This window comes from Ranitomeya variabilis, chromosome 4 (genome assembly GCF_051348905.1).
Source record: "Ranitomeya variabilis isolate aRanVar5 chromosome 4, aRanVar5.hap1, whole genome shotgun sequence".
NCBI classification, from domain to species: Eukaryota; Metazoa; Chordata; class Amphibia; order Anura; family Dendrobatidae; genus Ranitomeya; species Ranitomeya variabilis.
This window is the reverse complement of record NC_135235.1, coordinates 247,677,156-247,821,334: the sequence shown is the minus strand read 5'-3', so window position 1 is coordinate 247,821,334 and position 144,179 is coordinate 247,677,156. Positions and strand designations below refer to the sequence as shown.

General features: G+C 48.5%; 1 protein-coding gene across 5 annotated transcripts; it reads right to left on the bottom strand.

Moving 5' to 3' along the window:
- Positions 1 to 22,972: 22,972 nt before the first annotated feature.
- Positions 22,973 to 142,234, bottom strand: PRDM10 (PR/SET domain 10). 5 transcript variants are annotated; one of them, XM_077249388.1, is made up of 23 exons: positions 141,964 to 142,234; positions 96,280 to 96,465; positions 95,822 to 95,986; positions 93,806 to 93,865; positions 93,595 to 93,702; positions 92,954 to 93,194; positions 92,027 to 92,268; positions 79,688 to 79,891; positions 79,488 to 79,560; positions 77,727 to 77,844; positions 77,170 to 77,299; positions 67,941 to 68,153; positions 63,815 to 64,162; positions 63,529 to 63,684; positions 46,074 to 46,253; positions 45,873 to 45,983; positions 45,433 to 45,633; positions 44,492 to 44,620; positions 44,245 to 44,415; positions 44,023 to 44,163; positions 43,764 to 43,914; positions 36,947 to 37,047; positions 22,973 to 23,952 (listed from the first exon to the last, which is right to left on the bottom strand). In XM_077249388.1, the coding sequence occupies exons 2-23, from the start codon at positions 96,346 to 96,348 to the stop codon at positions 23,764 to 23,766; spliced, it is 3,501 nt and encodes a 1,166-aa protein (XP_077105503.1). In that variant the 5' UTR covers positions 96,349 to 96,465; positions 141,964 to 142,234; the 3' UTR covers positions 22,973 to 23,763. The 5 variants fall into 5 exon arrangements, with proteins under 5 accessions (XP_077105503.1, XP_077105500.1, XP_077105501.1 ...); XM_077249385.1 differs by having other exon boundaries at positions 77,724 to 77,844; positions 141,964 to 142,101; XM_077249386.1 differs by lacking the exon at positions 141,964 to 142,234 and adding an exon at positions 141,875 to 141,956 and having other exon boundaries at positions 77,724 to 77,844.
- Between the last annotated feature and the right edge of the window lie 1,945 nt (positions 142,235 to 144,179).

Here is a 144,179-nt window from a genome sequence, read left to right as displayed (position 1 = left end):
GGCCGGCAGCAGACACAGCCGCATCTCAGTCAGCGCACACGTCTGCGCTGGGGCCAGGAGCTATGCTTGGCTGTCACCTTGACGGCTGCGCAGCTACTGCTCCCTTCATGTTCTCTATACTTCCAGGTTAGGTGTTGAGCATGAGCGATGGCGTCCTCACGCACATTCCGACATGACCCAGATGCAAGAAGCAGAGGCACTGCAGGGGAGCGACTGGTGAGGTAAGTATGAAGAACTTTTTTGTTTTCTTTATACAAGAAATTTTATGGTGGGTAACTGCAAGTGATGAAGTGGGGGGTGTAAGGAGACTGCACATGATGGAATATGGGGGTTATAGGAGACCGCACATGATGGAGTTAGGGGGTAAGTAGGGCTGCACATGATGAAGGTTGAGTGGGGCTGTACATGATGGAGTGGGGCTGCACATGATGAAGGGGGAGTGGGGCTGCACATGATAGTTTAGTGGATAAAGGAGACTGCACATGATGAAGTGGGGAGAGTGGGGTTGTACATGATGGAATGGGGCTGCAAATGATGTGGGGGTAAGGGGGATTGCGCATGATGAAGGGGGAGTGGGGCTGCACATGAAGTGGGGGGTAAGGGGGACTGCACATGATGAAGTGGGGGGTAAGGGGGACTGCACATGATGAATTGGGGGTTAAAGGGGACTGCACATGATGAAGTGGGGGGTAAGGTGATCTGCACATGAAGTGGGGGGTAATGGGGACTGCACATGATAAAGTGGAGTGTAAGATGGACTGCACATGAAGTGGGGCGTAAGGGTGACTGCACATGATGAAGTGGGGGGTAAGGGGACTGCACATGATGAATTGGGGGTTAAAGGGGACTGCACATGATGAAGTGGGGGGTAAGGGGACTGCACATGATGAAGTCGGGGGAAGGGGACTGCAGGACTGCACATGATGAAGTGTGTCTGATGTGGGACTGCTCATGATGAAATGGAAGGGGGATAGGGGGCTGCAAATGATGAAGGGGCACTGCAGATGAAGTGAGGGGGTGATAGGGGACTGCAATGAATGAAGTAAGGGGACTTCAAATTAAAGTGGGGGGGCTGCAAAATGATACATTCAGTGTGAGGGACAGGGGACAGCAATTTAATTGAAGGTGGGGGTGGGGAGAGCAAATGATCAATTGAAGAGGGGGTGGGGAGAGCAAATGATGATCTAGGGGAAGAACAAATAATGAATTTTAAGGGTGGGGGGGAGTAAATGATGTATTGAATGTGCGGTAGAGCAGTTGATAATGAATAGAGGGTGAGAAAGAAAGACATGACAATGAATTGGGGTGGGAGGGGCATGTAACTAATGAATCGGGGTTAGGGTTAGAGTGGTAGGTACATAGTGGGGAGCGTTGAGGATGAAGTGACTGGTAATGAATTGGGGGAAAGAGTACAGGTGCTAATTAATTTATATATTAAATGGGGAAAGTGGCTATTTATAGTTAGTGGGTGCACAGTGGTGGATTATAATTTATATTTGGAATGGTCGGTTAATAATAATAATAATAATTTTATTTCTATAGTGCCAACACTTTACATTTTAGAGGGGACTTGTACAGACAATGGACATTAAGCATAGCAATAAACACATAGATCAACAGATACCAAAAGGAATGAGGGCCCTGCTCGCAAGCTTACAATCTATGAGGTTGCATAATAACCAATTATATATTGTTTGAGGGTGCACCTCTGTATTCAGATGTCTAGTGTACACCATGTTCCAAATTATTATGCAAATTGGATTTAAGTGTCATAAAGATTTAATTGTTTTGTTTTTCAAATAAACTCGTGGATGGTATTGTGTTGTGAACTCTGTTTTTGGGCTCCCTCTTGTGGTGACAACTGGTACTGTGTGAGTGCTGTCTTTGGGCTCCCTCTGGTGGTTCTTTGTGTCATTCTGCAGGTCTGAGGCTGGATCAGCTGTCTCGTTATCTGTTAGCTGGTTCCTATTTAGTTCACCTGGACTCTCAGTTGTTGCCTGCTGTCAATGTCTTCAGTGCAATTTTGGAGCTTTCCTGCAGTCCTTCGTTATCAGTCTCTTCAAGAGAAGCTAAGTTTTGCTTGGTTCATTTTTTGACCATCAGTGGTCATATGTTTCTTGGTTTATTTTTGTTTCTTGTCCAGCTTGCTAATATGTGATTTCCTTGCTTGCTGGTAGCTCTAGGGGGCTGAGTTTCTCCCCTCACACCGTTAGTTGGTGTGGGGGTTCTTGTATTCTCAGCGTGGATATTTTGCATAGGGTTTTTTACTGACCGCACAGTTCTTTATCTGTCTTCTGCTATCTAGTATTAGCGGGCCTCATTTGCTGAATCTGTTTTCATTTCTACGTTTGTGTTTTCCCCTTACCTCAACGTTATTATTTGTTGGGGGCTTCCTATATCTTTGGGGTGATTTCTCTTGAGGCAAGTGAGGTCTAACTTTCCCTCCAGGAGTAGATAGTTTCTCAGGCTGCGTCGAGACGTCCAGGATTTTTAGGCACGTTCACCGGCTACCTTTAGTGTGTTGGTTAGGATCAGGTTTGCGGTCAGTCCAGTTACCACCTCCCTAGAGTTCGTGTCTATGTTCATTAACTTAGCTAGTCCGTTTGGTGATCCTCAGCCACTAGGATCATAACAGTACAGCAGGCCAAAAGTGTTTAATGCATCGCTGAAGTGGGATAAGAGAAGCCCTGAGTACAATTTTTTTTTTTTCCTCTCTATCTTTGCTGCAGTCTGTCCAGCTTCTCTCATCCCCTTAATCTCTGGGTGGTTTTGTGTTCAGCTGCAGACATGGATATTCAGAGTCTGACTTCTAGTGTGGATCATCTTGCTGCAAGGGGGCAAAGCATTCAGGATTTTGTTGTTCATAGCCCTATGTCAGAGCCAAAAATACCTATTCCTGAGTTGTTTTCTGGAGATAGATCTAGGTTCCTGAATTTTAAGAATAATTGTAAATTATTTCTATCTTTGAGACCTCGTTCCTCTGGTGATTCCGCTCAGCAAGTTAAAATTGTTATCTCCTTGTTACGTGGCGACCCTCAAGATTGGGCTTTCTCTCTGGTGCCAGGAGATCCTGCATTGCTGAATGTGGATGCGTTTTTTCTGGCGCTTGGACTGCTTTATGAGGAACCTAATCTTGAGAACCAGGCAGAAAAGGCCTTGCTGGCTCTTTCTCAGGGCCAGGATGAAGCTGAGGTGTATTGTCAAAAATTTCGGAAATGGTCGGTGCTTACTTAATGGAATGAGTGTGCCCTGGCTGCAAATTTCAGAGAAGGTCTTTCTGAAGCCATTAAGAATGTTATGGTGGGGTTCCCCACGCCTGCAAGTCTGAATGACTCAATGGCTTTGGCCATTCAGATTGATCGGCGTTTGCGGGAGCGCAAATCTGCGCACCATCTGGCGGTGTTTTCTGAACAGAGACCTGAGTCTATGCAATGTGACCGAGTTCTGACCAGAATTCAGCGGCAAAATCATAGACGTCAAAATGGGTTGTGCTTTTACTGTGGTGATTCAACTCATGTTATCTCAGCATGCTCTAAGCGCGTTAAAAAAATCGCTAAACCTGTCACCATTGGTACTATACAGCCTAAATTCATTTTGTCTGTTACTTTAATTTGTTCTTTATCATCCTACTCGGTTATAGCTTTTGTGGATTCGGGGGCTGCCCTGAATCTGATGGATTTGTCGTTTGCCAGGCGCTCTGGTTTTGTCCTGGAGCCTTTGGAATTCCCTATTCCACTGAGGGGAATTGATGCTACACCATTGTCTGAGAATAAGCCTAAATATTGGACTCACGTGACCATGTGCATGACTCCTGTGCATCAGGAGGTGATTCGCTTTCTTGTGCTGCATAATTTGCATGATGTTGTCGTGTTGGGTCTGCCATGGCTGCAGGCCCATAATCCAGTTCTGGATTGGAAAGCTATGTCTGTGTCAAGTTGGGGTTGCCAGGGGATTCATGGCGATGCTCCTTTGGTATCAATTGCTTCTTCCACTCCTTCTGAGGTCCCTGAGTTTTTGTTGGACTACCAGGATGTATTTGATGAGCCCAGATCCGGTGCCCTGCCTCCTCACAGGGATTGTGATTGTGCTATAAATTTGATTCCTGGTAGTAAGTTCCCTAAGGGACGACTTTTTAATTTGTCTGTACCAGAACATGCCGCAATGCGGAGCTATATAAAGGAGTCTTTAGAGAAGGGACATATTCGCCCACTCCTCCTCCCCTCTTGGTGCAGGATTCTTTTTTGTGGCCAAGAAGGATGGTTCTCTGAGACCTTTTATAGATTATCGTCTTCTAAATAAAATCACGGTCAAATTTCAGTATCCTTTGTCATTGTTGTCTGATCTGTTTGCTCGGATTAAGGGGTCCAGTTGGTTCACCAAGATAGATCTTCGTGGTGCGTATAACCTTGTGCGCATTAAGCAGGGGGATGAATGGAAAACAGCATTTAATACGCCCGAAGGCCATTTTGAGTACTTGGTGATGCCTTTTGGACTCTCTAATGCTCCTTCTGTGTTCCAGTCCTTCATGCATGACATCTTCCGAGAATATCTGGATAAATTTATGATTGTGTATCTGGATGACATTTTGGTCTTTTCTGAGGACTGGGAGTCCCATGTGAAGCAGGTCAGGATTGTATTTCAGGTCCTGCGTGCTAATGCCTTATTTGTGAAGGGCTCAAAATGTCTCTTCGGAGTACAGAAGGTTTCCTTTTTGGGTTTTATTTTTTCTCCTTCTACTATTGAGATGGACCCAGTCAAGGTCCAGGCTATTCATGACTGGACTCAGCCTACATCTGTTAAGAGTCTTCAGAAGTTCTTGGGTTTTGCTAATTTTTACCGTCGCTTCATTGCTAATTTTTCTGGCGTGGTTAAACCCTTGACGGATTTGACCAAGAAGGGTTCTGATGTGACTAATTGGTCTCCTGCGGCCGTGGAAGCCTTTCGGGAGCTGAAGCGCCGGTTTTCTTCGGCTCCAGTTGTGTGTCAACCTGATGTCTCTCTTCCTTTTCAGGTCGAGGTTGATGCTTCTGAGATTGGAGCAGGGGCTGTTTTGTCGCAGAGAAGCTCTGATTGCTCTGTGATGAAGCCTTGTGCTTTCTTTTCAATAAAGTTTTCGCCTGCCGAGCGGAATTATGATGTTGGTAATCGGGAGTTGTTGGCTATGAAGTGGGCATTTGAGGAGTGGCGACATTGGCTCGAGGGAGCTAAGCATCGTGTAGTGGTCTTAACTGATCACAAATATCTCATTTATCTCGAGTCTGCCAAGCGGCTGAATCCTAGACAAGCTCGTTGGTCGTTGTTTTTCTCCCGTTTCAATTTCGTGGTCTCGTACCTGCCTGGTTCGAAGAACTTGAAGGCTGATGCTCTTTCTAGGAGTTTTGTGCCTGACTCTCCGGGAGTTTCAGAGCCGGCTGGTATCCTCAGAGAGGGAGTGATTTTGTCTGCCATTTCCCCAGATTTGTGACGAGTGCTGCAGAAATTTCAGGCGGATAAACCTGACCGTTGCCCACCAGAGAGACTGTTTGTCCCAGATAGATGGACCAGCAGAGTTATTTCCGAGGTTCATTCTTCGGTGTTGGCAGGCCATCCTGGGATTTTTGGTACCAGAGATTTGGTGGCTAGGTCCTTCTGGTGGCCTTCCTTGTCGCGGGATGTGCGTTCCTTTGTGCAGTCCTGTGGGATTTGTGCGCGGGCTAAGCCTTGCTGTTCTCGTGCCAGCGGTTTGCTTTTGCCTTTGCCTGTCCCGAAGAGGCCTTGGACGCACATTTCCATGGATTTTATTTCGGATCTTCCAGTCTCTCAGAGAATGTCTGTCATCTGGGTGGTGTGTGATCGTTTTTCCAAAATGGTCCATTTGGTGCCCTTGCCTAAGTTGCCTTCCTCCTCCGATTTGGTTCCTCTATTTTTTCAGAATGTGGTTCGCTTGCACGGCATCCCTGAAAATATTGTGTCTGACAGAGGTTCCCAGTTTGTGTCCAGATTTTGGCGGATCTTTTGTGCTAAGATGGGCATTGATTTGTCTTTTTCGTCGGCCTTCCATCCTCAGACGAATGGCCAAACCGAGCGAACTAATCAGACCTTGGAAACTTATTTAAGATGTTTTGTTTCTGCTGATCAGGATGATTGGGTGACTTTTTTGCCATTGGCCGAGTTTGCCCTTAATAATCGGGCTAGTTCTGCTACTTTGGTTTCGCCTTTTTTCTGCAATTATGGTTTTCATCCTCGGTTTTCCTCGGGTCAGGTTGAGCCTTCTGACTGTCCTGGGGTGGATTCTATGGTGGATAGGTTGCAACAGATTTGGAACCATGTGGTGGACAATTTGAAGTTGTCACAGGAGAAGGCTCAGCGCTTTGCCAGCCGCCGTCGCGGTGTGGGTCCCCGACTTCTTGTTGGGGATTTGGTATGGCTGTCTTCTCGGTATGTTCCTATGAAGGTTTCCTCTCCTAAATTCAAGCCTCGCTTCATCGGTCCTTATAAGATTTTGGAAATCCTTAACCCGGTGTCATTTCGTTTGGACCTCCCAGCGTCGTTTGCCATTCATAACGTGTTCCATAGGTCTTTGTTGCGGAGGTATGTGGTGCCTGTGGTTCCTTCTGTTGAACCCCCTGCTCCGGTGCTGGTTGAGGGCGAATTGGAGTAGGTGGTGGAGAAGATCTTGGACTCTCGTATTTCTAGACGGAGGCTTCAGTATTTGGTTAAGTGGAAGGGCTATGGTCAGGAGGATAATTCCTGGGTTGTCGCCTCTGATGTTCATGCGGCCGATTTGGTTCATGCCTTCCATGTGGCTCATCCTGATCGCCCTGGGGGTTTTGGTGAGGGTTCGGTGACCCCTCCTCAAGGGGGGGTACTGTTGTGAACTCTGTTTTTTGGCTCCCTCTTGTGGTCACAACTGGTACTGTGTGAGTGCTGTCTTTGGGCTCCCTCTGGTGGTTCTTTGTGTCATTCTGCAGGTCTGAGGCTGGATCAGCTGTCTCGTTATCTGTTAGCTGGTTCCTATTTAGTTCACCTGGACTCTCAGTTGTTGCCTGCTGTCAATGTCTTCAGTGCAATTTTGGAGCTCTCCTGCAGTCCTTCGTTATCAGTCTCTTCAAGAGAAGCTAAGTTTTGCTTGGTTCATTTTTTGACCATCAGTGGTCATATGTTTCTTGGTTTATTTTTGTTTCTTGTCCAGCTTGCTAATATGTGATTTCCTTGCTTGCTGGTAGCTCTAGGGGGCTGAGTTTCTCCCCTCACACCGTTAGTTGGTGTGGGGGTTCTTGTATTCTCAGCGTGGATATTTTGCATAGGGTTTTTTACTGACCGCACAGTTCTCTATCTGTCTTCTGCTATCTAGTATTAGCGGGCCTCATTTGCTGAATCTGTTTTCATTTCTACGTTTGTGTTTTCCCCTTACCTCACCGTTATTTGTTGGGGGCTTCCTATATCTTTGGGGTGATTTCTCTTGAGGCAAGTGAGGTCTTACTTTCCCTCCAGGAGTAGATAGTTTCTCAGGCTGCGTCGAGACGTCCAGGATTTTTAGGCACGTTCACCGGCTACCTTTAGTGTGTTGGTTAGGATCAGGTTTGCGGTCAGTCCAGTTAACACCTCCCTAGAGTTCGTGTCTATGTTCATTAACTTAGCTAGTCCGTTTGGTGATCCTCAGCCACTAGGATCATAACAGTATTGTGTCTCAGGGCTCAATGGATCACTAAAATCAATCTTAAACACATGTGATCATTAGTTTTCCAGGTGATTCTAATTAAAGGAAAACTACTTAAAAATGATGTTCCACATTATTAAGCAGACCACAGGTTTCAAGCAATATGGGAAATAAAAAGGATCTCTCTGCTGCTGAAAAGCATTAAATAGTGCAATGCCTTGGTCAAGGTAGGAAAACATTAGATATTTCACGAAAACTTAAGAGTGATCATCCTACTGTGAAGAGATTTGTGACTGAAACAGAGCAAAGACAGAGTTCATGCAGATAAAGGCATAATGAGGAAGGTTTCTGCCAGACAAATTAATTGGATAATGAGAGCTGCTGCCAAAATACCATTACAAAACAGCAAACAGTTATTTGAAGCTGCTGGTGCCTCTGGAGTCCCTCGAACCTCAAGGTGTAGGATCCTTCAAAGACTTGCTGTGGTGCATAAACCTACTATTCGGCCACCCCTAAACAGTGTTCACAAGCAGAAACAGTTGCAGTGGGCCCAGACATACATGAAGACAGATTTCAGTCTTGTTTACTGATGAGTGTCAAGCAACCCTGGGTGGTCCAGATGGATGGAGTAGTGGATGGTTGGTGGATGGCCACAACGTCCCAACAAGGCTGCAACGTCAGCAAGGAGATGGAGGAGTCATGTTTTGGGCCGGAATCATGGGGAAACAGCTTGTTGGGCCCTTTAAGGTTCCTGAAGGTGTGAAAATGACCTTGGCAAAGTATATAGAGTTTCTGACTGACAACTTTCTTCCATGGTATAAAAATCAGAATTGTGCCTTCAGGATCAAAATCATCTTCATGCATGACAATGCACCATCTCATACTGCAAAGAATACCTCTGAGTAATTGGCTGCTATGGGCATAAAAGGAGATAAACTCATGGTGTGGCCACCATCTTCCCCTGACCTCAACCCTATAGAGAACCTTTGGAGTATCATCAAGCAAAAGATCTATGAGGGTGGGAGGCAGTTCACATCAAAACAGCAGCTCTGGGAGGCTATTCTGACTTCATGCAAAGAAATACAAGCAGAAACTCTCCAAATACTCACAAGTTCAATTGAGGCGAGAATTGTGAATGTGATATCAAAGAAGGGCTCCTATGGTAACATGTGACTTGGCCTGATAGGATGTTTAGCTTAGCTTTTTTGTTCAGTGAATGAGACCTCCTGATGCTGCAAATTCCACAAATGAGCATTTTCAGTTCTTTAAAACAGATCAAATGTTTAGAAATTCTACTGTGCCTAATAATTTGGAACAGTGCATTTTGAGTTTTTATTCATTTTGGAGATTATACTGTTATCATTGGGAGGTTTCTTCAATAAAATTTGATGTATACTCTAACGGGTGATGACTTTTATTAGACTGACTGTCATTTGCACCAACCAATTAGGAAAATCCGAGAAAAATATAATTTGCATAATAATTTGGAACATGGTGTAGAAGAAAGGGAAAAAGTGGGGAATTTGGTCTGGAAGCCGTGCTCTAGGTAACTGTGTTATTTTATGCAGAGATGAGTCCTGGCTGGAAGAAGTGACGGCAGTCTGTGCTGGATAAAAATGAAGAGCAAAGATGAAGGACTTCAGCTAGAGACGTCACTAGTGAGTCAGTGTATTACCTGTACACTGACACTATACACTGTATACTATATACAAAGCTCCTGTGTATAATGTCACTGGCAGTGGTGATCACTGTATTACCTGTACACTGACACCTTATACAGATCTCCTGTGTATAATGTCACCAGTGATCACTGTAGTATCTTTACACTGACCGTAAATACAGAGTTCCTGTATACAATGGCACTTAGTATTGTGCTTTTTTAAAATTAATGATCAGTATTGTAGTATACAAGTAGTAAAAGGTGTACACTCCCTGACAGAAGTAATGTCGCTTATCCATGTTATGTAAATAAAAGCTTATAACCTGATGTTAAATTCATCCATTGGTTGTATAAATTATTCTTTTGAAAGCTGAAACCTTCCAAAATGAGATTTAGGTTAAGAAAATAAATGGACATCAATGCAGAAATATTGATCAGGTAATGAACACAGAATGGTCAGATTTTAGCAAGACAAAAGTTTTGTCGCCTGGTCATATAATGCACCCAATCCTAGTTTACATCCTCACCTGTGCTCAGTAAATGATTGGTTATTTAGTGTGTGTGTGTATAAAAAGAAACCCAGCACCCCAGACCTTCACTTGAACTGCAACTTAAGCTCTGACAACATGCCAAAAATCCACCCTGCGACCAAAGCCTGGATTATCAAGAGGCTGAAGACCAGATCCACTGCAGAGGTGGCTGGCACCTTTAATGTGTCTCAGTGTCAAGTACAAAGAATTAAAAAAAAGATTTGAAGAGACTGGAGATGTGTTTGACTAGCCCAGGTCCGGCAGACCCCTCAAGACAACTGCTCAGGAGGAATGTTTGTTGGTTAGAAAATCTAAAGCAAGCCCCTCTTCCACAGCAACAGAGCTCCAACAGGTCTGGTCACCTCAAGTCCCTGTGTCAACTAGAACAGTTTGTAGGATTCTGTCTCAAAATGGCCTCCATGGTCGAATCAGTGCCCAGAAGCCAGCACTAAACAAAAGGCAAATAAAAAACCGTGTGGCATTTGCAAACTCCCACAGCCTGCTAAATAGATGGACACTGGAAAAGTGTCAGAAGGCGGATTTCTCTTCAGTAGAATTACACCACAGCTGCCTGCCACAAACACTGCAGGAGACTTACTGGAGCCTGTATGTATCCAAAATACACCCAGAAGACAGGTAAATTTGGTGGTGGAAAGATCATGGTCTGGGGTTACATTCAGTATGGGGGGGTGCGAAACATTTGCAAGGTGGAAGGCAATATCAATAGCCTAAAATATCAAGAAGTATTAGCTACCTCTTATATTCCAAATCATAAAAGAGGTCAAATTCTGCAGCAGGATGGTGCTCCATCTCATACATCCATCTCTACAACAAAGTTCCTCCAGGCAAAAAAGATCAAGGTGCTCCAGGACTGGCCAGCCAAGTCACCAGACATGAACATCATTGAGCATGTTTGGGGAAGGATGAAAGAGGAAGCTTGGAAGACAAAAAGCTAAGAATCTAGATGAGCACCACAACTTCATTCACCAATGTTATGCAACATATATTTGTATTTTAAGTTAATTATTTGTCTGTGGGCAATAAAAATTTTGTCTTGCCAAAATCTGACCATTCTGTGTCCATTAACTGATCAATATTTCTGCTTTGATAACAATTTATTTTCTTAACCTAAACCACATTTTGGAGGGTTTCAGCTTTCAAAAGAATAACTTATACAACCAATGGATGAATTTAACATCAGGTTATAAGCTTTTTTTTACATAACATGGATAAGCGACATAACTTCTATCAGGGAGTGTATGGTGGCATCATTGGTCTTTGTATAGAATGTAGTTTCATGTAGAGGTAATGGTGATATAATATTATGTATTCTCTGTGTAGTGGTGATAGTACTAGGCACTGTGTAGCTGTATTGTGTGTATGTTTGTAAGTAAGCTCCGTTATGGCACCATATCTAAGCAATAAGCTTGGTTCTGGTACTCTATCAATGTAGTAATCTAGATGATGGTACTGTATGTATGTCGTAATCTCAGTTCTGCTCCAGTTTCTATGTAGCAGACTTGGTTCCATGTAGTAGACTTATTAAGCTCGGGTCTGCCCCCTTATCTCTGTAGTAAGCTCTGTTCTGCTCCCATATCTCTGTAGTAAGCTCGGTTCTGCTCCCATATCTCTGTAGTAAGCTTGGTTCTGCTCCCATATCTCTGTAGTAAGCTCGGTTCTGCTCCCATATCTCTGTAGTAAGCCCCGTTCTGCTCCCATATCATTGCAGTAAGCTCGGTTCTGCTCCCATATCTCTGTAGTAAGCTCGGTTTGGCTCCCATATCTCTGTAGTAAGCTCTGTTCTGCTCCCATATCTCTGTAGTAAGCTCGGTTCTGCTCCCATATCTCTGTAGTAAGCTTGGTTCTGCTCCCATATCTCTGTAGTAAGCTCGGTTCTGCTCCCATATCTCTGTAGTAAGCCCCGTTCTGCTCCCATATCATTGCAGTAAGCTCGGTTCTGCTCCCATATCTCTGTAGTAAGCTCGGTTTGGCTCCCATATCTCTGTAGTAAGCTTGGTTCTGCTCCCATATCTCTGTAGTAAGCTCTGTTCTGCTCCCATATCTCTATAGTAAGCTCTGTTCTGCTCCCATATCTCTGTAGTAAGGTCAATTCTGCTCCCATATCTATGCAGCAAGCTCCGTTCAGTTCCCATATCTGTGTACAGCCTGTTTTTAAATCCTGTTATCTCTGCTACTTTAATGCAATGGCCAGATATAAGCAGGGAAAAGGAAGGCCATCGTAACTCGAGGGCCACTGCCTTGTGATTGCCCCCCAGGCTGAAAATTGCCAGCCAGCCCCTGGTGGTGGCGGCGTCTCTGTGTGCAGGCATCGTCCGATGGGACTACAAGTCCCATCGGGCTCTGCCTGCTACAGTGACAGTGAGAGACACATTAGCCAATGATGGGACAGTAGTAGTCCCATCATCCGGTTAATGTGTTGAATGTAAAAAAAAACAAAACACACATATACAATACATACATACATAGAACACACATACAGAACATGCAGCATGTGACATGTACCATGCGACGACATGCACCACGCGACGACATGCAACATGTGACATCATGCACCATGCAACATGTGATGACATGCGATCACATGCACCATGTGGCATGCGACATGTGACAACATGCGGCATGCACCATGCGAAATGCAGCATGCAACATGTGGCAACATGCGACATTCGACGACATGCAGCATGCGACGACATGCAGCATGCACCATGTGACATGCAGCATGCGACATGTGACAACATGCAACATGTGACAGCATGCGACATGCAGCATGCGACATGTGACAACATGTGACATGCAACATGTGACAGCATGCGACATGCAGCATGCGACATGTGACAACATGCGACGACATGCACCATGCGATGACATGCAGCATGCGACATGCAACATGTGACATCATGTGACATGCCACATACAGTACATACATACAGTACATACACGCAGACATACAGTACATATAACATTACATACTCACCATCACTTGTCACTTTGTTCCCCGAAGCCAGTGTCATCTGTAAAAAAAATTAAAATAATAAACGAACAATATACTCCCTGATCCGCAGAAATCCAATTAACCCCTTCATGACCCAGCCTATTTTGACCTTAATGACCTGGCCATTTTTTGCAATTCTGACCAGTGTCCCTTTATGAGGTAATAACTCAGGAACGCTTCAACGAATCCTAGCGGTTCTGAGATTGTTTTTTCGTGACATATTGGGCTTCATGTTAGTGGTAAATTTAGGTCGATAATTTTTGCGTTTATTTGTGAAAAAAATGGAAATTTGGCAAAAATATTGAAAATTTTGCAATTTTCTAATTTTTATTCTGTTAAACAAGAGAGTTATGTGACACAAAATAGTTAATAAATAACATTACCCACATGTCTACTTTACATCAGCACAATTTTGGAACCAAACTTTTTTTTGCTAGGAAGTTATAAGGGTTAAAATTTGACCAGCGATTTCTCATTTTTACAGCAAAATTTACAAAACCATTTTTTTTAGGGACCACCTCACATTTGAAGTCAGTTTGAGGGGTCTATATGGCTGAAAATACCCAAAAGTGACACCATTCTAAAAGCTGCACCCCTCAAGGTACTCAAAACCACATTCAAGAAGTTTATTAACCCTTCAGGTGCTTCACAGCAGCAGAAGCAACATGGAAGGAAAAAATAAACATTTAACTTTTTAGTCACAAAAATGATGTTGTAGCAACAATTTTTTTATTTTCCCAAGGGTAAAAAGAGAAACTGGACACCAAAAGTTATTGTACAATTTGTCCTGAGTACACCGATACCCCATATGTGGGGGGGAACCACTGTTTGGGCGCACGACAGGGCTCGGAAGGGAAGGAGCGCCATTTGACTTTTTCAATGAAAAATTGGCTCCAATCTTTAGTGGACACCATGTCGCGTTTGGAGAGCCCGTGTGCCTAAACATTGGAGCTCCCCCACAAGTGACCCCATTTTGGAAACTAGACCCCCCAATGAGCTTATCTAGATGCATAGTGAGCACTTTGAACCCCCTGGTGCTTCACAAATTGATCCCTCAAAATGAAAAAGTACTTTTTTTTCCCAAAAAAATTCTTTTAGCCTCAATTTTTTCATTTTCACATGGGTAACAGGATAAAATTGATCCTAAAATGTGTTGGGCAATTTCTCCTGAGTAGATCGATACCTCATATGTGGTCACAAACCACTGTTTGTGCACATGGCAAGGCTCAGAAGGGAAGGAGCGCCATTTGACTTTTAAATGAAAAATTAGCTCCAATCATTAGCGGACACCATGTCGCATTTGGAGAGCCCCTGTGTGCCTAAACATTGGAGCTTCCCCACATGTGACCCCATTTTGGAAACTAGACCCCCCAAGGAACTTATCTAGATGCATAGTGAGCACTTTGAACCCCCAGGTGCTTCACAACTTGATCCGTAAAAATGAAAAAGTACTTTTTCACAAAAAATTTCTTTTAGCCTCAATTTGTTCATTTCCACATGGGCAACAGGATAAAATGGATCCTAAAATGTATTGGACAATTTCTCCTGAGTACACTGATACCTCACATGTGGGGGTAAACCACTGTTTGTGCACATGGCAGGGCTCGGAATGGAAGGAGCGCCATTTGACTTTTTGAATGAAAAATTAGCTCCAATCGTTAGCAGGCCCCATGTCGCGTTTGGAGAGCCCCTGTGTGCCTAAACATTGGAGCTTCGCCACATGTGACCCCATTTTGGAAACTAGACCTCCCAAGGAACTAATCTAGATGTGCGGTGACCACTTTCAACCCTCAAGTGCTTCACAGAAGTTTATAACGCAGAGCCGTGAAAATAAAAAATCATGTTTCTTTCCTCAAAAATGATGTTTTAGCAAGCAATTTTTTATTTTCACAAGGGGAACAGGAGAAATAGGACCCCAATAGTTGTTGCCGAGTTTGTCCTGAGTACACTGATACCCCATATGTGGGGGTAAACCACTGTTTGGGCACACGTCGGGGCTCGGAAGGGAAGTAGTGACTTTTGAAATGCAGACTTGATGTAATGGTCTGCGGGTGTCACGTTGCGTTTGCAGAGCCTCTGATGTGCCTAAACAGTAGAAACCCCCCACAAATGACCACATTTTGGAAACTAGACCCCCGAGGAACTTATCTAGATATGTGGTGAGCACATTGAACCCCCAAGTGCTTCACAGAAGTTTACAACGCAGAGCCGTGAAAATAAAAAATCATTTTTCTTTCCTCAAAAATTATGTTTTAGCAAGCAATTTTTTATTTTCACAAGGGTAACAGGAGAAATTGGACCCCAATAATTGTTGCCCAGTTTGTCCTGAGTATGCTGGTACCCCATATGTGGGGGTAAACCACTGTTTGGGTGCACGTCGGGGCTCGGAAGGGAGGGAGCACCATTTGACTTTTTGAATGCAAGATTGACTAAAATCAATGGTGGCGCCATGTTGCGTTTGGAGACCCCTGATGAGCCTAAACCATGGAAACCCCTCAATTCTAACTCCAACACTAACTCCAACACACCCCTAACCCTAATCCCAACTCTAGCCATAACCCTAATCACAACCCTAACCCCAACACACCCCTAACCACAACCCTAACCCCAACACACCCCTAACCCTAATCCCAACCATAATCCAAAACCTAACCCCAACACACCCCTAACCATAACCCTAACCACAGCCTAATCTTAACCCTATTTCCAACCCTAGCCCTAATTCCAAACCTAACCCTAAGGCTATGTGCCCACGTTGCGGATTCGTGTGAGATTTTTCCGCACCATTTTTGAAAAATACGCAGGTAAAAGGCACTGCATTTTATCTGCGGATTTACCACGGATTTCCAGTGTTTTTTGTGCGGATTTCACCTGTGGATTCCCATTGAGGAACAGGTGTAAAACGCTGCGGAATCCGCACAAAGAATTGACATGCTGCGGAAAATACAACACAGCGTTTCCGCGCAGTATTTTCCGCACCATGGGTACAGCGAATTTGGTTTTCCATAGGTTTACATGGTACTGTAAACCTGATGGAAAACTGCTACGAATTCGCAGCGGCCAATCCGCAGCCAAATCTGCTGCAGATCCGCAGCCAAATCCGCACCGTGTGCACATAGCCTAATTCTAACCCTAACCCTAGTTCTAACCCTAATTCTAGCCGTAACCCTAACCCTAAGGCCAGGTTCACACTGCGCTAGCAGCAGCCCGTTCAGCACATACGCTAACGGGCTGCTGCTAGCGCAAGTGCCGACGTTTGCATCGCGCTAGCGCAGATAGAGCATCTGCTAGCTCTATCTGCGCTAGCAGTGACGGACCCGGAAACGCTGCAGTCCGAGTCTCCGGGTCCGTCACTCAATGACGGCACATCCCTAGCGCACAGCCATTGTGGGTGTGCGCTTGTGATGCGTCCGACATTGCTGTCAATGGCGGCCGTAACGGACTACGTTATACCGCGTTTATGTCGCGGTGTAACGTAGTCCGTCAAACGGACTGCTTAGACGCAGTGTGAACCAACCCTAACCCTGCAAAGAAAAAAAGAAAAAAACAATTCTTTATTTTATTATTGTCCCTACCTATGGGGGTGATAAAGGGGGGGTTTATTTATTATTTTTTTTTATTTTGATCGCTGTGATAGAACCTATCACAGCGATCAAAATGTACCTGTAACGAATCTGCCGGCCGGCAGATTAGGCGGGCGCACTGCGCATGCGCCCGCATTTTGGAAGATGGCGGCGCCCATCGAACAGATGGACGGACACCGGGAGGGACACAGGTCGGTAAGTATGAAGAGGGGGGTGATCGGACAGCGGGGGGGGGAGTGGACAGGAGGACGGAGGGGAGCGGGGGACACTATATGACAGGACGGAGGACCGGAGGGGAGGAGATCGGTGGCGGTGGGGGGGACTGATCGCGATCTCCAGCCATGGCTGATGCTATTGCAGCATCAGCCATGGCTGGACTGTAATATTTCACCAATTTTCATTGGTGAAATATTACTATCGCTCTGATTGAAAGTGAAACGTCACTTTCAACAGCCAATCAGAGCGATCGTAGCCACGGGGGGGCGAAGCCACCCCCCCCTGGGCTAAAGTACAACTCCCCCTGTCCCTGCAGGCCGGGTGAAATTACAGTTAACCCTTTCACCCGGCCTGCAGGAGCGCGATCCGACCATGACGCATATTCTGCGTCACAGGTCGGATTGGCACAGGTTTTCATGACGCATACGCTGCGTCAAAGGTCGGGAAGGGGTTAAAATGAGTGTCCCACGACGATCTCCCGTGGAGAGCAGGAGCATCAGCTGATGCGACTGCTCTCCAGGGGCTCCAGGACTACAATGATGGAAGGTATCCTTCCACAATGTATTCCTCACAATGTATTCCTACGCCCCTGTGAGAAAATAGTCCCTAGTCTCACTTTTGGCATTGCTGTGTGAGAAAGTTCCCACGCAGCTTTTTCCCATAAAGTGAGACCACTTAACTATAGTAACCTCTCAGTGATACACAGCAGGAGCCATTGCCTCCTGTCAGTGTGTCACTGAAGGTCCTATAGAGCAGTGACATCACCCGATGTCACTGTTCTATAGGGGAGATCGTCGTGGGACACATTAATTGGACTACGGCGGACAGGTAGTATACGGTTTATTATTTTACGTTTTTTGCAGGCGCTGAAGTATGGTAAGTATGGTTAAATGAAAAATATTAAAATACTTTTTTCCTAATGTGTGTGTGTTTTATTAACCCTTTATTACTATTGGATTAATAACGGATAGGTGTCTTATTGTTTGGTGTCTATGAACTCGTAATGACCTGGAGAATCATAATGGCAGGTCAGTTTTATGCTGTATGCACACGTTGCAGATTTGGGGGCAGAATTGTCTGCACAAAATCTGCATCTCCTTGCAGAAAACGCAGCTGCGTTTTGGATGCATTTTTTTTCACGGTTTTTTCATGTTTTTGTGTGGTTTTGATGATGTTCTTGGTGCGGTTTTTGCTCTGTTTTGATTCAGTTTTTGCTGCAGTATTTGGTGCGTTTTTTTGCGTGGTTTTGATTCAGGTTTTTAATGCTTTTTTATGCAGTTTTTGGTGAAATTTTGATGCAGTTTTTGGTGCAGTTTTGATGCAGTTTTTTGCGCGCTTTTGATGCATTTTTTAATTTTTTGGGTTCGGTTTTTGCGTGTTTTTTGTGCGTTTTTGAAAGCTAAATAAAGATGTATTATTGAACAAAAAAAAGATCTGTGATGTTATTTCTGTCCAACCTCCTCTTACATTTGTCCAACCCACACTCAATTACACACAGATAGATAGACATATAGATGATAGATGAAATGGATAGACAGAGCTACATATAGATAGATCTATAGATGCATACATCTATCTATTCCAATATCTATCTATAGATATATCTGGATAGATATATCTATTGATAGATGTATGGATAGTGTAGGGTGCGTGTTCACTGTCCGGATTACATCCGAATTAGCTGCAGATTGGATGCTGCGTACTTGTAGTCCCATTGGATGATGCCTGCACACACAGCCCCGTGCACACCCGAACAGTCCCACAAACACCCGAACAGTCCCGCACACACCCGAACAGTCCCGCACAGCGCCGCACACACCTGAACAATCCCACACACACCCGAACAGTCCCACACACACCCGAACAGTCCCGCACACACCCGAACAGTCCCGCACAGCGCCGCACACACCTGAACAATCCCACACACACCCGAACAGTTCCGCACACACCCGAACAGTTCCGCACACACCCGAACAGTTCCGCACACACCCGAACAGTTCCGCACAGCGCCGCACACATCCGAACAGCCCGCAGACCCCGCACACACCTGAACAGTCCCGCACAGCGCCGCACACATCCAAACAGCCCGCAGACCCCGTCCGCACACACATACACGCACACCGTCACCGCCCACACACTTCCATCCTCCCGAACTGTAGCGTTTCTCGGACCCACATCCACATCTAAACTGCAGATCTTTTTTACATCTGCGGTTTTGCTGCGGATGTGCCCGACTCAATGAAAGTCTATGGGTGCTGAAATGCTGCAGTTCGGCACAAAAGAAGTGACATGCTGCGGAAAAAAAAAGCTGCGTTTCGGTGCGGCCTTTTCCACAGCATGTGCACAACAAGTCTGCGGCTCCCATAGACTTACATTGGTTGTGCACTACACTGCGGATTTGATGCAATTCTGTGCAGCAAAAAACCCTGCGGATCTGCAATCAAATCCGCAACGTGTGCACACAGCCTTAGCATTTAGTGAACCTAGCAAAAAAGCCAAGCAAAAAACAAGTGTGGGATGGCACTTTTTTTGCAATTTCATCGCACTTTTGACTTTTTTTCAAATTTTCTGTTACACGACATGGTAAAACCAATGGTGTCGTTCAAAAGTAGAACTTGTCCCGCAAAAGACAAGCCCTCACATGGCCATATTGATGGAAAAATTATGGCTCTGGAAAGAAGGGGAGCGATAAACGAAAAAAGCTCCAGGGGTGAAGGGGTTTAGAAACATGGATATGGACATATCTATGGAAATAGACATAGATATCTATAATATAACGCTGGGAGCGTCACTCTGTCCGAAGCCTTTATAGACTGCGCAAGCGCCGGCGCAGTCTGGACCCCACAGAGTGACGCTCCCAGGAGATCGCGGTATGCGTAAGCACTGAACGCACACCGCGATCTCCAACGGAGAAGCAGGGACGTGCCAGGAGGGTGAGTATGCTATATTTACCTGTCCCGTTCCACCGATGCGCGCTGCTCCGTCCTCCACATCCTCTGCCTGTGACGTCCAGGTCAGAGGGCGCAATGACGCGCTTAATGCGCGCCGCCCTCTGACTGAACAGTCACAGCCAGAGGACCCGGATGACGGAGCGGCACGCAGCACTGGATCAGGGCCAGGTGACTATAGCAAGTGCCGGGGGCCTGAGCTAGCGGCGACTCCGGCACCTGACCCCCACACGGGCGCCGGTGTCCCCACCTGCTCAGGCCCCCGGCGCCCACCGACCATAGGTGAGTATGTTATTTATTTATTTTTTTATTGCAGCAGCATACAGGGCATATAATCCTATGGAGCATCTTATGGGGGCCATCAACCATAATGGAGCAGCGTATGGAGCGTATAATACTATGGAGCATCTTATGGGGGCCATCAACCATAATGGAGCAGCATACAGGGCATATAATCCCATGGAGCATCTTATGGGGGCCATCAACCATAATGGAGCAGCATACAGGGCATATAATCCTATGGAGCATCTTATGGGGGCCATCAACCATAATGGAGCAGCATACAGGGCATATAATCCTATGGAGCATCTTATGGGGGCCATCAACCATAATGGAGCAGCATACAGGGCATATAATACTATGGAGCATCTTATGGGGGCCATCAACCATAATGGAGCAGCATACAGGGCATATAATCCTATGGAGCATCTTATGGGGGCCATCAACCATAATGGAGCAGCATACAGGGCATATAATCCTATGAAGCATCTTATGGGGCCATGAACCATAATGGAGCAGCGTATGGGGCATATAATACTATGGAGCATCTTATGGGGGCCATCATCCATAATGGAGCAGCATACAGGGCATATAATCCTATGGAGCATCTTATGGGGGCCATCAATCATAATGGAGCAGCGTATGGAGCGTATAATACTATGGATCATCTTATGGGGGCCATCAACCATAGTGGAGCAGCATACAGGGCATATAATACTATGGAGCATCTTATTGGGGCCATCAACCATAATGGAGCAGCATACAGGGCATATAATCCTATGGAGCATCTTATGGGGGCCATCAACCATAATGGAGCAGCATACAGGGCATATAATCCTATGGAGCATCTTATGGGGGCCATCAGCCATAATGGAGCAGCATACAGGGCATATAATCCTATGGAGCATCTTATGGGGGCCATCAACCATAATGGAGCAGCATACAGGGCATATAATACTATGGAGCATCTTATGGGGGCCATCAACCATAATGGAGCAGCATACAGGGCATATAATCCTATGGAGCATCTTATGGGGGCCATCAACCATAATGTAGCAGCATACAGGGCATATAATACTATGGAGCATCTTATGGGGGCCATCAACCATAATGGAGCAGTGTATGGGGCATATAATACTATGGAGCATCTTATGGGGGCCATCAACCATAATGGATCAGCATACAGGGCATATAATACTATGGAGCATCTTATGGGGGCCATCAACCATAATGGAGCAGCATACAAGGCATATAATACTATGGCGCATCTTATGGGGGCCATCAACCATAATGGAGCAGCATACAGGGCATATAATACTATGGAGCATCTTATGGGGGCCATCAACCATAATGGAGCAGCATACAGGGCATATAATACTATGGAGCATCTTATGGGGGCCATCAACCATAATGGAGCAGCATACAGGGCATATAATACTATGGAGCATCTTATGGGGGCCATCAACCATAATGGACCAGCATATGAGGCATATACTATGGAGCATCTTATGGGGGCCATCAACCATAATGGACCAGCATATGAGGCATATACTATGGAGCATCTTATGGGGGGGCCAACAACCTTTATGGAGCAGCGTATGGGGCATATGGATGGGAGCAGCAAATTACAGAATGGTGGCGCAGGATGGGAGCAGCACGTTACAGAACTGTGGCGCAGGATGGGAGCAGCACATGACAGAATAGGGCAGCACATGACAGAACGGGGGTGTAGGATGGCAGCAGCACATGACAGAACGGGGGTGCAGGATGGAAGCAGCACATGACAGAACGGAGGTGCAGGATGGAAGCAGCACATGACAGAACGGGGGTGCAGGATGGAAGCAGCACATGACAGAACGGGGGTGCAGGATGGGAGCAGCACATGACAGGATGGGGGCGCAGGATGGGAGCAGCAAATGACAGAATGGAGGCGCAGGATGGGTGCAGCACATGTCAGAATAGGGGCGCAGGATGGGAGCAGCACATGACAGAATGGGGCCGCAGGATGGTAGCAGCACATGACAGAACTGGGGCGTAGGATGGGAGCCGTACATGACAGAATGGGGGCTCAAGATGGGAGCAGCGCATGACAGCATGGGGGCACAGGATGGGAGCAGCACATGACAGAACGGGGGGGTAGGATGGGAGCAGCACATGACAGAATGGGGGCGCAGGATGGCAGCAGCACATGACAGAACGGGGGCGCAGGATGGCAGCAGCACATGACAGGATGGGGGCACAAGATAGGAGCAGCACATGGCAGGATAAGGGCGCAGGATGGGAGCAGCACATGAAAGGATGGGGCGCAGGATGGGAGCAGCACATGACAACATGTGGGTGCAGGATGCAAGCACTACATGACAGGATGAGGGCGCAGGATGGGAGCAGCACATGACAGCATGGGGGTGCAGGATGGGAGCACCACATGACAGCATGGGGGCGCAGGATGGGAGCACATGACAGGATGAGTTCTCAGGAAGATAGTAGCAAATAACAGGATGGGGGCGCATGATGGTAGCAGCACATGACGGGATTGGGGTGGAGTATGGGAGCACCACATGACAGGATTGGGGTGCAGGATGGGACCACCACATGACAGGATTGGGGTACAGGATGGGAGCATGTGACAGGATGAGTGCTCAGGAAGACAGTAGCACATCACAAGATGGAGGCACACAAAACAGGATGGGGGCGCAAGATGGTAGCAGCACATCACATGACAAGATTAGGGCGCAGGATGGAAGCAACACATACCAGGATGGAGACCATATACCAATATAAATGCTCGCCACCCGGGCGTAGAACGGGTTCAATAGCTAGTATAGATATATCTCTGTGTATCTATCTATCTATCTCATATCGATCTATCCCATATCTATCTATCTATCTATCTATCTATCTATCTATCTATCTATCTATCCATCCATCTATGTGTAAATTCGTGCTTAGTGGCAGTGCAATGCATCATGGAACTTGTAGTATTAGAGCACAATAACTTTGGGGGGAATTGACCTTTACCTGCAGAACCGCGTACCTACACTGCACCGCTGTGCTCCTTCCCCTTAAAGCGATAGCACACCACAAATACGACTATGAACTCATGTGATGGAAAAGAACGTCTTTAATGCAGCAGGATGGGGCCAGGTAAAAATAAATACTTATAAATAGTCGTGAGACCTCGCGGAGCACAGGGAAATCTTTTCTATCTCAACTGTTAAAATACATTCCTGTTTTAGAACTGGAGAACGGCGCCCCATGCAGGCGGAAATGTGTCCTGCCCGTCGTCCTCGGGGTCAGACTTCACAGTATCTCGCACAATCATCCTGGGATTAAAAAACTTTTTTACAGAAATGTCGTGACACGAAAGCGGCAGAGGGAGCGAGCAGACGGGAGGCCTGTACCACATGTGGAAGGTGACAGAAGACGCCACGTGTAGTTACCGCCCCCGAGGACTCGTCACATCGCTGCTGTGATCGCACACGAGGGGGACGTGGATGTTTATAGAAATGAATGCATTGCCAGATGACAAACTCAGCGTCCTGCATGAAATGTCCATCAAACACTGTACATGTGATTCCAGTATATCCCGAGGAGCAACCTCGGCTGCACGGGTCGCGGCTGCTGCATCAGTCACTTCTCACAGGCACTGACTCGTCCATATGTACAGCTGTGAGGCTGGAGAACATGGAATGAGAGAAGGCGACGCCATGCCCGACAAGACTAAACCCTGAAGAATGGGTGACAGCTTCACGTGCGCCAACCAACGCTGCACACAGTCACAGAGCAGACCCTCCGCAGCAGCGAGCGGCAGCACGATATATTGCCACAGGTGGTGAGCCTGACCTCGTCCTGTCAGCAGAGACATGGCTGTAGTGGTCCTTGAGTGGTCGCATGTCAGGGTTTGCCAATGTGCATCTCGCTGCTCCCGTTCATACTGGTGGTGGTGATGATGTACTGTGTGGCTTGAGACGGGTCAGCAGATGTTTGCTCTATGTGCTCCTGGGTGTTGGTCCCCTCCTCTGTGAGTGCAACCGCCTTCTTCATCTCTAGGTCGGTCTGCCCATCAGAGATGACGTAATGAGTCTAGAAGATGCAGAAGATCAGGAAGGACATGGCGACTATTGGGGAGGTGTAAAAGGGAACCAGCCAGACGAACCACGGGCAGCCCAGACCTCAGACATGCGCCATTACTTCAGATTTATACATTTCTATTGCAGACCAGTTGCTCTTAGGCGTCTCTGCAGACTTACATAATTCTCACTACGTGGGTGTAGGGCACAACCGAGGGCCTGACCTCCATAACTAATGTTCTCATCCCCGGCCCCATTCATAGCTGACCGCCATAACTACTGATCTCATCCCCGGCCCCATTCATAGCTGACCTCCATAACTACTGATCTCATCCCCGGCCCCATTCATAGCTGACCTCCGTAACTACTGATCTCATCCCCGGCCCCATTCATAGCTGACCTCCATAACTACTGATCTCATCCCCGGCCCCATTCATAGCAGACCTCCATAACTACTGACCTCATCCCCGGCCCCATTCATAGCTGACCTCCGTAACTAATGATCTCATCCTTGGCAACATTCATAGCTGACCTCCATAACTACTGACCTCATATCCCTGGCCCCATTCATAGCCGACCTCCATAACTACTGATCTCATCCCCGGCCCCATTCATAGCTGACCTCCATAACTACTGACCTCATTCCCGGCCCCCATTCATAGCTGACCTCCATAACTAATGATCTCATCCCAGCCCCCATTCATAGCTGACCTCCATAACTACTGACCTCATCCCCGGCCCCCATTCATAGCTGACCTCCATAGCTAATGATCTCATCCCCGGCCCCCATTCATAGCTGACCTCCATAACTAATGATCTCATCCCCGGCCCCATTCATAGCCGACCTTCATAACTAATGATCTCATCCCCAGCCCCCATTCATAGCTGACCTCCATAACTACTGACCTCATCCCCGGCCCCCATTCATAGCTGACCTCCATAACTAATGATCTCATCCCCGGCCCCATTCATAGCTTACATCCATAACTAATGATCTCATCCCCGGCCCCCATTCATAGCGGACCTCCATAACTAATGATCTCATCCCCGGCCCCCATTCATAGCTGACCTCCGTAACTAATGAACTCATCCCCGGCCCCCATTCATAGCCGACCACCATAACTAATGATCTCATCCCCGGCCCCCATTCATAGCTGACCTCCATAACTACTGACCTCATCCCCATCCCCATTCATAGCTGACCTCCATAACTACTGACCTCATCCCCAGCAATTCATAGCTGACCTCCATAACTAATGATCTCATCCCCGGCCCCCATTCATAGCTGACCTCCATAACTAATGATCTCATCCCCGGCCCCCATTCATAGCTGACCTCCATAACTAATGATCTCATCCCCGGCCCCATTCATAGCCGACCTCCATAACTAATGATCTCATCCCCGGCCCCCATTCATAGCTGACCTCCATAACTACTGGCGTCATCCCTGTCCCCATTCATAGCTGACCTGCATAACTACTGACCTCATCCCCATCCCCATTCATAGCTGACCTCCATAACTACTGACCTCATCCCGGGCTTCCGTTCATAGCTGACCTCCATAACTAATGATCTCATCCCCGGCCCCATTCATAGCTGACCTCCATAACTACTGATCTCATCCCCGGCCCCATTCATAGCTGACCTCCATAACTACTGATCTCATCCCCGGCCCCATTCATAGCAGACCTCCATAACTAATGACCTCATCCCCGGCCCCCATTCATAGCAGACCTCCATAACTACCGACCTCATTCCTGGCCCCATTTATACCTGACCTCCATAACTAATGATCTCATCCCTGGCCCCATTCATAGCTGACCTCCATAACTACTGACCTCATATCCCCGGCCCCATTCATAGCTGACCTCCATAGCTAATGATCTCATCCCCAGCCCCATTCATAGCTGACCTCCATAGCTAATGATCTCATCCCCGGCCCCATTCATAGCTGACCTCCATAACTAATGATCTCATCCCCGGCCCCCATTCATAGCTGACCTCCATAACTAATGATCTCATCCCTGGCCCCCAGTCATAGGTGACCTCCATAACTAATGATCTCATCCCGGCCCCATTCATAGCCGACCTTCATAACTACTGACCTCATCCCCATTCATAGCTGACCTCCATAACTACTGACCTCATCCTCAGCCATTCATAGCTGACCTCCATAACTACTGACCTCATCCCGGGCTTCCGTTCATAGCTGACCTCCATAACTAATGATCTCATCCCCGGCCCCATTCATAGCTGACCTCCATAACTACTGATCTCATCCCCGGCCCCATTCATAGCTGACCTCCATAACTACTGATCTCATCCCCGGCCCCATTCATAGCAGACCTCCATAACTAATGACCTCATCCCCGGCCCCCATTCATAGCAGACCTCCATAACTACCGACCTCATTCCTGGCCCCATTTATACCTGACCTCCATAACTAATGATCTCATCCCTGGCCCCATTCATAGCTGACCTCCATAACTACTGACCTCATATCCCCGGCCCCATTCATAGCCGACCTCAATAACTACTGATCTCATCCCCGGCCCCATTCATAGCTGACCTCCATAACTACTGACCTCATTTCCGGCCCCCATTCATAGCTGACCTCCATAACTAATAATCTCATCCCAGCCCCCATTCATAGCTGACCTCCATAACTACTGACCTCATCCCCGGCCCCCATTCATAGCTGACCTCCATAACAAATGATCTCATCCCCGGCCTCCATTCATAGCTGACCTCCATAACTACTGACTTCATCCCCGGCCCCCATTCGTAGCTGACCTCCATAACTACTGACCTCATCCCCGGCCATTCATAGCTGACCTCCATAACTACTGACCTCATCCCCAGCCCCCATTCATAGCTGACCTCCATAACTACTAGCCTCATCCCCGTCCCCATTCTTAGCTGACCTGCGTAACTACTGACCTCATATCCCCATCCCCATTCATAGCTGACCTGCATAACTACTGACCTCATCCCCGTCCCCATTCATAGGACCTCCATAACTAATTACCTCATATCCCCATTCATAGCTGACCTCCATAACTAATGACCTCATCCCCATTCATAGCTGACCTCCATAACTAATGACCTCATTCCCGGCCCCCATTCATAGCTGACCTCCATAACTAATGATCTCACTCCAGCCCCCATTCATAGCTGACCTCCATAACTACTGACCTCATCCCCGGCCCCCATTCATAGCTGACCTCCATAGCTAATGATCTCATCCCCGGCCCCTATTCATAGCTGACCTCCATAACTAATGATCACATCCCCGGCCCCTTTCATAGCTTACCTCCATAACTAATGATCTCATCCCCGGCCCCCATTCATAGCTGACCTCCATAACTAATGATCTCATCCCCGGCCCCCATTCATAGCTGACCTCCATAACTAATGATCTCATCCCCGGCCCCATTCATAGCCGACCTCCATAACTAATGATCTCATCCCCAGCCCCCATTCATAGCTGACCTCCATAACTAATGATCTCATCCCCGGCCCCCATTCATAGCTGACCTCCATAACTAATGATCTCATCCCCGGCCCCATTCATAGCTTACCTCCATAACTAATGATCTCATCCCCGGCCCCCATTCATAGCCGACCTCCATAACTAATTATCTCATCCCCAGCCCCCATTCATAGCTGACCTCCATAATTACTGGCCTCATCCCTGTCCCCATTCATAGCTGACCTGCATAACTACTGACCTCATCCCCAGCCATTCATAGCTGACCTCCATAACTAATGATCTCATCCCCGGCCCCCATTCATAGCTGACCTCCATAACTAATGATCTCATCCCCGGCCCCCATTCATAGCTGACCTGCATAACTACTGACCTCATCCCCATCCCCATTCATAGCTGACCTCCATAACTAATGACCTCATATCCCCGGCCCCCATTCATAGCTGACCTCCATAACTACTGACCTCATCCCCAGCCATTCATAGCTGACTTCCATAACTAATGATCTCATCCCCGGCCCCCATTCATAGCTGACCTCCATAACTAATGATCTCATCCCCGGCCCCCATTCATAGCTGACCTCCGTAACGAATGATCTCATCCCCGGCCCCATTCATAGCCGACCTCCATAACTAATGATCTCATCCCCGGCCCCCATTCATAGCTGACCTCCATAACTACTGGCCTCATCCCTGTCCCCATTCATAGCTGACCTGCATAACTACTGACCTCATCCCCATCCCCATTCATAGCAGACCTCCATAACTAATGACCTCATATCCCCGGCCCCCATTCATAGCTGACCTCCATAACTACTGACCTCATCCCCAGCCATTCATAGCTGACCTCCATAACTACTGACCTCATCCCCAGCCATTCATAGCTGACCTTCATAACTACTGACCTCATTCCTGGCCCCATTCATAGCTGACCTCCATAACTAATGACCTCATATCCCCGGCCCCCATTCATAGCTGACCTCCGTAACTACTGACCTCATCCCCAGCCATTCATAGCTGACCTCCATAACTACTGACCTCATCCCCAGCCATTCATAGCTGACCTTCATAACTACTGACCTCATTCCTGGCCCCATTCATAGCTGACCTCCATAACTAATGACCTCATATCCCCGGCCCCCATTCATAGCTGACCTCCATAACTACTGACCTCATCCCCAGCCATTCATAGCTGACTTCCATAACTAATGATCTCATCCCCGGCCCCCATTCATAGCTGACCTCCATAACTAATGATCTCATCCCCGGCCCCCATTCATAGCTGACCTCCGTAACGAATGATCTCATCCCCGGCCCCATTCATAGCCGACCTCCATAACTAATGATCTCATCCCCGGCCCCCATTCATAGCTGACCTCCATAACTACTGGCCTCATCCCTGTCCCCATTCATAGCTGACCTGCATAACTACTGACCTCATCCCCATCCCCATTCATAGCAGACCTCCATAACTAATGACCTCATATCCCCGGCCCCCATTCATAGCTGACCTCCATAACTACTGACCTCATCCCCAGCCATTCATAGCTGACCTCCATAACTACTGACCTCATCCCCAGCCATTCATAGCTGACCTTCATAACTACTGACCTCATTCCTGGCCCCATTCATAGCTGACCTCCATAACTAATGATCTCATCCCCGGCCCCCATTCATAGCTGACCTCCATAACTACTGACCTCATCCCCAGCCATTCATAGCTGACCTCCATAACTACTGACCTCATCCCCAGCCATTCATAGCTGACCTTCATAACTACTGACCTCATTCCTGGCCCCATTCATAGCTGACCTCCATAACTAATGACCTCATATCCCCGGCCCCCATTCATAGCTGACCTCCATAACTACTGACCTCATCCCCAGCCATTCATAGCTGACCTCCATAACTACTGACCTCATCCCCAGCCATTCATAGCTGACCTTCATAACTACTGACCTCATTCCTGGCCCCATTCATAGCTGACCTCCATAACTAATGATCTCATCCCCGGCCCCCATTCATAGCTGACCTCCATAACTACTGACCTCATCCCCAGCCATTCATAGCTGACCTTCATAACTACTGACCTCATTCCTGGCCCCATTCATAGCTGACCTCCATAACTAATGACCTCATCCACGGCCCTCATTCATAGCTGACCTCCATAACTAATGATCTTATCCCCGGCCCCCATTCATAGCTGACCTCCATAACTACTGACCTCATCCCCAGCCATTCATAGCTGACCTCCATAACTACTGACCTCATCCCTGGCCCCCATTCATAGGTGACCTCCATAACTAATGATCTCATCCCGGCCCCATTCATAGCCGACCTTCATAACTACTGACCTCATCCCCATTCATAGCTGACCTCCATAACTACTGACCTCATCCTCAGCCATTCATAGCTGACCTCCATAACTACTGACCTCATCCCTGGCTTCCGTTCATAGCTGACCTCCATAACTAATGATCTCATCCCCGGCCCCATTCATAGCTGACCTCCATAACTACTGATCTCATCCCCGGCCCCATTCATAGCAGACCTTCATAACTAATGACCTCATCCCCGGCCCCCATTCATAGCAGACCTCCATAACTACTGACCTCATTCCTGGTCCCATTTATACCTGACCTCCATAACTAATGATCTCATCCCCGGCCCCATTCATAGCTGACCTCCATAACTACTGATCTCATCCCCGGCCCCATTCATAGCTGACCTCCATAACTAATGATCTCATCCCTGGCCCCATTCATAGCTGACCTCCATAACTACTGACCTCATATCCCCGGCCCCCATTCATAGCTGACCTCCATAACTAATGATCTCATCCCAGCCCCCATTCATAGCTGACCTCCATAACTACTGACCTCATCCCCGGCCCCCATTCATAGCTGACCTCCATAACTACTGATCTCATCCCCGGCCCCATTCATAGCTGACCTCCATAACTAATGATCTCATCCCTGGCCCCATTCATAGCTGACCTCCATAACTACTGACCTCATATCCCCGGCCCCCATTCATAGCTGACCTCCATAACTAATGATCTCATCCCAGCCCCCATTCATAGCTGACCTCCATAACTACTGATCTCATCCCCGTCCCCATTCATAGCTGACCTCCATAACTACTGACCTCATATCCCCGGCCCCCATTCATAGCTGACCTCCATAACTAATGATCTCATCCCAGCCCCCATTCATAGCTGACCTCCATAACTACTGATCTCATCCCCGTCCCCATTCATAGCTGACCTCCATAACTACTGACCTCATATCCCCGGCCCCCATTCATAGCTGACCTCCATAACTAATGATCTCATCCCCATCCCCATTCATAGCTGACCTGCATAACTACTGATCTCATCCCCGTCCCCATTCATAGCTGACCTCCATAACTAATTACCTCATATCCCCATCCCCATTCATAGCTGACCTGCATAACTACTGACCTCATCCCCGTCTCCATTCATAGGACCTCCATAACTAATGACCTCATATCCCCATTCATAGCTGACCTCCATAACTAATGACCTCATCCCCATTCATAGCTGACCTCCATAACTAATGATCTCATATTCCCGGCCCCCATTCATAGCTGACCTCCATAACTACTGACCTCATCCCCAGCCATTCATAGCTGACCTCCATAACTAATGATCTCATCCCCGGCCCCCATTCATAACTGACCTCCATAACTACTGATCTCATCCCCAGCCATTCATAGCTGACCTCCATAACTACTGACCTCATTCCTGGCCCCATTCATAGCTGACCTCCATAACTAATGATCTCATCCCCGGCCCCCATTCATAGCTGACCTCCATAACTACTGACCTCATCCCCGGCCCCCATTCATAGCTTACCTCCATAACTAATGATCTCATCCCCGGCCCCCATTCATAGCTGACCTCCATAACTAATGACCTCATCCACGGCCCCCATTCATAGCTGACCTCCATAACTAATGATCTTAACCCTGGCCCCCATTCATAGCTGACCTCCATAACTAATGACCTCATATCCCCATTCATAGCTGACCTCCATAACTACTGACCTCATCCCCAGCCATTCATAGCTGACCTCCATAACTACTGACCTCATCCCCGGCCCCCATTCATAGCTGACCTCCATAACTACTGATCTCATCCCCAGCCATTCATAGCTGACCTCCATAACTACTGACCTCATCCCCAGCCATTCATAGCTGACCTCCATAACTACTGACCTCATCCCTGGCCCCCATTCATAGGTGACCTCCATAACTAATGATCTCATCCCGGCCCCATTCATAGCCGACCTTCATAACTACTGACCTCATCCCCATTCATAGCTGACCTCCATAACTACTGACCTCATCCTCAGCCATTCATAGCTGACCTCCATAACTACTGACCTCATCCCTGGCTTCCGTTCATAGCTGACCTCCATAACTACTGATCTCATCCCCGGCCCCATTCATAGCAGACCTTCATAACTAATGACCTCATCCCCGGCCCCCATTCATAGCAGACCTCCATAACTACTGACCTCATTCCTGATCCCATTTATACCTGACCTCCATAACTAATGATCTCATCCCCGCCCCATTCATAGCTGACCTCCATAACTACTGATCTCATCCCCGGCCCCATTCATAGCTGACCTCCATAACTAATGATCTCATCCCTGGCCCCATTCATAGCTGACCTCCATAACTACTGACCTCATATCCCCGGCCCCCATTCATAGCTGACCTCCATAACTAATGATCTCATCCCAGCCCCCATTCATAGCTGACCTCCATAACTACTGACCTCATCCCCGGCCCCCATTCATAGCTGACCTCCATAACTACTGATCTCATCCCCGGCCCCATTCATAGCTGACCTCCATAACTAATGATCTCATCCCTGGCCCCATTCATAGCTGACCTCCATAACTACTGACCTCATATCCCCGGCCCCCATTCATAGCTGACCTCCATAACTAATGATCTCATCCCAGCCCCCATTCATAGCTGACCTCCATAACTACTGATCTCATCTCCGTCCCCATTCATAGCTGACCTCCATAACTAATGATCTCATCCCTGGCCCCATTCATAGCTGACCTCCATAACTACTGACCTCATATCCCCGGCCCCCATTCATAGCTGACCTCCATAACTAATGATCTCATCCCAGCCCCCATTCATAGCTGACCTCCATAACTACTGATCTCATCCCCGTCCCCATTCATAGCTGACCTCCATAACTACTGACCTCATATCCCCGGCCCCCATTCATAGCTGACCTCCATAACTAATGATCTCATCCCCATCCCCATTCATAGCTGACCTGCATAACTACTGATCTCATCCCCGTCCCCATTCATAGCTGACCTCCATAACTAATTACCTCATATCCCCATCCCCATTCATAGCTGACCTGCATAACTACTGACCTCATCCCCGTCTCCATTCATAGGACCTCCATAACTAATGACCTCATATCCCCATTCATAGCTGACCTCCATAACTAATGACCTCATCCCCATTCATAGCTGACCTCCATAACTAATGATCTCATATTCCCGGCCCCCATTCATAGCTGACCTCCATAACTACTGACCTCATCCCCAGCCATTCATAGCTGACCTCCATAACTAATGATCTCATCCCCGGCCCCCATTCATAACTGACCTCCATAACTACTGATCTCATCCCCAGCCATTCATAGCTGACCTCCATAACTACTGACCTCATTCCTGGCCCCATTCATAGCTGACCTCCATAACTAATGATCTCATCCCCGGCCCCCATTCATAGCTGACCTCCATAACTACTGACCTCATCCCCGGCCCCCATTCATAGCTTACCTCCATAACTAATGATCTCATCCCCGGCCCCCATTCATAGCTGACCTCCATAACTAATGACCTCATCCACGGCCCCCATTCATAGCTGACCTCCATAACTAATGATCTTAACCCTGGCCCCCATTCATAGCTGACCTCCATAACTAATGACCTCATATCCCCATTCATAGCTGACCTCCATAACTACTGACCTCATCCCCAGCCATTCATAGCTGACCTCCATAACTACTGACCTCATCCCCGGCCCCCATTCATAGCTGACCTCCATAACTACTGATCTCATCCCCAGCCATTCATAGCTGACCTCCATAACTACTGACCTCATCCCCAGCCATTCATAGCTGACCTCCATAACTACTGACCTCATCCCTGGCCCCCATTCATAGGTGACCTCCATAACTAATGATCTCATCCCGGCCCCATTCATAGCCGACCTTCATAACTACTGACCTCATCCCCATTCATAGCTGACCTCCATAACTACTGACCTCATCCTCAGCCATTCATAGCTGACCTCCATAACTACTGACCTCATCCCTGGCTTCCGTTCATAGCTGACCTCCATAACTACTGATCTCATCCCCGGCCCCATTCATAGCAGACCTTCATAACTAATGACCTCATCCCCGGCCCCCATTCATAGCAGACCTCCATAACTACTGACCTCATTCCTGATCCCATTTATACCTGACCTCCATAACTAATGATCTCATCCCTGGCCCCATTCATAGCTGACCTCCATAACTACTGACCTCATATCCCCGGCCCCCATTCATAGCTGACCTCCATAACTAATGATCTCATCCCAGCCCCCATTCATAGCTGACCTCCATAACTACTGACCTCATCCCCGGCCCCCATTCATAGCTGACCTCCATAACTACTGATCTCATCCCCGGCCCCATTCATAGCTGACCTCCATAACTAATGATCTCATCCCTGGCCCCATTCATAGCTGACCTCCATAACTACTGACCTCATATCCCCGGCCCCCATTCATAGCTGACCTCCATAACTAATGATCTCATCCCAGCCCCCATTCATAGCTGACCTACATAACTACTGATCTCATCTCCGTCCCCATTCATAGCTGACCTCCATAACTACTGACCTCATATCCCCGGCCCCCATTCATAGCTGACCTCCATAACTAATGATCTCATCCCCGTCCCCATTCATAGCTGACCTGCATAACTACTGATCTCATCCCCGTCTCCATTCATAGGACCTCCATAACTAATGACCTCATATCCCCATTCATAGCTGACCTCCATAACTAATGACCTCATCCCCATTCATAGCTGACCTCCATAACTAATGATCTCATATTCCCGGCCCCCATTCATAGCTGACCTCCATAACTACTGACCTCATCCCCAGCCATTCATAGCTGACCTCCATAACTAATGATCTCATCCCCGGCCCCCATTCATAACTGACCTCCATAACTACTGATCTCATCCCCAGCCATTCATAGCTGACCTCCATAACTACTGACCTCATTCCTGGCCCCATTCATAGCTGACCTCCATAACTAATGATCTCATCCCCGGCCCCCATTCATAGCTGACCTCCATAACTACTGACCTCATCCCCGGCCCCCATTCATAGCTTACCTCCATAACTAATGATCTCATCCCCGGCCCCCATTCATAGCTGACCTCCATAACTAATGACCTCATCCACGGCCCCCATTCATAGCTGACCTCCATAACTAATGATCTTAACCCCGGCCCCCATTCATAGCTGACCTCCATAACTAATGACCTCATATCCCCATTCATAGCTGACCTCCATAACTACTGACCTCATCCCCATTCATAGCTGACCTCCATAACTACTGACCTCATCCCCGGCCCCCATTTTCATAGCCGACCTCCATAACTACTGACCTCATCCCCGGCCCCATTCATAGCTGACCTCCATAACTACTGACCTCATCCCCATCCCCATTCATAGCTGACCTCCATAACTAATGATCTCATATTCCCGGCCCCCATTCATAGCTGACCTCCATAACTACTGACCTCATCCCCAGCCATTCATAGCTGACCTCCATAACTAATGATCTCATCCCCGGCCCCCATTCATAACTGACCTCCATAACTACTGATCTCATCCCTAGCCATTCATAGCTGACCTCCATAACTACTGACCTCATTCCTGGCCCCATTCATAGCTGACCTCCATAACTAATGATCTCATCCCCGGCCCCCATTCATAGCAGACCTCCATAACTAATGACCTCATCCACGGCCCCCATTCATAGCTGACCTCCATAACTAATTATCTTAACCCCGGCCCCCATTCATAGCTGACCTCCATAACTAATGACCTCATATCCCCATCCCCATTCATAGCTGACCTCCATAACTACTGACCTCATCCTCAGCCATTCATAGCTGACCTCCATAACTACTGACCTCATCCCCGGCCCCCATTCATAGCTGACCTCCATAACTACTGACCTCATCCCCATTCATAGCTGACCTCCATAACTAATGGCCTCATCCCCAGTCCCCATTCATAGCTGACCTCCATAACTACTGACCTCATCCCCGGCCATTCATAGCTGACCTGCATAACTACTGACCTCATATCCCCATTCATAGCTGACCTCCATAACTTATTACCTCATATCCCCGGCCCCCATTCATAGCTGACCTCCATAACTACTGACCTCATCCCCGGCCCCCATTCATAGCTGACCTCCATAACTACTGACCTCATCCCCGGCCCCCATTCATAGCTGACCTCCATATCTACTGACCTCATCCCCAGCCATTCATAGCTGACCTCCATAACTACTGACCTCATCCCCGGCCCCCACTCATAGCTGACCTCCATAACTACTGTCCTCATCCCCATTCATAGCTGACCTCCATAACTACTGGCCTCATCCCCGTCCCCATTCATAGCTGACCTGCATAACTACTGACCTCAACCCCGTCCCCATTCATAGCTGACCTCCATAACTAATGACCTCATATCCCCATTCATAGCTGACCTGCATAACTACTGACCTCATCCCCGTCCCCATTCATAGGACCTCCATAACTAATGACCTCATATCCCCATCCCCCTTCATAGCTGACCTCCATAACTAATGACCTCATATCCCCATCCCCATTCGTAGCTGACCTCCATAACTAATGATCTCATCCCCGGTCCCCATTCATAGCTGACCTCCATAACTACTGACCTCATCCCCAGCCATTCATAGCTGACCTCCATAACTACTGACCTCATCCCCGGCCCCCATTCATAGCAGACCTCCATAACTACTGACCTCATCCCCGGCCCCCATTCATAGCAGACCTCCATAACTACTGACCTCATCCCCAGCCCCCATTCATAGCTGACCTCCATATCTACTGACCTCATCCCCAGCCATTCATAGCTGACCTCCATAACTACTGACCTCATTCCCGGCCCCCATTCATAGCAGACCTCCATAACTACTGATCTCATCCCCGGCCCCCATTCATAGCAGACCTCCATGACTCCTCATCCCCATTCATAGCATGTTTACCCTGAAGGTCTCAGAGAAGCGGACATATCTGCAGTGATGAAGCGGACATATCTGCAGTGATGAAGCCTGTCTCCTGTTCTTGCTACTCGTGGTTCGTCCAGCAGTCGTCTGATGGGATCCAATCAGTGTTAACATACCTTCACTTGGCCGCTGTTCATTGGGGTCACGGGGGTCCCCACAGCCGCCTCCGTAATGACATACTGCCCCTGAGGTAACGTCATCATCTGGATCTCAGAAGCTAAGATGGAAGAAAAAACAGCAAACTGAGTAACATGCGGCCACCGAGCCCTTCACATGTGTGATCCATGGTTGGGTGGTATCTATACTCCATGTACTGAAGGAAGCCCCTCCGGTCATTGACCACACTATGTGCTGTGCTTAATGGGGATGTACCAGCAGCTGCATACAGGGGGACCAATCATGTCCCTCAGACCCCTCTGGTCCTATAATTGCCAGGGGCGTTCCTTTACACCCCTCTAATCCTATAATGGCACGGGGGCGTTCCTTCACACACCTCTAGTCCTATAATGGCACGGGGGCGGTCCTTTACACCTCTCTAGTCCTATAATGGCCAGGGGCGTTCCTTTACACCCGTCTAGTCCTATAATGGCGCTGTGTGTTCCTTCAGACCCCTCCAGGCTGAAGATACCTTAAGGCTTGTGTTACACTTGCCGTTTTTTTTGCGGCCTGTTATTGTGGGCATTTTTTGCGGGCCATATTACCACAATTTTCAAGGTCTGCCAAAATATCGGACTGCAAAAAACTTGTGGATCGCTGTTTTTCAGGCTCCCAATACTATAGCAAAAGTAATGGAAAAAAAAGGAGATTTTTGTGTAATCACCGTAAAATCTTTTTCTCCGAGCCAATCATTGGGGGACACAGGACCATGGGTGTTATGCTGCTGCCACTAGGAGGACACTAAGTAAACAGAAAGATTAACTCCTACACCCCTTCACTGGCTACAATTCAACCAGTTCAGTAGTAAAGCAGTAGGAGCATGAACAATTGACAAACTATGTCAAAACCAAGGAAGTAACAACAAGCCAAACAGGCTAACAGGGTGGGTGCTGTGTCCCCCAATGATTGGCTCGGAGAAAAAGATTTTACGGGGAGTACACAAAAATCTCCTTTTCTCCTACGCCTCATTGGGGGACACAGGACCATGGGACGTCCCAAAGCAGTTCCTGGGTGGAGAGCAACATATGCTAATACCCCATGTACCACTGGCTTACGGCTAAGGTACTGCCGATTGCAGAATGTGCCTGCCAAGGGCGGCGTCTGCAGAAGAGAGAGAATGAATGTGGTAATGTTTGGTAAAAGTGTGCAAACTGGACCATGTCGCAGCCTTGCAGACCTGCTGTGCTGACGCCTGGTGCCGAATGGCCCACGAGGCGCACACCGACCGAGTAGAATGGGCCTTGATCCCTGCTGTGATAGGAACACCTTTGACACGATAGGATTCTTGAATAGCCGACCGAATCCATTTGGCTAGAGTAGCTTAGGAAGCGGGAGAACCCCTCCTTGGTCCCTCTGGAAGTACAAACAGGACATCCGACGTGCGGAAGGGAGCCGTCGAGAGATATACCGTCGAAGAGCCCTTACCACATCAAGAGTGTGCAGAGCCTTTTCAATGCGATGGACTGGTGCCGGACAGAATGAAGGCAGAACAATCTCCTCGTTGAGGTGGAAAGAAGAAACGACCTTGGGCAGAAAAGCAGGAGAGGTCCTCAATACTGCCTTGTCCGGATGAAAAATTAGAAACGGAGGGCGGCAGGAGAGTGCCGCCAGCTCCGAAACCCGTCTGATGGACGTAATAGCCACTAGGAAAACTACCTTCCAGGAGAGGAAGGTCAGGGAAACGTCCTGTAGCGGTTCGAAGGGAGTCTCCTGAAGAGCTCCGAGGACTAAATTAAGATCCCACGGATCCAAAGGCATTTTGTAGGGAGGCGCCACACGGGAAACTCCCTGGAAAAAAAGTCTTCACCGGCAATCTATTGGCAATCTTTCGTTGGAAAAGGACTGACAATGCCGAAACCTGACCCTTTAGAGAGCTAAGTGCAAGTCCCGACTCTAGGCCAGATTGGAGAAAATCCAATATGGCAGGGATAGAAAATACCAGAGGAGATCGCCCTTGTGCGTCGCACCACGAGAAGAAAATTTGCCAGGTACGGTGGTAACTGCGCATGGACACAGGTTTCCTAGCCCTGATCATGGTGGAAGACACCTTGGGAGTGAAACCCGCTTGGCCTAGAATCCAGGATTCAACGGCCAGGCCGTCAAAGACAGGGCCCGAGTTCTGGTGGTAAATCGGGCCCTGTGAGAGAAGATCCACGTGATCTGGAAGACGCCAGGGAACGTCGGCAACCAGCTGAACCAGTTCCGCGTACCATGCTCGGCGCGGCCAGTCCGGCGCGACGAGGATCACTGGTACCCCCTCTGCCCTGATCTTCTTGATGACCCTCGGTAGCAGGGGAAGAGGGGGAAAAATGTACGGGAGGCGGTATTGACGCCACGGCAGGACCAGGGTGTCTACTCCGATGGCCCGTGGATCGAGTGACCGTGCAAAGAACTGTGGAACCTTGTTGTTCAACCTGGATGCCATGAGATCCACATCCGGGGTCCCCCAGCGATGACAGATCTGCTGGAAAATCTCCGGGTGAAGGGACCACTCGCCGGAGGCGAGACCCTGGCGGCTGAGGAAGTCCGCCGCCCAATTCTCCACACCTGGTATGTGGATCACCAAGATGGGCGAATGGTTGGACTCGGACCAACGCAGGATGTGGGACACCTCGAGCATAGCCGTCTTGCTGCGGGTTCCCCCTTGACGGTTGATGTACGCCACGGCCGTGGCGTTGTCGGACTGGATTCTGACGGGGTGACCCGCCAGAAGATGGTGAAACCGGAACAATGCTAGCCTGATAGCTCGTATTTCCAGATTGATGGAAAGGCGAGACTCTCGAGTGGACCACCACCCTTGTGCTGTGTGATGGTTGAAAACCGCCCTCCAGCCCATGAGGCTGGCATCGGTGGTAACCACCAGCCACCGCACTGGGAGAAAAGACCTTCCCTGGATTAGGGAGGTCTTCAGCTTCCACCACCTGAGGGTCTTCCTGACCCGTGGGGACAGAGTGAAGCGGCGGTCGAGGGAGGACGGGTTGCCGTCCCATGCCGACAGTAGCGCATGCTGTAGGGGACGGAGGTGAAATTGCGCGAATGGAACCGCTTCCATGGCTGCTACCATCTGCCCGAGAATGCGCATGCTGAAACGGATGGAGTGGGAGACTGGACGGGAAAGACTGAGCTCCCTGCTGCAAGGCCAAGGCCTAGTCTTGAGGGAGAATGACCAGACCGCGAGAAGTGTCCAGTGTTATCCCAAGAAAGGAGATCCGTTGAGCCGGAATCGGAGAGGATTTTTCGAAGTTTATCTTCCAACCCAGGCGAGAAAGAGTATCCACCGTGAGAACGACGGACTCTTCGCAGGCTGGGTAAGATGGACCTTTTATCAGTAGGTCGTCCAGGTACGGAAGTACCACCACTCCCCTGGAATGAAGAATGGCCATGGCAGCCGCCATGACCTTCGTGAAGACTCTGGGAGCGGTGGCGAGACCGAAAGGCAAGGCCACAAACTGGAAGTGTTCTCCGCGAAATGCGAAGCGGAGGAACTGCTGATGCGGAGGAAAGATTGGGATGTGGAGGTAAGCATCCTTGATGTCTATGGACGCCAGGAATTCTCCTTTTTCCATGGACGCGACCACAGAACGGAGGGATTCCATTCTGAAATGTCGAATTTTGACAAATTTGTTTAGAAGTTTCAGGTCCAGAATCGGAAGCAGCGATCCGTCCTTCTTTGGGACCACGAATAGGTTTGAGTAGAACCCTTTGAACCTTTGGTCTAGGGGAACCGGAATGATGACTTAGTCTCTTTGTAGTGCCCGTATGGCCTGGAGAAAGGCTGTTGTCTTCAATTTGGGAGGGCAAGACTGGAAGAAGCGTGTGTGTGGGGGGGGGGGGGGGGGAGGAAAATTCTATTTTGTATCCGGTGGACACCAGTTCCCTGACCCACTCGTCGGAAATGACCGAGAGCCAGGCTTGACGGAACAAAAGTAGACGCTCTCCTACTTTGTTGGTGCCCCCCGGATGTTGCAAGGAGTCATTGAATGGAGGATCTAAGGGATCTGGATCCCTTAGACCCGGGTGGTCTCGGTCTGGGTTTCCAGTTACGGTTAGGTCTGTAAGAGACCTGGGGGCCTCGGTCACCGCGCGAGCCTCGTCCTGATGCGGAGGCAGAGGATGTAGATGACCAGTTGGTATTGTTACGAAAGGGCCGAAATCGGGATTGTTGTTGATACCGAAACGGCCGGGTAGGCTTTTGTTGGGGAAGAAATTTACTTTTTCCCCCGGTGGCTTCCGAGATTATTTGGTCTAATTTTTCTCCAAATAAACGACCAGTCTGGTAGGGCAGAGATGTCAAAGAACGCTTGGAAGCCGAATGTGCTCGCCAATCCCTGAGCCACAGGGCTCTTCTAATGGAGATTGCATTTGCGGCTGCCTGTGCAGCGCAATTGGCTGCGTCTATTGAGGCGTTGACTACGAAATCCCCAGCCTGGGCTATCTGGTTAGCCAGGTTGATCGCCTAGGTAGGTCGCTAACTTGGATGGTCGTGGAAAGCGTCTCGGCCCAAGCGACCATAGCCTTAGCCACCCAAGAGGCAGCGAAAGATGGGAAGAGAGAGGCTCCTGTGGCCTCGAAGACGGAGCGAGCCAGATAATGAATCTGACGGTCAGAGGGGTTCTTAACCGAGGAGCCGTCTGACAGGGACAGGATGGTTTTGGAAGCGAGATGTGACACAGCAGGGTCCACTAAGGGGGACTGCAGCCAGTCCTTGATTAGTTCCTGAGGAAAAGGATATTTGGCCTCGATGGGCTTTTGACCCATGAAGCGTTTATCTGGACGGTCCCTGTGTTTTTGTACAATCTCCTTGAACTCAGGATGAGTGACAAAAACCTTTTGGACACGTTTAGTCTTTTTGAACGACACCACGTGTTCAGGCGTAGACACGGATTCCTCGGCCACCTTCAGGGTCTGGTTGACCGCTTCGATGAGAGAATCGAGTGTCTCTTGGGAGGTGGAGCAATCCTGAACGTAGGAATCATCGGACTCATATTCAGAGTCGTTTGGGTTGTCTGGAGAAGGGGACCGGGAAGCGGAGCTCGCCGACGCTGAAAAACCAACTGGCCCATGGTCAGGGGATGGAACATGGGTACGTTTTCTGGAACCCTGAGTAGAGAGTGACAGAGTACGCCCCCTGCTGGTGGACGGATCCGTACCGTCGCCCGAATCCTCTGCGGTCTGACTTGAAGGGGGGCCCCGGAGGGAGTCAATTGCCCTGACTAGGGAAGCCATAGATCGTGACAGAGAAGCTGCCCACTCAGGGGGGGCTAGGCTCTACAGGGTCGACGGCATCGGCGGCGGCTGCACAGAGGCCGGGACACAATCCGCACACAACGGGTTACTGTGGGCTCGGGGCAGGGCCGTATTGCAAATGGCACATACAGTGAAAAACACTGTGTGCTTCTTGTTACCCTTTTTAGTCTCCTTGGATTGAGACAGTGTCTTTAGAGACAGAGCGGGGCAGTATACGCAGGGAAAGGGTTAAGCTTTCTTGAAGCAGCTTACCCACGGTCCTGTGCCTGTGTCCCCGGGGAGGAATGTAGCCGTGGTTCCTGGTCAGCGTGGGCCACCTTGCAGAGGGATGGCAATATGGCCCCCGAGATCTGCAGGGCGCCTCTCGTCCCAGATGAGAAGCGCCGATATAGGGGGCGGGGTTACGGCCGTGGGAGGGATCTGCCCACTGCGGCCTACTCCGGCTGAAAAGCCGGGGACTAAATTTCCGGCCTGCCCGGCGATGCGCGGCGGCCGCAACGGAGCGTCGCTGACCACTGCAGACCCCCGACCGCCGGCGCCTCTCCCCAGGGACTCTGCCGCAAGTACCGCCGGCGCCTGTCCCCATAGAGCTTCGGAGCGCAGGAGGGATGTGTACTTACAGTGCCCTCCGGTAATGCAGGTCCCCCTGTCACCTGCGCGCTCCATCCATCCTGTTCCCATCCATTCACCTCCATCCTCTTCTGTCATGGAATCCTTTTGTGCAACGCCATGCAGTGTGGGCCTTGTATGTCGGGCCCCCGGAGAGGTACATTAGAGCAGGCTCTATGTACTCGCCGTCTTGCAAGGGGGAAGGGAGATCGGGACCAAAGAGGGAAACCGTCGCCCCAGTAAAAATTGGCGTGCTCCAGCATCGCAGGAGAGGGACGGGGAGGTATACTCGCCGTGCTCGCCTGTTGCTGGTTCGGGGGAGAGCGGGCCCTATAAAAGGGATCCGTCGCCCCGTTCACTCCGTTGAATAAAAAATAAAAATTTACAGAAAAATAAAAATTAAAATAAAAATTTAAATAAGAAAGTTGGGGTTTGAAAACAGACCCAAGTGCCTCCTACAGACACTAAGCAAGAACTGGTTGAATTGTAGGCAGTGAAGGGGTGTAAACTGCAGAGGAGGAGTTAATCTTTCTGTTTACTTAGTGTCCTCCTAGTGGCAGCAGCATAACACCTATGGTCCTGTGTCCCCCAATGAGGCGTAGGAGAAAAAATGGCGGTCTGCAAAACCGGAAGTCACGTAAGCCGTGAAAAATATCGAGCAAGCTCGATATTTTTTCACGGCCGTAAATACGGCCCTCACGGCGCACCGCGCTCCTATGATTTTTCGCAGCCCGTTTTTGCAGCCCCATAGAAATCTATTGGGGCCGCAAAACCACGGCAAGTGTAAAAGAAGCCTGAATGATCGCGCTGCCATCACATTCCCCTCTGAATGGCAGATGTGAGAACTCCTCGGCCCGTTATTCAGGACCTAAGAGCGTAATGTGGGTAAGAACCTGGCCCGTCTGTCACCTGACCACTCACGGTAGCCACGGAAGGAGTTCCATCCGCTCGGCAGGTAGGCATGTTGTACCGTGGAGTTGCTCTGGGATTGGGAGGTCGGGGTCTGCATTTGTGAGGGGCTGACATCTTGCTCTGCTTCCTGCGATGACGGACTGAGCGTCTGTGCTCCAACCTGAAAGTAAGCGACCGGCATCATGGCTATGGGAGCTCCGTCATCTGTATATGCAGCATTATCACAGGGAGGCAGGAAAGCCTCACAGCCCTACAGTGCGGCCATCACCTGAGCGGAGGCCGGAGTGCTCGGTGGGGGCTCCGCCACCTGGATGTGCTGCACCTGGATGGCATGCTGACTGTATCCCTGGGATTCGTGCAGCTGCCCCATGTCCACAGTGGAGTGCTGGGTCTGGTGGGGCGATGGAGCCTGAGCAAGAAAGAGAAAAACAATGGTACGCCCCACAGTGGGAGAAACGAAACCACCCAGTGACTGGCACAAGGACCTTACCTGGGCCACCTGCACCACCTGTAGCTGTATGTGCTGCGGCTGCTGCATGCCGGCCGTCGCCTGCGACACTGGAATATACTGGATGCGCTGATAGTCGCCCTGTGCCGTGCGGTACTCCGTAGTCAGAGTCTGCGACAGCTCAGTCATGGCCTGGGTCAGCAGATCGGTGGTCTGCGGGGAAGGAGAGTCATGGACTGGGACACTGCACAGCAGCCATTGCGTCACACTGGCAGCGCCCGCCACTTACCACCACAGTCTCGCCACTTGTGCCATCAGCCAGGACTGCGGGGGCTGCGCTGATCATGGTGGTCTGCGTGCTAATGGGTAGCAGGGCAAACTCAGGATGTTTCTTCCGTATATGTTGAACCATCTTGGTCTGCAGGGAACAAGCAGCAGTTTGTGCAGATGACGGAGCGGAGCGTGTGATGTATCACATGTGCCTGGATCACTGCAGAGCGCGTGCGCTGATGGATCACATGTGCCTGGATAACTGCAGAGCACATGCGCTGATGTATCACATGTGCCTGGATAACTGCAGAGCGCGGGTGCTGATGGATCACATGTGCCTGGATAACTGCAGAGCGCGTGCGCTGATGGATCACGTGTGCCTGGATCGCTGCAAAGCGCGCGCGCTGACGGATCACATGTGCCTGGATAGCTGCAGAGCGCGCGCGCTGACGGATCACATGTGCCTGGATCGCTGCAGAGCGCGCGCGCTGACGGAACACATGTGCCTGGATCGCTGCAGTGCGCGTGCGCTGACGGATCACATGTGCCTGGATCGCTGCAGAGCGCGTGCACTGACGGATCATATGTGCCTGGATAAATGCAGAGCGCTTGCACTGACGGATGACGTGCCTGGATCGCTGCAGAGCGCGTGCGCCAACGGATCACATGTGCCTGGATCGCTGCAGAGTGTGTGCGCTGACGGATCACATGTGCCTTGATCGCTGCAGAGCGCGTGCACTGACGGATCACATGTACCTGGATAGCTGCAGAGCATGTGCACTGACGGATCACATGTGCCTGGATCGCTGCAGAGCGCATGCGCTGACGGATCACATGTGCATGTAGTAACTCCCGGCCTAGATCGCTGCAGAGCGCGGGCTCATCACTGTTCACGCCTCGTCCCCAGCATACATCTATGGTGCTGACAGACCAGTCATGGAGACAGCGGACGCCACTCACCTTACTGCTGTATTGCTTGGCACAGTGCGGGCAGCACACCGGCGGCGTTGCAATGGTCCCAGTTAGTTGGGTATGGGTACTTAACATGGGGTCCGGCTCTCCGGGCCCCGCAGGACGCAGCTTTCGGATACTGGGAGGCAGCTCTGCTCCTGGGTGGTTCTTCAGAATGTGCGCTTTCCTCTTGCTGGCACTTTTGTAAACCTGTCCGGTAGAAAACAGCTCAGTAGGTCCCACTGCCATAAAGGAGGAGCCGGGAAGAGGGGAGATGGGAAGACAGGGAGACGGGCCGAGAGGGGGGAAGGCGGGCCGGGGGGGGGGGGGAGACGGCCCGAGAGGGGCGGGAGATGGGCCGAGAGGGGGGGGGGGGGGGGTAACAAGCTGAGACTGGCAGGTGAGATGACATGCAGATGAGCGGGGAGAGTGAGAGAGCAGTGACTTACCTTCTCACAGTACTGACAGTAGTAGTCACGGTTGGGTTTGATAATGGGCAATGTCAGCTCGGGAACCTCTTCTATCTTCATTTCTGGATGCCTTTTTGACAAATGATTAACCTGAGGGTAAAGGAGAATGGGCAGGACTTAATGTTGTGATCGGCCTGAATCCCCCCAGTGCCCACCAGCGAGTTATAGCAGGTCTCCTACCAACATGCCCCTTCTCCGGAAGCCCATCATACACACGCGACACTTGAACATGAAGCTTTCGTAGTCTGTGGAGGCGATGCGAGGCTTGAACGCTTTGGTGCGTCCGGTGCGGTCGGCTTTCTTGGCTTCTCTCTCGGGGTTGTGCATGCGCTGCATGTGTTCCCTCAGCTTGTCCTTTCTCTGAAATAAGCAGACATCAGATATGAGCGGCATCAGCCCATCGTGCAGTCTACAGGGGAGCGGCCACTTAAGGCCAAGGCCGTGACTTATCTGTAAAGTGATAATTGAATGGTCGTCCTTCGGGGAGAAGTATAGGTGAAATTACGGTATACTGTTAAGTGTCGGAAGCTGAAATCATCCAGGGATGGGGCGAGTCTCAGATCCATGCGGCAATCCAAAAGACCCAACTGGAGCCGGACAGGGCTTCTGTGTTAGGAGACATCACGTCTGCAGATCTCTGCCAGGCCGCGTCCTCCATGGTCAGGGATCGTGTGCAGGGATCAGCAGACGTCACCTAACACGCTCACTGCTCAATGTGGAAGTAGCTGGACAGGAGAGAACCGCTCAGGCTTGCTGATGCCACAATGACGCTGTGGACGGCACTGTTGGGTCTTTTTCATTGTCGCCTGTTCTTTCCCAAACGGAGAATAATTTCATGCAAGAAGCGCCATACCAAAACAACTCCTGGGCGCTGCGGACACGTTTCTGATGAGTCCAATCATCCATGAGCCATTATTTGTAACGTGCTGTATTCATCAGTGCACATTTCATGCAGCATATTGTAGTGAAATGTATAGGTATGGATATATGACTAGCAGTAATTTATCATCTGTCCTGAGACTGCAGGTCTCACATGGGTCACAGCACATGTTACCCTGAGAAGGCAGTCTCCTGTCTCCAATCTCACCAGGGGTCTTGCTAAGAACCAGGACGAAATGGGAAACGTTTCACACCTTCTGGCTCTTTTGAAGAGAGATGGCAATTACAGCCTGACACGATCTATCTATGAGAAACGTTACACAAAGAATTTCAGAGAAAATAATATATTCATTGGTGGAGTGGCCATGGTCCAGTCACAAACCAGCAGTTATAATATTAACCTGAGAGGCTGGTCTAGAAATTTGACCTCCAGGTTGACTCTATAAATTACCGTATTTTCCGGCGTATAAGACGACTGGGCGTATAAGACGACCCCCCAACTTTACCAGTTAAAATATAAAATCTTCTTAAAAGTCGGGGGTCTTCTTATACACCCTATGTCGTCTTATAGGGCCGGTGAATATGTGCCTTTTGGGGGGGGGGGGGGGGAGTGATCCTGATGCCGAGGGGGCGTCTCACAGGAAAGTGAGTATCCCCCATTACCTTATCATAGCGGTGCAGCGTGGGGGTCTCAGTGCTGGGAGTGGCGGCGGCGGCGGCTGCTGTGCTCTGGTGCGGCGGTTGCTGTGCTCTGGTGCGGCGGCTCCTCTTCTGTGTGGGGCCTCTGTGCTGTGCGGTGGCGGTGGCGGCGGCATATCTTTATCCAGTTGGGGCTCCTCCGGCATCTCCTTAGCCCTGGAGGCCCCGCCGCAACTCCATCGGTGCAATGCAGCGGCCATTTTCCCGGAGGCAGCTCAATAGGTGCGATGCGGTGGCCTCCGGGAAAATGGCCGCTGCTCAGATTCAGATCTCGTCCCGAAATCTCGGGACACGAGATCTGAATCTGAGCAGCGGCCATTTTCCCGGAGGCCACCACATTGCACCGATGGAGTTGCGGCGGGGCCTCCAGGGCTAAGGAGATGCCGGAGGAGCCCCAACTGGATAAAGATACGCCGCTGCCGCCGCCACCTCACAGCACAGAGGCCCCACACAGAAGAGGAGCCGCCGCACCAGAACACAGCAGCCGCCGCCGCTCCCAGCACTGACACCCCCACGCTGCACCGCTAGGATAAGGTAATGGGGATTACTCACTTTCCTGTGAGACGCCCCCTCGTCATCAGGATCACTCCCCCCTCCCCACCCACCATATACACCGGCGTACAAGTCGATTCCCGGCGTATAAGACGACCCCCGACTTTTAAGAAGATTTTCGGGGGTTAAAAAGTCGTCTTATACGCCGGAAAATACGGTAGTCCTTTAAGATGTTCGCATGTGGGGGCAGCCTGGAAGCTGATGTGATCTATTCAATATTTCTCCCTCATCCAGGGACAGATAACACAGGCCAACAAAAAACAACTTTTTTTATGTTTCTTTGATGAAAATAGGCAAATATTACTAATTTTGGGTCGAGAAACTCAAATATACCCACAGAATTGTTTAATTAGCTCTCGTTTTTTAGATACACGCCATGGAAGTATGTGCTGTAGGTAGCGAGAAGAATTCATTACAAGAGTATAAATTGCACAGTACAGTACACATATTTAGTATCGCCGCGTCCGTAACGACCCAACCTATAAAACTGTCCCACTAGTTAACCCCTTCAGTAAACACCGTAAGAAAAAAAAAAAAAAAACGAGGCAAAAAACAACGCTTTATTACCATACCGCCGAACAAAAAGTGGAATAACACGCGATCAAAAAGATGGATATAAATAACCATGGTACCGCTGAAAACGTCATCTTGTCCCGCAAAAAACAAGCCGCCATACAGCATCATCAGCAAAAAAATAAAAAAGTTATAGTCCTCAGAATAAAGCGATGCCAAAATAATTATTTTTTCTATAAAATAGTTTTTATCGTATAAAAGCGCCAAAACATTAAAAAATGATATAAATGAGGTATCGCTGTAATCGTACTGACCCGACGAATAAAACTGCTTTATCAATTTTACCAAACGCAGAACGGTATAAAGAAATTCATGAATAGCTGGTTTTTGGTTATTCTGCCTCACAAAAAACGGAATAAAAAGTGATAAAAAATGGTCACGTGTCCGAAAATGTTACCAATAAAAACGTCAACTCGTCCCGCAAAAAACAAGACCTCACATGACTCTGTGGACCAAAATGTGGAAAAATTATAGGTCTCAAAATGCCACGTATATAAGTGCCACGTATTTAAGTGCCACGTATAAGTGCCACGTATTTAAGTGCCACGTATAAGCAAAGTAATGATGGTAAGCAGTCTTCACAAGTGGAGTAATTGGTCTTCTTTGGTTGGCAAATGTCACATAACCACACACGTAACAAAAATTGTTAACAATATTTGCACATTTACGAGGCATTTTCAAAGTGTAAATTCTCTCCACAAAATTACTGCAACAAGAGAAAGAGACTTCAATTAGTACAAACTATGCAGACACAATTTATAAAATGGCTGACATTGGTTCAACAGGTCTGTAATCAGGTTTACCAATACACATTTGTTGAAAATTCAAAATTTCCCTATTTTCCTGCATAATAATCTTAAATGACCTGTATCTCAGCAACAAGAGCTAATAATGATTTTTAAGTAACATATTCGTTTTTAGGATGCTAAAATTATTACAAACCAGCTATTTTCATTTCAGAAACATTTTCACTGTTGGCCAGTGTAATCAGAATGCAAAGTTCAATATTTCTATAAGTTTTATCCCTTTATTTTATCACTGTTTCGCATATTTGTATGTCATTTTTTATTCCCATATTTTTTATACCCTTTTTATTGTAAGCGCTGTACCTTTTGTATTAAAGCTTAAAACTTTAATAAGTCTGAACCTTGTAGACTCTAAAGAATCCATAGCCTTAGAGTATGTGATCCTTCTTACGATTTCTTCAAAGGGAGATTTGTAGTTAAAATTCTGCGCTGCCGCTAAGATGAATTTCAGGAGAGTATAGTTGATTCACAGTGGTTTTATGCAACGCGTTTCAGGGGTCTCATGCCTCCTTCGTCAGGAAATACCACACAGAATATACAGGCATCACAGGTATAAATAGTTTTGCTAGGTTAAAAAAAATGAGTGCCACCAGGTCAGATGACTCAGTGTCAAAGTTAAATGATAACACACAATTAACAATTCAAACGATTAGAGAGGTATATATATTGAAAAAAATACATTGACTTCTTTTATATTTCTAGACAATAGTTCCAAATTTGCAACATTAAGGAGGAAATTAAAAAAAAAACAACAAAAAAAAACGATCTCTACTTAAATGGACAAGAACCTGTAAAAAAAGGAAATACTCCAGTTCAGAAGCGAATGCCTTACAGATAAACTACCGTGTGGAATCAACAAGCTGCTATTTTCTTATCGAAAATCCATTGGAATCTTTACATTGAATGTGGAATAAAATCATGTTTTATTATTTTCCATTAAAAAATATAAATATATATATGAAGATTAATTTGTGGTGGTTTGGGGTGATCTAAAATTCCGAAAATTATAATTAGTGAGTTTAAAATTGCGTCATGTACATTAGGGTATGTGCACACGTCAGGATTTCTTGCAGAAATTTCCTGAAGAAAACCGGAAATTTTCTGCAAGAAATCCGCATGTTTCTTTTTGCGGTTTTTTTTTCGCTTTTTTTAGCATTTTGCAAGCGTAATTAGCTTGCAGAATGCTAAAGTTTTCCAAGCGATCTGTAGCATCGCTTGGAAAACTGATTGACAGGTTGGTCACACTCGTCAAACAGTGTTTGACAAGTGTGACCAACTTTTTCCTATAGATGCAGCCTATGCAGCATCAATAGTAAAAGATAGAATGTTAAAAATCATTTTTTTAATTTTTTTTAATTGTTATACTCACCTTCTGCAGACAACCGATCTCCTCAGCGGCTTCCGTTCCTATAGATGGTGTGTGCAGGACCTTCGATGACGTCGCGGTCACATGACCGCGACGTCATCGCGGTCATGTGACCGCGACGTCATCGCAGGTCCTTCACACACACCAGCTATAGGAACGGAAGCGGCAGCGTGCACCTGAGAGGCGGGAAGACTGCGGGGGCCATAGAAGGTGAGTATATGACTATTTTTTATTTTAATTCTTTTTTTTTTTACCAAATATACGGTGCCCAGTCCGTGGAGGAGAGTCTCCTCTCCTCCACCCTGGGTATCAACAGCACATGATCTGCTTACTTCCCGCATGGTGGGCATAGCCACATGCGGAAAGTAAGCAGATCAATGCATTCCTAGTTGTGCGGAATCCCCGCAATTCCGCAAATTTAATGAACATGTTGCTTTTTTTTTCCGCGATGCGATTTTTTCGCGGAATAAAATGCAACATTTGCACAAGATATGCGGAATACACTGAAAATAATGGGAGGCATATGTAAGCGTTTTTTTCGCGTTTTTATCACGTTTTTATAGCGAAAAAAACACGAAAAATACTGAACGTGTGCACATGGCCTAAGAGTAACAATTTAAGCAGCGAACCAGCGCTCGAAGTGAGTGCAGAAACAAAGTGAAAGTAACACTTCACCTGTCCAAGGACCAATGATAGATATCATATGTAACAAGAGACAATATAGCATTGCCAAGGGAGGGGAATGAATGAATACACAGCACTCAGTGATCACAAAAAACAGCAGATAAAAAGGGACGCCTGGCAGCAGAGTAAGGCTACTTTCACACTAGCGTCGGGCACTGCACGTCGCAATGCGTCGTTGTGGAGAAAAAACGCATCCTGCAAAGTTGCCCGCAGGATGCGTTTTTTCTACATAGATTTTTATTAGCGACGCAGTGCCACATGTCGCAACCATCGTGCGACGGTTGCGTCGTGTTATGGCGGACCATCGGCACAAAAAAAGTTACATGTAACGTTTTTTTGCACGTCGTGTCCGCCATTTTCGACTGCGCATGCGCGGCCAAAACTCCGCCCCCTCCTCCCCAGACCTTACAATGGGGCAGCGGAAGCGTCGTAAGACTGCTTCCGCTGCCCACGTCGGGCATTTTTTTCACAGTATGTGTCGGTATGTCGGGCCGACGCAGCGCAACGGCCCCGTACCGACGCTAGTGTGAAAGCAGCCTAAAGGAGTATTGAGTTAAGTGCTCCTGTCGGGAGGGGTCATTCCACCCTGTGAAGCTGCCACAATCAGCACTATTTCCCAGGATTTAATCCCAAGAGTAAATAAACCATTGTTCAGGACACAGTTGTGATGGAGACAATTTGTATGGATTAAGGCCCCGTCTCACACAGCGACGCTGCAGCGATACAGACAACGATGCTGATCGCTGCAGCGTCGCTGTGTGGTCGCTGTGTGGTCGCTGGGGAGCTGTCACACAGACAGCTCTCTCCAGCAACCAACGATCAGGGGAACGACTTCGGCATCGTTGAAACTGTCTTCAACGATGCCGAAGTCCCCCTGCAGCACCCGGGTAACCAGGGTAAACATCGGGTTACTAAGCGCAGGGCCGCGCTTAGTAACCCGATGTTTACCCTGGTTACCAGCGTAAATGTAAAAACAACAAACACTACATACTCACCATCTGTTGCCCGTCAGGTCCCTTGCCGTCTGCTTCCTGCTCTGACTGAGCCGCCGTACAGTGAGAGCAGAGCGCAGCGGTGACGTCACTGCTGTGCTCTCACTTTACGGCAGTCAGTCAGAGCAGGAAGCAGACGCCAAGGGACCTGACGGGCAACAGATGGTGAGTATGTAGTGTTTGTTTTTTTTACATTTACGCTGGTAACCAGGGTAAACATCGGGTTACTAAGCGCGGCCCTGCGCTTAGTAACCCGATGTTTACCCTGGTTACCAGTGAAGACATCGCTGGATCGGTGTCACACACACCGATTCAGCGATGTCAGCGGGACCTCAACGACCAAAAAAAGGTCCAGGCCATTCTGACACGACCAGCGATCTCACAGCAGGGGCCTGATCGCTGGTACGTGTCACACATAGCGAGATCGCTACTGAGGTCGCTGTTGCGTCACAAAACTAGTGACTCAGCAGCGATCTCGCTAGCGATCTCGCTATGTGAGACGGGGCCTTTAAAGGAGTGAAAGCGCTCCTCTCCAGGGCAGACTCAGACTATGCCCACATGAGGAATTTGATCAATATAGGGCAGAGGAAGAAGAATTTTCTTGTAAAAAATATAAAAATAAGAGGAATTACATGGAATAAAGGCAGAAATGACAACTAAACATATGAATGACTCCAAGATAATCCTAAATGAAAATGTATATTTAAATCTTAAATGGCTCAAAGCACAAAGGATTAAAAAATCAATCATAACTATACAAATATAAAATATAAATATAGATATATCAAATTCATAATAAAAGGGGGGAGGGCTGCGCATTTAGATAAAACCTTGATAGTTTCATTATATATATATATATATATATATATATATATATATATATATATATATATATATATATATATATATATATAGGAAAAAAATGCACTATTCAGATGAAAACCTTTCATTTAAGCTTTGTGGTTTTAGGCTACCTAATTTTTAGATTCAATATACTTTTTTCCTATTTAATTTCATGGATCTATTAGGTATATGCTTAGGTATATGATCGATAGGGCTGATTTTTAATAGTTTATAAAGTCCTTATTATGCACCAGGGCATAATGTGTGGACAGACCATGAGTGAGTAAGCCTTTTTTTATATTGTGACGATGAGAATTCAGTCTGAGGTGTAGGGGCTGTGTAGTTCTCCCCACATCTTAGCGGCAGCGCAGAATTTTAACTACAAATCTCCCTTTGGAGACATTATTTTCTCTGGTCGGTGAAGACCTGCGGATCTGCAGCAGCCTCTATCTACATGCTCTAATCTCATCCTAACCAGGTGAGCAAATTTGGTGTATATTCTCCTCTGTGTAACGTGGATAAGACCCTATTGCGCTCTTTGTCTCCCCATTGTTTTGCAATAATGATCCTTATGATTGGAAGATAGTAGTAGTAGTAAGATTTCCGGGACTCATCACCCGTGTGTTTGGTGAGTAGTGGCAGCGTGTATGAGCAGGTGTGTGGCCTGGGTCAGTGTGTGATTTATGCTCCTATTACAGCATAGGACAGAGGTTGAATGCTGGACTGAGAGTGGGGAGATAGATTAACCCTTGCAGGCACAACACCCAAGTCATGTGCTGAGAGCGGGCACGTGACGAATAAGTGACACCACGGAGTAGGGATCCGTGACAATTGGTGGCGAGCGGTGGGATAGAATTATTTCTATTACAGCATTGGTACATGGTTTAAGCAATTATTCCCTGTACTAAAGAATTGGTATCCTTGCGAGGAGTGCACCAGTTCTTCAAGGTTCAACTCAGTGCTTACTTAGACATACTTGCAAACAGTTTCCCCTCCCCGTTTTTCTTTTCTATCTTTTATTTGGCAAAGGCTGTTCATCGATATGGCAGCCCAGTACAGGAAGCACAGCAAAGAGGCTCTGACCGGCCTCTGTGAGCAGAGAGAAATAGAGACAGCCGACAGATCCAGGGAGCGGATAATTCGCGCCTTGGTCGAGCAGGACATAGAGCAAAGTGCTGGAACATCTGGGCAAGAAGAGAGTCCACCTCAGAGAGACCCAGCAATGCCAGCTCTTGCACCGGAGATACCTGATGGAAGTGTCAGCAATGCCAGTGCTGAGGAGCCTATGGACTGTACTTTACAAATGGACTTACAACGGCTGGGAACAAGTGATCCCAATATGCACATGCAGCTGATTCTACAGTACCGACAGGCTGAGAGAGAGGCTGCAGAACGCCGGGACCGACAGGCTGAGAGAGAGGCTGCAGAATGCCGGGAGGAGAGAGAGGCTGCAGAACGCCGGGACCGACAGGCTGAGAGAGAGGCTGCGGATCGCCGGGACCGGGCCGAGAGGCTGCAGAACGCCGGGATGAGAGAGAGGCTGCAGAACACCAGGATCGGGCCGAGAGAGAGGCTGCAGAACGCCGGGATGAGAGAGAGGCTGCAGAACGCCGGGAGGACAGAGCTTTCCAGCTTCAGATGGCTCAAATACAGCGCGGTATCAGTCCCCAGTTAACCCCCTCCCAGGACATAAATCCGGGGAGACCATGTCTGGAAAACTTCCCTGTGATGGAGAAGGATACGGACTTAGATACTTTCCTTCGGGGGTTTGAAGTGGGCGCGGTATCTAACCCCAGGGTTGAGAGGCAAAGCCCTGGTAGTTTTTGCTGGCCTCCCACCAGATCTAGATGGGAACTATGAGGCCATAAAAGAGGCCCTGATCAGGAAATACAACCTAAACCCAGAAGTGTATTGGAGAAAGTTCCGGAACCTACAACGTGGATCCACTGACAGCTAGGCGGATGTTGTGAGCACCTTGAGGACCATGTTCCACCAATGGATCTTTCTGTTAACAGTTTTGAGGACTTAACGGACCTTATGGTCAAGGATCAGTTTCTTCACATGTGCCCCACGGATGTACGACAACTTGTGGGTGATCGGGAGCCACAAACTGCGGATCAGGCTGCAAGGATTGCGGACTGCTATGTGGCTAACAGGATGCCTGAGGTGCGGAAGCCATCGGGATTCAGCTGGAGGGGAGGTAAGCCAAACAGGGACCCTTCTCCCTCTGCCGGCCGATCACCAGTGTTGTCCAAGCCCACCTCCTATGGGGTCCCGGGGAATAGACATTCTCTAGGCGATGCACGCCGGTGCTTCTCCTGCAACAAAGTGGGACATGTTAGCGCTGTCTGCCCTGATAGGGAGAAACGCCCAACTACCACCACATAGCCGTCTGTGTCCCCACCGTCTGTCCTCTTTGTAGCCGGCTCTGATGTGAGGGCGAATGAGAATGGTCCATCTGTCACTGTTGGCAATAAAGTCACCATTGGTCTCAGAGAAACTGGGGCAGAGGTGACCCTGGTGCGTCCAGCCATGATAACCCCTGCCGATATCATACCAGGAAAGACTATGTCTATAACCGGGACTGGAGGGGTCAGCCCTGCCGTGCCCATGGCCCGTGTGTACCTGGACTGGGGAGCAGGGAAGGGACTGAGGGAAGTGGGAGTATCAGAGGCTATTCCCACCAATGTGTTGCTAGGCACGGACCTGGGGAGGATGGTGTCCCACTATGTTCCTCCCTTGCAAGTAAATGCTACAGAGAAGGTGGAAGCAAGTGACCCACCTGAGATCCCGTGCGAGGAGGGAAAATGTCCCAATGCACAGGACTGTACATATGTGGCAGCTGTGACCCGGAGTCAGGCTGCGGCTCAGACTCAGGCCCAGAGATTAGAGGATGAGTCTCCGACAGAACTGCCAGAACAGGAGGCCCATACTGTGGTCCCGGAGCCTCCATACATGGCAGACCCATCAAGGTCCCTGATAACAGACACTGAAAACTCAGCTTCAGACCAGGGCCTGGCAGTCACACTAGGCCAGGGCCTGCAGGCTGACCGTCACAGCTTTCAGGAGGTCCTGCGGACAGATGTCAGTCTGGAGGAGCTCAGATGTCTTGCAGACCGACTCCCTGTTGGTTCTGACAGAGAGAGAGTATACTGGGATCAGGGCAGACTGTATACAGAGACTATCCCCACGGTTACTACAGAATCTTGGGACTATGAAAGGCGGCTGATCGTCCCTTATGCATTTAGGGAACAATTATTGAGAATTGCCCATGAAATTCCTTTGGCCGGACACCTTGGAATACAAAAGACTAAAGGTACCTTCACACTGAACAACTTAACAACGATAACGATAGCGATCCGTGACGTTGCAGCGTCCTGGATAGCGATATCGTTGTGTTTGACACGCAGCAGCGATCAGGATCCTGCTGTGATATCGTTGGTCGGAGCTAGAAGGCCAGCACCTTATTTCGTCGCTGGATCACCCGCTGACATCGCTGAATCGGTGTGTGTGACGCGGATTCAGCGATGTCTTCACTGGTAACCAGGTCTACAGACCACAATAGAGTATAATCCATATTTATTTTATTGAAGAGAAAATACAAAGAATATAGAATAAAAAGAGAACCACAGGAAGCCAATAAGTGGGACACAACAGGCCCAACACTCCAGGAAGATGAAAGTACTAAAAATATAAGTATCAAATCAATGCCATGTGAAGTGTATAAAGGCAGGCTAGACACAAAATCTGTGCAACTGCTTAATAGTAGTAAGGCACTTCACTAGACCACATAGTAAATGAATAAGGTGCACGGTGCATAGGAGGCCAAATAAGACCATAAACTAGAATAAATAGTTTTCAATAGATGCAGGCATGATGTACTTACATAATAAAACCTGGGTGCAGATGGCCGGTTGGTCCCCGCCGCCCCAACGCACGTTTCGTCGAGACTTCTTCAGGAGGCGTGCATTGGGGAGGGGGTTCCAACTATTTATACAAATGCTGACCAATCAAACTGGAGAACTACCAATTAACAAAATACCGTGCACCATATACTAAATATACGGCATGTAGCCGCTCACGTCATGTCCGGTATTGACGGCGCATGCGCCGCCTCCACAGACACCAACAAGGGCCATCACGTGACCGGCCGTGGAGCGCAAACACAAAGCGCCGTCATGGAGACGGCGTCTGAGCGTAGCGCGCCGGGAGCCGCCCACAGGATGACCCGGCGCTGCAGAAGAGGCGCATGCGCACACCAGACGCGAGGCGAGCAAGACAAAGAAGACTAAGGGGGAGCATATATTGCGTTATACTAGGTAATAATGAATAAATGGTGCGCAAGAGCACCGAATATAAAACAGTGCAATAATAATAAAGAGTGCTACTAGTGTGGAACTACAATAAATTACTAACCATTAACAAATAATCTAACCACATATAATGTGTTAAAATGATGATAACATTATGTTAGGAAACCCTACATGTTAGTACATTGCAATAATAAAGTGCGAATAGTGCAAATATTGCAGGGAATATTAATCACATCTGTCCATTTCTGAATTTCATTGATAATTTGGTATTCACTGCGGCTATTACAAAAATGTTTAGTAGAGCACAACTGTTCAATATCATTGGAGACCATTTTAACAAAAATGTCAACTGCAGGACATGCACTAAGTGGAGGGAATTTCATAGATTTATTAAGCAGGTGAGTAGGAAAATTACTCACCGGAACAGAGTTTTGTTCCTCCAATAAAGACTCCAAGATAGCCACTACTTGTTGATCCTCAGTCAGATCTGACTGAAACGTAGAAGAAGATCTTTCATGGTATCTTTTAAGGATCAATTTACGGGCAAAAAGATGGACATCCTTTACCGCTGTGAAGGGATCTAAAAATTTAGCAGGTTCGGGTTTGGATCATTTCTCTGAGACATCATCCACGTTTTTTATGGGGGTGGGGGTCTTCTTTTAATATTTCATGTACATTTAATTTTTATTCATTATTGTGTTTTAAAATAATTTTTTTCAGTTCTGACCAATTGATCCATACTTCATGTATCCTATCTTGCACCTGGAAATAATCTTTACGGCTTGATGGAGAAGAAATCTACCCCATCGGATGGAGCAATACTGCTGAATCTTCTCACGTTTTATGCATTCGTCGTATTGTTCGTCGCATAGGCATATATTTTATTTTTATTTAGTTTCTATCTATACGCACATTATCTATATTTAGTGTAGTCGTGCACATGTTGTGCCCGGTTTTTCTTATTTGTCTACACTTATTATAATATGTTAGGTTTGGGATATGTGATTAATATTCCCTGCAATATTTGCACTATTCGCACTTTATTATTGCAATGTACTAACATGTAGGGTTTCCTAACATAATGTTATCATCATTTTAACACATTATATGTGGTTAGATTATTTGTTAATGGTTAGTAATTTATTGTAGTTCCACACTAGTAGCACTCTTTATTATTATTGCACTGTTTTATATTCGGTGCTCTTGCGCACCATTTATTCATTATTACCTAGTATAACGCAATATATGCTCCCCCTTAGTCTTCTTTGTCTTGCTCGCCTCGCGTCTGGTGTGCGCATGCGCCTCTTCTGCAGCGCCGGGTCATCCTGTGGGCGGCTCCCGGCGCGCTACGCTCAGACGCCGTCTCCATGACGGCGCTTTGTGTTTGCGCTCCACGGCCGGTCACGTGATGGCCCTTGTTGGTGTCTGTGGAGGCGGCGCATGCCCCGTCAATACCGGACGTGACGTGAGCGGCTACATGCCGTATATTTAGTATATGGTGCACGGTATTTTGTTAATTGGTAGTTCTCCAGTTTGATTGGTCAGCATTTGTATAAATAGTTGGAACCCCCTCCCCAATGCACGCCTCCTGAAGAAGTCTCGACGAAACGTGCGTTGGGGCGGCGGGGACCAACCGGCCATCTGCACCCAGGTTTTATTATGTAAGTACATCATGCCTGCATCTATTGAAAACTATTTATTCTAGTTTATGGTCTTATTTGGCCTCCTATGCACCGTGCACCTTAGTCATTTACTATGTGGTCTAGTGAAGTGCCTTACTACTATTAAGCAGTTGCACAGACTTTGTGTCTAGCCTGCCTTTATACACTTCACATGGCATTGATTTGATACTTATATTTTTAGTACTTTCATCTTCCTGGAGTGTTGGGCCTGTTGTGTCCCACTTATTGGCTTCCTGTGGTTCTCTTTTTATTCTATATTCTTTGTATTTTCTCTTCAATAAAATAAATATGGATTATACTCTATTGTGGTCTGTAGACCTATTTTTTGCTGACATACTAGTCTGAGTTTTGTGTCCTTTTCTTCATACTCTGGGCATTTATATATGTTAAACTGGTAACCAGGGTAAACATCGGGTTACTAAGCGCAGGGCCGCGCTTAGTAACCCGATATTTACCCTGGTTACCACTGTAAATGTAAAAAAAACAAACACTACATACTTACATTCCGGTGTCTGTCGGGTCCCCCGGCGTCCGCTTCCCTGCACTGTGTCAGCGCCGGCCGGCCGTAAAGCAGAGCACAGCGGTGACGTCACCGCTCTGCTTTAGGGCCGGCGCTTACACAGTGCAGGGAAGCGGATGCCGGGGGACCCGACAGACACCGGAATGTTAAGTATGTAGTGTTTGTTTTTTTTTACATTTACACTGGTAACCAGGTTAAACATCGGGTTACTAAGCGCAGCCCTGCGCTTAGTAACCCGATGTTAACCCTGGTTACCCCGGGACTTCGGCATCGTTGGTCGCTGGAGAGCTGTCTGTGTGACAGCTCTCCAGCGACCACACAACAACGAAACAGCGACGCTGCAGCGATCGGCATCGTTGTCTATATCGCTGCAGCATCGCTTAATGTGACGGTACCTTAAAGCTCGCCTGACACATAACTTCTATTAGCTTAAGATGGGGACAGATATTGCCAATTACTGCCGATCATGTGTAGTTTGTCAGAGAGTTGGAAAGTCTGGGAATATAGAGAAAGCTCCATTGATACCACTGCCTGCGATCGATGAGCCTTTCCAGAGAGTGGCTGTGGATATCATAGGGCCACTTGCAATCCCTAGCAGCTCTGGCAAAAAGTACATCCTCACAGTGGTGGACTATGCTACACGATACCCGGAAGCTGTGGCACTGTCCTCCATCCGAGCAGACAAAGTGGTGGATGCTTTACTGACTGTGTTCTCTCGTGTGGGTTTCCCTAGGGAAATGTTGACCGATCAGGGAACCCAGTTCATGTCTGATCTGATGGAAAGCCTCTGTGAAAGAATACAAGTACAGCATTTTGTGGCCAGCGCCTATCATCCCCAAACCAACGGACTCGGCAAGCGTTTTAACGGAACATTAAAGCAAATGATGAAAATGCTGGTGGAGACTGAAGGGAGAGACTGGGAGCGGTACCTCCCCCATCTGTTGTTTGCCTAAAGAGAGGTACCCCAGGCGTCTACTGGATTCTCCCCCTTTGAACTGGTTTATGGGAGGAGGGTCAGGGGGGCACTTGATTTGATTAAGGACTGTTGGGAGGACGACCCCAGAACTACTGGAGTCTCAGTGGTTGAATATGTACTTCGGCTCAGAGAGAGAATGCAAAAACTGAGCAACCTGGCCCATGAAAACGTGACGCAGGCCCAAATCACCAGAAGGTCTGGTACGACCGTAATGCCAGACTGAGGGCTTACGAGGAGGTGCAGAAGGTTTGGGTGTTGGTCCCTATGTTACAGAATAAAATGTAGGCCGCATGGGAGGGACAATACACTGTACACAAGCGGCTGAATGATGTTAATTATGTGGTGACACTAGATGAGCCTGCAAAGTGTCAAAAGTATTTCATGTGAATATGCTGAAGGCTCATCATGACAGGGAGACCTGTGTCTTACCTGTCTGTAGCCTGCCTGAAGAGGGGGGAGGCTGATCTGTTACTAGATGTGGGGGCCGGGACTCAGTTCATGGAGTCCCTGGAGTCAGCAAAGTTTAACCCTGAGCTATCCCACAGTCAGAGGTCTGAGCTGATGGGGGCGCTCAGCGAGTTCACCGAAGTCTTCACAGGGGAGCCTGGGAGGACGCACTTAGCAGCTCACCATGTGGACACTGGTACTAATCCCCCAGTACGGCAGTCTGCATACCGTGTGTCAGCAGAGGTGAAGGCACACATGAGGGAACAGGTAGAGGAGATGCTAAACCTCAAGGTCATACAAAAATCCCAGAGTGCCTGGGCCTCGCCTGTGGTTCTTGTCCAAAAGAAGGACCGTACTACCCGGTTCTGTGTAGACTACAGGAAATTAAATGTACTGACTACATGTGAGGTCTACCCCGTGCCGAGGATAGATGAGCTGTTAGAGCAGCTAGCTAAAGCATCGTACCTCACCATCATGGACCTAAGTAGGGGATACTGGCAGATACCCCTGACCAGAGAAGCTCAGGAGAGGTCTGCCTTCATACCGCCATTCGGGCTGTTTGAGTTTCTGGTGATGCCATTTGGTATGAAGAATGCCTCTGCCACCTTCCAGAGGTTGGTCAATCACTTATTCGAAGGATGAGATGGTTTTGCCGTCGCTTATCTCGATGATATAGCCATTTTTAGTGATTCTTGGGAGGAAAACCTCGTACATCTTTCTCAGGTGTTGCAAAGGCTTAAAACTGCAGGCACAACCCCAAGTCACGTGCTGAGAGCGGATACGTGACGAATTAGTGACACCACGGAGTGGGGATCCGTGACATCGGTGGTGCCCGCTTCTTCTATCTAACCACTTCAATGTCATGGACACTACTGACTGCGGCATCTAAGGGCTGAAATATTCACAACAACAGTTCTGTGATCCCCGTCAGGGCAGCAGAAAGATGGTGGTATCAGAGCTGTCACCTGCCGTGTATAGAGCGAGCTGAGCACCTGGGCTCAAGCCACAAAGGCCACCGACACAAGCCACGCAGGCCCTCAGCTCAGGCCAGGCACGACCCGGCACAAGCCACGCAGGCCCCCAGCACGGGCCACGCATGCCCCGGCACAAGCCAAGCACACTCCCGGCACCGGCCATGCAGGCCGCTGGCACTGGCCATGCATGCTCCCAGCTCAAGCCAAGCACGCCCCTGGCACGGGCCACAGACACCCCCGGCACGGGCCACGCCCTCCCCCGGCACAAGCCACGCACACCCCCGGCACAAGCCACGCAAGCCCCTGGCACAAGCCACGCAGGCCACACACAACCCCAGCACGGGCCACACACAAACCCCAGCACGGGCCAAGCACGCCCCCGGCTCAAGCCACGCACGCCTCCAGCACAAGCCACGCACGCCCCTGGCACGAGCCACGCACACCCCCGGCACAAGCCACGCATGCTCCCGGCACAAGCCACGTAGGCCCCTTGCACTAGCCATGCACACCCCCAGCTGAAGCCACGCACGCCCCCAACACGGGCCACACATGCATCGGCACAAGCCATGCACACCCCTGGCACAGGCCACGCACGCCCCAACACAAGCCAAGCACACCCCCGGCACGGGCAATGCAGGCCCCCAGCACAAGCCACGCAGGCTCCCGGCACTGGCCATGCATGCCCCCAGCTCAAGCCACGCACGCCCCCAGCACGGGCCACGCACGCCCCCAGCACGGGCCACGCATGCACTGGCACAAGCCAAGCACACCCCCGGCTCAAGCCACGCACCCCTCCAGCACAAGCCACACACGCCCCTGGCACAGGCCACGGACACCCCCAGCACGGGCCACGCATGCCCCCGGCACAAGCCACGCATGCTCCTGGCACAAGCCACGTAGGCCCTTGGCACTGGCCATGCATGCCCCCAGCTCAAGCCACGCATGCACTGCCACAAGCCAAGCACGCCTCCAGCACAAGCCACGCACGCCCCCAGCACGAGCCACGGACACCCCCAGCACGGGCCACGCACACCCCGGCACAAGCCACGCACACCCCCGGCACAAGCCACGTAGGCCCCTGGCACTGGCCATACACGCCCCCAGCTGAAGCCACGCAACACCCCCCAGCACGGGCCACGCATGCATCGGCACAAGCCATGCACGCCCCTGGCACGGGCCATGGATGCCCCATCCAGCACAGGTCAAACACCATAATCCACAAGTGAATATACTTGGAAGCGCCCCTCTCAGTAAATTACAAATATACTTGGCCTTCCTGTAGAGTGGTAGCTCCTGAGGGGACCAGCTGTCCTGCAGAGCAGAGCTCACCTTGAACTGCTTGCCACATGTGGAGCAAAGGAAGTCCTTGCGGTCGGAGTGCCGCAGCATGTGCAGACGCAGCTTGTCCGGCCGGCAGAAGGCTTTGTCACATTCTGTGCACTGGTAGATCTTCTCGGAGTGGAAGCTCCGCACGTGTTTCTTAACCTACAATATGTTCAGTCGTCAGCACCAGACAGTATATTCTGCATCTCTGGTTATAATGTGAGATTAGAAATGCTGGAAACAGAACAAAACAAGTAAAAGAGACTGAAAATGAGAGAGAACGGGGTCTGACCTGAATGAAATCCGAGAAGCGCTTTTTGCAGGTTGGGCAGCTGAAACAGCCGTCCACGACGTGAACAGCTACATGGTCCTTCAGGAGATCCAGGCGGTCGAAGGATTCTGTGCAGAAGATGCAGGAGTAGGTCTTCTGGTCCAGGTGGAACTTCATGTGGTTCTCCAGGGAGCTGGTGCTGATGAAGCCCTTATTGCAGATGTCACAGGTCAGAGGACAGTTGCCGTCGCGGCCGTGGAAGCGCAGGTGCTGGTCCAGTTTCTCCTTTTCTCTGAAGGCTTTCCCGCACTGCAGGCATTTGAATGGCCGGTAAGTCTTCCGGATAAACAGATGTTGTAGGGCCGCATTCTGCAAAAACACAAAACCATCCAGTACTGAAAACGGAGCAGGATTACTGGTCCAGCAAAGAATGAACGGTGCACAAGTATGGAGCCTGCAGGAGGAAAGAAATGAAGATGATTTGTGCTGTCGCCGTCATTACAAACAGCAGGTGAACAGGTTGTGACCTACCTGCAGCTCCAGCTGACACGTCAGCATGTGGAGAGAGAAAGACAGGTTACAGCCGTGTCTGGAGACAGTGACAGTAAGTGTTAGCTGAGGGCCGGGAATAGGACGTGATTGTGGGGTCCATGAAGTGTAGTGACCGCCGCTGCAGATGGCTGCTGACACCAGAATCACCGCCGCTGCAGATGGCTGCTGACACCAGAATCACTGCCGCTGCTGATGGCTGCTGACACCAGAATCACCGCCGTTGCAGATGGCTGCTGACACCAGAATCACCGCCGCTGCAGATGGCTGCTGACACCAGAATCACCGCCGCTGCAGATGGCTGCTGACACCAGAATCACCGCCGCTGCAGATGACTGCTGACACCAGAATCACCGCCGCTGCAGATGGCTGCCGGCACCAGAATCACCGCCGCTGCAGATGGCTGCTGACACCAGAATCACCGCCGCTGCAGATGGCTGCTGACACCAGAATCACCGCCGCTGCAGATGGCTGCTGACACCAGAATCACCGCCGCTGCAGATGGCTGTGAACACCAGAATCACCGCTGCTGCTGCAGATGGCTGCTGACACCAGAATCACCACCGCCGCTGCAGATGGCTGCTGACACCAGAATCACCACCACCACTGCAGATGGCTGCTGACACCAGAATCACCACCGCTGCAGATGGCTGCTGGCACCAGAATTACCACCGCCGCTGCAGATGGCTGCTGGCACCAGAATCACCACTGCTGCTGATGGCTGCTGACACCAGAATCACCGCTGCTGCTGATGGCTGCTGACACCAGAATCACCACTGCTGCTGATGGCTGCTGACACCAGAATCACCCCCGCAGCAGATGGCGTCTGGCACCAGAATTACCACCACCGCTGCAGATGGCGTCTGGCACCAGAATTACCACCACCGCTGCAGATGGCGTCTGGCACCAGAATTACCACCGCCGCTGCAGATGGCTGCTGGCACCAGAATTACCACCACCGCTGCAGATGGCTGCTGACACCAGAATCACCGCTGCTGCACATGGCTGCTGACACCAGAATCACCACTGCTGCTGATGGCTGCTGACACCAGAATCACCCCCGCAGCAGATGGCTGCTGACACCAGAATTACCGCTGCTGATGGCTGCTGACACCAGAATCACCACTGCTGCTGATGGCTGCTGACACCAGAATCACCCCCGCATCAGATGGCTGCTGACACCAGAATTACCACCACCGCTGCAGATGGCTGCTGACACCAGAATCACCGCTGCTGATGGCTGCTGACACCAGAATCACCACTGCTGCTGATGGCTGCTGACACCAGAATCACCCCCGCAGCAGATGGCTGCTGACACCAGAATTACCACCACCGCTGCAGATGGCGTCTGGCACCAGAATTACCACCGCCGCTGCAGATGGCTGCTGGCACCAGAATTACCACCACCGCTGCAGATGGCTGCTGACACCAGAATCACCGCTGCTGCACATGGCTGCTGACACCAGAATCACTACCGCCGCTGCAGATGGCGTCTGGCGCCAGAATTATCACTGCCGCCGCAGATGGCTGCTGACACCAGAATCACCACCGCCGCTGCAGATGGCGTCTGGCACCAGAATTACCACCGCCGCTGCAGATGGCTGCTGACACCAGAATCACCCCCGCTGCAGATGGCTGCCAGCACCAGAATCACCGCCGCTGTAGATGGCTGCTGACACCAGACTCACCGCCGCTGCAGATGGCTGCTGGCACCAGAATTACCACTGCCGCTGCAGATGGCTGCTGACACCAGAATCACCACCGCCACTGCAGATGGCTGCTGACACCAGAATTACCACCACCGCTGCAGATGGTGTCTGGCACCAGAATCACCGCCACTGCAGATGGCTGCTGACACCAGAATTACCACCACCGCTGCAGATGGCTGTTGACAACAGAATCACCGCCGCTGCAGATGGCTGCTGACACCAGAATCACCGCTGCTGCAGATGGCTGCTGACACCAGAATCACCGGCTGCTGCAGATGGCTGCTGACACCAGAATCACCACCGCTGCTGCAGATGGCGTCTGGCACCAGAATTATCACCGCCGCTGCAGATGGCTGCTGACACCAGAATCACCACCGCCGCTGCAGATGGCTGCTGACAACAGAATCACCGCCGCTGCAGATGGCTGCTGACACCAGAATCACCGCTGCTGCAGATGGCTGCTGGCACCAGAATCACAGACGTTGCTGATGGCTGCTAGCACTAGAATCACCGCCGCTGGTGATGGCTGCTGACACCAGAATCACCGCCACTGCTGATGGCTGCTGGCACCAGAATCACAGACGTTGCTGATGGCTGCTAGCACTAGAATCACCGCCGGTGATGGCTGCTGACACCAGAATCACCGCCACTGCTGATGGCTGCTGGCACCAGAATCACCGCCACTGCAGATGGCTGCTGGCACCAGAATCACCCCCGCTGCTGCTTATGGCTGCTGGCACCAGAATCACCCCCCTGCTGATGGCTGCTGACATCAGAATCACCTCCCCTGCTGATGGCTGCTGACACCAGAATCACCGCCACTGCTGATGGCTGCTGACACCAGAATCACCGCCACTGCTGATGGCTGCTAGCACTAGAATCACTGCCACTGCTGATGGCTGCTGACATCAGAATCACCGCCAGTGCTGATGGCTGCTGACACCAGAATCACCACCACTGCTGATGGCTGCTGGCACCAGAATCACCCCCGCTGATGCTTATGGCTGCTGGCACTAGAATCACCGCCACTGCTGATGGCTGCTGACACCAGAATCACCGCCACTGCTGATGGCTGCTAGCACTAGAATCACCGCCACTGCTGATGGGCTGCTAGCACTAGAATCACCGCCGCTGGTGATGGCTGCTGACACCAGAATCACCGCCACTGCTGATGGCTGCTGGCACCAGAATCACAGACGTTGCTGATGGCTGCTAGCACTAGAATCACCGCCGGTGATGGCTGCTGACACCAGAATCACCGCCACTGCTGATGGCTGCTGGCACCAGAATCACCGCCACTGCTGATGGCTGCTGGCACCAGAATCACAGACGTTGCTGATGGCTGCTAGCACTAGAATCACCGCCGGTGATGGCTGCTGACACCAGAATCACCGCCACTGCTGATGGCTGCTGGCACCAGAATCACCGCCACTGCTGATGGCTGCTGGCACCAGAATCAGGAATATAAAGTGCTTTCAAACCCTGGAAATGTAGGATTTCTAGTGTTGGGTATTTTTAGACTAAGAATCACATTGGGGAGAGCGGCTCGATCCTTCCCACATGTGGAACGGGGCAGCCATCTTTCCCAGCAGATAATGGCTGTGTTATACATATGGACAGCAGCATGTGGAGTGCACGATCGGGGGGCACACTGCCGCCATGTGCCCATTGCCCCTTCTCCGCAATGTGATTGTGCTTTGCTATGGCAGCAGGGGGTCTAGCATGAGGATGCCCCGAGATGGAGGAGACCCCGACAGTTACTATACACAGTAATACTGTGGTACTGTAGTATACTGAACACATGATCAGACCATCACAGGTTCATACAAGATACAGAAATAAAGAGACTTTAGGATTGTGCTGACATGAGCAGAGAACGCGCGTCATACCCGGATGCGTTTGGCCCTCCGCATGTCCTCAGCCGTCAGGCTGCTCTGAGACGAGGCAGGCAGGGGCGGCTGCAGGAGATGGCTCTCTGTCTGGGGGTCCACAGTGCTCGGTGTTGCTGGGCCCAAGGATAGCCCCGATTGGTCAAGGCCATTGATCGTGGACGGACTACTGTCCTCATACTGCGGCCGTTTACTCTGGAAATGGAGAAGGTCCTAAAGAAAAAACAACATCAATTTCCATCCAGGATCAAAGCTCCAGGGTAAGATCCACACCGAGGGGGATATTGTGAGCAGCGGGAGAAGACCCCGTGATGTCGGCACTGGCCGCACACTGCTCCCTGCAGGGCTGGTAGATCTCACCTCTTATGGAAACCACCTCAAAATGAAACGACCGATTACATTTCCCCGAGTGTGATTCCACCAGTAAGACATTAAAGCATGAGCAGACGAGTGCAGGGCCCGACTACACTGGAGCTCCGCGCACATGTGCCCCACTGTGCCAGAGCTCCACGCACACGTACCCCACCGTGCGAGAGCTCCACGCACACTCGCCCCAGCTCCACACACCCCACCGTGCCAGAGCTCCGCGCACACACGCCCCACCGTGCCAGAGCTCCGCGCTAAAGTGCCCCACTGTGCCAGAGCTCCACGCACACGTGCCCCACCGTGCCAGAGCTCCACGCACACACACAAGCCCCACCGTGCCAAAGCTCCGCGCACACGTGCCCCAACGTGCCAGAGCTCCACGCACACGCGCCCCACCGTGCCAGAGCTCCGCGCTAAAGTGCCTTACTGTGCCAGAGCTCCGCGCACACGTGCCCCACCGTGCCAAAGCTCCGCGCGCACACACAAGCCCCACCGTGCCAGAGCTCCGCGCACACTCGCCCCAGCTCCACACCCCACCGTGCCAGAGCTCCACGCACACACGCCCCACTGTGCAAGAGCTCCATGCACACGCCCCCCCACTGTGCCAGAGCTCCACGCACACACGCCCAACCGTGCCAGAGCTCCACGCACACACGCCCCGTGCCAGAGCTCCATGCACACATGTCCCACCGCGCCAGAGCTCCACGCACACACGTCCCACTACGAAGGAGCTCCACACACACGCTGTAGTGAAATATGTGTAGTTATGGATGTATGGCTAGCAGTAATATAACATCTGTCCTGAGACTGCAGGTCTCACAGGGGTCACAGCATATGTTGTCTTGAGAAAGCAGTCTCCTGTCTCCAATCTCAGCAGGGGGTCTTGCTAAGAACCAGGAAGGGGAAACGTTTCACACCTTCTGTCTCTTTTGAAGGGAGCTGTCAATTACAGCCTGACACCATCTATCTATGAGAAACGTTACACAAAGAGTTTCAGAGAAAATAATATTTTCATTGGTGGCGCGGCCGTGGTCCAGTCACAAACCAGCAGTTATAATATTAACCCGAGAGGCTGGTCTAGAAGTTTGACCTCCAGGTTGACTCTATAAATTAGGCCTTCACACAAAGAAAGATGTTCGCATGTGAGGGCAACCTGGAAGCTGATGTGAGCTATTCCATATTTCTCCCTCCCCCAGGGACAGAGAATCAGAATGCAAAGTTCAATATTTCTGTAAGTTTTATCCCTTTATTTTATCACTGTTTTTGCATATTTCTGTCATTTTTTATTCCAATATTTTTATACCCTTTTATTGTTAGCACTGTACCTTTTCTTTCTTAAATTAGATAAATTTGTATTAATTAAACATAAAACTGTATGAAACAAATCACAGATCCATATAATTTTACACTTTCCTTAATGTATAGAAATACATCACTCCTCATATATATAGGTTCACATATGGATAGCTTGGGCACATATTCTAGGATAGACTCCCAGCAATCATCATCAATTTCTCCCAAATCTGTCTCCCATTTCCTTTTAGCATTGATAATCTCTCAAAAAGGCATGTAACAGATCCAAATATACTATGGATGTTGCCCCCTTTGTACCTCCATTCCCAAGAATAAACTCTAGCAGAATATCTGTTTGTATCTCTATGGGTCGTCTTCTACATTGGGACTGAAATGCATGTTGGACTCTTCTGTACGGATAAAGGTTCAGCTCTGGGTACAAAAATTCTTCTTGTAGCTTCTCATATGATTTAAGCTTCCCCTGTAAAATCAAATGCCCCAACAGCTTAATACTCCTTCCAATCACTAAACCCTTCCATATGTCTAAACTCCTGAAGATGAATGTTATCCCAGATGGGCGAGAACTTGGTGAAACCCGCTATCCCCCCGATATGCTAAGTTTTCTGCCACACTGTCTGGATAAGGTTAATAGTGGGATATTGTGACCCCAACTTTTGGAAGAGTCCTGCCTTCAAACCCATACTCAACGGCAATGATTTAGTTAAATACCTCAAGCTGCCATGGATCCGTCCCTCTTCTACCATTCCCCCCGTCCCTTAAGGTGCCGACACTGAGCAGATAAAATATATCCAGGGATTGGGAAGTGCCAACCGTCCTTCATTCTTCGGCCTCTGCAACATTTCTTGCTCAAGTCTTGAACTCTTTCCCCCTCACACTAAATCCCCAAACATAGCCCTTATCTTACGGAACCTGCACAGAGGGAGCCTGACAGGGGCATTATACAATATGTATAGTCACTGTGGCATTACGATCATCGTGAGGAGCTTCACCCCACCGACAGATGAAACCTATTCCACACTGAAATTTTAAGGCGTAGTCTCTGCAATAATGGACTTAAATTGAGTTCCTCAAAACTAGTTAACGGATTAGCAATGTAGATCCCCAGGTATTTACATTTTTGAACTACCTTTAATTTGGTATATGCTTCCACTGCCCCACTACAAGCATTATTTCCATCTACTGGCAGAACACACGACTTATTCCAATTGATCTTCAGTCCCGAAATTTGTCCAAAGCCTTCAATTAATTCCACTACATTCCTCAAAGACTCCCCAGAATCTCATTGGCATAAAGAGCCGCCCTCTCTTCAATTGACCCATAAATGAATCTTTTAATCTTCTGAGTTGCCCTTATTTTAGCAGCAAGTGGCTCCAAAGCAAGGGCAAATAGCAGCGGGGACAGCGGACACCCCTGTCTTGTGCCTCTGGACAGCGAAAAACCACCTGAGAGTTTGTTATTAACCCTAATTTTAGCCGTTGGAGAGGAGTAAAGCAGCCTCATCCCCGAACAAAACACTGGGCCAAACCCTAAGAGCTCCAGCACCGACCACAGGTAACACCATTCCACACTGTCAAAGACCTTGTGGGCATCTAGAGATAACACTACTCTTTTACCCATATTTTCAGCCGGGATTTGCATATTTAAATACAGTCTTCTTAAATTAACCGCCATGGACTTATTAGGCATAAAGCCCAACTGGTCAGAATGGACCACTCTATCAATTACCCGGATCAGTCTGTTCGCCAGAGCCTTCGCCAGAATCTTAATATCCGCTATCAGGAGAGAAACTGGTCTATAAGGGTATGTGCACACATTGCGGATTTCTTGCAGAAATTTCCTGAAGAAAACCGGAAATTTTCTGCAAGAAATCCGCATTTTTTTTTTTGCGTTTTTTTCACGTTTTTTTAGCATTCTGCAAGCGTAATTAGCTTGCAGAATGCTAAAGTTTTCCAAGCGATCTGTAGCATCGCTTGGAAAACTGACTGACAAGTTGGTCACACTTGTCAAACATAGCGTTTGACAAGTGTGACCAACTTTTTACTATAGATGCAGCTTATGCAGCATCTATAGTAATAGATAGAATGTTTAAAAATAATAAAAAAAATAAAAAAATGCTTATACTCACCCAGACATCTCCTCAGCGGCGTCCGTTCCTCTTCCTATAGCTGGTCTGTGCGCACAGGACCTTCCGTGACGTCACGGTCACGTGAGCGGTCACATGACCGCTCACGACCAATCACAGGACAGTGACGTCATCGGCAAGGTCCTTCGCCGCACATCAGCTACAGGAACCGAAGCGACAGCATGCAGTGGAGGCGGGAAGACATCGAGGGTGAGTATAGGACTATTTTTTATTTTAATTCTTATTTTTTGACCACTTATAGGGTGCCCAGTGCGTGGAGGAGAGTCACCTCTCCTCCACCCTGGGTACCAACCGCACATAATCTGCTTACTTCCCGCATGGTGTGCACAGCCCCGTGCGGGAAGTAAGCAGATCAATGGACCCCTAGGTGTGCGGAATCCCCTGCAATTCCGCATTTTAATGAACATGTTGCTTTTTTTTCCGCGATGCGATTTTTTCGCGGAAAAAAGGCTACATTTGCACAAAAAATGCGGAATACACTTAAAATAATGGGAGGCATATGTAAGCGTTTTTTTCGCGTTTTTATCACGTTTTTATAGCGAAAAAACGCGAAAAAAACGTGAAAAATACTTAACGTGTGCACATGGCCTAAGACTCCGGCAACTGAGGGTCCTTATCTGCCTTGGGGATAACCACAATAATGGCCTCCCTCGTTGCCTCATAGAAGCCGGCAGCACACCCCTCTGCAACAACTAATTAAATACTCCCAGCATTAAGGACATTGTACACTTCAGCCGGGATGCCGTCCGCCCCCGGAGTCCTATCTCCAGCCATAGATGCCAAAGCTGTCCTCAACTCAGCTTCAGAGAGCGGCTTATCAAGCCCGGCTCTCTCCTTCTCACTTAGGTAGGTTTTTGGGGGAGGTGGAAATGCCTACACTAACTCCCCTTCCACATGCTGTAACCTTGATGCATAAAGCTCACCATAAAAATCTCTAAAACCTTCCAAAGTTTGTTCCCCCCGTGTGACCAACGTATCATTCTCAGATTTTAACGCATATACATGTGAAGAGTCTCTCTTCGCCGATGCCACCACTGAGAGCAGGTGCCCCACTTTTCCCCCTCCGCGTAGAAAGCTTCCTTTAGAAATGCCAGAGGCCTTTCGGCCCTGCGCATATGCAGATTATTAACCTCATCCTGAGCCGCCTTCATACGGTTTTTAGTTTCCCCTGAACATCGATTACTCAGCGCTTCCTCTGCTGCTCTCAATTCCTCCATCACTACTTTGTCCGCATTCCTGGAATTAGTCTTATGCCGTGATATATCTCTAAACAAGATGCCTCTTAAGCATGCCTTCATAGCGTCCCACACACTATGTAATCCCGCACTTTCCTCATTAAGCCTAAAAATTCCCACTATCTCCTCACCAATCCTCCCCATGGCCAAGATCTGCAGCCAAAAGGTGTGGATCTTCCATCCAAGCCCCACTATATTCCTTTGGTCTTCTATCTGTATCGATAACACTAATGGACTGTGGTCGGATACAACTCTGGGCAGATATTCCACCTCCTGCACTAAATTATCCATTAAATCATTTCCCAACGCTACATCGATCCGAGACAAAGAGCCATATGTTCCAGAGTACCAGGAAAAACAATCCTTATCACCATTTCTTACCCTCCATAAAATGGCGTCTCATTTCCATCCTTCTTCAGTGTAGAATGGCTCCCCTTATCCCAATGATCACTGGCAATATTATTCACATCTCCCATTATAAGTAATGGAACCCCAACCCATCTGCCCGATATCTCCATTATTCCTTCTAACTTTGTCCCAGAGAATGGCGGGGAGATATAAACCGATACAATACACAAAATTCTATTAAATATCTTACAGACTACAAATACATATTGGCCATCCTTGTCGATTACCACCTCTATTTCCTTAAACGGGGGTGCTTGTGTGAATTAATATGGAGATCCCCCCCTGGCATAAGCTGAGAACGTCGAGCGATACGCCTTCCTCATCCATCTCTTCAGTAATACAGCTAGTCTTTCTGTAATCAAGTGCGTTTCTTGAAGGCATATCACCGAGGGCCTATGTTTTATAATACATTGCAATATTGCTGTATGCCTCGTATTAGATAGACCCCTGACATACCAGCTCAAGTTTAACCCTACCTCCCATCATATTCTCCAACTACTGAATTTCGTTTTGCCTCACCAATGGTCACCATCCTGCCCCATCCCAGTCCAACTCCCCCTTTCCCCATTATTAAATCTCAACTGCACCAACTGACAGAAACCACCCGCCCCCTCCACAACTGTATCAACTCTTTGCGAACACCAAATCCACCGTCTCTATACGAGACATGGGAACGTTATACCTCAGCCTGGCATTAAAGATCCGAAGGCTTGGATACTAAACTCTGTTGTAATTATCTCTCCTCCATTACATCTCTTCCACCCACTTATAACAAAACTGCTGAGCCGCCGAACACAACTCACTCCATTCATATTACCCATTTCCACAAATAAATCATGACCATTCAAATCTTAACCGGTTGCATATCTATAAACAGACAACTATTGAGTCCCAAACTCCTGGGACCAGCTTCAGCGGACGCTCTCCGCACCAATGTGTTTTGAATTTTGGTCCAACCAGTGTGTTGCCTCTTCCGGTTTTGGAAAAAATGCACCCTGTTCATGGCCACCACCCTTAGCTTGGCCGGACACATCATCGAGTAGGCCAGTCCAAGACCACGCAGCCTCCTTTTGACCTCTCCGAACTGCATCCTAAGCTTTTGAACTACAGCAGAAAAGTCAGGGTATATAGAGATCCGATTGCCGTCAATGGTTAACTCAGTCAAATTTCTGGCTTTCCTAAGTAGAATATCCCGACCATGACAGTTCAGAATTTTGGCCAGGATGGTTCTCGGGGCTGACCCACGGGGTAAACGTCTAGTAGTTGGCACTCTGTGTACTCTTTCAACAGCAAATAACTTCGTGAGATTATCTCCTCCCACCTTAGTTTTCAGTCATGACACAATATACTCTGTAGGGTTACTCCCCTCTGCTTTTTCAGGCACACCGATTATTCTCAAGTTATACCTACGGAAACGATTTTCCAAATCATCCGTTTTATATTCCAGCTCTGCAATACGTTGGGCGCATTTTTTCTCTCTTTATAGTAGTGCAGCAATTTGATCCTCAGCGCCCCCCACACGTTCCTCCACTGCTTCCACTCTCTGCTCCACTTTCTGCATGGCAGAGCGAAGGGTAGCCACCTCACCCTTTAATTCCCCCACCTGTAGGGTCAAATCTGTGATTGCGGACTTGCAGGATATTACTACTGCAAACATGTCCTTCAGGGTCGGGTCCTCCATATCCACTGTGGGAGCCTCAGAATGTGTGGGATCTTGCAGAGCTATTGCAGCAGGTGGTGTAGCTCTCATGTCCTGTCTAGGGGAGCACTGTATTGTTCCACCACCTTGTGCCTGGGGACTTCCATTCGACTTCTCCCCTGAGTCCTCTGCACCTTCAAATCCCAGCCGCATCTGAACCACCTCCTCCGTTCTGGCAAATCTCTCCAGCTTGGAGATTACCTCCAGTTTCGTTAGGTAAGCTGGGCTTGCCTTTGCCGCCTCCTTAGCATCGGCGCCATCTTGGGTCCACGTACTTCCCGCCGTCCCCGGCTCCTTTTGTCTCCTGCGCGTCATCTCGGGGCTGGAGATTCACACCGGCCAACTTCTCCTGCTCACCGGGTTTAATGGCACTCCAATGGCTGTACCTGGTGTTTGGCAGTACCTCTATTCAGCCCTGGATACAGTAAGTGTGGCGGGAGAGATCCGACACACGTCTTCCCACATCACCCGCTGCGCTGTACCTTTTCTATTAAAGCTTAAAACTTTAATAAGACTGAACCTTGTATGCTCTAAAGAACCCATAGCCTTAGAGTGTATGATGCTGGAGATTGACAGACAGTAGTAGTAATATTTCCGGGACTCATCCACGTGTGTTCGGTGAGTGACGGCACAGGGGTGCGTGGTCCGTTTTCGGTGTGTGATTTATGTTCCCATTACAGCATAGGACAGAGGTTGAATGCTGGACGGAGAGAGGGGAGATAGATTAACCCTTGCAGGCTCAACCCAAGTCAAGTGCTGAGAAGAGGGTATGTGACACGCGCCCCACTACGAAGGCGCTTGTCACGGATCTCACTCCGTGCTGCTACCAATTTGTCACGTACCCGCTCTCAGAACGCGACTTGGGGTAGCGCCTGCAAGGGTTAATCTATCTCCCCACTCTCAGTCCAGCATTCAACCTCTGTTCTATGCTGTAATGGGAGCATAAATCACACACCGACCCAGGCCACACACCAGCTCATACACGCTGCCACCACTCACAGAACACACGGGCGATGAGTCCCGCACTACTACTAATACTGTCTATCACTCATAAGGGTCAAACACTTTAAGGCTATGGATTCTTTAGAACATACAAGGTTCAACTGTTAACGTTTTATGCTTTAATACAAAAGGTACAGTGCTTACAGTAAAAAATCATAAAAATATGGTAATAAAAAGACATACAGATATGCAAAACAGTATAAAATAAACAGGAGAAAACTTACAGAAGTAGCTAACTTGTAGTCTGCTTCTGCTCCTTGAAGGTAGGATGAATATAGACTAGATCACATCAGCTCGGCTGCCCCCATTATGTGAACAATTTTTTAATGTATACAAGCCAAATTTATAGAGTCACCCTGGAGGTCAGATTTCTAGACCAGCCCCTCAAGTTGCTTTTGATTGGACCAAGGCCGCGCCCCCAATGAATATATTATTTTCTCTGAGATTCTTTGTGTAAATCTTCCCACAGATAGATAGTGTCAGGCTGTAATTGACATCTCTCTTCAAAGAGCTAGGAGGTGTCAAATGTTCCCTTTCTTCTTGGTTCCCAGCACAACCTCCTGGTGAGATCGGAAACAGTAGACTGCCTTCTCAAGACACATGTGTTGTGACCTCCTGTGAGACCTGCAGCCTTCAGGACAGATGTTAAATTACTAATAGCCACACAATTGACCTGTATATATTTCACTACACACATTATATATATATATATATATATATATATATATATATATATATATATATATACACACACACACACACACACACACACACACACACACACAGATATTTCTACCAACTACTAAGGAGCTCCACACATGCGCCCCCACTACAAAGGAGCTCCACACACGTGCCCCACTGCGCCAGAGCTCCACACATGCGCTCTGTGCACACACGCCCCACTACGCCCGACCTCCACCTACACGCACCCCACTATACCTGAGCTCCGCACACACACGCCCCACTACGCCCGAGCTCCGCACAAGCGCCCCGCCAGAGCTCAGTGCACATGAGCCAGGCCTCCGTGTGCACGCGCCCCACCAGAGCTCCACGCACACATACCTGACTTCCAAGTCCGCACTTTTCTCTATTTTCTCCTGTAATATCCAAACGCACAAATTTTGGTGGCCTCCCTGGTCTCCTCCCAGGTCCAAATTTCCTCCTTGTTCTACCTCGCCCGCGGGGTTTCGTCCTGGTATGTCAGAAGTGCAGAAAAGAGCGTTACTTGTGCCTCTGTGTCAGAGCCGGCACCAGAGCAGGACACGTAGAGGCTGCCGAATAGTATAATACCTCAATTACACCAGCATGCCTCTGGCAGCACAGACACACCCCGATGTAACAGAACCTTAAAGGGTTATTCCCAAAAAGACACTCATTGTGTATGGCAACACCGGAGAAAATCTACGCCCTGTGTGACAGCCCTGCAGACAATGAATGCCATGGAGCGAACCGCCACGCTATTCAGAATGGGGCTGCAAAGCACTGCTCTGGGGGGGGGGTCTAAAGCCCCAATCTCAGGGTCCAGGTATTGGACTACCCTGGTCACATAACCCACATACAGTCAGCCATAGTAAGTGTCCACATCCCATAGAACATACAGACAAATATTCCCACACCACCTGCTGAAGAAATCGAGTTTCTCGTCGTGGGAGTTTAGATGCTGCTGCAGCTGCTCCGAGCTCATGAAGCGACGATTGCACTCGTAACACGGCCAGTTCTTCTCCTGCTCCCTCAGAACTACGGCAAAGAGGAGACTGATCAGCCATTAGGATGTAGTATGTGACCGGCGGTCCCGTCACTGGTGGGGGGGATGTGACTGATCAGCCATTAGGATGTAGTATGTGACCGGTGGTCCCTTCACTGGTGGGGGATGTGACTAATCAGACATTTGGATGTAGTATGTGACCGGCGGTCCCATCACTGGTGGGGGGGATGTGACTGATCAGACATTAGGATGTAGTATGTGACCGGCAGTCCCGTCACTGGTGGGGGGGGATGTGACTGATTAGACATTAGGGTGTAGTATGTGAAGGCGGCCCCGTCACTGGTGGGGGGAAGTGACTGATCAGCCATTAGGATGTAGTATGTGACCGGTGGTCCCTTCACTGGTGGGGGATGTGACTAATCAGCCATTAGGATGTAGTATGTGACCGGCGGTCCCGTCACTGGAGGGAGGGATGTGACTGATCAGACATTAGGATGTAGTATGTGAAGGCGGCCCCGTCACTGGTGGGGGGGATGTGACTGATCAGCCATTAGGATGTAGTATGTGACCGGCAGTCCCGTCACTGGTGGGGGGGGATGTGACTGATCAGACATTAGGATGTAGGATGTGACTGGCGGTGCTGTCACTGGTGGGGGGATGTGACTGATCAGACATTAGGATGTAGTATGTGAAGGCGGCCCCGTCACTGGTGGGGGGGATGTGACTGATCAGCCATTAGGATGTAGTATGTGACCGGCAGTCCCGTCACTGGTGGGGGGGGATGTGACTGATCAGACATTAGGATGTAGTATGTGAAGGCGGCCCCGTCACTGGTGGGGGGATGTGACTGATCAGCCATTAGGATGTAGTATGTGACCGGCAGTCCCGTCACTGGTGGGGGGGATGTGACTGATCAGACATTAGGATGTAGTATGTGACTGGCGGTGCCGTCACTGGTGGGGGGATGTGACTGATCAGACATTAGGATGTAGTATGTGACCGACGGCCCTGTCACTGGTGGGGGGGATGTGACTGATCAGACATTAGGATGTAGTATGTGACCGGTAGTCCCGTCACTGGTGGGGGGGGATGTGACTAATCAGACATTAGGATGTAGTATGTGACCGATCAGACATTAGGATGTGGTATTTGACTGGCGGTCCCGTCACTGGTGGGGGGGATGTGACTGATCAGACATTAGGATGTGGTATGTGACCGGCAGCCCCGTCACTGGTGGGGGGGGGGGATGTGACTGATCAGACACTAGGATGTAGTATGTGACTGGCGGTCCTGTCACTGGTGGGGGGATGTGACTGATCAGACATTAGGATGTAGTATGTGACTGGTGGTCCCGTCACTGGTGGGGGGATGTGACTAATCAGACATTAGGATGTAGTATGTGACCGATCAGACATTAGGATGTAGAATGTGACCGGCGGTGCCGTCACTGGTGGGGGGGATGTGACTGATCAGACATTAGGATGTAGTATGTGACCGATCAGACATTAGGATGTAGTATGTGACCGACGGACCCGTCACTGGTGGGGGGGATGTGACTGATCAGACATTAGGATGTAGTATGTGACCGGCGGTCCAGTCACTGGTGGGGGGATGTGACTGTTCAGCCGTCTACACAGATTTCTTCTCCGAAACGTGGCTGATGGGCTTGCCTCACCTTTCCTTTCCTCCTGTGAAATGTCATGAATCTTTTGGTTTACGAACTCTGCGTATGAGGCAGCGTACCAAACCTATGAAGAGAAGAAACCTGTTATAAGGCGATATGTCTCCTGGCTGGTAAATCTGCGATATTCAATGCTCTGCAGGACATGGCTGCAGCCTCGGTGCGTGGCCCCCATCAGCACAGGGAGGTCTTACCCTCAGCTCCTGTTTGGGCTCAATATTCTTAATGGTGGTGTAATAGATGTGCTGTCCGTACTGATAAGCCACCAGGTTCTGCTCCAAGTGATTCTGAGCCGGACGCACAAACATCATCCAGTTACAGAGACTCTCCTCAGACAAATCAAACCACAGATCCTCCTGATACGACTCTGGGGTCTCCAGGGAATTGTGTAATAAAACCTGGAAAAGAAATATTTCCAAGATAAAGGAGGAGAGCGGTCCATCATCACCGATCTAGACACCGAGACCGACCCCCGGATAATTACCACGATCCTTGGAAATAACGGTGGGCTCCTCGCTGGAGCTGCTCAGTCTACAGAGCAGCGTGTAACCGCCTGTCACGATAATGTGAATATGCCAGGTTTGAGTATCTACCTAACAGTTTCATGGCTTTTCGGACACACGCTGTGGGCCTGTCCGACCCCTCCCTCTTCCTACTCTGCCTGTGTGTGTGAATTCTAAGCCACTCTTTCTTCCCTCCTCCCAAAAGAATTTTTATGGTTCTAAGCTGCAGGCAGACCAGTCTCCCTAAAACTGATCATTCCCTCCTCCCGCATAATACCAGCCAAAACTAGTATAGCCACTTCAAACTGCATGAGCTTCTATTGTTCTATTAAAGTGATATATAGGGGCACCGATCCGGGCTAGAGATATAAGAATTATATATTCCGGAGGCCCATCGATAGATCTATCATCACTGAAACCACTAGCAGCTAAACGAACCGAGTGCAAAGAGTGAATTTCTTCGTAAGCAGATCATGTAATTACTCCGAGTATACACGGTGTTCCAAATTATAATGCAAATAATATTTCCTCATATTTTCTCTAAATTACGTATCTGAATTGCAGTCATTGTTATTTTCCAGTCATCTACTATCCTAGTATGATTGCAATGTTTTGGAACAAACTGCCTATGAAAACAGTATATTTAAAAAAAAAAAAAAAACACTCAAAATGCATGTTCCAAATTATTATGCACAGCAGAGTTTTCTACCCTTTTTTTTATTTTGAACAAAAAAATGGTCAATTGTGAAGTTATAAGCATTATCAGCTTATTACAAAATGAAATCAAACAGTTTTCAAGTGAAAACTTTATTCTAGGTGATGTTACATTTGCACATAGGACCCCTTGTTCGAAAGAAGCTTCTAAACTCTCTCGTCCATTGAATTTGTCAGTTTTTGGATGGTTTCTGCTTCAATTGTTTTGCATGTGGACAGAATACCCTCCCAGAGCTGTTGCTTAGATGTGAACTGCCTCCAGCCATCATAGACACTCCTTTTGATGATGCTCCAGAGGTTCTCAATGGGGTTGAGGTCAGGGGAAGATGGAGGCCACACCATAAGTTTGTCCTCTTTTAAGCTCATAGCAGCCAGAGATGCAGATGTGTTTTTTGCAGCATGAGACGGTGCATTATCATGCATGAAAATGATCTTGCTGTGGAAAGCACGGTTCTTCCTCTTGAACCATGGCAGGAAGTGTTGTTTTAGAAACTCCACATAGATTATGGAGTTCATCTTTACCCCTTCAGGGATCATAAAGGGGCCGACAATCTCTCTCCCCATGATTCCAGCCCAAAACATTACTCCACCTCCTCCTTGTTGGCGCCTTAGCCGTGTTTTCATGGGGTGTCCATCAACCAGCCATCCTCCACTCCATCCATCTGGACCCTCGAGCATTGCACAGCACTCATCGGTGAACAAAACAGTTTGGAAGTCAGTCTTCATGTATCGTTTGGCCTACTGGAGCCGTTTCTGCTTGTGTGCAGTGGATAGAGGTGGTCGACAGGATGGCTTACGCACAGCTGCAAACCTCTGAAGGACCCTGCATCTTGTTTCAAAAACTTGTCTGCTGCTGTGACAAGGCATTTTTGCAGCTGCTCTTTTAACCTTACGCAATTGCCTGTTGGAAAGAGTCCTCAATTTTTCCTTGTCAGCACGCACACGTGTGCTGGGAATCAGCTACATACTTCTTGATTGTGCGATGATCACGATGAAGTGTCTTGGCAATGTTGATTGTAGTCATGCCTTGACCTAAATACTCCACAATTTGTTGCTTCTCAGCAGCCGACACATCCTTTTTCTTTCCCATTTTGGCAAAAAATGTAGGCTGCTTAATAATGTGGGACAGCCTTCTTAAGTAGTCTTGCCTTTATTTGGACACACCTGCCAAACTAATTTGCACAGGTATCTGCAATTACTTTCAGTGATATAAAGAGCCCTGACACACATCACCATCAATGAGTTTAAATGACAAACAAAAAAATTCTAACTTTATCACTCCTAAACTCTTTGTGCATAATAATTTGGAACACAGTGTACACTTAAAAGAATCCCCATGATGTGGGGCACATTCTGATCATCGTGTCTTTCTTATACAAGGTTCCTACAGCGAGATATGTGGAAAAGATAGTTTTCATAATTCTAAGTAAAGGGGAGGTTTCAGCCTCTAAGTGAGGTCGCCACAGGGGGAGTGCTTTGGTTTTAGGCTAAGGAATAACTGTGTGAAGCAGGAGTCTTCAGTGTCTTTTGTCCGGGGTTTAGCTACTATACAGAGGGGTGCTATGTATCTGGATATATACTCGCCCTTCACCCCAGCACACGGCCAGCAATGATGATGCAATGACATAACGACCTGTAAGTGTTCTTTTCAATTTTAATCCCTTTTTATTTGTAATTGTGTTGTGCATATGATTTGTCTCCTTTATAATATCTTTTTATACTTTGTAAACACTGCCTACCTTTTTTTGGAGTAAAATGTAAAACTACTAACTTGTCTCTCAATGCTCTATAACAAGCTGTCGCTTCCTCTGAGGTGAATTACGCTACTGATTTGGGTTGGTTCCGGACCCGTTAATACTTGGAAAATCGGAGTAGGTGGCAGCAGAATTTGCCCTGTGCAATTGGGAGTAGTGCGGCGTTGATAATTATTGTTCCCGCCTGAGTGGGAGTAGTTATATTGCCCTCACTGCAGGGTGCCCAATAGCCAGTACATAGCTGGCAGTCTTTCTGGTGACCTATTACCCTAGGTGCAGTACCCTGCCTGACCTGAGGGTAAGGGGGGCGCCAGAGAGCGGCAAGTTCCAAACCGGAACAGGGAAGTGGGATATAAATAAATCCCCTTCAGAAGGAACCAGGGGCAACCAAAGAACCCCGGTTCGTGACAAATTGGTGTGAGTGGTGGGTATGATAAAGGAAAGAAATATATCTTGGTACCGTGTTAGCCAGTAGATAGAAAAATATTTAGAACTGAGAGTCCTCAGTGGTTGATACCTTTTAATGGCTAACTGAAAAGATGGTAACAAATTGCAAGCTTTCGAGACTACATACGTCTCTTCATCAGGCAAAGACTAAAACAAATTCTGAAGAATCACATATTTATGCACAACATAGTATAGAAAAAAAAAAAAAAAGGGGAAAAAAAACCATGGATAAGCCAGGTGACATGAAGCAGAATTACCATGGGTGATAAACAGTTACGTCCGTAAATATTGGGCCAATTCTTAGATAAGGATTGTTTTATTGTCCTGTTATTAGGGTCTCTGTTGTGATGACCCCACATGGTCTGATGGGCAAGTTCCTTAGTTAATGTAAAAAGACATAAATCCATGTGACACATTCATTCCTGCAGTTAGAGTGTCAAAGGTCGTCATCAGTTTATATTCCCAGACTCTCCTGTCTTTCTGCGATTTGAAGGTATTTCCCTGTGAACCATGACAAGTCGGTGGGATCCCTGACATATCCAGTGGGATTCGTGACATATTGGTGGCAGCGTGGTGAGATTCCTGACATATTGGTGGCAAAGCGGTAGAATAATAGAGCATTAGTGATCTTGTTTGAGCAATCATACCTCTCACTAAAAACTTGCACAGTTCTTGAAAGGATTTGGCGCAAAAAAGTTTTGGCGAACAAGCTCAGTGTTTCCTAGTCCTGAGACAATAGTGTGTACTTGCGATTACCCCCTACACTTCTCTTCTTTTTTCTATCCTATCTTAAATTTGGCAATGATGGCAGCAAAAGGAGAATCCTGGTACACCAAGCAGAAGGAGGACACTCTTGTTGGAGTATGCACGTACTACGACCTAGACCCCCAAAGCAAAACAAGGCTCAAATTGTCATGGAACTGGTGCAATTTGAAGCAGATCAAGCCCGGTCTCAGAGCCCCGTGGCCGCCGAAGCCAGCACACGCGAAAATGGTGCTGCTACAGAGGTCCAACCACTGAATTCTGGCCCTACTAGCAACCAGGGCGGATTGGACCCGAACCTGCTGGCGGCCTTGGAACAACTTCCCACCGACGACCGTGATTGACGTCTACAGCTGATCCAGCAATACCAGGAGAAAGCTGAGCGGCAAGCGGAGCTGGAGTACCAGCTGGAATTAGCCCAACTCCAGATGCAGAGGTCATCCCAGTCCAGCGGCACACCCAACAGCGCTCAGACCCCTTAATCTCGGCCAGAGCACATTCCTGTGATGGAAAAGGACGGGAACTTGGACACTTTCCTGCGAGCATCTGAGAAAGCCTGCAGACAGTACCAGCTGCCTGGGGACCAATGGGCCCGATACCTGACCCCAGGGCTAAGAGGCAAAGCTCTGGAGGCATTTGCTGCTCTCCCTCAAGATCAAGATGGGGACTATGAGGTCATCAAGCAGGCTCTGATAAAGTACCAACTCCTGAGGTTTACTGTTGAAAGTTCCGGAACCTCCAACATGGAACACACGACAGTTATAGCGATGTGGCGCATGGACTCGGGACCCACTTTGACCAGTGGACCCAAGGACTGTCACTGACCACCTTTGAGCAGCCCACCTTTGAGCAGCTGCGGGACCTGATGATCAAAGACCAGTTCTTACATCTTTGCCCAGCTGAGGTGTGACAGTTTGTGATGGACAGAGAGCCCAAAGACTTGACTAAAGCAGCGCAGATTGCCGATGCCTATGAGGCCAACCGTAGATTGGAAGTGCGGAAGCCAGTCACCGCCAGCTGGAGAGGGGGTAAGCCTGCAACCAACGTCAGTACCCCTGTCAGCCAACACAACAGAGGCCCTGTCCCTGTTTCCAACAGCACCAGACCTACCACCGATCTTCGCCAGTGTTTTTCCTGCAAGTGGACTGGTCACATCAGCGCCCACTGTCAGGAGAAACAGAGGAACCCCCCAGCCAAGACCCCTGGGCCTAATGCAGCAGTTTTTTTGGTGGGTGGGGTGGTCGGGAGGGTGTGTGATAACGTGCAGCACGTTACCGTGGGGGGCCATGTCGCTACAGGCTTCAAGGACACTGGGGCTGAACGAACCCTCATCCAACCCGAACTGGCGGTCCCTGAAGAGATCATTCCGGGGAAAACCCTAAGTGTCAACGGGATTGGGGGCATCCGCTGTCACCTGCCAATGGCCCGGGTATATATAGATTGGGGTGCCGGGAGCAGGGTGAAGTAACTGGGGCTGTCTGATAACTTGCCCACTGATGGTTTTATTGGGGACTGATTTGGGGAGAATAGTTGCATACTATGTCCCTGACTCCCTTCCCCGATTGAATGCTAATGATAGCAATGGGAAATTGCATGTGTTAGATGACAATGCTTTACCTGTTAATGATGTACTTGATAATGATTTTTCTGAAAATGCCGAGGGTAATACTGATAATGCTAATGATGAAAATGTGCATGTTTTACCTGATAACCATTTGTGTCCCAAGAATGATGTGTTCACAGGTGCAGGAGTGCTCAACCACGTCACTCTGTGAGGTGGGATGGCTGAGGAACCCCTAACAGGAGCAAGCGATGGTGCTATGGGAAATGGGGAGATGCATGGGAACTGTGAGGAAGGTGATGCCGTACCAAAGCAAGCCAAACTATGCGGTGTATCAAGTACAGATACCCCAAAACAAATCCTCTGATATAAATATCACAAATAGCCAAGAGAATGTATTACATACAATTTAAAACATAACTTTTACTCATACTAATATAAAATAGTTTTATGGATATTAGACATAAAGTGCCAAAAGTGCTCAAAATACCAGTGCTCAATAAAAAATGGTTTTATCTCACCAAATCAGTCGTTTTTTTCTTTCTCTCTTTTTATCAGGAGCACTATTACAGACAGGGGGGGGGGGGGGGGAAATTTTGATTACTGTGCTACCCCGGTCGTGCCCCTGTATTGCTCCTGCCCTGACAAGGGCAGTTCCCAAGTCAGGCTAAATAATTGTCCCCACCATGAAATAGATAAATATCCCTACGCGTTTCCTCTCCCATAGGGGAGATTCATCAGGGGAATGTATAAATATAAATTGTGGGATCTGCAATTTTTAGAAAAAGAGCCCCTCCATCGGGAAATGGGCTCCTATATGTCCAGTGCACCTGTTTTTGGGTATGGACTAATGGTAAGGTGATGAATCTCCCCTATGGGAGAGGAAACGCGTAGGGATATTTATCTATTTCATGGTGGGGACAATTATTTAGCCTGACTTGGGAACTGCCCTTGTCAGGGCAGGAGCAATACAGGGGCACGACCGGGGTAGCACAGTAATCAAAATTCCCCCCCCCCCCCTGTCTGTAATAGTGCTCCTGATAAAAAGAGAGAAAGAAAAAAACGACTGATTTGGTGAGATAAAACCATTTTTTATTGAGCACTGGTATTTTGAGCACTTTTGGCACTTTATGTCTAATATCCATAAAACTATTTTATATTAGTATGAGTAAAAGTTATGTTTTAAATTGTATGTAATACATTCTCTTGGCTATTTGTGAAGGTGATGCCGTGCAACTGACCAGTGCCACAGAGGAAGGTAACTGCTCCATAAGTAGCACTGCTCCTGGAATGTTGGGGGTGGATGGGGAGGTAACACCCATAGCAGAACCAGCTGATGGTTCTGTGGAAATCCCCGTGGAGACAGCCTATGTAGCTGCTGTCACCTGCAGTCAGAGTGCCCAGAACGCAGATAACGTTCTGCCTTCTGGACCCTCCTCAGTCACAGGCGTGACTGAACTAGAGATGGACCCAGAGCAGGTCCTAGGGGGATCCCATGGGGAAGGGACCCTGACGTCACTTCTAGCTTCACCTACCCAGGAGCTCCAGGCTGCTCTGCACTCAGAAGCGAGCCTGGGGAATTTGAGACAACTTGCCGAGGCACTCACCTCCGTGACGGATAAGGAGAGGGTGTTCTGGGAACGAGGGAGGTTGTACCGGAAGACAGTACCCGGAAAATCCCAAAAGGAGTGGCTGAGGAAAAGACAGCTGGTCGTCCCGTACCAATTCCAGAGTGAGTTGTTGCGGATTGCCCATGAGATCCCGCTCGCTGGACACTTGGAGATCAGCAAAACTAAGGCATGACTGTCTCAACACTTCTATTGGCCCAAGATGGGGACATGTGTCAAAGTACTGCCTCTCCTGTATCACCTGCCAAAGAGTGGGGACGGCGGGGCCTGCTCTTAAGGCTCCCCTGATCTCTTTGACAGTGATAGAGGAGGATCGAGGTGGACATTATGGGCCAGCTGGCCGTCCACAGCAGCTCTGGAAAGCAATACATCCTTACTGTGATAGACTACGCTACCCAGTACCCAGAGGCAGTGGCTCTGTCCTCAACTAGGGTGGATAAGGTGGCGGATGCCCTGTTGGCTATCTTTTCACGGGTAGGATTTCCCAGGGAGATGCTTACCGATCAAGGGACCCAATTCATGTCTCGCCTGATGGACGCTCTCTGTAAGAAAATGCAGGTGAAGTGTCTGGTATCGAGTGCGTATCACCCACAGACCAATGGCTTGTGTGATTGCTTCAACGGTACCCTTAAACAGATGCTACGTATGCTGGTTGAGACCCAAGGATGCGACTGGGAGCGGTACCTCTCACACCTGCTATTCTCTTACCGAGAGGTTCCGCAGGCCTCGACGGGGTTCTCCCCCTTCGAGCTCCTGTACGGCAGGCGAGTCCGGGGACCCCTTGCGTTGATAAGGAAATCCTGGGAAGAGGAGCCTAACCTTTCTGATGTGTCCATACTGGAGTATGTCATACGCTTCCATGACAAAATGCAGACCTTGACGCAGTTGGTGCATGACAACATGACGCAGGCTCAGGCTCATCAGAAGCACTTGTACGACCAGAATGCCCGGAAGCGGACCTACCAGGTGGGTCAAAAGGTGTGGGTGCTGGTCACCGTACCAAAGGATAAGCTTCAGGCAGCCTGGGAAGGCCCGTACGTCATCCACCAACAGCTCAACCCGGTCACCTACGTGGTCACGCTTGACCACACTCCGGGTAGGCGAAAGGCCTTTCACGTCAACATGATAAAGGCTCATCACGAAAGTTAAGCTTGCGTCCTACGGTCTGTAGCCTGCCCGAAGACAGGGAGGAAGACCCTCTCCTGGACATGCTGGCCCAAGCCAAGGCTGATGGGTTCATCGAGGACGTGGAGGTAAACGCTGTGCTAACCGAACCCCAGCGGTCGCCGTTGCAGATCACACTGGAACCCTTGTTCTCCAACCGACCTGGAAGGACAGAGTTAGCGGTCCACGAGGTGGACACCGGGAATCATGCCCCACTAAGGCGAACACCCTATCGGATCTCCGAAGAGGTGCAGCAGGTTATGCGCCAGGAGATGTTACAGCTGGGGTGATTCAACGGTCAAAGAGCGTGTGGGCCTCACATGTAGTTCTCGTGCCAAAGGATCGGACCACCCAGTTCTGCATGGACAACAGGGGGCTCAACGCCATCACAGCCCCTGACGCGCACCCAATGCCGCACATCGAGGAGCTGCTTGAGCGGTTAGCTGGCTCCAAATATCTGACCATAATGGATCTGAGTAGAGGATACTGGCAGATTCCCCTGAGCCCCAAGGCGAGGGAGAAGTCCGGCTTTATCACACCCTTCGAACTGTACGAGTCCACAGTCATGCCCTTCGGCATGAAGAATGCCCCTGCCACTTTCCAGCGGATAGTCAACCACTTGCTTCAGGGACTGGAGAAGTAGGCGGTGGCGTACCTGGATGACATTGCCATCTTCAGTTCCTTCTGGGATGAACACCTGCAGCATCTCCAGGAGGTGCTCAGGCGAATTCACCAAGCCGGTCTTACCATCAAGCCGGGAAAGTGACATATGGGCATGAGAGAGGTCCACTACCTGGGGCACCGGGTAGGCGAGAAATCCATAAAGCCAGAGTTTCCTGGCCCACCCCCAGGACCAAGAAACAGGTGATGTCCTTCCTGGGCACTGCAGGGTACTATAGACGCTTCGTACAGAACTATAGTAGTCTGGCAAAACCCTTGACTGACCTCACCAGGAAGAAGCTACCCCAAATAGCCCCAAGTAGTCGATTGGACTGGCGGCTGTGAGGGGGCCTTCCAGGTGTTGAAAACGCAGGTGAACCGTTCCTGGTGCAGACTGACAGTGAGTGTGGCCTCGGAGCTGTGATCAGCCAGGTCGACTCAGGGAACCAGGAGCACCCCGTGTTGTACCTGTGCCGGAAGCTTCTGCCGAAGGAAGTGGCCTATTCCACCATCGAGAAGGAGTGCCTGACCATAGTCTTGGCCCTGCAATGTTTGCAGCCCTCCCTGTACTGTCACACCTTCACTGTGCTGACGGACCACAACCCTCTGTGCTGGCTACAAGCCATGTGTGGAACCAACGGAAGGTTGCTACGCTGGAGCCTTGCCTTGCCCTCCAGCAGTACGACTTTACAGTCAAGCACAAAACGGGCAGGGAGCATGGCAATGGACATGGGATGTTCCACCGGGGCGAACCTGCTGAGGTGTGCATAGAGTACCGAGAGGTTCTGCCTCTGTAGCACAATCCAAAAGGGGGAGGTGTCACAATAATGTGAATATGCCATGTTTGAGTATCTACCTAACAGTTTCATGTCTTTTCAGACTCACGCTGTGGGCCTGTCCGACCCCCCCTCTTCCTACTCTGCCTGTGTGTGTGAATTCTAAGCCACTCTTTCTTCCCTCTTCCCACAAGAATTTTTATGGTTCTATGCTGCAGGCAGACCAGTCTCCCTAAAACTACTCATTCTCTCCTCCCGCATAACACCAGCCAAAACTGGTATAGCCACTTCCAAACTGCATGAGCTTCTATTGTTCTATAAAGTCATATATAGGGACACCGATCCGGGCTAGAGATATAAGAATTATATATTCCGGATGCCAATTGATAGATCTATCAGTCACTGAAACCGATAGCAGCTAAACGCAACGAGTGCAAAGAGTGGATTTCTTCGTAAGCGGATCATGTAATTACTCCGGGTTTACACTTAAAAGAATCCCCATGATGTGGGGCACATTCTTATCATCATGTCTATCTTTTACGAAGTTCCTATGGAAGATAGAATTATGAAAACTAAGTAAAGGGGAGGTTTCAGCCTCTCAGTGAGGTCACCACAGGGGGAGGGCTTTGCTTTTAGGCTAGGAAATAACTGTGTGAAGCAGAAGTCTTCAGTGTCTTTTGTCCGGGGTCTAGCTGCTATACACAGGGGTGCTATGCATCTGGATATATGCTCACCCTTCCCCCCAGCACACAGCCAGCCATGATGATGTAATGACATAACGACCTGTAAGTGTTCTTTTCAATTTTAATCCCTTTTTATTTGTAATTATATTGTACATATTATTTGTCTCCTTTATAATATCTTTTTATACTTTGTAAACACTGCCTACCTTTTTCTGGAGTAAAATATAAAACTACTAGCTTGTCTCTCCCTGCTGTATAACGAACTGTCGCGTCCTCTAAGGTGTATTATGCTACTGATTTGGGTTGACCCGTTAATACTTGGAAAATCAGAGCTGGTGGCAGCAGAATTTGTCCTGTGCAATTGGGAGTCGTGTAGCGACGGCGGCGTTGATAAATGAGTGGGAGTAGTTATATTACCCTCGCTGCAGCGTGCCCAACAGCCAGTACATAGCCAGAAGCCTTTCTGGCAACTAATTATCCTAGGTGCAGTACCCTGACTGACCTGAGGGTAAGTGGGCGCCAGAGAGCTGCAAGTTCCAAACCGGAATAGGGAAGTGGGATATAGATAAATCCCCTTCAGAAAGGAACCAGGGGCAACCAAACAACCCCGGTTCGTGACAAATTGGTATGAGTGGTGGGGACGATAAAGGTATTTTCCCGGTGAACCGTGACAGATTGGTGGGATCCCTGACATATCCAGTGGGATTTGTGGCATATTGGTGGCAGCGCGGTGGGATTCCTAACACCCCCCATGCACCACTCTGGGGGGCTGCCACACTGTACACTGCTGCTAGGAAGGGTCAGCATTAGATGGGAGAATGGCAGGAGGATTCGGACCTTAAACCTGTCAGTCAGAGAGGTGATGATGCCCTTGTGAATCCCAGCGAGACTACACGGACTGTTCCCGTCTGTGCTGGAGACTCGGTGCAGATCTCGGCATTTTTACCTGTGCAAATGGTGCTGGTAGGAGTGATGGACCGGCAATAACACTACAGGCTCTGTGAGGCATTGCTGGGGTCAATAATGTGACGGATCTGATGTAAAAAGCAGTGTGCATTATATTCTAAGGACCTCTGAAGAGTCATGGGGGCAGCCCGGCTCTGCTGAAGAGTCACGGGGGGGCAGTCCGGCTCTGCTGAAGAGCCACGGGGGGCAGTCCCACTGCTCTGCTCTAGAGTCACCGGGGGCGGTCCCACTGCTCCGCTGAAGAGCCACGGGGGCGGTCCCACTGCTCCGCTGAAGAGCCATGGGGGCGGTCCCACTGCTCCGCTGAAGAGCCATGGGGGCGGTCCCTCTCTGCTGAAGAGTTGTGGAGAGGCGGTCCCACTCCGCTGAAGCGTCACACAGGCTTAGATACATGGCAGGATCTGGCACATGAGTGTTGTAGTGAGGTGCATGTGCCGGGCATCAATACCACCCAATCACCGCTCTACAGAACAAGCTGGCAGTGGTTTGGGGGCTACTGACAGGTTCCCCGGATTTCCATTTACAGCATGCAGCCCCTCCTGTGAGATATACAGAGAAGATGAGGGGCTATACACAGGGCTGTGGAGTCAGAATAAAACGTAACAACTCCCATCATCTGTAACACACTGGGTTCAGTAGTTCAGTGCAGGATGTGCTGTAAATGTTTTCATATGAATTTGGGAAAGTTATAAAATGTCCTATAAATGTCGGTTCTGTTCCTGATCTCAGGATCTCGGCTGTTAGTGGCGATGAATCTGTGCTGCACTTTCTGCACATGCTCAGTAGTGACCAGCGCTGTGGGGTCAGAGGTTTAGTTTACCGACTACACACCCCGGCTTTACACCGCGCTCCCCACTTTCTACTTTACACATCCCCCCCCCTCGGTCTCACAACATAATCCTAACAATCACAAACCTTCAGATGGATGTAGTGATCCTTCAGCTCTGACTTTTTGACTAGAGGACCCTCCAGAGGCCCGAACTGTGTGCGCTTGGGAATACGGCGTTTGGAGTAAACCCCGCCAAGGAAGCGGTCGATGTACAGGACCAGAGGCAGGCTGGCGCGAGCTCGGGTTAGGACGGGGCGGTTGGGAATGGGATGGAGGGCTCCATGTTTAGGGCACACGGAGGGATGGGCGTTGTTACACTCCTCACACCCTGCAAGACACGAAAAAACAAGTTACAAAATGTTGTGCCCCAGATACGTCACAAACACAGGGAAAGGGCAGGTTACAGGCTCTGTCCATGGCCCCGCACTCCCTGCGCGCCCATCACTCCCTCCCCGCGCGCCCATCACTCACTCCCTGCTCGCCCATCACTCACTCCCCACGTGCCCATCACTCACTCCCGGCGTGCCCATCACTCACTCCCCAAGCGCCCATCACTCACTCCCCGGCCGCCCATCACTCCCTCACTGCGCGCCCATCACTCCCTCACTGCGCACCCATCATGCACTCCCCAGCGCACCCAGCACTCACTCCCCGCACGCCCATCAATCACTCCCCACCCGCCCATCAATCACTCCCCGCGCGCCATTCACTCCCTTACTGCGTGCCCATCAATCACTCCCCGCGTGCCCATCACTCACTCCCCGCGCATCCGGCACGCACTCCCCGCGCACCCATTTCTCACTCCCAGTGTGCCCATCACTCACTCCCGGCGTGCCCATCACTCACTCCCCGCGCGCCCATCACTCCCTCACTGCGCCCCAGGCACGCACTCCCCTGCTGCCTTCTTATAGATGGACTGTGGTGGGTACAATATGACCTCCTTCTGCTGGGTGACAAAAGTGAACTAAACCAACCAGGAAACACCAGAGAAAAAAAAATAAGTCATCACTCACACAGATCATTGGGATCAAAGGGTCGAGGAGGATCTGGATCCCACTCATCTACATCAGAGTCCTCGCCTTCATCTTCGTCTTCCTCGTCATCATCATCATCGTCGTCGTCATCGTCCTCATCCTCATCATCATCGTCCTTTGCTTGAGAATCAGCGCTGGAGCTCTGCAGCGTGGCCATGTCTGCCGCACCCTCCACACCGTCCACAGGAGGCAGGCCGCTCTGGTGTACGGAGAGCGATGGCTGCACATTGGAAAGACACAGTCTGCAGCAGATCAATGCCGTCATCCCTAACCCTCACGTCATGCCCGGGAGACGCACATGCTCTTACACATGTTGGGGAAGATTTGGGAATATTTCCTTCCTCTCAAGTGGTGGAAAAGCAAAAAATATACGGAAAGGAAAACAAGATCCAGTCTGTCATCTCCTCTAATGCTTCCACATAAGCCGCACAGTGGGGCGTCCATGAGACAGGGTAAAGTCACACATCACGTCCACAGCTAGGGGCACCAGATAATGTCAGTGGGGTCCATCAGACCCACCCCAGCCTTAGCGCAGGTGCAGTCAGGACAATTGTCCTAATATTTGGGGTAGAGGGGCTCTCACCAGGACCCTCACTGATCCGTCATATGCCACTCCTTACCTGTGGCACGGCCTCCAATGCCATGGCCTGGACAGATTCGGGGACACTGCTGAGCACGGCGAGGTTGGCAGCGTTCATACTCTGCGACGCGGGCAGCAATACCGTGACCTGGAAAATAAAGCAGGAGGTGAATACACAGCGCTGTGCACACTGTGCAGCCACCACCAGGGACACAAATGGCGGGTGCGACCGGGCAGGGACGTCTCGTTACCTGCTGGGTGGTGGCATCTTGCTGGACGTAGGCAACCTGGGGCTGGTCTGAAAACAGCGCCTAAAAATGAGAACACAAATATCTGTCACCTGTCAGTCATTATTTTTTGGAGGGAGGTCATCATTCCGAGAACGGTAACTATAGCCATTACAGTTAGAACTTTCCCACTTTCTGTGTCCAGAGCCAGATCAGACTTCCGTGTACCCACTTGCACTTTTTTAGGGACCATTCTGGCGAACAGGAAACTTTTTGCTCAGTTTTATTTTTTTTTGCAGTGTTTGCCAACAGAGAAATAATGAAACAGTTTTATAGGAAGGGTCGTTAAGTAGACGACACCAAATAAGTAAGGTTTTTGCAGGGTTTTTCTTTTTTCTTTTTTTTTTTTCTTTTACAAATAAACCAATTATTAAAATGGATTTAGCATTTTTTATATTTCATTTTTTTTCTCAATATGTACTGGTCCCACAAGGAGACACTATATACTCCGATCTCAGTGATCGTACACTCATCTCATCCGATCCCCAGATCTCAGTGATCGTACACTCATCTCATCCGATCCCCAGACCACAGTGATCGTACACTCGTCTCATCCGATCCTCAGATCTCAGTGATCGTACACTCGTCTCATCCGATCCCCAGACCTCAGTGATCGTACACTCGTCTCATCCGATCCCCAGATCTCAGTGATCGTACACTCGTCTCATCCGATCCCCAGACCTCAGTGATCGTACACTCATCTCATCCGATCCCCAGACCACAGTGATCGTACACTCGTCTCATCCGATCCTCAGATCTCAGTGATCGTACACTCGTCTCATCCGATCCCCAGACCTCAGTGATCGTACACTCGTCTCATCCGATCCCCAGACCTCAGTGATCGTACACTCGTCTCATCCGATCCCCAGATCTCAGTGATCGTACACTCGTCTCATCCGATCCCCAGACCTCAGTGATCGTACACTCGTCTCATTCGATCCCCAGACCTCAGTGATCGTACACTCGTCTCATCCAATCCCCAGACCTCAGTGATCGTACACTCGTCTCATCCGATCCCCAGACCTCAGTGATCGTACACTCGTCTCATCCGATCCCCAGACCTCAGTGATCGTACACTCGTCTCATCCGATCCCCAGACCTCAGTGATCGTACACTCATCTCATCCGATCCCCAGACCACAGTGATCGTACACTCGTCTCATCCGACCTCAGTGATCGTACACTCATCTCATCCGACCTCAGTGATCGTACACTCGTCTCATCCGATCCCCAGATCTCAGGGATCGTACACTCGTCTCATCCGACCTCAGTGATTGCACACTCGTCTCATCCAATCCCCAGATCTCAGTGATCGTACACTCGTCTCATCCGATCTCAGAGATCGTACACTCGTCTCATCCGATCTCAGAGATCGTACACTCGTCTCATTGGATCCCAGTGATCGTACACTCATCTCATCCGACCTCAGTGATCGTACACTCGTCTCGTTGGATCCCAGTGATCGTACACTCGTCTCATCCGATCTCAGTGATCGTACACTCGTCTCATCTGATCCCCAGACCTCATTGAGCGTACACTCATCTGATCCGATCCCCAGACCTCAGTGATCGTACACTCGTCTCATCCGACCTCAGTGATCGCACACTCGTCTCATCCGATCCCCAGATCTCAGTGATCGTACATCGTTTCATCCGATCTCATAGTTTTTCACAATTAGCAACGGATCATTTTTTTTCAAAATTAGACGGATTGTGCCCAACGGGTAAAAACCGATGTGTGAAATAGGCCGTAATGTAAGGTCTCATTACATTAATGTGGCAGATTCCTGAACAGCGGCTTCCCTCCTAACCAGAGAGGCCCAATATAACGTCTGGCAGGATGACGTCTACACAATGGACGCCTCCTGGAGCTCATGTACAGAAACGGTGTTTTCCATGATTCAGCTTGATAAAACAAGGAGCCCATCGAGCTCGGCCAGGGTGGTAGCGCTTGGCCCATTTTTTATGGTTACACCACATACCTGTGACCCATCCACGGGATGAATATACACCAGGGTGTGTTCTGAGGCATCCACTGAAGTGAATGAGGATCCGTCGGCTGTGTAGACCACCTGCTGCGGGGGTCGGTCCTGGTCATCACTATACACAATCTGCGCCACAGCTCCCCCGTCTGGAACAAAGTGCACCTGCAGGCAGAAAATGAAGGAGCGGGACACTGCAGTGTAAGGTAATGGTTAAAAAGGATTTCAGTGAACAACTACGAGCAAATATGGAGGCTGAGGAAAGGGAAACAGCTGTAATATACAAGAACTAAGTTATTAGGGGGCTTTCTTTACCGTTATTCTAGGACTCAACTCCCGCACGAGGGGCTAGGTCTGTGACTATCCCATGTTAGTAGGTGTTTCTGCTCCAAGTATTTGGGATTATTTGTTCCACCAGTCTCAGAGAATAATCAGGTGGGAAGGAGGCTGAGGGTTACCTGGGCTGTGTTGGAGGTCTGGTCCTCTGCGGGGGGCCACATGTGAGGACTTTCTTGCTTGGAATCCATTGTGAATGAGAAGCTCCAAGTCAGCAACTACTCCACAGTGCCGGATGTGAATATGGAGATCTCATCTGTCCACAGCGTCTCCTCGGGGACATGGTATAGTCAATCCGGGCAACATGGCTGCAAGAGAACAAGAGTCAGCGCCAGCTGCAGGCATTCAGCATCTATTGACACAACTTCACCTCCAGGTCACAGCGGCGCCCGTGCCTCTCAGGTCGCAGGGGCGCCCGTGCCTCTCATGGTCGCAGCGGCTCCCCTGCCTCTCAGGTCGCAGCGGCGCCCCTGCCTCTCAGGTCGCAGCGGTGCCCGTGCCTTTCAGGTCGCAGAGGCGCCCGTGCCTTTCAGGTCACAGAGGCGCCCGTGCCTTTCAGGTGACAGCGGCACCCTTCCCTTTCAGGTCGCAGCGGCACCCTTCCCTTTTAGGTCGCAGCAGCAACCATCCCTTTCAGGTCGCAGCAGCGCCCGTGCCTTTCAGGTCGCAGAGGCGTCCGTGCCTTTCAGGTCGCAGTGCCGCCCGTGCCTTTCAGGTCGCAGCGGCGCCCGTGCCTTTCAGGTCGCAGCGGCGCCCGTGCCTTTCAGGTCGCAGCGGCGCCTGTTTCTTTCAGATGACAGCAATAAGTTCCAAAAGAATAACACGTCACTCCTTAAATAGTAATGGTGCACAGACCAGGGTTGCCAATCCCAATTCAAATAAATGTGAAAAAAAAAATGTGAAAAAATAAATAAATATATATATCAGATGACAGCGGCACCCTTCCCTTTCAGGTCGCAGCGGAACCCATCCCTTTCAGGTCGCCGCGGCACCCATCCCTTTCAGGTTGCAGCGGCGCCCGTCCCTTTCAGGTCGCCCGTCCCTTTCAGGTCGCAGCAGTGCCCGTGCCTTTCAGGGTAAATAGAAACAAACTGAGGGCACTACTAAGACGTAAATATACAGGATCACTGGCCACACAAAGGTGGAAATGGAGTGAAGAGAAAGAAATGTGTAGGAGGTAAGGATCACCATTAATAAACAAAAATGAAATTTATTGAAGTTCAAAATAACAAGCAAGACAAGAAATGCATTTAAAAACAGCAAAAAAGTCAGACAGGCGAAGGGCGAGTAACAACTGGGGGCCATGTAAGGACCACCAGACTCCTCCACCATGTGCACCGGGGTGTGCTGAAATATTGCGCACTATACAAACTCAGTCTATCAATACAGCTCATATATCCTGGACTTAACAATACAAGAGCATGATAAAATCCTTAGCCACTAACCCCTTCATGACCTTGGGATTTTTCGTTTTTCCGTGTTCGTTTTTCACTCCCCTCCTTCCCAGAGCCATAACTTTTTTATTTTTCCGTCAATTTGGCCATGTGAGGGCTTATTTTTTGCGGGACGAGTTGTACTTTTGAACGACATCATTGGTTTTACCATGTCGTGTACTAGAAAACGGGAAAAAAATTCCAAGTGCGGTGAAACTGCAAAAAAAGTGCAATCCCACACTTGTTTTTTGCTTGGCTTTTTTGCTAGGTTCACTAAATGCTAAAACTGACCTACGAGTTCATAGACACCTAACATGACTAGGTTATTTTTTACCTAAGTGGTGAAAAAAAATTCCAAACTTTGCTAAAAAAAAAAAAAATTGCGCCATTTTCCGATACTCGTAGAGTCTCCATTTTTCATGATCTGGGGTCGGTTGAGGGCTTATTTTTTGCGTGCCGAGCTGGCGTTTTTAATGATTCCTATTCTGTGCAGATCGCCCGTTATTGCATTTTAATGTAATGTCGCGGCGACCAAAAAAATGTAATTATGGCGTTTCGATTTCTTTTCTCGTTACGCCGTTTAGCGATCAGGTTAATGCTTTTTTTTTTTTATTGATAGATCGGGCGATTCTGAACGTGGCGATACCAAATATGTGTAGGTTTGATTTTTTTTTTATTGATTTATTTTGATTGGGGCGAAAGGGGGGTGATTTAAACTTTAATTTTTTTTTATTTTTTTTTTCACATTTTTTTTTTATTTTTTTTAACTTTTGCCATGCTTCAATAGCCTCCATGGGAGGCTAGAAGCAGGCACAGCACGATCGCCTCTGCTACATAGCAGCGATCTGCTGTTCGCTGCTATGCAGCAGAAAATCAGGTGTGCTGTGAGCGCCGACCACAGGGTGGCGCTCACAGCTACCGGCGATCAGTAACCATAGAGGTCTCAAGGACCTCTATGGTTACAATGGAGAAGCATCGCCGACCTCCGATCATGTGACGGGGTCGGCGATGCGCTCATATCTGGCCGCCCGGCCGGATGCGGTAGTTAAATGCCGCTGTCAGCGTTTAACAGCGGCATTTAACTAGTTAATAGCGGCGGGTGAATCGCGATTTCACCCGCCGCTATTGCGGGCAAATGTCAGCTGTTTTGAACAGCTGACATGTCCCGGCTTTGATGCGGGCTCACCGCGGAGCCCTGCATCAAAGCAGGGGAGCTGACCTCGGACGTACTATCCCATCCGAGGTCAGTAAGGGGTTAAGCCCCTCAAGCAAAAAGATAATTCCTGTAAGAAAATAGGGAGAGCAGAGGCAAATGTAGAGGTATCCTGGAGGTAAGGGACACAAAATCACAAATACAGTGCCTTGCGAAAGTATTCGGCCCCCTGGAACTTTTCAACCTTTTCCCACATATCATGCTTCAAACATAAAAGATACCAAATGTAAATTTTTGGGGAAGAATCAACAACAAGTGGAACACAATTGTGAAGTTGAACGAAATTTATTGGTTATTTTACATTTTTTTTGGAAATTCAAAAACTGAAAAGTGGGGTGTCACGGATCCCTTCTCCGTGGTGTCACTTATTCGTCACGTGCCCGCTCTCACACGTGACTTGGGGTTGTGCCTGCAAGGGTTAATCTATCTCCTCACTCAGTCCAGCATTCAACCTCTGTCCTGTAATGTAATGGGAGCATAAATCACACACCGACCCAGGCCACACACCCGCTCATACACGCTGCCACCACTCATCGAATACATGGGCGATGAGTCCCGAAACTAATAATACTAATAAAAATATGTCTATCACTCATAAGGCTCACACACCTTAGGCTATGGATTCTTTTAGAACATTCAAGGTTCAACTTGTTAAAGTTTTATACTTTAATAACAAAAGGTTCAATGCTTACAATAAGAAAAAGGTATAAAAATGATAATAAAAAGACATACAACTTATGCAAAACAGTATCAAAATAAACAGAAGAAACCAGAAATTATCTAACTGGTAGTTGCTTTCTGCTCCCTGAGGGTAGGACGAATGTAGATTGGATCACATCAGCTTCTCAGGCTGCCCCCATCATGTGAACACAATTCTCTGTCTGCAGCCTAAATTTATAACTTTGGTCTGGAGGTCAGGTTTCTAGACCGGCCCCTCAAGTTAATATCATAATTGCTGGCTTGTTGATTGGCCACAGCAGCTCTACTAATGAATATATATTATTTTCCTCTTGAGACACTTGTGACCAGGTTCCCAGGAATAGATCCCCTCAGGCCACAATTAGCATCTCCCCTCCAAGCGCTAGGAGGTGCCAAATGTTACCTTCATCTTCGCGCTAGGTAGACCTCCTGGTGAGATATGGGGACACAATGTCTACTAGTCCCAAGGAAGTACCTGTTAACACCTAGGTGCGACTTGCCTTCAGGAAATATGTTACATTATCACTAGTCACACATATAACCCTAGACATATGTCACTACACACATATAGATATATATATATATATATATACACACATATTTCACCACATGGGGCGTGCAATATTATTCGGCCCCTTTACTTTCAGTGCAGCAAATTCCCTCCAGAAGTTCATTGTGGATCTCTGAATGATCCAATGTTGTCCTAAATGCCTAATGATGATAAATATGATTCACCTGTGTGTAATCAAGTCTCTGTATAAAAGCACCTGCTCTGTGATAGTCTCAGGGTTTTGAAGCACAGAGAGCAGCATGAAGACCAAGGAACACAATAGGCAGGTCCGTGATACTGTTGTGGAGAAGTTTAAAGCTGGATTTGGATACAAAATGATTTCCAAAACTTTAAACATCCCAAGGAGCACTGTGCAAGCGATCATATTGAAATGGAAGGAGTATCATACCACTGCAAATCTACCAAGACCCGGCAGTCCCTCTAAACTTTCATCTCAAACAAGGAGAAGACTGATCAGAGATGCAGCCAAGAGGCCCATGATCACTGTGGATGAACTGCAGAGATCTACAGCTGAGGTGGGTGTTATGATCTGGTGACCTTGGAGCCGCATGGGACTTTCTCAGGAGTAGGTGGAACCTGTACTGACTGCAAACCTTAAACTGACACCGCAACTAGAAGTAGCCGTGGGGTGTACCTATCACATCCTAGACACCTCGACACAGCCGGAGGACTAAATACCCCTATAGATGGAAATGGGAATTCTATCTTGCCTCAGAGCAGAACCCCAAAGGATAGGCAGCCCCCCACAAATATTGACTGTGAGTATTAGAGGAAAGACACACGCAGGCAGAAATCAGGATTTAGCATAAGAGGCCACGCTAGCTTAATAGGAAAGGATAGGACAGAATACTAAGCGGTCAGTATTAAAACCCTAAAAATATCCACAGCAGATAATACAAAAATTCCACCATCTAACTAAAGACATGGAATGTATATCTGCTTCTCCTGAGAATCCAACTTGACTGAAAATATCCAAACACAGTCTAAGCTGGACAAGAAAAAACCATGAATAGCACTGAATTGTAAAGCACACAGCATGTGTGCTGTAGAAACAAAAACCAGACACTTATCTTTGCTGATTTGGCAGCAGGGCAGGAGGAACCAGACAGAGATGCAAAACCTCCAAGAACAATGGACAACTGGCAAGGGCTAATGAATCCTGCACACCTAAATATCCCAGTCAGAGCTGCAATCAGCAGGGACACCGGCCCAGGATTGCAACCCAGGGACAACTGCATTACTATCAACAACCACCGGAGGGAACCCAAGAGCAGAATTCACAACAGGTGGGACAGTCTGTCCATAGGACAACAATCAGTCGTACACTGCACAAATCTGGCCTTTATGGAAGAGTGGCAAGAAGAAAGCCATTTCTCGAAGATATCCATAAAAAGTGTTGTTTAAAGTTTGCAACAAGCAACTTGGGAGACACCAAACATGTGGAAGAAGGTGATCTGGTCAGATGAATCCAAAATCGAACTTTTTTGGCAACAATGCCAAACGATATGTTTGGCGTAAAGGCAACACAGCTCATCACCCTGAACACACCATCCCCACTGTCAAACGTGGTGGCAGCATCATGGTTTGGACCTGCTTTTCTTCCGCAGGGACAGGGAAGATGGTTAAAATTGATGGGAAGATGGATGGAGCCAAATACAGGAACATTCTTGAAGAAAACCTGTTGGGAGTCTGCAAAAAACCTGAGACTGGGACGGAGATTTGTCTTCCAACAAGACAATGATTCCAAACATAAAGCAAAATCTACAATGGAATGGTTCACAAATAAACGTATCCAGGTGATAGAATGGCCAAGTCAGAGTCCAGACCTCAATCCAACCAAGAATCTATGGAAAGAGCTGAAAACTGCTGTTCACAAACGGTCTCCATCAAACCTCACTGAGCTCGAGCTGTTTGCCAAGGAAGAACGGGCAAGAATTTCAGTCTCTCGATGTACAAAACTGATAGAGACATACTGCAAGCAACTTGTAATCACAGCAAAAGGTGGCGCAACAAAGTATTAAGTTAAAGGGGCTGAATAATATTGCACGCCCCACTTTTCAGTTTTGGAATGTCCACAAAAATTTTAAATAAGCAATTTATTTCATTCAACTTCACAATTGTGTTCCACTTGTTGTTGATTCTTCACCAAAAATTTACATTTGGTATTTTTATGTTTGAAGCATGATATGTGGGAAAAGGTTGAAAAATCCCAGGGGGCCGAATACTTTTGCAAGGCACTGTAGAAAGACACAAAAGAGAACAGGTGAGGAAAACTGTATAAGACCTGTTGTTGAAATATTTGGATAAAGGTCACCCGGTCACATCATGGCGTGTGGAGGTAAAGGAAACCCACACATATCGCCACACAGAGGGGCTTCTTTACGGGAAAGGGCTTTTTTTTTTTTTTTTCTTTAAATGTATTTCTTGTCTTGCTTGATATTTTGAACTTCAATAAATTAAATTTTCGTTTATTAATGGTGACCCTTGCCCGTCCCTTCCAGGTCACAGCAGCTCTCCTCACTTTCTGGTCACAGCGGCTCTCCTCACTTTCAGGCCACAGGGGCTCTCCTCACTTTCAGGCCACAGGGGCTCTCCTCACTTTCAGGCCACAGGGGCTCTCCTCACTTTCAGGCCACAGGGGCTCTCCTCACTTTCAGGCCACAGGGGCTCTCCTCACTTTCAGGCCACAGGGGCTCTCCTCACTTTCAGGCCACAGGGGCTCTCCTCACTTTCAGGCCACAGCGACTCTCCTCATTTTCAGGCCACAGTGGCTCTCCTCACTTTCTGGTCACTGCGGCTCTCCTCACTGCAGCCATCTGAGCAGCTTTATCATTCCGGAGTGTGGGAAAGTGGAGTGACTACCCCATAGGGAGGATGAGACACAATCATGGCTCCTGTGGGACATCCATGACCAGAAGAGCCATCTTGTGAGTGGACTGAGACGCTTTTCCAGACAGATAAGGAGTTAGCGCCTTTGGGCCTTATATCTATTGGTGATCTATCATTCACTTTTGTAGTGAGCAAAGCGCACCTGTCATTGGAGCGTCTAGCTGAGGACCACTGTTAGGCAAGCGGTTATTATAATCGTTCCCACACGACTCATCCCCTCCTACCTGAACCTTAAATCTAATCACCGTGATGCACCCACCCGCAGAATCGTGCAACTTCATTTCCATAATCTCACAGAACCAGCAGAACTTTTCTCCCGTTCCCCGGTTTAATGAGCCGCCGGGGAGCTTCCATCTGACAAGGGCTTTTGATTAGATCGAGAGAAGACTTGTTATTTCAGCTCTCGGCATCGGACACGGTTCAGGATGAAAAGGCCGATATTTGATGGAATATTTGCCATCTCCTTCCACAGGCGAGTCTCCTGTACGGAGCAGAGCGGCTCCATCTGCTGCGCCTAATCACTTGTTTGATGTGGATTGGTTCAGGACAGAAATGGCCGCGCTCGCACCATTTCACACAACACTTGGGCTGACGGCAGAGGAGATGCGAATGCTGCATATGGATCTCCTTGGAAGATACCCAGGAGGGGCTGCTGCACTGCTGAGCGGCCCTCACTCCTGTGGGAAGTAGTTCATCACTGCTCAGTGCCTCCATCCCTGTAACGGTGATATAGAGCCACATGATAAGTATCTTATATCCCGGGGGCTACTCACTGGCCGAACAATCTTCAGGAGAAGCACCAATGACATATCAGAATATAAACCTTCTATCCACACGGTCAATGAGAGGCCGGGGAGTACGAGCCCCATCATTACCCTGCAATCCATGGACTCGTTCTGACATCTACACTGATACATCGTTACAAGAGAGCGACACAATGTTTATTACGGTCCCGCTAAAGTAAGTGCTGAGAGCCACAATCTCCAGCTCAGAGAAGCTGAGCTCTGGTATTGAGAGGGTTAATACAGTGCTGGGCTATACTGCAGTGCACACTGTTTTTTGGTTGTGCAGTTATGGGGCATTGCTGCTGCAGACCCATCTCTGTCTCCCATGGTGAAACACATCAGGATGGAGCAGGGCAGGCGAAGAAGCAATGACCAGACAAGGGCCAAATCCTCCAGGAGCCTCACACGCAAAATCTGCTGCCTGCCGCTGCCCCACTATCCGGAGAGGAGGAAAACTGCTGCCCAGCAGCCCCACTATCCGGAGAGGAGGAATATGCTGCCCAGCAGCCCCACTATCCGGAGGAGGAAAACAGCTGCCCAGCAGCCCCACTATCCGGAGAGGAGGAAAACAGCTGCCCAGCAGCTGCCCGGCCGCCCCACTATCCGGAGAGGAGGAAAACTGCTGCCTGCAGCTGCCCGGCCGCCCCACTATCTGGAGAGGAGGAAAACTGCTGCCTGCAGCTGCCCGGCCACCCCACTATCCAGAGAGGAAAACAGCTGCCCAGCCGCCTCACTATCCGAAGAGGAGGAAAACTGCTGCCTGCAGCTGCCCGGCAGCCTCACTATCCGGAGAGGAGGAAAACTGCTGCCCAGCAACCCCACTATCTGGAGAGGAGGAAAACTGCTGCCTGCAGCTGCCCGGCCACCCCACTATCCGGAGAGGAGGAAAACAGCTGCCCAGCCGCCTCACTATCCGAAGAGGAGGAAAACTGCTGCCCAGCAACTCCACTATCCGGAGAGGAGGAAAACTGCTGCCTGCAGCTGCCCGGCCGCCCCACTATCCGGAGAGGAGGAAAACTGCTGCCCAGCAACCCCACTATCCGGAGAGGAGGAAAACTGCTGCCTGCAGCTGCCCGGCCGCCCCACTATCCGGAGAGGAGGAAAACAGCTGCCCAGCCGCCCCACTATCTGGAGAGGAGGAAAACAGCTGCCCAGCTGCCCCACTATCCAGAGAGGAGGAAAACAGCTGCCTGCAGCTGCCTAGCCGCCCCACTATCCAAAGAGGAAAACAGCTGCCCAGCTGCCCCAATATCCGGAAAGGAGGAAAACAGCTGCCTGCAGCTGCCTAGCCGCCCCACTATCCGAAGAGGAAAACAGCTGCCCAGCCGCCTCACTATCCGGAGAGGAGGAAAACAGCTGCCCAGCCGCCCCACTATCTGGAGAGGAGTAAAACTGCTGCCTGCAGCTACCCGGCCGCCCCACTCTCTGGAGAGGAGGAAAACAGCTGCCCAACCGCCCCACTATCTGGAGAGGAGTAAAACTGCTGCCTGCAGCTACCCGGCCGCCCCACTCTCTGGAGAGGAGGAAAACTGCTGCCTGCAGAGGCCCGGCCGCCCCACTATCCGGAGAGGAAAACTGCTGCCTGCAGCTGCCCGGCCGCCCCACTATCCGGAGAGGAGGAAAACAGCTGCCCGTCCGCCCCACTATCCGGAGAGGAAAATGGCTGCCTGCAGTTGCCCGTCCGCCCACCTATCAGGAGAGGAGGAAAACTGCTTGTAGTGAAATATGTATAGGTATGAATGTGTGTCTAGCAGAGCTAACATCTGTCCTGAGACTGCAGGTCTCACAGGGGTCACAGCATATGCTGTCCTGAGAAGGCAGTCTCCTGTCTCCAATCTCGGCAGGGGGCTTCACTGAGAACCAGGAAGGGGAAACGTTTCACACCTTCTGTCTCTTTTGAAGAAGCCTGACACGATCTATCTATGAGAAATGTTATACAAAGAGTTTCAGAGGAAATAATATATTCGTTGGTGGAGCGGCCATGACCCAGTCACAAACCAGCAATTATAATATTAACCCGAGAGGCTGGTCTAGAAATTTGACCTCCAGGTTGACTCTATAAATTAGGCCTGTACACAAAGAAAGATGTTCACATGTGGGGGCCTGGAAAGCTGATGTGATCCAGGCCATATTTCTACCTCCCCCAGGGACAGAGAAGCAGAATGCAAAGTTTGATATTTCTGTAAGTTTTCTCCATTTTATTTTGTAACTGTTTTTGCATATTTGTATGTCACTCTATATTCCAATATTTTGATACCCTTTTTTATTGTAAGCACTGTAACTTTTCTATTAAAGCTTAAAACTTTAATAAGTCTGAATCTTGTATTCTCTAAAGAATCCATAGCCTTAAAGTCTGTAATCCTGATGATTGCCAGACAGCAGTAGTAATATTTCCGGGACTCATCGCCCATGTATTCGGTGAGTAGTGGCAGCGTGTATGAGCGGATGTGTGGCCTGGGTCGGTGTGTGATTTATGCTCCCACTACAGCATAGGACAGAGGCTGAATGCTGGACTGGGAGAGGGGAGATAGATTAACCCTTGCAGGCACAACCACAAGTCACGTGCTGAGAAGCGGGTACCTGACACTGCTGCCTGCAGCTGCCCCACTATCCGGAGGGGTGTGATAGAAATATATATATCATGTAGATCTCACTTGCATGTATACTCCTCTATAATCAAATATATACCTATATGCTCACAGCTAATATATACATTATAATCAATGGTTTAAAATGGCTGACACGAACTGATATAACCCAGACAGATCATATGGGGTTTTCCACCCCAAAAAGCGGAATAGTGTCAGATGTATTAACTGCTGATCAAATGTCTCAACTCTGTCCTACATGCAGAGAGCTACATTTTACTTGCTTGGTCAGCAGTCATATGAGCATTAATCACAATATTCCATATATGTTTAGATAACCAATGACAGAGGAGCTAGACAATATGGTAATTAACTAACCACCCCTGACAACCCCTAACCACTCCTTTCTATGTGAAAATATAAAACTATGTATGTACAATAAAGTTTCAGTATTGATGGAATGTTGTTCTGACACAATGGTGTTGCAGTCTCATTCCTTTGAGCGCTCAAAATACTCAGTCTAATTGGGAGCGGCCGCAGCACACACAGAGGGATAAATTTATCCAACCCAAATATTTCCATAACATAATGGCGCCCCCAACAGCGAGGCACGGATGAAACGCACGGGATCCTTCTGACCGGAGATACGGAGGTTTTAACCATGGCCTTGGCACAGGGGATGGAGACTGCGCAGCTCCATAAGGTAAGAAAATGTTATCATCTTACCTGAAAGTCCCCTGTGCCCAGTCCGGGTCTATACCTCTTGCCGGTCAGGTGTGGTCACCAATTCCCAGGTAGCGTAAAAAGTCCGAAGCCGAATCCTAGCCCTGGGAGGTGTCTGCTGTGTGCCGTGTATGTGTTCTGTGTTTGAGTAAAATCCGGGAGAGGAAGGAAAAAGTGACTTTTGTTTTTGGTGACTGGGTAACAGACCGCAGGAGGTCAAATCGCTCGATAAGTTATTGCAGGATTCCCGTGCATAGGAAGGACAGGTAGTCCTGGGGCAGTCCCATGTTCCAGGCACGGGTAGTGATAACTTAGAGGGCTACTGCAGATTCCCGTAGTGCCGGCGATCCAGTTAGGACGACCGGACCAGGGTGGTAGATTTCCCGCTTGTTGTGCTTCTCAGGCACTCAGGCGGCCCGGGCGCAGGTGCGTCCAGTGCGATTGGCAGTAGTCTGTTCCCAGCGCAACCTGCACGTGTCACAGAATTAAAAAGGGTGATTCTCCCGGACGTCTCTATCTGTATCTGTTTCTGTTTGTGTCATGTACTATTGCCGCTTTAAGAAGCATTAAATAGAAAAAGAAAGTTTTGGGGTTTTTTTCCTCTCTCTTGAACTTCCTCTTTTTTCAGCTGCGAGCAGAGATGTATTGTAAATCACACTGTCACATCTGGTTTTTTTTTCCTGGCTGTTTTCTTTTGCAGTCTGGCTATGGTGTAGCATATATTTGTGAAGAAGTGAAATTTAAATTGTATCTATCATTTTTGATGTGACATACGTGTTTTCAGATACGTGATTTTAGTGACATTTGATATTATTGCAATAGCATACGGAATAAAAAGAGGAAGTGTGTCTCTGACTGTATTTGAGCGCAGATTCTAAAAGAAAAAAAGGAGAGGAGAAAAGTCGTTTTAATTTTTAATTTTTTTTACTCTCTTAACCCCTTAGTGACAGAGCCAATTTGGTACTTAATGACCGAGCCAATTTTTACAATTCTGACCACTGTCACTTTATGAGGTCATAACTCGGGAACGCTTCAACAGATCCTGCTGATTCTGAGACTGTTTTCTCGTGACATATTGTACTTCATGTTAGTGGTAACATTTCTTCGATATTACTTGCGTTTATTTATTAAAAAAATGGAAATATGGCGAAAATTTAGAAAATTTTGCAATTTTCAAAATTTGAATTTTTATTCCCTTACATCAGAGAGATATGTCACACAAAATGGTCAATAAATAACATTTCCCATATGTCTACTTTACATCAGCACAATTTTGGAAAAAAAAAATAAATATTAGGGAGTTATAAGGGTTAAAATTTGACCAGCAATTTCTTATTTTTACAGCAAAATTTACTAAACCATTTTTTTTAGGGACCACCTCACATTTGAAGTCAGTTTGAGGGGTCTATATGGCTGAAAATACCCAAAAGTGACACCATTCTAAAAACTGCACCCCTCAAGGTGCGCAAAACCACATTCAAGAAGTTTATTAACCCTTCAGGTGCTTCACGAGACCTAAAGCAATGTGGAAGGAAAAAATGAACATTTTACTTTTTTTCACAAACATTTTACTTCAGAACCAATTTTTTTTATTTTCATAAGTGTAAAAAAAGAAAATGAACCACATAATTTGTTGTGCAATTTGTCCGGAGAATGTCGATACGTCATATGTGGGGGGGGACCACTTTTTGGGTGCACAGCAGAGCTCCGAAGGGAAAGAGCGCCATTTGACTTTTTCAACACAGAATTCCCTGGAATTGAGATCGAACACCATGTCGCGTTTGGAGAGCCGCTGATGCGCCTAAACAGTGGAAACCCCCCAAAAGTGACCCCATTTTGGAAACTAGACCCCCTAAGGAACTTATCTAGGCATGTGGTCAACACTTTGAACCCCCAAGTGCTTCACACAAGTTTATAACGTAGAGCCGAAAAAATTAAAAATCATTTTTTTTTTCACAAGAATGATCTTTTCACCCCCAATTTTTTATTTTCCCAAGGGTAGTAAGAGAAATTGGTTCCCAAAAGTTGTTGTGCAATTTGTCCTGAGTATGTCGATACCCCGTATGTGGGGGTAAACCTCTGTTTGGGTGCACAGTAGAGCTCAGAAGGGAAGGAGCGCCATTTGGCTTTTTCAACATAGAATTCCCTGGAATTGAGATCGGACACCATGTCGCGTTTGGAGAGGCGCTGATGTGCCTAAACAGTGGAAACCCCCCACAAGTGACCCCATTTTGGAAACTAGACCACCTAAGGAACTTATCTAGGCATGTGGTCAACACTTTGAACCCCCAAGTGCTTCACACAAGTTTATAACGTAGAGCCGAAAAAATTAAAAATCATTTTTTTTTCACAAGAATGATCTTTTCACCCCCAATTTTTTATTTTCCCAAGGGTAGCAAGAGAAATTGGTTCCCAAAAGTTGTTGTGCAATTTGTCCTGAGTATGTCGATACCCCGTATGTGGGGGTAAACCTCTGTTTGGGTGCACAGTAGAGCTCAGAAGGGAAGGAGCGCCATTTGGCTTTTTCAACATAGAATTCCCTGGAATTGAGATCGGACACCATGTCGCGTTTGGAGAGGCGCTGATGTGCCTAAACAGTGGAAACCCCCCACAAGTGACCCCATTTTGGAAACTAGACCCCCTAAGGAACTTATCTAGTCATGTGGTCAACACTTTGAACCCCCAAGTGCTTCACACAAGTTTATAACGTAGAGCCGAAAAAATTAAAAATCATTTTTTTTTCACAAGAATGATCTTTTCACCCCCAATTTTTTATTTTCCCAAGGGTAGCAAGAGAAATTGGTTCCCAAAAGTTGTTGTGCAATTTGTTCTGAGTATGTCGATACCCCGTATGTGGGGGTAAACCTCTGTTTGGGCGCACTGCGGAGCTTGGAAGGGAAGGAGCGCTGTTTGACTTTTTAATCTCTTAATTGTGAGAGCGGACGCCATTTTGGGTTTGTAGATGTGCCTAACAGCAGAAACCCCCCACAACTGACCCTGTTTTGGAAACTACACCCCTCAAAGAATTTAATCAGGGGTATATTGAGCAATTTGAACCCACATGTACGACACAGAGTTTGATAACATTAGGTCAGCATACTGAAAAAATTCATTTTTTTCCACGAGAATCTTGTTTTAGACCTGAATGTCTCACTTTTTCAGAAATAACATCAAAAAGTGGACCCCACAATTCGTTACCCACTTTATTATGAGTGCAGCGATATCCCATATGTAGTCAAAAAGTTCTGTTTGGACAAATGGCAGGGCTTGGACAGAAAGGGGCACAATGTGACAAATTTGGCTTTATTTGAAATTGAAGATCCAGGACCCATTCAAAGCTTCTAGAGACATTGAGCAAAAAAGAAAATCCTTCCAGGAATTATTACTCACAGAGGGAAGCATGCTCCTAAAACACATTGGCTGACTATAAAATTGGTCTTGCTAACAAAACAGTTGTCCCGCATTTGCGTATATTGTAGCAGGAAGAATAAACTGTACTGGAATGAAGGGCAAAATGTGTAGGAAAATGCAGCCAACTATGTGGCAAATCGGAGTTTGTTCCAAAGATGAAAGAACACCATCAGGGCTAGAATGGCAGACTGTTGTGAATTTGGATTCTGGGCTCCCCCGGTGGCTACTGGTGGAATTGAACTGGTGTTTTCATCTTCTCTGTTCACCTGTTCCCATCAAGATGTGGGAGTCGCTATATAACCTTGCTGCTCTGTTAGTTGCTTGCCGGTCAACAATGTTATCAGAAGCCTCTCTGTGCTTGTTCCTGCTCCTAGACAACTACTAGATAAGTTGGACTCTTGTCCATGTTTGTTTTTGCATTTTTGTTCCAGTTCACAGCTGTAGTTTCGTTACTGTGTCTGGAAAGCTCTTGTGAACAGGAATTGCCACTCTGGTGTTATGAGTTAATGCCAGAGTTTTAAAGTAATTCCTGGATGGTGTTTTGATAGGGTTTTCAGCTGACCATGAAAGTGTCCTTTCTGTCTTCTGCTATGTAGTAAGTGGACCTCAAATTTGCTAAACCTATTTTCATACTACGTTTGTTATTTCATCTTAATTCACCGCCAATACATGTGGGGGGCCTCTGTCTCCTTTCAGGGTATTTCTCTAGAGGTGAGCTAGGACTAATATTTTCCTCTGCTAGCATTATTTAGTCCTCCGGCTGGTGCTGGGCATCTAGAATCAACGTAGGCATGCTACCCGGCCACTGCTAGTTGTGCGTTAGGTTTAGTTCATGGTCAGCTCAGTTCCCATCTTCCAAGAGCTAGTTCCTATATATGCTGATGCTATGTTCTCTTGCCATTGAGATCATGACAGTTTGACCGGCCTGCAAAGTGTTAATTGTTTGGGCTGAAGCAGGAGAAAAAGAAGTGTTTAAGGGAATTTTTTTTTTTTTTTTTTTTTTTTTCCCCTCAGAGTTTTGCTGCCTAGCCCTTAATTGCTGTCTAGCTGCTTCTTACCTCCTCTTAACCCTTGAATGGCTCTGTGTCCACCTGTTTGTAATGGATCTTCAGAGTGTAACTGCAGGTTTGAATAATCTCGCCACGAAGGTACAAAATTTGCAAGACTTTGTTTGTCATGCACCTGTATCTGAGCCGAGAATTCCTTGGCCGGAATTTTTCTCGGGGAATAGATCTGGGTTTCAGAATTTTCGAAATAATTGCAAATTATTTTTGTCCCTGAAATTTCGCTCTGCCGGAGACCCTGCACAGCAGGTCAGGATTGTGATTTCCTTGCTCCGGGGCGACCCTCAAGACTGGGCTTTTTCATTGACACCAGGGGATCCTGCGTTGCTCAATGTGGATGCGTTTTTTCTGGCCTTGGGGTTGCTTTATGACGAACCTCATTTGGAGCTTCAGGCAGAAAAAACTTTGATGTCCCTATCTCAGGGGCAAGATGAAGCGGAAATTTACTGTCAAAGATTCCGTAAATGGTCTGTGCTTACTCAGTGGAATGAGTGCGCCCTGGCGGCGACTTTCAGAGAGGGTCTCTCTGATGCCATTAAGGATGTTATGGTGGGGTTCCCTGTGCCTGCGGGTCTGAATGAGTCCATGACAATGGCTATTCAGATCGATAGGCGTTTGCGGGAGCGCAAACCAGTGCACCATCTGGCGGTGTCCACTGAGAAGTCGCCAGAGAGTATGCAGTGTGATAGAATTCTGTCCCGAAGCGAGCGGCAGAATTTTAGACGGAAAAATGGGTTGTGTTTCTATTGTGGTGATTCTACTCATGTTATATCAGCATGCTCTAAGCGCACTAAAAAGCTTGATAAATCTGTTTCCATTTGCACCTTACCGTCTAAGTTTATTCTATCTGTGACCTTGATTTGCTCTTTGTCATCTATTACCACGGACGCCTATGTCGACTCTGGCGCCGCTTTGAGTCTTATGGATTGGTCCTTTGCCAAACGCTGTGGGTATGATTTAGAGCCTTTGGAGACTCTTATTCCTCTGAAGGGGATTGACTCCACCCCATTGGCTAATAATAAACCACAATACTGGACACAAGTAACTATGCGTATTAATCCGGATCACCAGGAGATTATTCGCTTTCTGGTGCTGTATAATCTACATGATGATTTGGTGCTAGGATTGCCTTGGCTGCAATCTCACAACCCAGTCCTCGACTGGAGAGCTATGTCTGTGTTGAGCTGGGGATGTAAGGGGGCTCATGGGGATGTACCTGTGGTTTCCATTTCATCATCTATTCCCTCTGAAATTCCTGAGTTCCTGTCTGACTATCGTGACGTCTTTGAAGAATCCAAGCTTGGTTCATTACCTCCGCACCGAGAGTGCGATTGTGCCATAGATTTAATCCCGGGTAGTAAATACCCAAAGGGTCGTTTATTTAATCTGTCTGTGCCTGAACATGCTGCTATGCGAGAATATATAAAGGAGTCCTTGGAAAAGGGACATATTCGTCCATCGTCATCTCCCTTAGGAGCCGGTTTTTTCTTTGTGTCAAAAAAAGACGGCTCTTTGAGACCATGTATCGATTATCGGCTTTTGAATAAAATCACTGTAAAATATCAATACCCATTGCCGTTGCTGACTGATTTGTTTGCTCGCATAAAGGGGGCCAAGTGGTTCTCTAAGATTGACCTTCGTGGGGCGTATAATTTGGTGCGAATCAGGCAGGGGGATGAGTGGAAAACCGCATTTAATACGCCCGAGGGCCACTTTGAGTATTTAGTGATGCCTTTTGGTCTTTCAAATGCTCCGTCAGTTTTCCAGTCCTTTATGCATGATATTTTTCGCGATTATTTGGATAAATTTATGATTGTGTATCTGGATGATATTCTGATTTTTTCGGATGACTGGGACTCTCATGTCCAGCAAGTCAGGAGGGTTTTCCAGGTTTTGCGGTCTAATTCTTTGTGTGTGAAGGGTTCTAAGTGTGTTTTTGGGGTACAGAGGATTTCCTTTTTGGGATATATTTTTTCTCCCTCTTCCATTGAAATGGATCCTGTCAAGGTTCAAGCTATTTGTGATTGGACGCAGCCCTCTTCTCTTAAGAGTCTTCAGAAATTTTTGGGCTTTGCTAACTTTTATCGTCGATTTATTGCTGGTTTTTCGGATATTGCTAAGCCATTGACCGATTTGACTAAGAAGGGTGCTGATGTTGCTGATTGGTCCCCTGACGCTGTGGAGGCCTTTCGGGAGCTTAAGCGCCGTTTTTCCTCTGCCCCTGTGTTGCGTCAGCCTGATGTTGCTCTACCTTTTCAGGTTGAGGTCGACGCTTCTGAGATCGGAGCTGGGGCAGTGTTGTCGCAGAAAAGTTCTGACTGCTCCGTGATGAGGCCTTGTGCCTTCTTTTCCCGTAAATTTTCGCCCGCTGAGCGGAATTATGATGTTGGGAATCGGGAGCTTTTGGCCATGAAGTGGGCTTTTGAGGAGTGGCGCCATTGGCTTGAGGGGGCCAGACATCAGGTGGTGGTATTGACTGACCACAAAAACTTGATTTATCTTGAGACCGCCAGGCGCCTGAATCCTAGACAGGCGCGCTGGTCATTATTTTTCTCTCGGTTTAATTTTGTGGTGTCATACCTACCGGGTTCTAAGAATGTTAAGGCGGATGCCCTTTCTAGGAGTTTTGAGCCTGACTCGCCTGGTAACTCTGAGCCCACAGGTATCCTTAAGGATGGAGTGGTATTGTCAGCCGTTTCTCCAGACCTGCGGCGGGCCTTGCAGGAGTTTCAGGCGGATAGACCGGATCGTTGCCCACCTGATAAACTGTTTGTTCCTGATGATTGGACCAGTAGAGTCATCTCTGAGGTTCATTCTTCTGCGTTGGCAGGTCATTCTGGCATTTTTGGTACCAGGGATTTGGTGGCAAGGTCCTTCTGGTGGCCTTCCCTGTCACGAGATGTGCGAGGCTTTGTGCAGTCTTGTGACGTTTGTGCTCGGGCCAAGCCTTGTTGCTCTCGGGCTAGTGGATTATTGTTGCCTTTGCCCATTCCTAAGAGGCCTTGGACGCACATCTCGATGGATTTTATTTCAGATCTGCCTGTTTCTCAGAAGATGTCTGTCATCTGGGTGGTGTGTGACCGTTTCTCTAAGATGGTCCATTTGGTTCCTCTGCCCAAGTTGCCTTCTTCTTCCGAGTTGGTTCCTCTGTTTTTTCAAAATGTTGTTCGTTTGCATGGTATTCCTGAGAATATCATTTCTGACAGAGGGACCCAATTCGTGTCTAGATTTTGGCGGGCATTCTGTGCTAGGATGGGCATAGATTTATCTTTTTCGTCCGCTTTCCATCCTCAGACGAATGGCCAGACCGAGCGGACTAATCAGACCCTGGAGACATATCTGAGGTGTTTTGTGTCTGCTGACCAGGATGATTGGGTTGCTTTTTTGCCATTGGCAGAGTTCGCTCTCAATAATCGGGCCAGCTCTGCCACTTTGGTGTCCCCGTTTTTCTGTAATTCGGGGTTTCATCCTCGATTTTCCTCTGGTCAGGTGGAATCTTCGGATTGTCCTGGAGTGGATGCTGTGGTGGAGAGATTGCATCAGATCTGGGGGCAGGTGGTGGACAATTTGAGGTTGTCCCAGGAGAAGACTCAGCTTTTTGCCAACCGCCACCGTCGTGTTGGTCCTCGGCTTTGTGTTGGGGATTTGGTGTGGTTGTCTTCTCGTTTTGTCCCTATGAGGGTCTCTTCTCCTAAGTTTAAGCCTCGGTTCATCGGCCCGTATAAGATATTGGAGATTCTTAACCCTGTTTCCTTCCGTTTGGACCTCCCTGCATCCTTCTCTATTCATAACGTTTTTCATCGGTCATTATTGCGCAGGTATGAGGTACCGGTTGTGCCTTCCGTTGAGCCTCCTGCTCCGGTGTTGGTTGAGGGTGAGTTGGAGTACGTTGTGGAGAAAATCTTAGACTCTCGTGTTTCCAGACGGAGACTCCAGTATCTGGTCAAGTGGAAGGGATACGGCCAGGAGGATAATTCTTGGGTGAATGCATCTGATGTTCATGCCTCTGATCTGGTTCGTGCCTTTCATAGGGCCCATCCTGATCGCCCTGGTGGTTCTGGTGAGGGTTCGGTGCCCCCTCCTTGAGGGGGGGGTACTGTTGTGAATTTGGATTCTGGGCTCCCCCGGTGGCTACTGGTGGAATTGAACTGGTGTTTTCATCTTCTCTGTTCACCTGTTCCCATCAAGATGTGGGAGTCGCTATATAACCTTGCTGCTCTGTTAGTTGCTTGCCGGTCAACAATGTTATCAGAAGCCTCTCTGTGCTTGTTCCTGCTCCTAGACAACTACTAGATAAGTTGGACTCTTGTCCATGTTTGTTTTTGCATTTTTGTTCCAGTTCACAGCTGTAGTTTCGTTACTGTGTCTGGAAAGCTCTTGTGAACAGGAATTGCCACTCTGGTGTTATGAGTTAATGCCAGAGTTTTAAAGTAATTCCTGGATGGTGTTTTGATAGGGTTTTCAGCTGACCATGAAAGTGTCCTTTCTGTCTTCTGCTATGTAGTAAGTGGACCTCAAATTTGCTAAACCTATTTTCATACTACGTTTGTTATTTCATCTTAATTCACCGCCAATACATGTGGGGGGCCTCTGTCTCCTTTCGGGGTATTTCTCTAGAGGTGAGCTAGGATTAATATTTTCCTCTGCTAGCATTATTTAGTCCTCCGGCTGGTGCTGGGCATCTAGAATCAACGTAGGCATGCTACCCGGCCACTGCTAGTTGTGCGTTAGGTTTAGTTCATGGTCAGCTCAGTTCCCATCTTCCAAGAGCTAGTTCCTATATATGCTGATGCTATGTTCTCTTGCCATTGAGATCATGACAGCAGACACTTTCAGAGACTGGTCGTACAACGTCCTTTTAGCTCCAGCAATCCCTATATGGGGACAAATGTGCCAATAGACGTGGTACACCATAGCAAGCTCCCACCCGCCAAGGTCAGAACCGCTATATGCACAAAACAACCAGTTCTCTATAGAAAGTATTGTCTGGTACCAGAGGTTCGGCAAGAACCATAAAGTAAAGCCCATAGTGTATAAGTACGGAACTTCCTAATTTTTTTAGAAATCCTACAATAAAATGATCATGCCCGTATCATCAACATAAATATAAGTAATATAAATGGAAGCCAAAGTTTTGTGTAGCAAGACAGTCATAAAAAATGGTCAAAAATAGATAAATGGTCAAAAATGTTTGTGAGTAATCAAGTCCTAGAATTCATTTTCAGATGATCTCACTTTTCAAGATCATTTCTGGGGTCCACATTCTAACGCTTATTGACATGGGTACGTGGACCTGAATTTGTTGGAATAGTAGTTTGGCATGGGATTGATCAAGTTCTAGAATTGTCAGATGACCTGACTTTGCAAGAACATTTGTGGGGTCCACACTCTAGAGCGTACAGATGTGGGTACGTGGATGAGAATTTGTTGGGATAGTAGTTTGGTATGGGATTGATCAAGTTCTAGAATTTTCAGATGACCTGACTTTGCAAGAACATTTGTGGGGTCCACACTCTAGAGCGTACAGACGTGGGTACGTGGATGAGAATTTGTTGGGATAGTAGTTGGTATGGGATTGATCAAGTTCTGGAATTAATTATGAAATGGGGTAAAATGGGATCTACTAATTAAAACAATATTTATCAATTGTTCCAAATTGTACTACTTGGGCCACTAAGCAAAAAATAAAAATTATTGAAAAAAAAAAACAAACTAATAATTGTAGGTGCTGTGGTAGGTCTCAAAACAGGGGGAGATACAAAGGCCTGGTTGGGATGGGCATGTGGGGCAATAGAATCGGGAATCACTCCGTCTGCCATGCTTTCTGCAAACTCTGCACCTTTTTTGAGGATACCTTTGGGTGGGAGTGACAGGGACAGGGTGAGGAAAATGGCGTTCTGAAAGTCTCCGGGAATCCTCAGAGTCGAAGGCTTCCCCCGGTGCCATGGACTCAAATATGAGGCTCTCTACAACTTTTTCCTGAAAGTGCAGGAACGTAAGTGGTCCTTGTGATTTTTTATATAGGACAAAACTGTTATATGTGGCAGTTTGGATTAGATAGATTGCCACCTTTTTATACCATGCCCTGGTCTTCCTCTTGACCAGGTATGGTTGCAGAACCTGGTCTGACAAGTCTACGCCACCCATGTTTGTTGTAGTCTGTGACGCAGACAGGTTTTTCTTTGTCCCCGGTGGCACCCCTCTCTCTGACCGTCACAGTGGTGTCCGTATGCAGTGTGGAAAGCATGTAGACGTCCTTCCTGTCTTTCCACTTCACTGCAAGAAGTTGGTCGCTTGCAAGTGAGAATGACACCCCCCTCTCCAAGCGTCTGGACACCAACTGTGACGGAAGCCCCACTCTATTTTTCCTCACTGTCCCAAAGGCCCCTGTATTTGCAGCATGGAGGGATTTGTATAGGGGGATGCTCGTGTAATAGTTGTCCGTATACACGTGGTACCCTTGATTGAGAAAGGGCGTCATTAGCTCCCAGACAATTTTGCCTGGGATACCAATTGTCTGGGGGCAGTTTGGGGGGTTTATTTGGCGGTCCCTACCTTCATAAATTAAAAAGGTGGACGTGTACCCTGATGAGCTCTCGCATGCTTTGTATAATTTTACGCCATATTTGGCTCTCTTGGAGGGAATAAATTGGCGGAATGACAGACGGCCCTTGTAGCTCATCAAGGACTCGTTGACTGCCACATTTTGCTCTGGGGTATAGGAATTTAGAAAGGAAGTTTTTAGGAGGGAAATTAGGGGTCTTAATTTATTTAGCCGATCGTAGTTGGGGTCAGTTCTTGGGAGGGCTTGGGAATTGTCACTAAAGTGGAGGAATCTCATCAGGGCTTCGTAACGGACTCGGGTCATGACTGCTGCAAATACAGGGGTGCAGTGGACAGCTTTTGTTGCCCAGTAAGAGCGGAGTGGTTTTTTTTACTATACCCATATTCAGGGTGAGGCCTAAGAATTTTTTTATTTCGGGGACATTTGTGGGGATCCAGGAACGGGAATGAAAGGCATTGGGTTTTTGGGAAATATACTGGCGGGCATATGGGTTGGTTTGGTGGACGATTAATTGCAGGACTTCGGGGCTAATGAAAATTTCAAAAAAATCAATGGGGGTAAAATTGGCGACATTTACTTTTATTCCAGGGACTGCAGAAAAAGGGGGAATTTGAGGGGAAAATGAGGTGTCATTATACCACAGCGGTGGGGGGACTGCGGTACTTGGTCCTGCCTCTGAAGCTTCAGCAGTGACGACCGACTCCGCTACCATCGGGCCGGGGGATCCCGTGGAGGAAGAGTCGTCATCACTGTCTGAAAACTGCTCAGCTTCAGAGGCAGATTCTGTTTCGCTGCCGGAGCAAAGCAGGCTGTAAGCTTGCTCCGCGCTGAAACTTCTGCGGGCCATTTTATTTATTTCCAACCCCAACCCTAACAAAAATTTTTTAAAAAAATTATAATATTTTTATTTATTTATTTTTTTTATAATCCCCTGCTTATGATGCAGGGATTACGGAGAATGGGGGTGGGTAAATTTGATGCTGGCGGATATACAAATGGCTTTTTTTATTACTGACAGGGCAGCGCTTGATATGTAGTCTCTCTCTCTTCTCTCCCAGAACAACTACAAGGAGAGAAGAGAGAGGTACATCCCAAGTGCTGCCATATTTATCAAACATTAGGGGTTTTGATCACTGTGATAGGACATATCACAGTAATCAAAACCCAGCAGCCTATGAGAAAATTCTCACAGGTTGCTGGGTCTCTGCTGGCAGATCATGGCAGGTGCACTGCGCATGCGCCCGCCATTTTCTTCCAGCAGAGAAGAAGAAGGGGGGCCGGGAGCTGTGGGCTGGGGACCTGGGACCGGGGACAGGGGGACACACCGGAGGTATGGTGGGGGGCTCTGGGGACTCTATTTCTCTCCCTTCTGATGTACGATCACATCAGAGGGGAGAGAAATGAAAAGCAAACTTTTTTTTTTTTTTTTTTACAAACTATATGCAGCGATCGCAACCCCGGGGGTCTATAAAGACCCCCGGGATTGCGATCGCTCCAGGGGTCGGTAAAAACCGACCCCAATACACTGCGGGGAGGCTGGATTCTGGCGGCCGGAGCTATGTTGTGGCGGGCGCATCTGCTCATGCGCCCGCCATTTTGGAGCACTACGAAGGAGGAGGAGGGTCGGGGACCGGGGGGGGACCTTTTTCGGTACATCAGGTACCGTGGGGGGCTCGGGGGACCCTATTTCTCTCCAATCTAATGTGCGATCACATTAGAGGGGAGAGAAAGAAAACGCAAGTCCGGATTTTTTTTTTTTTTTTTGCGATCGCCGGTAAACGGTTAATTACCGGCGATCGCAAAAGCGGGGTCGGTAAAAACCGACCCGAATCATGTTCTCTGGGGTCTCGGCTACCCCCGGCAGCCGAGACCCCGGAGAAAATCGGACTGTGGGGGGCGCTATACACTTTTTCCACAGCGCCGTTAATTAACGGCGCTGTGGTTTAAGTACCCTTAGCGGCCGCCGTTAAAAGGCGTATCGGCGGTCGTTAAGGGGTTAAAGGGTCTTTTTCTTTTTGCGGCATTTTAAAGTTTTTTAATTAAGTTTTCCTCAATCTTCAATCTCTTTACCTTTTTACTTTTTTTGGGAAAAAGTTTTTTTTCCTTCCTTTTGTATCAAAATTTTGAGTTTTTGGTTGTGAACTAAGTTTTTGACGGTTTTTCTTATCGTTTAGGGTTTTTCTTAGAGTTTTATATACTCATTTTTAGAAGTTTTTTTTAGTACCGTTTTTTTCATTTTTGTGTGTTTTTCATTTTTTACTCTTGCCATGGGGAATAAAGTGGCCGATCAACAGGAAAGTCTTTTTATTTCCTGATGAGCAAACAGCCCCTAGATAGTGGCAGAACACGAAGGTGTTAAGTATGTGAAGATTTTGGAAGGTATAAAGTACGTGAAATTCATTAGAATGGCAGACTTCAAGCTGCGGAGTGGCATGACGTAGAAAGGAAAATAAGGGAAGTTAGCTGATGTTAGATTGCTGAATACTAATACATGGTATGAAGTGGCAGCAGAGCTTACATCGTTTAGGTGGTACAGAAAGTTATGTGAGCAAACCAGGAAGTGATTTTTGTGGGTATGAGACGGGAGAATCTGCGCAGTAGGTAGTTATTTTTGCACAGTATGTGGCGCGCCCCGTCTCTCCCTACAGGGAGAAGGCATAATTGCTCCTCTGTATTATTCTTGTTGTTCTCCTCTATCCTCCTTTTTCTCTGTCAGTCTTTTCTCTCCGCATTCTTCTCTCTCTCTCCTCTCCTCTTCCTCCACACTTTTCTCTTCTCTCTCTCCCCCTCTCTATCTCTCTCCTCCATACCCTCCATCTTCTCCTCCCTCCTTCTCCACTCCCCCACCACACCTTTCTCCTCCTTCTTTTCCTTCTCCACACCCATCTCTCCTCACCCTCTCTCTCCCCTCCTTCTCCACTCCTCTCTTCTCCTCCCTCTCTCTCTCTTCCACACCTCCCATCTTCTCCTCCCTCTTGTCCACATTCTCTCTCCCCTCCTACTATTCCTTTGTCTCACTCATCAACCCCTCCTCCTTCTTCTTCCTCTTTTTTCCTCTTCGTTGCCAGCTGGGCCAATGCCCAATTCAAACAATATGGTGCTTACAGCACAAGGTTCCCCTTTCTATGCCCCTGGCACAAACCAGCCATTGCCATTTGTGATATCGGGGAAAGTAATTGAAAGCCCCCCCCCTACAGTGGGCAGCCCCAGACACATCAGGTAGCAGACAGCTCAGCCCTAGGTGCAGAGGGGGGGAGGACTGATATCACCATGTATTGATAATGTACAACTTCAGCACCAGTCAGAGCTGCCTACATTCACACCAACATGAAACTATAAGCCTAATCCATCATAGCTTCAGCAAGGGGGGAGACATCCTCACATAAAAAAGCAACTTCTAAGTCCAAAATCAGCCAGTGTATGACCCCAGTACAAGCCATCACAACTATTCCTCTGATGAAGATGAAGAGGGAACATCATACATGCTGTCCAGCACTAGGAAAAGAAACCCACAGGCACCAAGAATGCAGGGGCAGATAGAGGCACCACCATTACACTATGTGCACTGCACTTCAAGTCAGGTGACAATCTTCCAGACCCAGGGATGCATCCCATGCCATTTTACCGAAGAAAGTAGCAGAAGCAGCAAACATATGCAGCCAGCTGGAATGATCTCTGGGCCATGAATGAAAATTGGCCAGAGTGCATCACCTGCTTCTATCATGAAGGAACAATTAAAATTTCCAGCAGAATTAGATGTACACGCTTAGGAGTCAGGGCCACAGCTACTTGAACAACTCAGAGAGTGGGCCAAAGGCAGGCTGGCCGGACAGGCCCTCAGCTTACATGACATGAGTCGGGAAAGGACAGAGTCTGTGAAGAAGTTTCATGGCAGAGTAATGCAAGTATTCCAAGACTTGGGCTTCACCATTCATGATCAGATACACAGGCAAATTTTGGCACAGGCCTTTGTGCATGGACTGAGACAGCCAATTAGGAAACCACTGATAGTGGTTAGGCCTGAGAACAGGTCAATGGCAGTGGACTGACCCAGCAAAAATGTTTTATGTGCGCCTAGGAGACTGTTTATTGCCGATTGTCACCAAAACTGCCGCTATTATAGCACCACAAAGAGCGCAAAGAAGGAAAAGGGTGCCGTGCTGCTGAGAACGCCAGAAGGGAAGCCAGAGGTGAAGATGCTGCAAAGTGCCGATCAACACACCGGAAGAACCGCTGCAGACTCCAGAGAGGAGACACCGACCTCAATAAGGTTAGCAAAGGGAAGAAGCTATGTTGGAGTAGGGGGAAGAAGTGATGGCAGATGCAGCCACAGCCCCTGTAATGCCCCAAGACCTTGGGTTGGATGCAGCCTCCGGTCTCATGGCACCCCCGGGCCTCGCCACGAATGCACCTGCAGGCCCCATCTTACCATCGCAGCTTCAATCAGCAGGCCGGATCCCGCTGCCGCTACAGTGCCCATCATGCCATTGTCCACAGTAGCCAAAGGGACCGAGTCCCAACCAGGATTGCAGAGGACGGCCCCTCTCATGGTGACTACTAACCTGGAAGCGCAACCACCCTACAAAGACAGAAGAAGTGTCAAGTGTTACATCTGTGGCAAGTTTGGCCATTTCCAGAACCAGTGCAAAGCACTCACGCCCCCGAAGAGACTGGACCCATGCAACCCAAGAGTTGGTCCAGAGAAACAGGTCAAGGAGGAAGTGCAGAAAGCAGTTAAGTACCCCGTCCATAGGACAGAGGCAAGCAAGCCAGGTCCGCAAGACACTACGCTCCTGACATGTAAAACTTCATCTGCAAGACCAATATCTCAAATTACCCTTAAAATGGATGGCGTTGTCAGATCCAACGTGGTGCAGCCAGAAGTGTGATGACACCTCTGGAACTCGCTGATCCCACCTGCCTATCAGAATCCTCTGTGTCTCGCATGGGCATTGATGGTCAAGTCAGACATTCTCAGCTTGCAAAGCCACTGAGCGTGTGCACTCAGCCAGGACACTCTATCCTGTCCCAGTTTGTGGTGTAAAGGACCTGCCACTCAACCTGCTGGGAGCGAACCTACTGCAGAAGCTGAAGGCAACCACAGTGTTCCACGAAGATGGGACAGTGACACTTTCTTCATCCCTGACCCAAGAAGAGTCATGCTGGCGGCCCTACAAGAACATTAAGCAACCAATGAGGCCTACTCAAGGAGGTACTGGACGTAGTACCAGAAAGTCTATGGTCTAAGGGACCCCAGCACGTGAGAAAACCTCAAGTTGCCCCAGTACGGGTGTCACTCAAGCCATCTACCCCGTACCCTCGTAAGGCCCAGGCCAGGCCTAGAGTCAAGCTGCCTCTGACCAACTGAAGGTCTACCTGGAAATAGGAATCATTGTTCCTCGCACATCGCCTTGCAATACCCCGCTTTTCCCCGTCAAGAAAAAGACTGTAAAAGGAGAGCCAGCCAAGTTCAGAATGGTATATGACCTGAGAGCTGTGAATGACGCCACGGTGTTTGAAAATGCAATTATGCCGAATCCGCACACTCTGCTCTCAAATGTGCCTGCCACAGCAAAAGTGTTCACAGTGAACAACCTGGCTAATGTTTTCTCCAGTGTTCCCCTTCATCCGGAAGACCAGTTCCTGTTTGCCTTAATGCACCAGGGGGGACACCACGCATGGACAGTGATGCCACAGTGGGCCCAGAACAGCCCTTCACAGTTCACCAAAGCAATGTCCACAGTCCTCACCAACTGGGTCACAGAACAAGCAGAAGTAACCCTGCTACAATACATGGACAATCTACTCCTTTGTGCAGTTGACTTTGACATGTGTAAAGCCCATTCCTTGTATCTCCTACTCTACCTGGCGGAGCAGCACTGCAAGATCTCAAAGAACAAAGTCCAGTGGTGTCTGAAGCAAGTTACGTTCCAGAGACACTGTATTGCTCACCAGGCGAAACCCCTGACAGATGACCGAAAGACCACAGTGGAGAAGATGGTTCTACAGGCCTTCCTTGGCCCCGTTCCTCCTGACTGATGCAGCTTTCAGCTCGTTCAAGAAGTTAAAAGGCGCAGTAGTCTCAGCGCCAGCACTAGGCCCATCTGACTACGAGAAGCCATTCCGTCTCTACTTGATGAGAAAAGAAGGCCTTGCTACTGGAGTCCTGACGCAGCTTCAGGGGGGAAAGCAGAGACTTTCGGACTACTTTTCAGCTTGCCTGGATCCAGTTGCAAGGGGAGCCTCTTCCTCCCGCATGAGAGCAGCAGTTGCAGCACACGCCCTCCTGGACAGGACTACTGACATCAGTGGAAAAACCATTGGAAATCCTGGCTCTGCATGACATCTCAGCAATCCTCAACCAAACCCAGCTAAAACATCTCTCCACCGCCAGGCATCTTCGCCTCCAGTGCTCTCTACTCCTGCCCAACAATGTCACCATCTCCAGATGCACAGTCCTCAACCCGTCCACTCTACTCCCACTCCCAAGGGGGGATACAGATATGGACCCTCAGATAAAGTCTGCATGGGAACTGAATTTGCTCCGGACGGATGACCATGATTGCTTCAGCATCATGCAACAGGAAACAGCAGGACTACCCAAGGTGGCAGAAGAGCCATTGACCAACCCAGGGTTGATCCTCTCTGTGGATGGCTCCAGATTTGCAGATGATGAAGGAAGATTCCACACGGGATGTGCAGTGACCAGCAATCAAGAGATCCTGTGGTCCAGAAGTCTGCCGCCCAGTCTGTCAGCCCAGGAAGCAGAACTGATAGCGCTGATGAAGGCCTACCAGATGGCAGAAGACAAGACTGAGAAAATGTATACCGATTTGGGGTACTCGCATGGCATAGCACACGACTTTGGACCCATCTGGGCTGCAAGGGACTTCATCACAGCAAGTAGAACAACCGTGAAGCATCATGGAGCCATTAAGGACCTGCTGAACGCACTTCAACTTCCAAAAGTGGTGGCAGTACTAAAAGTCAAAGCGCATGGAAAACTAAACACAGTAGAGGCACGAGGCAACAATATGGCGGATATGGCAACCAAAGAGGCAGTCAAAGGAAGACAATATGGAAAAGTGGAAGAGGTCGTAGAGCCGGACGGCTACTACAGGACGGCTGAAGACAGAAAACCTGACAAGATGACATCCTGGAATCTGCTCAAAAAAGCTGCAAGAGCAAGCCCCAAAGGACAAGAAGGAATGCTGGATGCAGAAGAGAGCAGCACATGAAGAAGGAAAGGTATACTCAATGGACTACAAACCCTGTTTACCCCGAAGCATGTACCTTATCGTGGTCCAGTGGGCACATGGGCCCACACACAGATTAAAGGCACAGATGAATGATCCGATTGGTGCTTACTGGTTCGCCCCAGAAATCTCCACCCTAACAGCCAAGTTCATAAACAACTGTCTGACCTGTGGCCAATGCAACCCTGGAAGAATGGAGAAAGTTCCCATACATCATCTTGCCAGACCACCGTACCCCTCCCAGAGGATCCAGATAGACCACATCCAAATTCCGCCAAGTGAAGGATTCGAATATGCCCTTGTGGTCGTGGACGTGTTCTCAGGATGGCCAGAAGCTTTCCAGTGAGTGAGGAACCAGTCAGCAGAGACTACTGCAAAGAAGCTACTCTCAGAGATGAGATATACAGCTATGGGGTCCCAGAAGTGATAGAGAGTGACCAGGGACCCGCATTCATAGCAAACCTCACACGAGAGATCTAATCAGCAGTAGGGTCAGACTTAGGCCTACACACTCCCAATTACACTACTCAGTGTTAGGCACACTCCTAGAGGCCCAGAAAAGCTGTCACCATATGAAATTTTGTTTGTGTCTAGTCCCAGGTTAGGGGTATCCTTTCCCTTAGCAGCTGATTATGCAATATGATACTTTGTCTGCTTATGTAATTGAAATCACCAAGAAACTTGCTAACATCCATTCTCGAATTTTTTTCTTCATTGCCAGATCCAGATTCAGTGTCCAGTATGCACTCCTAGAAGCCAGGAAACTGGGTGTTGGTGAAAAAGTTTGTAAGGAGAACACCACTCGATCCCAGATTTGATGGTCCGGCTCAAGTGCTGCTGATGACACCAAACTCTGTGAAACTGGAGGGAAGACCCACTTGGATCCACTCATCGCATGGCAAGAAAGCTCCCCTACCAGAAGATGACACCCAAGCCAGAATGATGTTGCGGCCTGACCGAAAAGATGACCTACCTGATAAAGACTACACATTGCTCACTACACATACTATTGACTAAGAGACTGATTGCAACGAACCCCCGTTAGGGACAGATCTCCTGACCGCCCATTTGCGAAAAGTCTGTACGGAGTGGGGCACAGGCGTCAGGCTTGTGTCAGTTCGCCGACAGCACAAAAGAGTTGCAGCGCTTTGGGACAGGAGGCTAGGATTAGGGCAAGTGATATCTAAGGGGGGCTTGTGATAGAAATATATATATCATGTAGATCTCACTTGCATGTATACTCCTCTATAATCAAATATATACTTATATGCTCACAGCTAATATATACATTATAATCAATGGTTTAAAATGGCTGACACGAACTGATATAACCCAGACAGATCATATGGGGTTTTCCACCCCAAAAAGCGGAATAGTGTCAGATGTATTAACTGCTGATCAAATGTCTCAACTCTGTCCTACATGCAGAGAGCTACATTTTACTTGCTTGGTCAGCAGTCATATGGGCATTAATCACAATATTCCATATATGTTTAGATAACCAATGACAGAGGAGCTAGACAATATGGTAATTAACTAACCACCCCTGACAACCCCTAACCACTCCTTTCTATGTGAAAATATAAAACTATGTATGTACAATAAAGTTTCAGTATTGATGGAATGTTGTTCTGACACAATGGTGTTGCAGTCTCATTCCTTTGAGCGCTCAAAATACTCAGTCTAATTGGGAGCGGCCGCAGCACACACAGAGGGATAAATTTATCCAACCCAAATATTTCCATAACAGGGGAGGAAAACTGCTGCCTGGCTGCCCGACTATCCGGAGAGGAAAACTGCTGCTTGCAGCTGCCCGGCAGCCCCAATGTCCGGAGAGGAGGAAAACTGCGGCCAGGAGCTGCCCAACTGCCCCACTATCCGGAAAGGAGGAAAACTGCTGCCTGCAGCGACCCCACTATCCGGAGAGGAAAACTGCTGCGTGCAGTGGCCCGGTTGCCCAACTCTCCGGAGAGGAGGAAAACTGCTGCCGGCAGCTGCCCGGCCGCCACACTACATAAGTGTCCACATCTCCCTCTGACCATGACTGCTCCGGAAACTTCCCACATTTCCACCATGACGCCCCTAAAAGCAGTAATCTGCTCTTTAATACATCCTATCATCCAGGAAAAATGCAGCAAATAACAGGCCAAGCTCTAGGAAATGCGTAAAATGTTTCCGCTGGCAGAGATGGATGGATCCATGGCCAGTACGGAGCTGCCGGTGTGGGCCAAGAAGCATCTGGGGATTCCTGAGGAAACGATCACTTTTGTTTTATGCCATCTGACCCCATGTTAAACCTAGCAGCAGGAAAGAGCTGCAGCAAAGTGACACATTGTGACAAACAGCAGCAATCCAAAAGAACAATGTGCTCCAGCAGAGGTAACAAATCTCTGGGCTCCAGTGGTGAGCTACAGCCAAGGACACAAGGCAGCGTGCAAAACGCATCAGTGGGTTAGATCCGTATATTGTTTTACTACCTCAATGCTGGAGATCATTTGTCTTCCGGATTGTTACCTGGGGTGCCAGGAGCAACAGAGCTGCAAAGACTCAGATATATGTATTTCATGGTGACGGTAGAGGTGTATAGCAGGCCTGCCCTGTCACAGGAACCCGCTTCTCACTCCTGCTGACTCTTCTTGCGACTTCAAGTCCATAAACTGCTGATTCTCTGCCTCTGTAACTTGCCATCTAATCTCTCTTAGGGGGCGATCGCTCTTCATCAACATTCTGACAGCACTGTAAGAGCTGGAACTTCCGCCCATCCTCCTTCCCAGCATACATTTATCTTACCAGTGCATACAAAAAAAGATTGGAGCAAATAATCCAAAAGAGACTAAGAAATCTTTAATAGTTTAGAACTTTAGATACATACAAAGCAATACATTAATAAAAAACAGTATCAATAACAGAGCTGTTCAGATCAGAGAAAAAGAAAACATGTGGTGTAGCGCCAGATAAAGCGTGATCACGGACAGTCTAAAGGTACCTTCACACGAAGCGACGCTGCAGCGATAGCGACAACGATGCCGATCGCTGCAGCGTCGCTGTTTGATCGCTGGGGAGCTGTCACACAGACCGCTCTCCAGCGACCAACGATGCCGAGGTCCCCGGGTAACCAGGGTAAACATCAGGTTACTAAGCGCAGTGCCGCGCTTAGTAACCCGATGTTTACCCTGGTTACCAGCGTAAAAGTAAAAAAAACAAACAGTACATGCTCACCTGCGTGTCCCCCGGCGTCCGCTTCCTGACACTGACTGAGCTCCGGCCCTAACAGCACAGCGGTGACGTCACCGCTGTGCTTTCACTTTCACTTTAGGGCCGGCGCTCAGTAATGTCAGGAAGCAGACGCTGGGGGACGCGCAGGTGAGTATGTACTGTTTGTTTTTTTACTTTTACCCTGGTTACCAGTGTAAAACATCGCTGGTATCGTTGCTTTTGCTGTCAAACACAACGATACACAGCGATCGGACGACCAAATAAAGTTCTGGACTTTATTCAGCGACCAGCGACATCACAGCAGGATCCTGATCGCTGCTGCGTGTCAAACTAAACGATATCGCTAGCGAGGACGCTGCAACGTCACGGATCGCTAGCGATATCGTTACAAAGTCGTTTCGTGTGAAGGTACCTTAAGATTAGAGTCAGTCTCTATGTAAAGTGGCAGCACTATCAATTCAAGAAAAGTGTTATATAGCAGAGCCACGAGACCGCATCAATGAGAACAAGCCAGGATATACAGCTCTGGCAAACATGAAGAGACCACTGCAGAATGTTCAGTTTGTCTGATTTTCCTCTTTATATTTTTGAGTAAAATGTAAATTGTTCTTTTATTCTATAAACTTCTAACAATGTCTCCGAAGTTCCAAGCAATACATTTTGTATTTTTTTCTGACAAAGAAAAATGGTCAAAATAAAAAACCCAGTGCTTTCAGACCTCAAATAATGCAAATAAAACAAGTTCATAATCATTTAGAAACAATACTAATGTTTTACCTCAGGAAGAGTTCAGAAATCAATATTTTGTGGAATAACCATGATTGCTAATCCCAGCTTTCCGGTGTCTTGGCAGCTTTCCACCAGTCTCTCTCTGCTCCTGCGTGACCTTATGCCACTCCTGGTACAATGTCAGCAGTTCTTCTTTGTTTGATGGCTTGTGACTATCCATCTTCCTCCTGATTACATTGCAGAGGTTTTCAGTGGGTTCAGGTCTGGAGATTGGGCGGCCATGACAAGGATTTGATGTGGTGGTCCTTCATCCACACCTTGATTGACCTACCTGTGTGGCATGGCGCATTGTCCTGCTGGAAAAACCAGTCCTTAGAGTTGGGGAACATTGCCTGAGCAGAAATAATCAACTGTTTTTCCAGAATAACCTTGTATGTGGCTTGATGCATACGTCCTTCGCAAAGATTAACCTGCCCAATTCCAGCCTTGATGAAGCATCCCCAGATCATCAGTGATGAGCGAATATACTCGTTACACGAGATTTCTCGAGCACGCTCGGGGGTCCTCCGAGTATTTTTTACTGCTCGGAGATTTAGTTTTCATCACGGCAACTGAATGTTTTACAGCTACTAGCCAGGCTGAGTACATGTGGGGGTTGCCTGGTTGCTAGGGAATCCCCACATGTAAATCAAGCTGGCTAACAGATGTCAATCATTCAGTTGCAGCAAGAAAAACGAAATCTCCGAGCACTAAAAAATACACGGTCACCCGAGCGTGCTCGAGAGATCTCGAGTAACGAGTATATTCGCTCATCACTAATCATCACCGATCCTCCACCAAACTTCACAGTGGGTGCAAGACACTGTGGCTTGTACGCCTCTCCAGGTCTCAGTCTAACCATTAGACGACCAGGTGTTGGGCAAAGCTGAAAATTAGACTCATCAGAGAAGATTACCTTACTCCAGTCCTCTATGGTCCAATCCTTATGGTCTTTGGCAGTCTTCAGCCTGGCTCTCCTTTGCTTCTCATTGATGAGAGGCTTTTTTCTAGCTTTACATGACTTGAGTCCTGCCTCTAGGAGCCTGTTATGAACTGTTCTTGCCGTGCACTTCACCCCAGCTGCCATTTGACATTCCTTTTGTAGGTCACTTGATGTCATCCTGCGGTTGCTGAGTGACATTTGAATAAGATGACGGTCATCCCGGCCAGTGGAGAGTCGTTTTCGCCTCTGCCGGTCTGTAGCTTTGTTGTCCTCACTGTCTCCTGCTTGACCTTGTTGTAATGGACTGCCGTATTAGAAATTTTAAGGATGGAGGCAACATGATGCTCACTGTGTCCCTCTACTAGTAAAGCCAGAATTGGGCCCTTCTTTTCCTCACTCAAGACTTTTCTTTTCAACTCCTTTGGCATGGTTAAGTTATTTTTTCATCCCTATTACTTTTGGGATATTACTAGCACTTGTTTTGCCATCCAGCTTGTCCTATTGCAGGAGGATTGTGAACACCACAGCAGGTTTTTATACTTTCCTTCGTTAAATAAGATTTGGTTCAGGTGATCACTAATCAGAAGAACATTAGGTAGAATGAGGTGTACTCTGTTTGGAAATCACCTGACACTGGAATGGCTGTCAGACATGGAGAGAGGCGGATTTTTATACAACTGGGCAGTGGGCTCTTCATTTGTGCCAAAGCTGTGCATGATCAGATCAATAGCCACAAAGGTAATAACAGTGAAAACGGTGATGAGGCCTGCAGATCATTGGCTCTTTTCTATCTGTGGTGCCACACAAGCTGCGCGTTTCGCATTGGCTTCCTCAGTGGCAGCACTGTCACTTTACATAGAAACGGATTCTAATATCTCTCCTTGATCACACTATATCTGGTGCTACACCACATTTTTTCTTGTGCACCAGGTATCTGATCAAAACAGCTGTTATTGATACTGTTTTATTAATGTTTTCTCTTGCATGTTCTTACTCTCTTTTGGATTATGTGCTCCAATCTTTTTTGTTATGCCTGTAACTGTCCTGAGACATAGGCTTTGGACTCTTTATAGTATTATGGTTTCTGTCTTTGAGATCCTGTATTAATTTATCTTACCACTGCCTGCCTCAAACTGAAAGCAGCTCTAATGCCTTTACACAGGCAGACAGGAGAGCAGAAGCAATGCCCCACCCCACTTCATGGAGACAAAGCCACTCCCCTTACTCCTGTAAGCACAAGGCCCCACCCCTTACTCCTGCATTTCAGCCACACCCCTTACTCCTGTAGGTACAAGCCTTACTCCTTTATTTAAGCCAGACCCCTTACTCCTGTAGGCACAAGGCCTCACCCCTTACTCCTGTATTTAAGCCACACCCCTTACTCCTGTATTTAAGCCACACCCCTTACTCCTGTAGGCACAAGGCCCCACCCCTTACTCCTGTATTTAAGCCACACCCCTTACTCCTGTAGGCAGAAGGCCCCACCCTTAACTCCTGCATTTAAGCCACACCCCTTACTCTTGTAGGTACAAGGCCCTGCCATAGACTTGAGGCCCCGCCCACTTCCCAATTAACATCTTGCTGTCTGTTGCGGGAGACGGACTACACAGAGCAGCAGGCTACACAGACATGGACACCCCATGGGTGGAGGGCGTTTTACGGAGCAAGACATTTGTAAACAGGCACATAAAAAGCTCTATATGATATGTACACAGCGGACAGGATGAGTCTTGTTTACAGGAGATTTTCATCCATCTTCACCTCCTGGGCCGTTCCAGCAACGTCAGCGCCAATATTCCTGGACGTTACGTGACCTGTTTTGTCAGGTGCAGGTGGCAGCTAATGAGCAGCCGCGTGTCACTGGTAACTCATCAGTACACTGTGTGCAGAATTATTAGGCAAGGTGTATTTTAGAGGATAATTTTTATTATTGATCAACAACTATGTTCTCAATCAACCCAAAAGACTCAAATATCGAAGCTTAATATTTTTGGAAGTTGGAGTGGGTTTTTTTTAGATTTGGCTATCTTAGGAGGATATCTGTTTGTGCAGGTAACTATTACTGTGCAGAAGTACTAGGCAACTTAATAAAAACCAAATATATTCACATCTCACTTGTTTATTTTCACCAGGTAAACCAATATAACTGCACAAAATTTAGAAATAAACATTTCTGACATGCAAAAACAAAACCTAAAAAAATTAGTGCCCAATATAGCCACCTTTCTTTATGATGACACTCGGCAGCCTCCATCCATAGATTCTGTCAGTTGCTTGATCTGTTTACGACCAACATTGCGTGCAGCAGCCACCACAGCCTCCAGACACTGTTCCGAGAGGTGGACCGTTTTCCCTCCCTGTAGATCTCTCATTTTATGAGGGACCACAGGTTCTCTATGGGGTTCAGATCAGGTGAACAAGGGGGCCATGTCATTATTTTTCTTCTTTGAGACCTTTACTGGCCAGCCACGCTGTGGAGTAGTTGGAGGCATGTGATGGAGCATTATCCTGCATGAAAATCATGTTTTTCTTGAACGATACCGACTTCTTCCTGTACCACTGCTTGAAGAAGTTGTCTTCCAGAAACTGGCAGTAGGTCTGGGAGTTGAGCTTCACTCCATCCTCAACCCAAAAAGGTCCCACAATTTCATCTTTGATGATCCCAGCCCATACCAGTCCCCCACCTCCACCTTGCTGGCGTCTGAGTCAAAGTGGAGCTCTCTGCCCTTTACTGATCCAGCCTCTGGCCCATCCATCTGGTCACTCTCATTTCGTCAGTCCTGAAAACCTTTGAAAAGTCAGTCTTAGGATATTTCTTGGCCCAGTCTTGACGTTTTATCTTATGTTTCTTGTTCAGAGGTGGTTGTTTTTCAGCCTTCCTTACCATGGCCATGTCCCTGAGTATCGCACACCTTGTGCTTTTTGTTACTCCAGTAACGTTGCAGCTCTGAAATATGGCAAAAAATAGCATCTTGGCAGCTTCACACTTGGTTTTCTGTTATGAACTGGTGGCCTAGGAGCAGCATGGACGAGCTCTGGAGTAGGTGGCCTCTATACTGACCGCAGACCCTGAACTTAACACATCAACAAGAAGTAGCCGTGGGATGTTCCTATCACTCCCTAGACACCTCGTCACGGCCGGAGGACTAATTACCCCTAAAGAAAGAAACAGGAATACTATCTTGCCTCAGAGAAAATTCCCAAAGGAAAGGCAGCCCCCCACAAATAATGACTGTGAGAGGAGAGGGAAATTACAAACGCAGACTGAAAACAGAATTTAGCAAAGGAGGCCACGCTACCTAGAAAGGAAAGACAGGACAGAGTACTGTGCGGTCAGTATAAAAAATACTACAAAATCCACCACAGAGAAAACAAAAATCTCCACACCTAACTAAAGGCATGGAGGGTAACTCTGTGACTCCAGAGCTTCCAACTTGGCTGAATAAATCTTTACACAGACAAAGCTGGACAAGAAAAAAAACATAGCAATTCACAGAACTATTAAGTCCACCGCATGTGGACTGCAAAAACTGAGCCAGGACTTATCTTTGATGATTTGGACAATCCAGAAGGAGAAACCAAGCAGAGATGTGGATCCCTAGAAAACAATGGACAACTGGCACTCACTAAAGGAAGGAGCCAGACTAAATAGCCTCGTCCAAAGTAGAAGCAGCTGATGACTGTTGTGAAGGACAAACAGCAGCACTACCACTTATAACCACCGGAGGGAGCCCAAGAGCAGAACCCACAACAGAATTCTCAACAATTTTCGTCAATTCATGGGCAGTTATTTTGAGCCTTTTTTGCCCAACACGCTTCTTGTGACGCTGTTGGCTATTTGCCATGAAACGCTCGATTGTTGGGTGATCACGCTTCAATAGTTTGGCAATTTCAAGACTGCTGCATCCCTCTGCAAGACATCTCACAATTTTGGACTTTTCAGAGCCTGTCAAATCTCTCTTCTGACCCATTTTGCCAAAGGAAAGGAAGTTGCCTAATAATTAAGCACACCTTATATAGGGTTCTGATATCATTAGACAACACCCCTCCTCATTACAGAGATGAGCATAAAAAGTATCACGTGATAAAAATATAACTTGCCGAATAATTCTGCACACAGTGTATTTGTCAGGATGGACGTTCACTCATAAGCACACTGCAGCATTACACGGGCCAGGAGCCGGGACACAAGTCATGCAGCATTACAGGCACCAATGTTTACAGTCTTGATGAGGACACGAAACGCTGCTCTGCAGGGTTACATTAAGTGAAAGCAGCTACTGTTTCATTAGGTTTGCAGTACTTGTATGACTCTCTGCAATTTGTTTTCCCCCACCTCGAGGACATTAAATTAAAACCTGCTAAACCTGGGCAGCAATGAGTGCACAAATGTAGTAAACCGTCTAAGAATCAAGGTAAAAGCAAAATAATCATAATTTATAATGAATGAGAAAACAGCAGCTAAAAATATCAAAGGAGACCAGAGTCTGAAGGGATCATCAGTGGGAAGCACCAACAGGAAAGTCCGCGGCAAGCGCATAACATCATCCTCTGCCATGTCTGACACCAGAAGAGCGACGCACATACAAGAGAGCGTCACAAGCAGCAGAGAGCGGACTTCACACAGCGCAGGAAGACAGAGGGAGGCGACAATGATGGGAGAAACAGCGGGTATAATGTGAGATGGAATAGGAAAAAAGACCTGAGGAAACTAACTGGGAAAAGGTCAGTCTTTATATACAATTATTCACAACCATGTACATTACTCCAGAGCTGCACTCACTATTCTGCTGGTGCACTCACTGTGTACATACATTACTGATTCTGAGTTACATCCTGTATTATACCCCAGAGCTGCACTCACTATTCTGCTGGTGCAGTCACTGTGTACATACAATACATTACTGATCCTGACTTACCTCCTGTATTATACTCCAGAGCTGCACTCACTATTCTGCTGGTGCAGTCACTGTGTACATACATTACTGATCCTGAGTTACATCCTGTATTATACTCCAGAGCTGCACTCACTAATCTGCTGGTGCAGTCACTGTGTACATACATTACTGATTCTGAGTTATATCCTGTATTATACCCCAGAGCTGCACTCACTATTCTGCTGGTGCAGTCACTGTGTACATACATTACTGATCCTGAGTTACATCCTGTATTATACTCCAGAGCTGCACTCACTAATCTGCTGGTGCAGTCACTGTGTACATACATTACTGATCCTGAGTTACATCCTGTATTATACTCCAGAGCTACACTCACTATTCTGCTGGTGCAGTCACTGTGTACATACATTACTGATCCTGAGTTACATCCTGTATAATACTCCAGAGCTGCACTCACTATTCTGCTGGTGCAGTCACTGTATACACTGTGTTCAAAGTTATTATGCAAATTGGATTTAAGTGTCAAAATGATTTAATGGTTTTGTTTTGTAAATAAACTCATGGATGGCATTGTGTCTCAGGGCTCAATGGATCACTGAAATCAATCTTAAACACATGTGATAATTAGTTTTCCAGGTGATTCTAATTAAAGGAAAACTACTTAAAAATGATGTTCCACATTATTAAGCAGGCCAGTGTTTTCAAGTAACATGGGAAAGAAAAAGGATCTCTCTGCTGCCGAAAAGCATCAAATAGTGCAATGCCTTGGTCAAGGGATGAAAACATTAGATATTTCTTGAAAATGTAAGCGTGATCATCTTACTGTTAAGAGAGTTGTGGCTAAATCTGAGCACAGTCGTGTTCAGGCTGATAAAGGCATAATGAGGAAGGTTTCTGCCAGCCAAGTTCATCGGCTAAAGAGAGCAGTTGCTAAAAAGCCATTACAAACCAGCAAACAGATATTTGAAGCCGCTGATGCCTCTGGAGTCCCTCGAACCTCAAGGTGTAGGATCCTTGAAAGGCTTGCTTTGGTTCATAAACCTACTATTCTGCCACCCCTAAACAGTGTTCACAAGCAGAAAAGGTTATAGTGGGCCCAGACATACATGAAGACTAATTTTCAGTCTTGTTTACTGATGAGTGTCGAGCAACCCTGGATGATCCAGATGGATGGAGTAGTGGATGATTGGTGGATGGCCACCATGTCCCAACAAGGCTATAACCTGCGCTGTGCGTGCCTGCCTGGGGCAGGCGCAGTCTTCATTGTCCGTCATAGGTCAGATGCAGGGTGCCTGACTGCGCCTGTGCGGGCAGTGTGGCCACCCTGTTGCTGAATCCCCGCCCCGCACTGTGTTATTCATTATGCACAGTGCGGGGCTGGGGTTCCTGGGCATGCGCACTGCGCTGTTCAGACGCTCCCCCGGTCCCCCGCCTTCCAGCGTTGCCGTAATATACAGGTTTCCTTGCCAGAGTTTGGAATGAAGCAGCCGCAAATAACAACGCTGGAAGGCGGGGGAGTTGGGGGAGCGTATGAGCTGGGGGAGTGTCTGAGCTGGGGGAGCGTCTGAACAGCGCAGTGCGCATGCCCAGGAACCCCAGCCCCGCACTGTGCATAATGAATAACACAGTGCGGGGCGGGGATTCAGCAACAGGGTGGCCACACTGCCCGCACAGGCGCAGTCAGGCACCCTGCATCTGACCTATGACCGACAATGAAGACTGCGCCTGCCCCAGGCAGGCACGCACAGCGCAGGTGCCGGATTTAAGAAGAAACAGCGCTCAGGGGGCGGCGACCACATCCCCAGAAGAGAAGAGTGACAGCCGTTGGGAGATTCACCGAGGAAGCTTCGGACCGCCTCCAGGTCTAAGGACAGGTTATTTTGTACAAATTTTAAAACGCTTTACTGAGGGAATAACTGAACCTAAAACTAAAAGAGCCACCTTGTTAGACTGCAGCATTACTGCTGCACAAGGTGGCTCTTTTAGTCTACGTTCACATTTGCGGTCTGCGCCGCAGCGTCACCGCATGCGTCATGCGCCCCTATATTTAACATGGGGGCGCATGGACATGCGTCGCACTTGCGTTTTGTGCCGCATGCGTCACTGTGGCGCACGTGTCCGGGCGCAGAGGACGCAGCAAGTTGCATTTTTGCTGCGTCCAAAATCAATGAAAAAAAGGACGCATGCGGCACAAAACGCAGCGTTGTGCATGCGTTTTGCTGCGTTTTTGTTTGCGTTGTGCGCTGCGGCGCACAACGCAAATGTGAACGTAGCCTTAGTTTATAACGGCTGGAGGGGGTGACAGTGGCCCTTTAAAACATATCAAATGTCTAGAAATTATACTGTGCCTAATAATTTGGAACAGTGCATTTTGAGGTTTTATTCATTTTGGAGATTATACTGTTATCATTGAGAGGTTTCTTCAATAAAATTCGATGTATACTCTAAAGGGTGATCACTTTTATTAGACTGACTGTCATTTGCACTGACCATTTAGGAAAATCCGAGAAAAATATCATTTGCATAATAATTTAGAACATAGTGTACATACATTACATTACTGATCCTGAGTTACATCCTGTATTATACCCCAGAGCTGCACTCACTCTGTACATACAGGTCCTTCTCAAAAAATTAGCATATAGTGTTACATTTCATTATTTACCATAATGTAATGATTACAATTAAATTTTCATATATTATAGATTCATTATCCACCAACTGAAATTTGTCAGGTCTTTTATTGTTTTAATACTGATGATTTTGGCATACAACTCCTGATAACCCAAAAAACCTGTCTCAATAAATTAGCATATCAAGAAAAGGTTCTCTAAACGACCTATTACCCTAATCTTCTGAATCAACTAATTAACTCTAAACACATGCAAAAGATACCTGAGGCTTTTAAAAACTCCCTGCCTGGTTCATTACTCAAAACCCCCATCATGGGTAAGACTAGCGACCTGACAGATGTCAAGAAGGCCATCATTGACACCCTCAAGCAAGAGGGTAAGACCCAGAAAGAAATTTCTCAACAAATAGGCTGTTCCCAGAGTGCTGTATCAAGGCACCTCAATGGTAAGTCTGTTGGAAGGAAAAAATGTGGCAGAAAACGCTGTACAACGAGAAGAGGTGACCGCACCCTGAGGAAGATTGCTGAGGAAGCAGTGGACTGAGTCTGGTGTGGAAACATCCAGAGCCACCGTGCACAGGCGTGTGCAGGAAATGGGCTACAGGTGCCGCATTCCCCAGGTAAAGCCACTTTTGAACCATAAACAGCGGCAGAAGCGCCTGACCTGGGCTACAGAGAAGCAGCACTGGACTGTTGCTAAGTGGTCCCAAGTACTTTTTTCTGATGAAAGCAAATTTTGCATGTCATTCGGAAATCAAGGTGCCAGAGTCTGGAGGAAGACTGGGGAGAAGGAAATGCCAAAATGCCTGAAGTTCAGTGTCAAGTACCCACAGTCAGTGATGGTGTGGGGTGCCATGTCAGCTGCTGGTGTTGGTCCACTGTGTTTCATCAAGGGCAGGGTCAATGCAGCTAGCTATCAGGAGATTTTGGAGCACTTCATGCTTCCATCGGCTGAAATGCTTTATGGAGATGAAGATTTCATTTTTCAGCACGACCTGGCACCTGCTCACAGTGCCAAAACCACTGGTAAATGGTTTACTGACCATGGTATTACTGTGCTCAATTGGCCTGCCAACTCTCCTGACCTGAACCCCATAGAGAATCTGTGGGATATTGTGAAGAGAAAGTTGAGAGACGCAAGACCCAACACTCTGGATGAGCTTAAGGCCGCTATTGAAGCATCCTGGGCCTCCATAACATCTCAGCAGTGTCACAGGCTGATTGCCTCCATGCCACGCCGCATTGAAGCAGTCATTTCTGCCAAAGGATTCCCGACCAAGTATTGAGTGCATAACTGAACATTATTATTTGTTGGTTTTTTGGTTTGTTATTAAAAAACACTTTTATTTGATTGGACGGGTGAAATATGCTAATTTATTGAGACAGGTTTTTTGGGTTATCAGGAGTTGTATGCCAAAATCATCAGTATTAAAACAATAAAAGACCTGACAAATTTCAGTTGGTGGATAATGAATCTATAATATATGAAAGTTTAATTGTAATCATTACATTATGGTAAATAATGAAATTTAACACTATATGCTAATTTTTTGAGAAGGACCTGTACATTACTGATCCTGAGTTACATCCTGTATTATACCCCAGAGCTGCACTCACTATTCTGCTGGTGCAGTCACTGTGTACATACATTACTGATCCTGAGATACATCCTGTATTATACTCCAGAGCAGCACTCACTATTCAGCCGGTGTAGTCACTGTGTACATACATGACTGATCCTGAGTTACATCCTGTATTATACTCCAGAGCTGCACTCACTATTCTGCTGGTGCAGTCACTATGTACATACATTACTGATCCTGAGTTACATCCTGTATTATACTCCAGAGCTGCACTCACTATTCTGCTGGTGCAGTCACTGTGTACATACATTACATTACTGATCCTGAGTTACATCCTGTATTATAACCCAGAGCTGCACTCACTATTCTGCTGGTGCAGTCACTGTGTACATACATTAATGATCCTGAGATACATCCAGTATTATACTCCAGAGCTGCACTCACTCTTCTGCTGGTGCAGTCACTGTGTACATACATGACTGATTCTAAGTTACATCATGTATTATACCCCAGAGCTGCACTCACTATTCTGCTGGTGCAGTCACTGTGTACATACATTACTGATCCTGAGTTACATCCTGTATTATACTCCAGAGCTGCGCTCACTATTCTGCTGGTGCAGTCACTGTGTACATACATTACCGATCCTGAGTTACATCCTGTATTATACTCCAGAGCTGCACTCACTATTCTGCTGGTGCAGTCAGTGTACATACATTACTGATCCTGAGTTACATCCTGTATTATACCCCATAGCTGCACTCACTATTCTGCTGGTGCAGTCACTGTGTACATACATTACTGATCCTGAGTTACATCCTGTATTATACCCCAGAGCTGCACTCACTATTCTGCTGGTGCAGTCACTGTGTACATACATTACTGATCCCGAGATACATCCTGTATTATACTCCAGAGCAGCACTCACTATTCAGCTGGTGTAGTCACTGTGTACATACATGACTGATCCTGAGTTACATCCTGTATTATACTCCAGAGCTGCACTCACTATTCTGCTGGTGCAGTCACTGTGTATATACATTACTGATCCTGAGTTACATCCTGTATTATACTCCAGAGCTGCACTCACTATTCTGCTGGTGCAGTCACTGTGTACATACATTACTGATCCTGAGTTACATCCTGTATTATACCCCATAGCTGCACTCACTATTCTGCTGGTGCAGTCACTGTGTACATACATTACTGATCCTGAGTTACATCCTGTATTATACTCCAGAGCTGCACTCACTATTCTGCTGGTGCAGTCACTGTGTACATACATTACATTACTGATCCTGAGTTACATCCTGTATTATACCCCAGAGCTGCACTCACTATTCTGCTGGTGCAGTCACTGTGTACATACATTACTGATCCTGAGTTACATCCTGTATTATACTCCAGAGCTACACTCACTATTCTGCTGGTGCAGTCACTGTGTACATACATTACTGATCCTGAGTTACATCCTGTATTATACCCCATAGCTGCACTCACTATTCTGCTGGTGCAGTCACTGTGTACATACATTACATTACTGATCCCGAGTTACATCCTGTATTATACCCCAGAGCTGCACTCACTATTCTGCTGGTGGTCACTGTGTACATACATTACATTACTGATTCTGAGTTACATCCTGTATTATACCCCAGAACTGCACTCACTATTCTGCTGGTGGTCACTGTGTACATACATTACATTACTGATTCTGAGTTACATCCTGTATTATACCCCAGAGCTGCACTCACTATTCTGCCGGTGCAGTCACTGAACTTACACACACCAGGGAGGCCGCAGTAGCCTCACGAGCTGTGCTCTGTGCTGCCCCATGTACCGCAGGGCTGCGCACAGGTCACACGTGGTCGCCGGTATGTTGACGGACGTTATATACTCGCGCTGCGCCGCCGGTGACAGGATGAATGCGGCGGGAAGGTTGCGCGCGGTCATCCCCATCGCTGGTGACTGGGGGGGACCCAGAGGGTTCGGAGCGGCCGCCGCCCGCACTGCTCCTCCAGCTCCGGTGTGACCGCTCCGCTTTCCCCCGCCCGTCACCGGCCAGCCGGCCTCAGAGCTGCCCCGCCTCAGCCGCGCCGCCGCCCGCTCCCAGTGTCGCCGTCTCCCGCAGCTCCCCCCGGCCGGTGCGGGGAAGATGCGGCGTCCCATCAGCTCTGAGGGGGCGGAGGGTGGACTGTACCACCGTGCGCTGTGCGGCGGGGCGGCCTTGGGTGACAGGCCTCCTGCTCTCCGCACCACGGCTGCCCCGTCCGCTCCAGTGTCACCCGCCACGGGCAGCAGTCACCCCCGCACCGGGAGCCGGGCGCTTACAGCCCCGGGGTACCGGGAAGAGGAGCTGTGGCGCCATTTTGGGTGGGACTAAAACGACAACAACCCCGGCTCCAGCCCACAGCACAGAGCGGGGCGAGGAGGAAACCAACAAGCTGTAACCGGTGTCCGCCGGCCCCGTCCCGGCCTACCTCGGGCAGTGTGAGGCCCCGGCGCCCGCGCCTCGCCGCTCCGCCCGATCATTTCCTCACATAAATGAAAATTGCCCACCCGTCCTCACCTCAGAATGGTAGCTGCAGCGATGGCGGCTCTCCCGGCATTAGCATAATCTGCCTAGCAACCGCCGAACGGTGACTGCTGATTGGTGCCTTCATGCTCCGGCTGTAACAGCAGTTCTCTGATATACAGCGGCTTATGGACCCCGGGGAAGCCCCGGAGCCGCCGCCGGCATCGTGATAGGCACCTGGACAGCGGGGTGACCGGGGGTACACCGAATATCTCCACATAACCCGCACCGCTGCGGGACCGCACGGCGACCAATCAGAGGGGGCGACGCTCCATGTAGAGAAGAGCGGAAGACGGCGCCCCCAGAGGCGGAGAGGATTACTGCAGTGCTGAGGAGAGGGGCCGCATAGGAGGGCGAAGGGCCACATAGGAGTGCGAGGGGCCACATAGGAGGGCCAAGGGCCACACAGAAGGGCGAGGGGCCACATAGGAGGGCGAGGGGGCCACATAGGAAGAAGACAGCCCTGGAGAGAGGGTCTTTGGGGGAAATAGGGCCATCCTATTGTGTCTGTTACATGGGACTGCTGACATTGCACCGACACTCTGACCAGTCATTACACCCATTATTATTATTATTTATATAGCACCATTAATTCCATAGTGCTGTACATGAGAAGGGGTTACATACAAGTTACAGATATCACAGTAAACTAACAATGACAGACTGATACAGAGGGGCGAGGATCCTGCCCTTGCGGACTTACATTCTACAGGATGGTGGGGAAGGAGACAGAAGGTCGGGGGTGCAGCAGCTCTGGTGGTGGTGAGGAGGCAGCTCCATTACTGGAGTCTCCAGTGGGGCAGGGCGATATCCTGATTAGCGGCCCTGTACATCCATGACTAGATCCCTCCGCCCGTCCCTGCACCACCTCCTCCCTGTGCCCGTCCCTGTACCACCCTGTGCCCATCTCTGCACCGCCTCCCTCTACTGTCCCTGCACCGCCTCCTCCCTCTACTATCCCTGCACCGCCTCCTCCCTCTACCGTCCCTGCACCGCCTCCTCCCTCTACTATCCCTGCACCGCCTCCTCCCTCTACCGTCCCTGCACCACTTCCTCCCTGTGCTCGTCCCTGCACCGCCTCCACGCTGTGCCCGTCTGCACTGCCTCCTCCCTGTGTCCATCCCTGCACCGCCTCCGCCTGTCCCTGCACCACCTCCTCCCTGTGTCCATCCCTGCACCGCCTCTGCCCGTCCCTGCACCACCTCCTCCATGTGCCCGTCCCTGCACCGCCTCCTCCCTGTGCCCATCTCTGCACCGCCTCCTCCCTGTACCCATCCCTGCACCACCTCCGCCCTGCGTCAGTCACTACACGGCCTCCTGTCACTAGACCACCTGCACCCATCACACCACCACCTTCACCCTGCGCCCGTCACTGCGCTTCCTGACTGACCATCAAATATAGAACAATGTTAATATCAGAGAACCTTACAAGCAATGACTGCGTGCAGATCGGACTGTCACCGGAGGATCCCCACGAGGATCTGTATCAGGAGCGGCAGAGGCCACGAGGATCTGTGCCAGGAGCAGAGGAGGCCACGAGGATCTGTATCAGGAGCGTCAGAGACCACAAGTATCTGTATCCAGAGCAGCGGAGGCCACGAGGATCTGTATCAGGAGCAGCCGGAGGCCACGAGGATCGGTATCAGGAGCAGCAGAGGCCACAGGATCTGTGCCAGGAGTAGCAGAGGCCTTGAGGATCTGTATCTGGAGCAGCGGAGGCCACTAGGATCTGTATTGGGAGCAGCGGAGGCCACGAGGATCTTTATCCAGAGCAGTGGAGGCCACGAGGATCTGTGCCAGGAGCAGCGGAGGCCATGAGGATCTGTATCAGGTGCAGCGGAGGGCACGAGGATCTGTGCCAGGAGCAGCGGAGGGCACGAGGATTTGTGCCAGGAGCAGCGGAGGCCACGAGGATCTGTATCGGGAGCAGCAGAGGCCACGAGGATCTGTATCGGGAGCAGCGGAGGCCACAAGGATCTGTATCTTGAGCAGCGGAGGCCACGAGTATCTGTGGCTGGAGCAGCGGAGACCACGAGGATCTGTATCGGGAGCAGCGGAGGCCACAAGGATCTGTGCCAGGAGCAGCGGAGGCCACAAGGATCTGTGTCGGGACCAGCGGAGGCCACGAGGATCTGTATCCGGAGCAGCGGAGGCCACGAGGATCTGTATCCGGAGCAGCGGAGGCCACGAGGATCTGTTTCCGGAGCAGC

Coding starts and splice junctions, on each gene's coding strand:
- PRDM10 (XM_077249385.1), bottom strand. CDS start 96,348: ATGGATTCCAAGCAAGAAAGTCCTCACATGTGGCCCCCCGCAGAGGAC. Junction 79,561..79,687: donor AGCCCAAACAGGAGCTGAGG/GTAAGACCTCCC, acceptor TTCTCTTCATAG/GTTTGGTACGCTGCCTCATA. Junction 68,154..77,169: donor AGTGCGGACTTGGAAGTCAG/GTATGTGTGCGT, acceptor TTTTTTCTTTAG/GACCTTCTCCATTTCCAGAG.